At 55.2% G+C, this 123,459-nt stretch overlaps 3 protein-coding genes, 2 long non-coding RNA genes and 2 other non-coding genes across 11 annotated transcripts; 5 read left to right on the plus strand and 2 right to left on the minus strand.

Annotated features, from left to right (window-relative positions):
• Positions 1–9,227: 9,227 nt before the first annotated feature.
• On the plus strand, positions 9,228–84,128 carry BICRA (BRD4 interacting chromatin remodeling complex associated protein). 3 transcript variants are annotated; one of them, XM_048223765.2, is made up of 15 exons: positions 9,228–9,390; positions 61,553–61,653; positions 62,888–62,933; positions 63,018–63,060; positions 64,950–65,015; positions 66,839–68,800; positions 69,387–69,563; positions 77,628–78,260; positions 78,438–78,618; positions 78,919–79,028; positions 80,024–80,085; positions 81,403–81,551; positions 81,747–81,841; positions 82,074–82,176; positions 82,731–84,128. In XM_048223765.2, the coding sequence occupies exons 3-15, from the start codon at positions 62,893–62,895 to the stop codon at positions 83,816–83,818; spliced, it is 4,710 nt and encodes a 1,569-aa protein (XP_048079722.1). In that variant the 5' UTR covers positions 9,228–9,390; positions 61,553–61,653; positions 62,888–62,892; the 3' UTR covers positions 83,819–84,128. The 3 variants fall into 3 exon arrangements, with proteins under 3 accessions (XP_048079722.1, XP_044234174.2, XP_057170509.1); XM_044378239.3 differs by lacking the exon at positions 9,228–9,390 and adding an exon at positions 29,074–39,464; XM_057314526.1 differs by lacking the exons at positions 9,228–9,390; positions 61,553–61,653; positions 62,888–62,933 and having other exon boundaries at positions 63,049–63,060; positions 64,950–68,800.
• On the minus strand, positions 50,181–57,263 carry LOC123000225 (uncharacterized). 2 transcript variants are annotated; one of them, XR_006408079.3, is made up of 3 exons: positions 56,814–57,244; positions 54,495–55,896; positions 50,181–53,643 (listed from the first exon to the last, which is right to left on the minus strand). It is a non-coding gene; the product is annotated as an uncharacterized LOC123000225 (long non-coding RNA). The 2 variants fall into 2 exon arrangements; XR_008960165.1 differs by having other exon boundaries at positions 50,181–55,896; positions 56,814–57,263.
• A 1,179-nt stretch (positions 84,129–85,307) lies between the features above and the next one.
• LOC125283279 (uncharacterized) lies at positions 85,308–95,888 on the minus strand. Its single transcript, XR_008960166.1, has 3 exons — positions 95,668–95,888; positions 87,947–88,228; positions 85,308–86,129 (listed from the first exon to the last, which is right to left on the minus strand). It is a non-coding gene; the product is annotated as an uncharacterized LOC125283279 (long non-coding RNA).
• Positions 92,014–109,416, plus strand: EHD2 (EH domain containing 2). Its single transcript, XM_026481949.4, has 6 exons — positions 92,014–92,140; positions 94,156–94,619; positions 95,311–95,408; positions 99,423–99,835; positions 105,157–105,321; positions 107,588–109,416. The coding sequence occupies exons 2-6, from the start codon at positions 94,216–94,218 to the stop codon at positions 108,137–108,139; spliced, it is 1,632 nt and encodes a 543-aa protein (XP_026337734.1). The 5' UTR covers positions 92,014–92,140; positions 94,156–94,215; the 3' UTR covers positions 108,140–109,416.
• A 1,727-nt stretch (positions 109,417–111,143) lies between these two features.
• Positions 111,144–119,762, plus strand: NOP53 (NOP53 ribosome biogenesis factor). Of its 2 annotated transcripts, XM_026481947.4 has the most exons (13): positions 111,145–111,393; positions 111,845–111,909; positions 113,614–113,722; positions 114,405–114,604; positions 114,986–115,056; positions 116,166–116,261; positions 117,465–117,569; positions 117,650–117,853; positions 118,133–118,308; positions 118,486–118,552; positions 119,173–119,249; positions 119,354–119,410; positions 119,703–119,762. In XM_026481947.4, the coding sequence occupies exons 1-13, from the start codon at positions 111,170–111,172 to the stop codon at positions 119,707–119,709; spliced, it is 1,458 nt and encodes a 485-aa protein (XP_026337732.1). In that variant the 5' UTR covers positions 111,145–111,169; the 3' UTR covers positions 119,710–119,762. The 2 variants fall into 2 exon arrangements, with proteins under 2 accessions (XP_026337733.1, XP_026337732.1); XM_026481948.4 differs by lacking the exon at positions 119,703–119,762 and having other exon boundaries at positions 111,144–111,393; positions 119,354–119,414.
• On the plus strand, positions 112,830–112,952 carry LOC113243654 (small nucleolar RNA SNORA54). Its single transcript, XR_003312192.1, has one exon. It is a non-coding gene; the product is annotated as a small nucleolar RNA SNORA54 (small nucleolar RNA).
• Positions 118,595–118,704, plus strand: LOC113243655 (small nucleolar RNA SNORD23). The gene has a single exon (XR_003312193.1). It is a non-coding gene; the product is annotated as a small nucleolar RNA SNORD23 (small nucleolar RNA).
• Positions 119,763–123,459: the final 3,697 nt, after the last annotated feature.

Below are 123,459 nucleotides of genomic sequence, written 5' to 3' on the forward strand. Positions count from 1 at the left end.
CCCCGGGGACTGGGTTAACTCTGCTTGACCTCCCACAGCAGTTGCCAGGCTAATAGCTATCACTTGGGGAACGGCTTGCTTTATGTCCGTCTCCCCTTGCCGGGGTGACGCAGGGCTGGGCCTGTCCCTATCACCAGTGTCCCCAGCATCGCCTGCACGGGGTGGGGCACAGAGCAGGTGCTCAGGGAAATGTGTGTTGAAAGAACAGATGCCAAGCTGCCAGAGGGCGTGTGGCCTTTCCACCAAGAGCACTAAGGAGCCCTAGCATGGTTTCTTTTTTTTTTTTTAAGATTTATTTTATTTTATTTATTCATTCGACAGAGATAGAGACAGCCAGCGAGAGAGGGAACACAAGCAGGGGGAGTGGGAGAGGAAGAAGCAGGCTCCCAGCGGAAGAGCCTGATGTGGGGCTCGATCCCAGAACGCCGGGATCATGCCCTGAGCCGAAGGCAGACGCTTAACCGCTGTGCCACCCAGGCGCCCCCCTAGCATGGTTTCAATCAGGAATGTCAAGGTTCATCTGTGCTTTCGCTACTCTGGCCCCAGAAAACCAACACTCTTCCCCGCACTACCGTTTCCTATCGAACTCCTCTTTATCAATTCTCCTCTGCCAGGAAGACTTTCTGAACCCCAGGCTGGGGCAGGCAGCTGCTCCGGGCTCCCATAGCCCCCTGCGTCTCCCATCCCAGCCCGGACGACCCTGGGGATGGGTCTGTATCCTCCATAGACCTGGGAGAGCTTCACAAGGCTGTGATCCCTCCAGAGCAGGTGCACTGACTGGATCTCACCCCACTACCACCTCCCCCGATCTTTCCCTCCACCTGGCCCCTCTCCGGCTATTTCTGGCTCCTCTCCTTGTATACACTGCCACGTGTCTTACTTTTAAAGTCGTCTGTGCTCCACACCACTGCTTTCCTTCTTACCTGAATTTTACAATTTTTAACCTTTTAATTTTTAAAACAATTTCCATCCTGAAATTTACCATTTTAACCATTTGAAAGTGTGCAGGGCTGTACAATGATGTACGTTCACAATTTTGTACAGCCTTCACCACTAATTCCAGAACATTTTCATCACCCAAAGAGGAAACTCCATACCCACTTAGCAGTCACTCTCCCTTCCTCCCTCCCAACACCCGCCCCCCGACATACACCCCCCGGGGGCCCCTGGAAACCACTGATCTATCTTCTGTTTCTATGGATTTGACTATTCTGAACATTTCACACAAATGGAATCCTAATTCGTGGCCTTCCGTGTCTGGCTTCTTACACTCAGTATGATGTCTTCTTTGTTGTCGTTTTTTAAGATTTTATGTATTTATTTGAGAGCGAGAGAGAGTGAGTGAGCGAGAGAGTAGGAGGTGGGGAGGTGGAGAGAGTAGGAGGTGGGGAGGTGGGGAGGCAGAGGAAGAGGGAGAAGCAGACTCCCTGCTGAGCAGGGAGCCCCGACTCGGGGCTCAATCCCGCGGGGCTCAATCCCGAGACCCCAGGATCATGCACTGAGCTGAAGGCAGACGCTTAACCGACTGAGCCACCCAGGCGCCCAGCATGATATTTTCAACATTCATCCACGTTGCAGCGCGAGTCAGTACTTGGTTCGTTTTTGGGGCTGAATACTCCTCCGTTGTATGGATACACCACATTTTGCTTATTCATTTAGGAGTTGATGGAACTATGGGTGGTTTTCACCTTTTGGCTATTATGAATCGTGCTCCTATGAACATGCTTGTACAAGTTATTGTGTGAACACCTGTTTTCAATTATCTGGAGGTGTATACCCGGAAGCGGGTCTATAGTGATTCTGTGTGCAAATTACGGAGGAAACACCAAACTGGTTTCCGTGTTGGCTACACCATCTTACCGAGCAGCAGTGCATGACAATTCGGATTTCACCACATCCTTGCCAACGCGGTTCTTGTCCCCTTTTGTTCACTATGACCGTTCTAGTGAGCGTGAATAGTGTCTCACTGTGGTTTTGATTTGCATCGCTCCGATGACTGCGGACTTTGAGCACCTTTTGCAAACTATCTTCAGGCCCCCTGCCCCACCCCCTAAAAGCCTTTTTCTCCATGTCTCCAATCCAAAGGTTTATCTCAGCTCCCATTCTTTTTTTTCTTTTTTAAGATTTATGTATTGCTTTGAGACGGGGTGGAGGGGCAGAAGGAGAGATCTCCAAGCAGACTCCCTGCTGAGCATGGAGCCCAACATTGGGCTGAATCCCAGGACCCGTGAGATCACAACCTGTCAGCTCCCATTCTTTGCTCTCTCCTAGCAAATGTGGACACCTTTCTCTCTGCAGCCACGTCCTGCCTGTTCGTCTCGCTCTTCCTTTCTTTTTTCTGGAGGGAGAAGTGGGACTGTGGGCCAGTTTATTTAACTTCTCTGTACTTCAATTTCTTCATCTGTGAAATGAGAGTGATAACGGTTTTGACTTCTGGCTTGTTTCATTGATTCAGTGAGCTGATGTCTATGAAAGGCTTGGAAGTGTGCTTGGCACACAGTAAGCATTAGATAAATGTTTAATGGAGAGAGGGGTAAAAGGGCCAAGGGCAAAATGTTTCCTCTGTGAACAGTACTTAAAAACATTTTAAAGTTTGCCCTGTGTAGAATTTTAGAAAAAACCACCTGCAAGCCTTTTATTAAAAACAAGACAGGGGTGACTGGTTGGCTCAGTCGGTTAAGCATCTGACTCTTGATTTCAGCTCAGGTCATGATGTCATGGTCATGGGATTGGGCCCCAGCGATGATGGGCTCAGCACTCAGGAGGAGTCTGCTTGAGATTCTCTCTCCCTCTCCCTCTGCCCCTCCCCTCACTCTCTCTCTAAAATAAATAAATAAATCTTTAAAAACAAAACCCCAAAAAACTCTCAACTGCAGAAGGCAGGTACAAAATAGTTCACCTCCATGAGGACAGAACAGTTTTTAGGGGCAAGTGTAATAAAGCAGTTAAAAGTATGACCTTTGGAGCAGGGCTGCCTGGGTCCAAGCCCCCCTGCAGCCTGATCTTGGCAATTCTGTAACCTCTCTGTGACTCAGTTTCCACATCTGTAAACCAGGGATGTGATAGTAGAACCTCCGATGTGCTAGTTGATCAGGCATTCGTTGACTTTATCGATATACCGCGGCTGGCGGTGATGCTCAAACATAACTTAGAACTAATTCTGGGAGATGGGCAAATTTTCGCTCTAGGCTTGGGTGACTTTCATGGCAAACTAAACAATGTTTCACAAACCCCGATCCAATTTATACAGAGGAAGTCTTTGCAAGTAAGAACCCCAACAGTCCCAAACTCATTAGCTGCAGTAAGTTTTTCTCATCCTCTTCTCTAGATCTCCCAAAACACATGAGTTTTAATTCAAGTCAAAACCAGGGACAACTCTCCCCTCTGCCCATGCACTCCGTGGACCTCACAACCTTACACGGTTTATCGATGAAGCCTTTCTTAAAGGGGATTCTCCTAGATTTGTCTTATGCTTCTTTCTGAAAAGGGCTTGGTTAGGCTCGTTTCTCCTCATCCTCCCCCAAGCATGGCTAAGGCAGCCCCTTAGGATGTTAAATCCCCAGGTGATTACTAAATCATTTAAAGCAACAAAGCCACTCTCTTCCCTGGGTCCCGCTATCTGGTGGTACAGGAATCGTTGAAGACACTCATTCTGAGGGAGACCCTCCCCAACCCCCAAGGCCATTGTTGGGGTACAGGGGGCGCAGGTTGGGGACCCATGGCCTCTGTAGCCAGGTCAAGAGTTTTCCTAGGGGGGTGCCTGGGTGGCGCAGTCATTAAGCGTCTGCCTTCAGCTCAGGGCGTGAGCCCAGTGTTCTGGGATCGAGCCCCACATCAGGCTTCTCCACTAGGAGCCTGCCTCTTCCTCTCCCACTCCCCCTGCTTGTGTTCCCTCTCTCGCTGGCTGTCTGTCTCTGTCAAATAAATAAATAAAATCTTTAAAAAAAATAAAAGAGTTTTCCTAGGGGCAGTAAGGGCAAGGTGGGAGGGTGCAAAGGGAGAGTTCTCAGAATTCAGTATTTTTGTTGATGTATTTCTTTGGGTGATCAAGGTTCGAACTTCCCAGAAGTACAGAAAGATCTACCCTCCACCCACCCTGTCTTCCTCTCCACGGACAACTGCTGTTACCAGTTTGTTTCTGCTTTCGAAGATATTCTGTGCATTTAACAAGCAAAAGCTTGTATTTTTTTCACCCACGCCCCCACTTTTAAATCATTATACACTCTGCTCCCCTCTTTGCCTTTTTTTTCTTGACTGGATACATAGCTTGTTCTGTGTTGGTTCGGGTATTACTTCCTCATTTTACGGTTACTTCGTGTCCCATTATAGGTCAGGCCACAATTCATTTAATGAGTCCCCCATTCATGGACAGCTAGGTTGTTTCCAGTTGGGTTTTTTTTTTTTCTTTTTCTTTCAGGCGTTTTTATAAAAACAAAAACAATGCTCTCCAACCCGACCCTTGATTAGCATTTGTCGAGAAACGAGCGGAAGTCCCAACCTGCGCACCCCCGCAGCCCGCATCCAACGAGGGTACTCCCAACCGCCTGGATCCCACCGCTCCGGCTGCGCGTCCTGCGCCGGGCCCTACCTCCCGAAGCTGTCAGGCGCGGGCCCGGGCCCTCCGAAGCCCCGCCCCGCGGTCGGCCCGCAGTCGGGCCGATTCAAATCCAGCCAATGGCAGCGTGTAAACAAACCCAGGCCCCACCCTCCGATGAATAATTCCCTGAGCCGGCGCGAGGCCCAATTAACCCGGCAGGGGTTGGGGCGGGACAGAGCGGCGGCCCCGCCCCCCGGAGTGGGCCAATGGGCTGTCAGACCCCGCCCCCCGCACTTGCCGCGCTGAGGACCCGAGGCCGGGCTGGGCTCGCAGCTGCCTGATTTCATTGCCGCTCTCGGCGTCTGCCTTCCGCGCCGGCCAGTAGGGCCTGGAGCTGGGGTAGTGCACGCCCGCTGTACGAGCCATATTTAAAGGGCGCGGTCAGAGGGCAGAGGTGGGACCGGAGTCAGCGCTCTCTGATTCCCCTTTCTTTCCTCGCGTGGTGGCTAAAACCCGGGTCCTTGGAGAGGTCTTTGATGGAAACTTTCTCTCCTCAAACCCCATTGAACGAAACCTGAACGGACCGCAGGGCGTTTTAGGATTGAGCAAGGCTGCTTCTTGTTTTGTTCCCTCTTATTACTGAAGTGTTCCATATATACAGAAAAGTGCGTGAATCTTTGCAGCTGCCAGTGCGAGGGAAGGGTCTCGACGGGCCGCGACGGGCATGATTTTGACTTTCAGAGGGGCAAACCACTTATTAAAAAAAAAAAAAAAGAAAACCCAGCCCGTCTCTTTAGGGAGATGGCAATCAGGCCAAACGTTGGTGAGGGTCCTGCAAGGTAGGAGATGGACTGCAGGCCGGAGAGGAGGTGCAGGCCTCAGTTAGAGGCAAAGGGGATGAGAATCTGGTTGGCGGGGCTGAGGGTGGGGCGGGGAAGGATTAGCATGGGACCGAAAGGGGCAGAAAATGCGAGGGTGGGGGCGGGGCGGCGGCGGAGAGCTCTCCTAGCTGGAGGCTTGGGAGCGCAAAGGGGACTTGCAGCCAGTGGGCTTAAAGTGGAGAAAAGCATCAGCGCCCTGGGACAGGGCAGCTTAGTCCTCCAATGTGCTGGACCCTTCCACAGCCAATAGTGGGTTTCCTGCTGTTCCTTTTCAGCTGCTCGGTTATAATGAAAACAGTCCCATTAAGCGTTGAGAGGAAGGGCAGAAATCCAAGTTTCTGTTGGGGCTGTGGAGTTTTAATAACCCCAAGTCCAATGTCTAGGGCTTTGCTTGCTGTTGAGAGGGCCACAAGGGCCTGCAGAAGCCATTTTCCTTACAGCAAACTTTTCTGGACCCCCTTATTCATTCAGCAAGCATTTATGAGGTGTCTGTCACCTGCCCAGGCTTATGTTAGGAAAGAGGAGATACTGTGACCTATATGGGACTCAGTCCCAACTTGGCAGGCTAGGAGCCCAGCAGAAACACAGAGACGCAGCCTGTTTGCTGGTTGAGGATATGTTGGTGCATATTGTCTGGTCCTAATTGTTCACATCTGTACACTACTTGTCGCTACTCCCCAAGACCTCCTGGATTCTTGTCTCGTTTCATCCTCTCCACGATCCTCATATAAAAGTTTGGACCCAGGGGACATGGAGCCGCTTTTGAATCCCAGGCTGTGTGACCTTGATCTGGTTTCTTACCCTCTCTGAATCTGTTTCTCCTTCACACACAAAAAAAGAGGATAGAATTGAGGTTTAAAAGAGAGTCAGCACCTGGCCCAGAGGGTTATTACTCTCATCAGAGCACTGATCAGAGTGGGGAGTTAGCATTACCTGGGTAACGAAGGCAAGGGGGAGGTCTGTAACACATCAAAAATGAGACGGATTTGATCGATGGGTACATGCACCGATGTGTGATAAGGCCAGTAGAGTAACATGCTGACGGTCCAATCTAAGTGGCAAGTAATTAGGTGTTCACTCTGTTTCTACCACTTTGCCACGTTTGAACATTTTTGTAATAAAATGTCGGGGTAGGGAGAGATCTTGGTGTCTATTGAACACTCCCATTGGACTGATGAGAAAGTGGAGGAACAGGAAGAGAAGTGACTCACCCCAAGTTCATGTGATGACTCAGAGCCAGTTGGTGATGGAACGAACACCTGGGTGTACTGGGTTGGCCCCCAGCCTGGCTCAGTAGCCCTGGGACGAGGAGCTGAACCTACCAGGGTCTCACCGCCAACTGAATGCTTAACCTAGAACTCATGACTTGCGTGGTATTCTCAAAGGGAAGAAGGGTGCCATCCCCAAGACAGCAGGTCACTTTTCCTTTGGGCCCATGATGATCCCTCCACTGGCCTTGGACATTTGATCGCCCAGGGCTTGGCCAGCCATGGCTAGGTTTGGGGTTGACTTTTTATTGGCTTCCTTCACACCAGGCCAGGCCCATTCCAAGTTGCATGGCCTCAAGACCATTCTTCCTAAGAGGTCAGGTGTGTCTGTGGGAGGGTGGGTATTCTCTCTTTGTTCCAAAGACCTTTCTTGAGCACGAAGTACCAGGCAGTGTTCTTGGGGTGGGGGATACCAGGGCACCCCTCCTATGGAATGCAGCGGGGAAGCTGAAGCTAGGTCTTTTTTGCTTACTTGCACATTGTCTGTGTTCCCTAATACACTGTGAGTTGTGTGTGCGGGTGAGGTGGGGGTGTGAGCGAGCGTGCTCTTGGTGGCTACTATAACCCTGGTACACACTAGATACTCAGTACTTCCCGCAGGAATGAATCAATGTGGACAGTCACCCCTCCTAAGGCCTCAAATCTATTAACTTTTAACCAGTCTTCACGTGCTGAGCACCCCCAGGGCTGGCAGCTTTGACAGATCCAAGTGCCACCCGGGTCAAATCAGGTCCTACTTCCTGGTTGAGTGACTTTGGGCAAAAATACTTCCCCTCTCAAAGCCAGTTTACTTCTCTACGCTGTAAAATGGGACTCAAGGTTTCTAGATGGGGGTTGCTAGAGGTCTCTTCCTGGTGGGTGGTACTGAGGTCTCAAAACATTGTGCTTGTCGCTAGTTAGTGAATACACAGGGAGTAACTCACTCAGCTGCGTTGATAGCAAACAGAACAGCAAGCTACATAAAAAGAAAGTCTAAGTGTGTATACTGCCGTTCTCGGAAGGGTTCCATACCTCCAGGAGCTGTGGATAACCACTACCTAAGTTATGGATTCACCACTGTCTTATGTTTGGGGCAACCCATGTGTTCACTTCTGCAGTTGATCAAGTTTACTTTTTATATAATCATCAATAACGGTCAGCACTTATCTGGCACTTCCTGTCGGGTGCAGATCTCCTAATGACCTTGTGAAGTGAGGCCTATGATTGAAAAGAGGAAATGGAGGCACAGAGAGGTGAAGTGATTTGCCCAAGGTCACACAGCAAGGACGCGGCAAAAGCAAGGATGTGAATCAGGGGCTCACCGGTTTGAGTCAGGGCCCTTAACCTCTGTGATGTTTAAAAAATATGAAGAGTACCACCAAGATACTAGGATAAAAAAGCTTAAAACACAGGTCTCCATCACTAATTCATTCAACACACATTTATTAAGCGGCTTCTGTAAAAAGCAGAGCTTTTTAGCGCACTGGGGAGACAGAAGGTAATAAAAGACCCGAATAGAGATCTCCCCGGCCTGCGAACCCCTTAAGGGCAGGCCGGTCCGGGCCATCTGGGTCCCCGCTGGGCCCCCAGCACCGCACAGGACACGCTGTAGGCGCCCACCAAGCCTTCCCTTAATGAACGCGGGAATCTAAGCGTCCCGCCCGCAAGGCGTTCACGGGCTGGTGGGGCGGAAACGGACCCAACACCGCCGAGACGTCCTGGGGCTTCTGGGAATCCCATCAGCGCGGGCCGAGAGGCCTCGAGGAGGCTCTGAGGTTGGATCCCGCGTTCCTGACGCCCTCCCCCCCAGCCGTTGCAGGTCGGCAAAGACCGACTGAGGTGAGTGATTAAGCCATGCCCGGGGTCCCGGCCGGTAGCCCCCAACCCCCCGGCGCCTTCCACCCTTTTCGCTCCCACTCCCAGCTCCTTCGCGGTTCCACCAGCGAGGCGCCCCCTCTTTATCCTCTACTCCCGCTACCTTTTCGAACCTTCGGCACCCGCCCTGGGCGCGTCCTCCCGCCCGGCGACTGTCCCCCGCGTCGGGCGCGCGCCCAGAGGGCACAGCGCCCCTTCCCCAGCGGGCAGGGCGCCCGGGGTCTGGGAGCGCGAATCCCTTTAGCCTCTCCCCCCCAACCCGGAGCACCGTGCGAGGCAGTCGGCCGACTCCACCAGAGCCTGGGAAGGCGCGACCCCAAACCCCCGAGTCTAGGGCTGGGGAGGGGGCGGTGCTGGCGCGGAAGGCACCCTCCCGGGGCGTCCTCGGCCTCCCATTCGCTCGCGGGCCCGCCGCTCGGCGTCCGGAGCCGGGGCTGGTGTGCGGAGCGCGGGGCGGGGCCTCCCCCAAGCCCGTCCCCCGGCGAGGGCGGAGGGAGGAGGAGGAGGAGGAGGAGGAGGAGGAAGGGGGGGCGGACACAAAACCTGCAAGGGTTTTTTTTTTTTTTTTTTTTTGCATTTAATTAAAATTTTTTTTCTTTTTTTTCTTTTTTTCTTTTTTTTTTTTTTTTTGCAAACCCGAGGGGTCCTCCCCGGAGCGCGCGCGGGGCCGGGGCGCCCGGGCCGCGGCGCGGGGCGGCGGCAGGGCCCTGGCGGAGGCTGCCGGGCGGCCGCCATGCGATCAGGCAGTGCGCTGACCGGCCCGGCCGGTCGGCCCCTTCTGGGTCCTCCCTTTGCAGCCCGTGCGGGGCCGTCTCGGAGACCCCGCGCCGACGGCTGCTCAAACATCAGGGTGAGTTTCTCACAATGTAGCAATTTCTCTTTAAATCTCTTAACTCTCTCTACCTGCGAGTCGGGGCTGTGACAGGGCGCAAAAGCGAGGGGGGAGTGGGGGTTGGCGGCGAGGGTGTGTGTGGGGGGAGCCGGAGCCGGGGCCGAACCCACCCCCCCGACACTCACACACTCAGCCCCCCAACCGGGGCGCAGCGCCCGCTGCCTCTTTTTTTGCTCGGCGCCCACCACCCCCGGCAGCCCCCCCACCCCCCGCGTCTCTCCCACCATCACCGCCGCCCCGATCCTGCGGGGACCCCCCCCCGGCTCCCCTGCCCAAACCCGGCGCCCGGTGCCTCCCCTGCCCTCCCGCCGGCTGCCGGGGATACAATGGAGCGGCGGAAAAGCGAGACCTAACGTTCCACGGGGGGAGGGGCGGGGAGACCCCCTCCCCCGGCCCGGGGGCCCCCCCCTCCCCTCACCCTGCTCCCCGCCTTTCAGAGAAGAAGAGGGCAATGGGGCAGCGGTTGGTGCTCTCCCTGCCGGAGGTGGCGAGCCTTCATCTCCCCCTCTCGCCCGTCCCCTGCGCCCCCTCCCCAAATCCCTGCCGGGGGTGCCGGGGAGAAACGGGGCCTCCGGCAGGCTGGGGAGGGATGGATGCTGAAGGAGGCCATTGGGTCTCCCCCTCCCCACCGCCCCTAAACAATGAAAGGAGTTGACTTGGTCCCCCACCCCCCAGCGATGAAGGGAGTTGACCCCCTCCCCCGCTAGCTGGCTGGTCCCGGAGGGGGCCGTTACGGGGAGGGGGAGGGGAGGGAGGGGAGCCTTACCCCTGTCACCTCCCGAGATTTGGGGCGGCCCCCCATCTCCACCCCCTCGGCCTGGGAATGGGAGGCACCAGGCCCAGCCCGGGCACCGCGCTCGGGTGGTGACCTTTAGACAAAGGCAACCCTTTCCCTGGGGTGAGCCCGGACGAGCCGGGCCCGCGGCCTCCCCGGGCCCCTGCGGAGGGCGGCCAGGCCCGCGGGCACCCGGAGGGAGGGATGGAGGAGGAGGGAGGAGGGATGGAGCCATCTGGTTTTCCCATCCCTGGCTGCCCCTCGGCTGCTTCCCCGGCTCCTGTCACGGGCGGCCGCGGGGAGACAGGGGACCAGGGGCTGCCCGGGCCTTGGTCCGCGGCCAGCGGAGAACCGGGCGAGGAGCCGCGCCGGGGCTCCTGCTCGGGCTGCGGCTCCGGGCTCCGGGCTCGCGGCTCAGGGCACGGGGGCCAGCGTGATTGGAAGGTACGGTGGCTCCTTCCTCTCCGCGCCCCTTTGTTTTGCTTTGTGGTTCTGAGCAGCTGAACTTCCTGGGAGGTGGGGTCAGAGGCCGCCGTGTCAGCTCTCCCCGGGAGGCCGGGGTGACAGGTCCCAGCCCTCTGGTGTTCCCAGACTGTGGCCTGCAGTCCGTGCCCAGCCTCATGTCCGGACAATCAGCCCCTTTTGTCACACGGCCCTCCAATAGAATAATAACCGTTTGGGGATGTACCGAGTGTTTGCGTTGCCTTCACACCTCCTTTCTGCCGGCGCCTGTGGGGGGAAACAGTTCGCTCGCTCTCTCTGTGCGCTTTCACCTGGGGTGGGTGTCAGAGGCTCAGGCAGCTCTGACCTGTAGGGTGGTGGGAGAACAGGGGAGTTGGACAGTTCAGGAATCATCCCCTTCCCTCCTGCTGATGTCTGGTGGGACTTTCAGGGGCATGTTTACCTACCCCACCCTCCCCCATAGCTCCCCCACTCCTAGAAGCCGGAAATAACAGCCTCTCTCTACCCCGGGAGCATTATGGATTGGCTTCTGCTACACACTGGCCACAGCCCCAGGAGGGAATAGGGACAGTCGTTAACACCCATTTTGCCGACAGGCTAATGGAGGCTCAGAGAGGTTAAGCGACTTGCCCAGGGTCACACAGCGCCAATTTGTAACCATTTCCGGTTTCTCCAACTCGGCTCCAAACTGTGAAGTTCTCCGGGATCCTCTGGCACTTTGTCCTGTTGATTTTGGTTGACTTGTGTCTCAAATATAATAATAACCTGGAGTGGAAGGAGCTATTGTCTTGTCCCCTGTCATCTGTCGTCCCCCCCACCTCCACCCCGTGCTGGTTTTTGGGAAGGGGTAGAGACATCTGGAAGTTGGACTGAGAGCAGAATCATTTCACCCGTGGCAGGAGTAGAGCATTTGCCCCGGGAAGAGCCGAGCTTGGAAATGTGTGCGTGGGGATGGGGTGCCGCAGGCCTGGCTGGGTGCGGACTGGGGGGCACCTGGGAGCTGGCCCCACCGTCGTCCTTCTCCTCCACCCGAGCTGGGACTTGGCCCGGCTTTCTGCTACTTAGCCCCGCCAGCGGGGAAGCCGAGCTGTTGTTGGGGACCTTCGTGGTCCCTCTGCCCTGCCACCCTCCATGGCGCCCTGGCAGAGAACCTTCTTGCCCATCCTCCCTGTGGCTGGCGTCAGACCCCCTGCCCCACTCTGTAGCCTTAGGCAGGCCACTTGAGTCCCTAGTCCTCAGTTTCTTCATCTGCAGGTGACGATAATTATAGTTCCCTTAACTGACCTTGAGGTGGGTGAAAGTATTATCTAAACGTGTTATTTTTGTCATTTAGCAGACGGATATGGTGAGCTTGTGGGGGTGGGGAGGAATGTTAGGTGCTGGGCATTTAAGGACCAGTAGCAAAAGGCCTGGAGGAGGTCCCTGTGGCCGGTGGGTGAGGGCCAACGGTAAATCGGTGACATTCCCCTGCCAGCTCTCTGAACTGGGACCCTTCCCCTTCTGCACAACTGGTGCTGAGTAAACATGGCGGGGGTTGCTGAGGGAGAGGGGCTGGGGAGGGCCCAGCTCGCCCAGTGAAGAGGGTGACACGGGTAATCTCGCCATTTTACAGATGAGAAAACTGAGCCCAGGGAAAGCCCGTTCCTTGGCTGGGAGGGCACTCCAGCCCAGACTGCAGGGGGTGGGAGAGAGTGGGAGAGGGGTTCCACATTTGTCAGCGTTTTGAGAGAGCTCTTGTCCCTTATCTGCTGTCCTGTCCTTGATGTGTAAATATCTTCCTTCCTGAGATGATAGGCATAAGTCGTAATAATTCCTTTGGGGCAGGAGGAGAGGGGCTGTAGGGAACATACAGGTCCCTCAAGCCTGAGTGTTTCCTGAAAATAGGAACTGATTTTTTTTTTGAGTGGAGAAGCATGAGTAAGGCCCTAGAGGGACAGGCCTGGGCTCCACCCCCCTCCCTGCTGACTTCCTTCCCAGAGGCCTCTGGGGCCTTCCCCAGCCTTCCCTCGGGATCGTGGGGTCTTCCCCTCCCACCCCCAAGAGCTGTGGAAGGGGTCAGCGCCAAGCACTGAGGCCTGGTAGGAGGGTCCTAGGGTGGGGGTGGGGGGGTTCCCCAGGTTCCTGGGGGCTGCCTTTTAGCCCCAGGCCTAGCCACCAGTGGAGTTCCCGCCAGGACTCCCAGCTCTCCCCTGTGGCTGTCTTGACTCCTGGTCTCAAGAATGCAGAGGGCTGCTGGGGGGGGGGGGGAGTTAATTGGAAACAGGAAAACATGGCATTCCTTTCCAGCGGGCTTGGGCTTGGAAAGCAGTGAGGGGCTGCCTTTTTCCCTGTCCTGCCCGCTGGGGAGAGGGGTAGGGGGCATAGTTCTCTTGCTCTGGTCTCTTTTGGGTCTTCCCCTGCCAGGCACCCTCTCAATGGAAACAAGTTACCTGAGCTAATATTCATGACGTAAATCGCTCCCCCCCCCATCAAAATGATTTGGTCCCTACTAATCCCCTCGTCCTATCTGAGTTTTGTCCCCCCTGTTGGCACATGAAGGGGCTGCCGGAGTTGGCTCCCCAGAGTGGGATGCTTCACCCCCAGAGACACATGGGAAATGTTTGCTTGAATTGTCCCCAAGGATTCCCTCCTCGTTCCTTCTGAATCCTGCCCTGCCTGGAGTATCAGGCGTTAGAGTTCTGTCCCCATCGACTGAAGCCTTTGTGTCTCGGTGACATGCACTGATCCCCCAACGGAGAGAGTTTTCTAAGACATTTCTCGTTTGGTGACAATTAGTTTTGTGTCAGTTTGTGTATTCACGGTGGCGTGGGATCTGTTGGCAGGAGAGGCAGGAAAGAGTGCTTTTGTTCCTTTAATTGTCCCCAGTTAAGCTTCCTGAGGGCCTACTGGGTGCCAGGGACCCAGTCCAGGAGGAGGCTGGAGGCAAGTATTGTCTCCAGGGCTGGGTTCGCTGCTGTGGGATTTGAGCAATTCTGTCTGGGTGGTCTGGGAAGGCTCCAAGGAGGAAGCCACTTCTTTCTGTCTTTTTTCCCCCCCTCTAAGTGGTACATGCATATGAGACAATTTCAAAATACCAAACATAGTAAGTCTTTCTCTGCTCTCTCCCCCTCCACCCTCCAGCATCCCAGCCCCTCAGCCCCCCTCCCCCGAGGCAGCTCCCCAGTCCTGTTGTTCTGTGCACACACATTTATAACCGTGTGTATATCTTTAAGAATATTCCTTCAGGACGCCTGGGTGGCTCAGTCAGTTAAACATCTGCCTTCAGCTCAGGTCATGATCCCAGGGTCGTGGCATCGAGCCCCGAGTCGGGTGGTGCTCCCTCTTGCCCCTCTCTCTGCTCATGCTCTCTCTCTCTCAAATAAATAAAATCTTTTTTTCAAAAAAGAATATTTCTTTCCCATGCTCTCCCCTTTGCCCTGCACGTTGCTTTTTTTCGCTCACAGTAGAGGGAGGAGCTCCTCCGTCTTTTTCTTGGCTGCGTGGTATTCTGTGGTGTGGGTGAATCCCCATGGACTTAACGTGGGTGCAGAAGCGTTTCCCAACGCACAGGGCTGGAAGACACACATCCCTATGTCTTACTGGGAATGGGGTATGCCTGTGGGATATTCTTCCGGAAGTGGGATCCCTGGATCAAGGGTCTGTGATTTGTCATAGCACCCGCTCTCAGAAGAAGTCATTCCTCTCCTGCTCTGGTATCTTGCCCCTTGTGACTTCCTGGCATCTTCCTTTCTGCCTGTGGCCTGCGTGGTGTGCTTGCCGCTTGGTATGGAGGTCAAGGGCACGAACTCTGGAAGCCAGCTGTCTGTGGGTTGGAATCCTGGTTCCACCTCCTGTCGGTCGGACGGCTGCAGGCAAGGAACGTGCTGGTTCTGGACCTCCGTTTTCCCCTCTGCTAAATGGGTTCATCTCAGTGCCAGCTTTTGGAAGGTCGCGAGGATTGCGTAACACTCCTAGAGCGCGTAGGTAGCCTTATCAGTCATTGGCGGTGTTAGCGCTCTTTCTTTGGCGGTTCTTTCTCCTGGGGCTGGGACCCGCCAGATTCTTGGCTGTGAACCCTAGTTGGCAGGCAGGGGAGGGAAGGCTTGCTTTCCCACTTAATTATAGTGTGACCCAGGCCAAATGATCTGTCTTCTGGATCTCAGTTTCCTTATCTGTAAAGCGGGCTCCCGATGGCTCCCTTGTAGCGTCTGCTGTGAGGGCTGAATGGGGCGGTGCTCTCCCGAGCTGGGCATGCCTAGGCTTTTGAAACTGGCGACCGATGTTGCCCTTATAGCCACTGTGATGACTGCTCTGCTGTGGGACCCATGCTGACTTCTGCACTCTGAAAGGTCTTCCTTGTCTTCCCCAAAGGCACATGGAGAACAATGTTGGCATAGTAAGCCGTGTGGCCGCAAAGGGCACATAGCAGGCTGCTCTGGCATGAGGCGTGGTGGCGTGACCTTGGGAACAGGCAGGGCTTCCCCGCTTCGTGCCTCAGTTTCCCCAACCGAAAGAACGCGGATGACAGGAGACCCGCCTCCGGCATCTCACGGACGTTCAGTGCCGAACACTGTGCTCCTGGTTCATGGCAGGTGCTCAAAAAATGTTAGTGCTGGGGCGCCTGGCTGGCTCAGCTGGTACAACATGTGACTCGATCTCTGGGTCGCGAGTTCAAGTCCCACATGGGCATGGAGCCTGCTTTAAAAAAATGTGATGATGATGATGGTAGTGATTAAAAGAAGTAGTAAAGTCTCCCGTGGGATCCGATACCCAAGTCCGTGCTGCCTTCCCCCTAAACCGTAGGCAATCAATATTGGCATTTTAAAGATTTATTTATTTGAGAGAGACAGAGCGAGGCGGGGGAAGGGGGCAGAGGGAGAGAGAATCTCAAGTAGATTCCCCACTGAGCACCCCCCCCCCCCACTCCCTGATGCAGGCCTCGATCCCATGACCCTGAGATCATGACCTGAACCGAAATCAAGAGTCAGCTGCCCAACCAACTGAGCCAGCCAGGCGCCCCTATCATGGAGATTTTGAGAGAATGGCGTAATCAACCCCGCTGTGCCCATCACCAGCTTCAGGAGATTTCTGCTGCTCTTTCTTTTGTCTGTTTCCCCACCCCCTACTCTGCACTTTTTTTGGGGGTTCTCTTCTGCTAGAAACTTTTAAGCAAATTCCAGACCTTGTATCATCTCAATTATATTACTAATCGTATTGCTATTTCTGGGGTCCAGAATCCGTTTGGCCACCTCTAGGATCTGTCCTTTTCTGTGAGGGAGGAGACATGAAGCCCATTTCCCAGGTTGGGGAAACTGAGGTGGCGGGGAGTGGGCTTCGGCCCGGTTGTCTTTTCTCTGCGTTCCCTTCTTTGGGACCTTGCTGAGGTCCCTGTCTTGGGCACCCCGGGCCTCGGACCCTGGGGGCTGTTTCCAGTGACACAGGTTTGCAGTTTACCCCTGGATATGTACAGTGTGGGCCTCGGTTCTGCTGTTCTGTGCAGCAGTTGTCCCCGTAACGGGCGAGTCGGAGAAGTTGGGCCAGTGGCAGGGTGATGGACAAGATGACCCCGGAGGCGAGGGTAACTGGGTCGGCTGCCCCGATTTGTGTGCTCTTGCTGCCCCTTCTAACCTTGTGACTTGGGGCAAGTTGCTTCCCTTCCGTAAACCCAGGCTGGAGAACCAGGAGCACAGGAATAATAAGAGACTCTTCTTCTGAGAGCCTTGACATCTGCTTTGTGAGTCGCGCATGGAAAGGCGTTTTACAAGTGCCTGGCTCAGAGGAAGCGCTCAGCAGCCAGTGGGGGTCATTGTCATTGTCGCTGTCGTTAGTTATTTGGTGTGCACTTGGACTGTGTGTAACCAGATGCTCTTTCTAGGGTTCAGGGGGTCAGAGGAAGGGTCCCTGGAGCCCTGGCCATGCTCAGCCGCCTCTGTACCCTCCTCTTGACCACTCCATCCCTCTGTATTTCCCCCTTTGAAGTGCTTATAGTTGGAGGGGCTGGAGGGGGCTGCTGACTTCTAGGTGACCCCCCACCTTCCCACCCTGGGTCCCCAAGGCCCCATCCTGGCAGCCTTGGAAGCAGAGAGAGAGGAGAATGTCTGCGTCTGCCGGGTCCTCATTCATGACCCCTGGGGTCCTGAGAGGGGGGAGCTTCTAGTGCTTTGCAACCTGGAGGCAAAGGGTGGTCCATCCCCCCAGGACACCTGCAGGCTGTAGCTCCCAGGAGCCCCCTTTCCAGACGATGGGTGCTGCCTCCTGTCCCCTGTGTGGTGCTGGGAGGGCAGATGCCCACAGCTCCTGTTTCACAAAGCGGTTGCGACATTTTGCTGCCCTGGACCCATCTTCGAACACTGAGTGCCCCCCCTCCAGGCTGGGTAAGGGGGGTTCTTAGCTCTTTACCCTCTCCTGCCAAGCTCTTGCCACACTGGCTTGCCTTCTCCCCAGAATGTGCCCAGCGACCTCCCTCCTGTGTTCCCGGGAAGATCGTCCATGTGTATGCATGACTTCCCCCCGTCCTGTCATTGAAAGATAATTTACATGCGCTCAAACACGGAGTCGAAGTGTGTGTCTTGATGAGTCCTGGCAAACGTGGCCACCTGTGTCACCCACACCGCCATCAAGATCCAGAACATTCCCGTCATGGCCAAGAAGTCCCCTTGTTGGCCTTTCCTGCCAACAGCTGCTCGGGGCACTAGTCCTCCTTGTCAGTCGAGGTGGATGCACGTGGCCTCTTCTCGAATTTTACAGCCTGTGCTGTGTGGTCCTTTGAGTTGAGTGTCTCTGGCTCAGCGGCATCATTTTAAGATTTAGCCATGTTGTGGGTATCTGGAAGGGCTTCCTTTTTCTCATGGAGCACGAGTCCATGGGAAGGTTTTTACCTCCTTTCGCTCAGGAGAGAGAGACCCCCTTCCCCAGGAAGTCTCAGCCTCCGAACACCCCTCCCTTGGCTACCCTGTGCAGGCCCCCAGCACCCTGGTCTGGGGACACCCTCCCAGTTCACTGAGTAACCCCCCATAGCCCCCTTGGAATGTGGTAGGTCTCCTGTGAGCTCTTCTTCAGGCCTGGATTTTTCACTAGACTCTAAACTGCAGTAGGAGAGAAACAGTGGGCTCCGTGTTCTCAGCTCCTGGCATGCAGTTGAGCCCCGATGTTTGTTGACTGACTGAATGAATGGTGGGCATATCACAGGGGTAGAGACAGGGAAGTACAGAGCTCGTGTTTGGAATCCCTATGCTGTTTCTCAAACAGTGACCCACCTGCTTCCAAATCACCAGAGGTTTTTGTCAAAAATGCCCGGCGGAGGGCCCCAGCCCTGAGCACTTTGTTTGCTCAGGAAGCCCACCTCTCAGAGTCGCAGGGCTCAGCCTGCAGGCCCCTCTCCCAAGACAGGGAGCCATGGATCTTCCAGCCACAGCGGACCCTCATTCCATTGACATTGTCTATCCTGTCCTCGCTGCCTCCCCAGTGCCTAGTCTGTGGGAATCAGAGCCTGTGGGGCACATCAGGACTGGGGCCAGCCCTTTGCCGTTTCCCGAGCACGTCCCCCTTCCACAGTCCTGTTGTTTCATTTAGACCTTTCGGAAGCAGGGGGGGCATTATCTCCATTTGTCAACGGGGCACACTGAGCCAACTTCTGAGCTTGCTCTTCAGTGGCCCCCCATGTTGCTACTTGCCCATCAGCTCTGTTCCTTGTCCTGCTACGGTTTGCTTAAAATTCTCCCTGGGGCTAGACCCCCGGCTTGCCACTACCTCCCTGTCACATAGGCAGCAAGAAGCGAAGTGACTTGTCCAAGGTCTGACTCCAAGTACATGCCATCAGTTAATTCAGACCCATACAGTGGGCCTCCTGTGTGCCTGGCCTCAGAGCTCTGCCCTCAGGGACAGGGGAGGGAGGGAAGCCAGAAACACTCCTACCCTCCCTGCAAGGTGAGATCCCTATCTCAAGGATGCCTGCTGAGCTGGGGGGAGGTCAGAAGAAGGCATCAGGCCAGGCTTCCTGGAGGAGGGGGCTTCTGGGGGTAGGCTTTGGGCTCAAGGCCATTCCCAGTGGATGCTGGGATACTTTGCACAAAGGTCATTGGCCTGAGCAACTGGATAGATGCAGGTGTCCCCTGTTGAGATGGGTAGAGGCATCTATAGTTTGGGGAGCACGAACCCCAGGGAGTACAGCCCTAACACCCTCGTGGATGATGGAGGGACGCAGAGGGGAGAGAGGTACAGAATGGATGAGCTCTCGGGGTCACAAGTGAGAGACGGCGACACTGAGTGATTGGTCCCAGGGATGGGGACAGGAGAGAGTGGAGAATGGGCTTGACCACGTAGTGGAGGAACTTCTGTGGCCAAAACAGAGGAAGAGAGGAGGAGGGTCTGGATCGGGCGTCTCAGGAGCAAAGGGAGAGAGCTTCCAGGAAGGTCTTAGCTTAAATGGACTTGAGGGGGGCTTCCTGGGTCTGAGAAGTAGGTAGGGACAGGAGCCAGACTGGAATGTGAGGAGCCACAGGAAGGGGAAGGATGGCGTCATGGATGGATGGACAGAAGGGAGGGAGGAAGGAAGGAAGACAGAAAGACAAGAGCTTTTGGCAGCCAGATCTTTAACAAAAATAAAATCTTACTACCTCTTTGGCTCCCTAGTGCCCTCAGGTAAGTCTGCCCCTCCCCGCTTCTGACAAAACCCTAGTCTGGTGGCCTGAAATTCCCTGACCTTTCACTTTGCCTTCTCGGCACCCCAAGCTTGTTCCTGCCTCCCCACCTTTGCCCTTGCTGTGCCCTCTACCTGCAGTGATCTTCCCCAACTCCTTCCTGTCTCCAGCAGGCCTCTTACATACCCCCTCCTCCAGGAATTCTTCCTTGACAACTCTGTCCCACTTCCTTCACTTGACTGAGCTTGTTTCCGTGTTAGGATTCATCCCCAGGACCTGACTCAGAATAAGCCTGTAATCAGGGTTTTTTGAACCAGTGAGGTCCAGGTGACCTTTCCGTGGATCATGAGACGAGCACGTTGGATCGGGTTTTTTTAGGTGCTGAGCGGGCTTAGAGCGTCAGGAGAGAAAAGGAAAGGAGCAAAGGAAGATTCTAGAAGAGCAGGAGGGGGTGGTACTGGGTGGGGCTCAGGAGTGAGGTTTTCTCGAAGGTCAGGAGGTGAGGAGCTGAGTGTGAAGGCAGAAGAAAGATGTGGTGCAGTTGGGAAGGAGTTCGAGGGGCCAGCGTGGGGCTGCTTGGGAACAGGAGCCGAGGTGGGGTGCGGGGTGGCCCGCGATATTGCCATCTGGTGGCTGGGGGTGGGCCTTCCTGCTTGGGAGAGTCACCTTTTATTTCTTTGGAGCCGAGGTCTTAGGCATGTGCTTGTTCTCAGTTTGGGAGAAGGAGGTTTAGGTCCTTTTGAGAACCTGCTCGGAGGCCACAGGCCTTTCCCCAGAGAACCACACTCTTGTCTCCATATCCCCGCATTTGGCCAAGGATGTCAGGGGGTTGGGGCTCTAGTTAGGAGCTTTACACAGGTTGTCCCTATAGCAACAATAGTGACCCCCAGCACTGTCCCAGGCAGCCGTCTAGGCCCTTTACAAGTACGGACTCATTGCACAGAAGGACCCCAGGAGGTGGGTGAGTGAGCAACCCCATTTTACAGATGAGAAAGCTGAGGCCCCGAGCGGTTAAGTGACTTGCCCCATCACACAGCTGCTAACCGGCATTGTGGGGATTCCCCGGGGTGGCCTGGCCCCCGCAGCCCAGGTCCTTAGCCGTGAACCTCACTGCTTCCTGGTTACAGCCCCCCCCCCCCCCCCCCCCCCCCGCAATGAGCAAGCCCACAATCCCGGAAGCTGCCCTTCCCCCCCCTTCCCCACTGCCCTCGACATTACCCTGCTTTGCCCTGGGATCCAGCTTGGGCCTCAGCTGAGCCATTGGAGGCCCAGGCTCAGCGGGGCACCGTCCCTCCCTCCTCTTTCCCTTTTTACCCTCTGTTGTGTCTTCATTAACATAAGCGAGGAGGCCGCCCAGCTTCCTCCAGACGGCGGATGTGTGTGTGAGCTTGCTTGTGAGCCCATGTGAGTCAGCCAGACCTGCCAGGGGCGGAGGGGCGGGACTCCAGGCAGCGCTGGCCCGGAGCCCTCCGTGGGATGGGGAGCCAGGGCCCCCCAGCTCTCTGAGCCTCAGTTTCCCCATCAGTCCGCGCCAGGGGCCTGACGCCTTTACCGTGGAGGCTCCGGGACATCACCCGTCAACAGAAGCGCCCCATTTATGGCCATCCCCGGTAGGCTTCGTAGGTGTTCGGAAGTGCAGACCATTTCAGACGGGAGCCCGCACCCGGCTAACGTGAAACGCCCCCAGCCAGGCGGCCGTGCCCCCGAGTGAGTCAGGAAGAAAGAAAAAGGACGGTCGTCAGAGACCTTTGGAGGTTGGAATCGTGGACACGGGGCCGGAGATCTAAAATACCAGCTGGTTAGGACCCTCCGTGGAGTCTCATTGAGCTCACGTGTGGTCAGGTGTCGGTGTCTCGTAAGCGCGTTGCAAGTGCCCCTGGCTATGACGGTGTCTGCCCTGGGCTTGTTACTGTCCCCAGGCAGCCTTTAGGCTGGACCGACTGCTGCAGTGAGCTTGGGCTGTGCCGGAGATTGACCGTTTCTCCCACCCGAATTGCTTGCTGACAAGCCCCCGGGTGAGATCACTGCTCCCCGCCTCCCCCCCCCCCCCCCCGAGGGAGAGGGGAAGCACACACTTGAGTGGCGCTGTGTCCAGTGGCTATCAGACCGTGTCGCAAATGCGATGGACACGTGGGGGCCGCAAGGCTAAAATAGGATTCCTGAACTCTTAGCTTTCGGGGTTCGTGCATTTGAGGGCGGGTGTGTATGAATTATTATACAAGGAAGAAAGGCGTGCAAGTGAGAACACTGTGATCGTCTTTTCACTGCCCCCCACTTTCCTTCCCGCTCCACAAGAGACTCTGCAAGGAATTTGGGGTTCCTTCGAGGAATTTGGGGTTTCTTCAGCTGCTTTTTTCCACGTATACATTTTTTTCTCTTTGATCACATGTACTATGTGGATTCTTCCACACATTTATTGATCTAAATCTTTTTTTCCAATTGAAGTATGGTTGGCGTACGATAGCCTAGGAGTTTTCACATATATTAGGACACCGTAGTGATTCGACAATTCTGTGGGTTACGGAATGCTATCACAGTAAGTGTAGTTACCACACAGGGTTATTATGGTATCATTCACTATATTCCCTATGCTGTACTGATCGTCCCCGTGACCTGTTTCGTCTGCCCCCTACTCCTCTATGTCTTACTTTTCTTTTTAAGATTTTATTTATTTATTTGACAGAGACAGCCAGCGAGAGAGGGAACACAAGCAGGGGGAGTGGGAGAGGAAGAAGCAGGCTCCCGGCAGAGGAGCCTGATGTGGGGCTCGATCCCAGGACCCTGGGATCACGCCCTGAGCAGAAGGCAGACGCTTAACAACTGAGCCACCCAGGCGCCCCCGTCTTACTTTTTAAATTGAACAAATGTCTTAGAGTTGGTTCCCTGTCTGCAGTCTAGAACCCCATTCTTTTAGCAGCTGAGGAGTCTTCCCCAGATTATTTAACCTCCACTCTGTGGATGCCCTTCATAGTTCAGTTCCAGTTTTTGCTGTAAGCCTATCTATATGTGTCTCTACATTTAAAGTGTGTCTCTTGCAGATAGCGTATGGTTTGACCGTTCATCGGATTAGAATATTGAGACCAACACTGTCCAGTAGAAAGAAAATGCTAGCCACTTACACGTTATTTTATTGTATTTTAATTACTTAATTATTTACTTAGAGAGAGGGCTTGGGGGCGGGGGCAGAGAGAGAGAAAATCCTAAGCAGGCTCCAAGCCCAGAGCAGAGTCTGATGCAGGGCTCGAGCTCATGACCCTGAGATCATGACCTGAGCCAAAATCAAGAGTCAGAGGCTTAACCCACAGAGCCACCCACGTGCCCTTTACATGTTATCTTAAATTTTCTAGTAGGCACAGTAAAAAGAAACAGGGAAAACTGAAGGGAGTGTGTTTTATTTTATATAACTTAATATGTCCCAAATATTATTATACCGACATGTGAACAATGTAGACATCACTGAGCTATTTATAGTCTTTTTATTGCGGTAAAATATATGGAACATACAATTTACCATTTTAAGCATATTTTTTAAAGATTTTATTTATTTGTGAGAGAGAGAGAACGCGCGCGAGTGAGCATGTGCGCAGGAGTGGGAGGAGGGGCAGAGGCAGAGGGAGAAGCAGGCTCCGCGCTGAGCAGGGAGCCGGATGGGGGCTCGGTCCCAGAACCCTGGAATCATGACCCGAGCCGAAGGCAGATGCTTAACCAACCCAGCCACCCAGGCGCCCTCCCATCTTAACTATTTTTAAGGGCACAATTAAGCGGCAAGTCTGTTTGCAGGTTGTATAACCATCACCACTATCCATTCCAGAACTTGTTCTCCGTTCCGAACAGAAACCCTCTACCCTCAACATGCCCTCTCCCCCCACCTGCTCGGAGCCTCTGGTCTCCTTCCTGTCCCCATGAATTTGCCTTCCCTCGGCGCCTCACAGAAGTGTGATCATTCGGTATTCATCCTTCTGCGTCTGGCTTCTTTCACTCAACGTCATGTCCTCAAGGCTCAAACGTGCTACAGCCTGGATTGGCGTTTATTTCCTTTATAAGGCTGAATAATAGTCCCTTGTCTGTATACACCCCATTTTGTTCATCCATTCATGCTTCGATGGCCATTTGGGTTGTGTCCACCTGTTGGCTACTGTGAATACTGCTGCTGTGAACGTTGGTGTACGTCTGAGTCCTGCTTTCTGTTCCTTTGGACATATACCTGCGCGTGGGACGGCTGCAGCCTGTGGGAGTTCTGTGTTAACTTGGAAGAACTGCTGATTTTCCCAGCGGCCGCACCATTTCTTGTTCCCACCAGCAATGCTCGAGCGTTCCAATTTCTTTCTTTCTTTCTTTCTTTCTTTCTTTCTTTCTTTCTTTCTTTCTTTCTTTCTTTCTTTCTTCTTTCTTCCTTTCTTTCTCTTTCTTTTCCCTTTCCCTTTCTTTTTCCTTTTCTTTTCTTTTCTTTTCTAAGTAGACTCCATGCCCAATGTGGGTCTTGAACTCATGACCCTGCGGTCAAGAGTCACATACTCTGGGGGCGCCTGGGTGGCACAGCGGTTAAGTGCCTGTCTTCGGCTCAGGGCGTGATCCTGGCGTTCTGGGATTGAGCCCCACATCAGGCTCCTCCGCTAGGAGCCTGCTTCTTCCTCTCCCACTCCCCCTGCTTGTGTTCCCTCTCTCCCTGGCTGTCTCTCTCTCTGTCGAATAAATAAATAAAATCTTTTAAAAAAAAAAAAAAAAGAGTCACATACTCTGGGGTGTCTGGGTGACGCCGTCGCTAAGCGGCTGCCTTCGGCTCAGGTCATGATCCCAGGCCCCATGTCGGGTTCCCTGCTCAGTGGAGAAGCCTGCTTCTCCCTCTCCAGCTCCCCACTGCTTGTGTTCCCTCTCTCGCTGTCTCTCTCTCTCAAATAAATAAAAAAATCTTAAAAAAAAAAGAGTCACATACTTTACAGACTGAGCCAGCCAGGCGCCCCAAGGGGTCCAATTTCTTCACATCTTCGCCAGCACCTGTTATACCATCCCCCCCCCCATTTTTGAAATCCAGTGTGTATTTTACACATAGCACATCTCTGTTTGCACTAGCTGCGTGTCAAGTGCTCGGCAGTCATGTGAGGCTGCTTAGTATGATCAGCCCCCTTTAGACTATTTACATTCATTGTCTTTATTGATGCGGCTGGATTTAAATCTTCCGTCTTGCCATTTGTTTTCTGTTTATCGCCTATGTTTTTTTGTGCCTTTCCTTCTCATCCCCTGCCGCCTTTAGATCAAATGAGTGCTTTAGTATCCCATCTTCTCTCCATTAGTAGCTGATTCACTCTACCTCTTTGTTGCTCTGGAGTTTTCATTCTGTGCCTTCGACTACCTTGTGGGCTTCGATTCTTAGTAAGGTGGGAGCCATGGGAGGCTTTTGAGCTGGGGAGTGACCTGACCTAACGGTTTTGTATCCAGACCTTCAGTCACTTGTGCTAGAGTGTTTCTACCGGCCAGATTCCTGGAAGAGAAATTGCTAAGGCAGAGGGAAGCGTGCATTTGGACTGGGGTGAGCCCTGCCAAATTGCATTCCAGAAAGGCTTTACCATTCTCACCCCTGGCAAACAGCAGCCAGGATTTATTGAGTGGCTGCTTGGTGCCAGGCCCATACCGGGCCCCAGGGACACTGGTGAGAAACAGCCCAGGTCCTGCTGCTTACATGATTCTCAGTCCTCGAGTCTCAGGCCAGCTTCTGGAGCTGCCTCTGAGCTCAAAGGAAGGAGAAGCTTTCCCAGGAACCAAAAAAGGAGAGGAGAGGCCAGAGGATATTCTAGGTGGTGGAGGAGGTCTGGCACGTCCCAGGTGGCCTTAGAGCCAGCTGGATCAGGAGACGTACTGTATCAGTCTAGGGACCCCGTGTGTGGGCTCCCCATCGGTGTGGGGTACATTGGGGTGCTGTTGAGGAGTAAAATAATAGTACCTCCCTTGCGCGGCTTTATTTGGGAGGATTTCACGGGAAGGCAGAGAGCACACAGGTTGGTGTTTGACCAGCTTATTACCACAGCGAGGGGGGATAAGCCTCAGAACGGGTGGACCCGACGGGCTTGACCCAAGTTTTGGACAATGTTTAAGGCCTGTGTCCGATAATCTTGGGCCTGGGGTCCCAGCTTGCTCCTTCCTCGGGCAGGTTACTCCACATCTCTGTTAAAAGAGGATAAAAGTAGGGGTGCCTGGGTGCCTCAGTCGGTTGAGCGTCCCACTCTTGACTTTGGCTTAGGTCGTGATCTCAGGGTTGTGAGATCGAGGCCCACGTCAGGCTCCACGTTGGGCGTAGAGTCTGCTTGGGATTCTCTCTCTCCCTCTGCCCCGCCCCACTCGCTCACTCTCTCTCTCAAAAAAAAAAAAAAAAAAAAAAGGATAGAAGCGGAAGCCGCTGCCAGGACCACAGTAAGGCTTGGTAAAGTTTAGCTGCTTTTACTGTTGCCTAGTCGCCAGCATTCATTCAAGGTCGGTAGGGCGACAGCCAGATCCTTCCTTGTCCCCCAGGACTGAGCCCCCCGAGAACTGAAGCCAGTTGCCCAGGGTCAGAGCATTGCAGAGTGGGGATTTGAAGCCAGGTTTGTCGGACCCAGAGCGCATGGGCTGCCTCCTTCTGGGTCTTCGGGGAGCCTCCCAGGTTAGCACACGAAGATTCTTCCCCTCTTAGGACAGCCAGTGAGCCAGGCGCGCCGTCCAAACGCCACCACCAACCTCAGCGATGCTGAGAGTGGCTCAGCCCCGGGGGCGCGGGGGGCAGCAAAACCTGACCCGAACTCAGGCTGTTGGTTGTCTATCTCTGTCGTGCTGCGTGCAACTCTTCATACGTTTGGCGGCAGAAATGTTAGTATGTGATGACAGGGTGCCACCTCGAAGCTGGGGGGGCTCGAGGAGAGATGGGTGCATGCTCTTCCCAGGTGCAGAGCCTGCAGAAAAGCTGCATTTTGGAACACATCTCACCTCAAGGGTTTTGAAGGAAGGATCGGGACCCACACAATTGCGTGTAAGGGTTGCACGGTGCGCGCACCGCTCGGCGTCTTCCAGCACCCTGCTGGATTGTATTTACTACTTGCGTTCCCCGCGCGTTGCTAGACGATTTAATGAGCAGTGTGTCAAGCCTTGACGGGGTCTGCAGGCGAGGAAGCAGGGTGGGCGGCACGAGGGGGCGGTGAGGCTTCTGGAAGCCCGTTCTCCGAAAGCCGCCAAGCCTGGAGTGTGTGTTGGGCTGTGGCTGGTGACAAAGGAGGAAGGGGGGATGGAGTGATGGGCCAGAGGGGGGCCTGCCCTTGGTGCAGGTGCTTCTTGTGGGGTCAGATCTGTGGGAACTGGGAGAGAGAGGCCAAGTCCCATAAATGTCAGCGGGATTAAGGGTGGGGATCAGTCCCTTTCCCCCTTGGTTTCTGGCACTTTGTGTCCAGCCTGTACCCCTCTGCTGAACTCCCCACTGGCTTGTCTGCTAGGCACCCCAGATTTAACGTGTCCAATATCAAGCTCCCCACCTCTCGCCCACCTCAAAACCAAAGCCCAAACCAAACCTGCTCCCTCCGGGCTGTCACCATCTCTTGATGGCAGTGCCATCCTCCCAGTGGCCCGGGCATCATCTTTGACAACTCTTTCCCTCTCTTTCTCTTTTAAATTTAAATTTAATTTTTTTTAAAGATTTTATTTATTTATTAACAGAGAGAGAGACAGCCAGCGAGAGAGGGAACACAGGCAGGGGGAGTGGGAGAGGAAGAAGCAGGCTCCCAGCGGAGGAGCCTGATGTGGGGCTTGATCCCAGGATGTGGGGATCACGCCGTGAGCCGAAGGCAGACGCTTAACAACTGAGCCACCTAGGCACCCCTAAATTTAATTTTTAAAAAAGATTTTATTTACTTGAGAGAAAGAGGAGAGAGCACAAGCAGGGGGAGCAGCAGAGGGAGAGGGAGAAGCAGGCTCCCCACTGAGCAAAGAGCCTGATGTGGGACTTGATCCCACATCCAGTGCAGTAGCCCCTGGCCACGTGTGGCCCTTAAATACTGGCTGAGCCAAGTGTGAAATAGACCCTAGATTTCAGAGTCTTAGAATGAAGTGTGTCGGAGGGGGGATAAATGATCTTGTTAGTATTTTTATATTGATTACACATGGAAATGATCATGTTTGCAAAATCACGTTACATAAAATATACTATTAAAATTAACATATTTAGGGGTGTCTGGGTGGTTCACTCGGTTGATTATCCAGCTCATGATTTCGGCTCAGGTCATGATCTCAGGGTCGTGAGATCGAGCCCCATGTCAGGCTCCGTGCTGGGCAGCGTGGAGCCTGCTTAAGATTCTCTCTCTCGCTCTGCCCCTCCCCACCAAAATAAAAATCAAATTAAATTAATGCATTTAAACTCACCTGCTTTTTTGGCTAGAAAAAAAAATTTTAAGATTTTACTTATTTATTTATTTGACAGAGAGAGAGAGCACAAGCAGGGGGAGTGGCAGGCAGAGGGAGAGGGAGAAGCAGGCTCCTCGCTGAGCAAGGAGCCCAATACGGGGCTCGATCCCAGGACCCCGAGATCATGACCTGAGCTGAAGGCAGCCACTTAACCGACGGAGCCACCCAGGTGCCCCTCGCTAGAAAATGTTTAATGACATATGTGACTTGCATCCTATTTCTCTTGGGCAGCCCTTGTTTTGAGGGTGCCTCTCTAAAGAGTCCTTGGAGGAGCAAATGACTAAACATACACACGGTTTTTAGAACAGTGCCCGATATAGCCAACACAACGCGGGTACAGCGTTAGCTGCTTTGTCATTATAGTAAGGTACGTGCAACATAAAATTTACCATTTTCACCTTTTTTAAGTGTACAATTCAGCGGCACTAAGTACCTTCCCAGTGTTGTGCAATTATCACCCCTGTCCATTCCCAGAATATTCTCATCGTTCCAAAGAGAAACTCTGTACCCATTACTCAGTGACTCCCCACTCCCCCTCCCACCAGCTCCTGGTAACCCTCCAATCTACTTTCTGTCTCTGTGACTTTGTCTGCTGTAAGCACCTCATTTAAGCGGAATCCTACACTATTTGTCCTTTTGTGTCTGGGTTATTTCCCTTAGCCTACCGTTTTCAAGGTTCGTCAGTATCGCAGCACGGATCAGAATTTCATTCTTTTGGGGCGCCTGGGTAGCGCAGTTGTTAAGTGTCTGCCTTCGGCTCAGGGCGTGATCCCGGCGTTCCGGGATCGAGTCCCACATTGGGCTCCTCCGCTGGGAGCCTGCTTCTTCCTCTCCCACTCCCCCTGCTTGTGTTCCCTCTCTCGCTGGCTGTCTCTCTGTCAAATAAATAAATAAATAAATAAATAAATAAATAAAATCTTTAAAAAAAAAAAGAATTTCATTCTTTTTTAAGTCGGGGTAGTACTCAACCACACGGCATGTTTTGTTCATTCTTCCGTTGATGGGCACTGGGGTTGTTTCTGCCTTTTGGCTGTTATTACACACAATCTGGTCCCTGACTCACGATCTAACCTCATCTCTCACTAACTCCTCCCCTCACTCACTCTGCTTCAGCCACACTGGCCTCCTTCCTCAAGTCAGGAATTGGGTCCTGACTTGCCCACCTCAGGGCCTTTGCACTTGCTTGCCCCCCTGCCCTATGGTTCCCCCCTCCTCACCCACGCCTGCCTTTATCACCTTATTTAAAATTGTACAAACCCCTTGTCCTGTCTCTTTGCTTTTCCTCCACAGCACTTAGCAACTTCTGGCATACCATCTATTTTACATTGTACTGACTTTTTATATATCAGTATTTTATAATACCTGTAAATGGTTTTATTTTTTTATTTTTATTTTTTTAATTTTTTTTAAGATTTTATTTATTTATTTGACAGAGATAGAGACAGCCAGCGAGAGAGGGAACACAAGCAGGGGGAGTGGGAGAGGAAGAAGCAGGCTCCTAGCGGAAGAGCCTGATGTGGGGCTCGATCCCAGAATGCTGGGATCACGCCCTGAGCCGAAGGCAGACGCTTAACCGCTGTGCCACCCAGGCGCCCCTGTAAATGGTTTTAATATAAATAATTCTACACATAACATGGCATTTCTATTTTTACATTTATAAATTTAATTTATAACGTGTGTTACATTTTTATTTAATAGAAATTCAATACATGGAAGTTAAACATTTGCAAATATGTAAATATGTAGCATCATACGTTGTATTATCCTTCTTTTCTGTCTCCATCCTTACCGTGGTCAAAAGTGTAAGCTTTGGGTGAACAGGGATCTTTGTTTTGTTCATGGCCGTCCTCCCTGCCCGCCCCCGCCCCCGCAGTTTCTAGAACAGAGCCTGGCACGCATGCGTCTTAGTCCTTAATTGCTGAATGGGTGACTACTTAGTGAGCAAGGAACTTGGGAGGATGTGAATGAGCTGAAGGAAAGTGTACTAGGGATGGGGGTGGGGGGGAGTTGAGAACAGTTGAGAAGAGGCCCTGAGGCTTTTAGCTGGTAGGGGTCCGGCTCTGGGTCCAGGGTGAGGGGCATTGGGAACAGCCTGGCAGAGTAGGCAGGGCGAGTGCTTGGGGGTTGGATCTTGACCCACAGCCTGGTCCCCTCACCCATTTGCTGGGTGACCTCAAGTCAGCGACATGCCCTCTCTGAGCCTCGTTGCCTCATCTGGAAAAAGGGAAAATAGGAACTGTCTGTCTGTTGATTTATTCAACAGGTATTCCCTAGATACCTCCTGTGTGCCCTTGGCCTCACTGAGCTTCTGTTCTAGACTCCCACCTCCGGGGGCCCGTATATAAATTGAGTATTTAAAGGCCTGCCTGGCTGTGGTAACCCACAGTTCCTGATGTTGGGTTAGTTGCTGTGGGTGTCAGCTTTCCTCATCTGGGGGATAAAGGGACTACTGTGCGGGGTCGTCGGGGTAGCCCAGTGCCTCGGGAATGTTACTGGTGGTTTATAAAGTGGGGCTCTTATCCTTGGGTGGTATCGGGCTGGGGATGTAAGCTGAGCCTCGATCATGGAGCTGGTGTTTCTTTTCAAAATACGAACTTGACGTGGCTGAGAGCATTTTGGGGCCACTAACTCTCAGGCCCCGGATGCGGGCCCCGAAGCTTCGCTGTAGGCTCTTCTGAGTTGGGCACACCCCTTATGCCCTGAGGCATGCAGAGACTCAGTTTCCCCCCTCCTCTCTTCCCTTTCCGGAACTTTGGCAAGACGTTCCCCATTCGAGCAGGCCTATTGCCCAGCCTTTGTTTGTGGGCGTGCGAGTTAGTGGGGGTCCTTAGCTAGCTGGTGTGACAAACAGCCCTTTATTCGCAGTGGCTCAAGACGATAAAAGTTTTCTTCTTGCGCATTTATAGACCAGCGAAGGGGTTTCTAGTCGGGCAGCCTCATGTGAGGAACTGAGGAACCAGATTCCTTCCCTCTTGTGGCTCTGCCCTCCCCTAAGTTTGTGGGGCCCTCCGGGGATGAGGAAGGATGGAGGAGTATGTCACGTGCCAGGCCTGGAAAGCGCCCTTGTTGCTTCCACCTGCTTCCAGGTGGCCGCAGTGCAGTCACGTGACCACACCCAACTACAAGGGATGCTGGGAAATGTAGTCGCACAGCATGCACGCCTAAGAGGAAAGCGTGGTTTCGGGGTAACACGCACCAGCCTTCACCACAGTGGGTGTGTTTTCATTGATGCTAGCATAGCCAGTGGACTGAATGAGAAGGACTCAGTACCGGGGGGGGGGGGGGGCATCTGCATTAGCTGTTTGACTTGAACTGTACCAGCAACTTCTGGGCTCCTGAGAGGACCACCTTAATGCCCCACGGGTCCCAACCCCAGTTGGAGAGCACTTAGAACAAAATCCACAGGCCTCCCATGCCTCTTCCCCGTCCCCGCTCCCTCTCTCACATCGTTACTAATGCCCCGTACCCACCACACACACAGTGATCTAGTCGTTCTTGGAGCCAAATGGGCACTTTGCTGCCTCAGGGCCTTTGCACTCTCTGTTCCGTCAGCCTGGGGTGCTTTCCCCCACGTATTTACGTGGCTCTCTCCTTACTTCATTCCCCTCTCTGCTTCAGTGTCCCCTCTGTCCAGGACCCTATTTTAAAATCAAACCTCCCCTTCCCCGTCATTCCCTCATCCTCTGTTATGATCTCCTCCTAGGCATTTACCACGAGCTGAGATTACATTACAGATCAATTTGTTTCGGGAGGTATGGTGTGCTCCTTACTGGAGGGTCTCCCAGGGCACTGGAGGTGCTCACTTAAGTGTATGTGTTGTTGAGCGAATGAGTCAAAGGTGTTTGGTTGTGTTTTTCTCCCGACCCAGTGAGAAAGCGTGGGGGGTTGCACTGGAAGGACAAGGTGGGGGGGCCCTTGGGAGGGAGAGAAAGCGGAGCCAGGGAAACCCTTCCCAGGAGCTCTGTGGAAAAAAAGAATTGCTTACAAGCAGTGTGGTCATTCTCCCTCCCTTCTTAATACCAGACCTAAATCTTACCTCTTATCAACTTAACCTCCTGAGGCCCCACAAAGAGCAGGTGGTGGCAGATGGGGGAGGGGGAAGCCATGGGGTGGGGGGGTCCCCCGGTCCTGTCCCTCGAGACTGGTTTCGTGTGTGTGTATGTGTGTGTGTGCATGTGTGTGTACTTTTTAGCGAAGTATTAAAGTGTCTGGGCTTTGTTTTTTTGCAGTATAAAGGTATTTATGCTTCTGAAATCAGCATCCTGCACTTAGGAAATTCTACAAACCCTGCACATTTCACATTCCTTTGTGGTTCCTATGTCTTCTTGCCCATTTTCGGCTCACGTTGGGAGGGGAGGAGAATATGAGGCTGAAACTTGGTGCCCACCCTCGTGGCGCCTCGGTCCAGCTGTGGGTACGGAAGGAAAGCAACCCCGGATGGCTCGGGGGGGGGGGGCGGGGGGGGACCCCTGCATCACATAAGGGGGTTCCAGTTCTGCCATCCTTGACCGGACCATATGTTTGGGGGGCTGGGGGCCGCGCTGACCGGAGATGCCCCTGAGTGAGTGTACAGGCTGGGATGAAAAGTCAGGTTGGGGTGGTGGGGTGGGTCACGTGACCAGTCTCTTTTTCTCCCCCGCCCCTGCTTAAAATTTGAGACAGCTTTATCGAGACATAATTCACATACCATAAAACTCATCCACTCAAAGTTGTGCAATCCAGTGGTTTTTAGGATATTTGCCACTCTCCAGTTCCAGAACGTTTTCATCACCCCAAAAGGAAACCCCACACTCAGGAAGCAGTGACTCCCTGTTCCCCCCACTCCAGCCCCTGGCACCCACTCATCTGCTTTCTGTCTCTATGGCTTTGTCCCTTCTGGAGGTTTCACAGAAGTCCTACATTTTGTGGAAGGCCACGCTACGTGGCCTTCTGCACCTGGCTTCTTTCACTCACCGGAACGTTCTTAAGGTCTGTCCGTTTGGTCACCTCTCATCACTAGTTCATTCCTGTTGTTGTTTTTCTCTTCTCATTTTCTTTTTCAAATGCGAGCCGTCTGCATGCCATAAACATCTCCTTTTTTTTTTAAGTGTACAATTCCGTGGTTTTTAGTATACTCACAGAGTTGTGCAACTGTGACCACAATTTGGTTCTAGAACATTTTCATCACCCAGAAGGAAACTCTGTACCTAATTTCTCCCCCAGCCCCCGGCAGCCACTAATCTACTTTCCATCTCTGCAGATCTGCTTGCTCTGGACATTTCCTATACGCGGGATCCTACAGTGTGTGGCCTTTTGTGTCTGGCTGCTTTCCCTCGGCGTGGCATTCCCAGGTTCACGCACAGCGCGTGTCAGGGCCTCTCTCCTTTTTATGGCCGAATAACATTCCATTGTATGGATCTACCACATTTCGTCTCTCCATTCACCAGTTGATGGACATTTGGGTTGTTTTCCAGTTTGTTGTTGCTTATGAATAAAGCGTCTTGGTGGCCGTTTCTTCTCCCAAGGTGGGGGCTGGCCTTTCCAGCGGCTTCCTGCCCGGGCCTGTCCTTGCTTTGTTCTCGCAGGCACTCAGGCCTCCTCCTCCCCCTCCTCCCTCGTCCTCCTCCCCCTTCTTCTCCTTTCTCTTCCTCCAGTTCTTTCTGTATTGTATCTCCCTCTCCCCAGCCTCAGCCAAGAGAGTATGAGTCTGGAAATCGTTCCTGGGGAGCCCTGGGCGGGCCCTTGGGTCGTTTCTGCTCTCCCTGGAGGGAGGTCTCAGCCCAGCCTGGTGCTGGCTGCCCACCCCAGGGGAGGGAGCAGAAGGGACAACCTGATCCTTCTAATCCCGCCCCAGGGGAAGTCTGTGAGGACACAGCCATGCTTAGGAAACAGCTTTTCTTGGGGGCTTTTATTTATTTTTTTAAAGATTTTATTTATTTATTTGAGAGAGAGAGAGACAGCCAGCGAGAGAGGGAACACAAGCAGGGGGAGTGGGAGAGGGAGAAGCAGGCTCCCAGCAGAGGAGCCTGATGTGGGGCTCGATCCCAGAACACCAGGATCACTCCCTGAGCCGAAGGCAGATGCTTAACGACTGAGCCACCCAGGCGCCCCTCTTGGGGGCTTTTAAAAATGTATGTGTTTATTAATATATTTTTGAGAGCAGCGGGAACATAGGCCCAAGTACAGAACTCAAACGGCATCAGAGATTTCTAGTGAAAGGTCTCCCTCTCTCACCCCGACTCCCAGCTGTCCTTTTCCTGGAGGTAAAATGGTTATAGTTTTGAGGCTTCTTTCCCAAGATGTGTTCCGTGCATGTGTAAGCATCTCACACCGGCGTGTGTATGCGTGCACGTGCACGCACGTTTTTTTAAGGCACTAATAATAGGGTATTCTAACGCTGTTCTGCCCTTTGCCTTTTTTTTTTTTAAAGATTTTATTTATTTATTCGACAGAGATAGAGAAAGCCAGCGAGAGAGGGAACACAAGCAGGGGGAGTGGGAGAGGAAGAAGCAGGCTCATAGCGGAAGAGCCTGATGTGGGGCTCGATCCCATAATGCCGGGATCACGCCCTGAGCCGAAGGCAGACGCCTAACCGCTATGCCACCCAGGCGCCCTGCCCTTTGCCTTTTAATAATATATCCCGAAGGTTCTAACTTATCAACTTCAGGGCCTGGCACAGCTGCATAATATCCCATCGGAGGGCCCTAACTTATCGAACCAGTGCCCTCTTGCTGGATACTTAGGTTAGCTCCAGTCTCTTACAAACAAGGCAACAATGAGTAACTGTACAGTGTTGATTTGCATGAATGCGAGTAGACTTGTAAGTTAAAATCCCAGAGTTGGAATTGCTGGGGGCAAATTAAAAAAAAAATTGTGAAAATTTCCTAATGTACATGAAAGTGGCGACAGCAGCGTAATGCACTCCCGTTACTTGTATCCCCGAGTTCCTTGGACATCCAGATTTGGCCACGCTGGCTTTATTGATCTCTGTTTTGTTGTTGTTGAAGGATTTTAAGGCAAATCCCAGATCTCCTGTCATTTTAATGGTACCTACTTAAGTATGTATTTAAAGAATAAAAATAAGTATTTTCTTACATGATCACCACGGCATTATCAAACGTAAGAAGATTTAAAGTGGTTTGGTATCATCAAGGGATGTGCTTTTTTTTTTTTTAATTTTTGTAAATGGAGGTGTAATTCACATGCCATAAAATTCACCCTTTTGAGGTGCACAATTCATTGGGGTTTTTTTAGTGTAGTCACAGGGTTGTGCAACCATCGCCACATCAGATTCTAGAACGTTCCATCACCCCAGAAAGAAACCCACACTCATTGATCATGCCCTCATTTCCGCAAGTCCTGCCCTTTCCCCTGGGACCTCCCGGCAGCCACGCATCTGCTTTCTGTTTCTGTAGCTTTGCCTCTGTTCTGGAGATTTCATATAAATGGATTCCTGCAGCACGTGGTCTTTTTAATCCGGCCTCCTTGGCTCGGCGCAGTGTTTCTGAGGCTCATCCACGCGGTAGCGGTGGATCAGAACTGCCTGCCTTTTTCTGGCTGAATAATATTCCACCGTGTGGATTTGCCGCCTTTCACTTCCCCTCCCATCGGTCGAGGAGCGTGTGTGTCGTTCCTGCTTGCTGGCTGTCGCAAGTCGTGCCGCTGTGAATATCCCCGCATGAGCGCGTGTGTGCACCTGCGTTTTCGTTTCTTGCGTGGATATGTGCTCCTACAAGTGGGATTGCTGGGTCATACGCTAACTCTCTGTTGACTCCCTGAGCAACCGCCTACCCGCCAGATGTTTTCTCCAGTGGCTGCTCCGTCTTACATTTCCATCAACAAGTCACGAGGACTCTAATTTTTCCATCTTTTTTATTATAATCATCCTAGTGGGTGTGAAGTGGTGTCTCATTATGGTTTTGATTTGCGTGGCCTGACGGGTGATGATACCGAACGTCTTTTAGTGGGGGGCCTGTGTGTGTTGTGAATTCTGATCAGTTTCCGATCTGGCCCTGGTCCCTCAGCCTCATGGTGCCTGGTCTTGACTGAGTAGTCTTCTTATACAGAAACCCCCAATCCCTCTTGCCCCGGATGAAATCTGAGTCTCTCGGAGGTCATCCATCACGCCCTTCCCTGGGGCAGAGCGTAGGGTCCCGTGAAGGCAGTTGATGGTGTCAGACTGCCCCAGGGCAGAGGGGAGAACAGGACCCCAGCTCCACGTCTTACCCGCTGAGTGACCTGGAGTCAGTGTCTTCAACTCTCTGATCGTCGGTTCCTGGACAGGGTGATCATGAAGTGCACTTTTTTCCTTTATCGGTGTTTACAACTCACAACCCCAGTAATATGTATCCCTTTGTTTACTTTAGCAGTTTTTTACGGAGTGCCTGTAATGTGCCAGGCAGTGTTCTAGGAGGGGGCTATGCCACAAATTAGACAAAACTCCCTGTCTTTGGGGAGCTGTCCTGCTGGTTTGGGGGACCCATGGTAGGACCCCTCAGAAGGTGCTGGGTGCTGTGGAAAAAAACGAAATTGGAAAAATAGGAGGAGAGGGCTGGTGGTGTGAATGGTTATTTTAACTAGCCCTCCCTGAAAAGCTCTCATTGGAGCAAAGACCTGAAGGTGAGGGGCCAGCCCTGCTGCTGTCTGCAGGAAGGGCGTTCCCGGCAACAAGATATAGCAAGTGCAAAGGCCCTGAGACAGAGACGTGAAGACACCTGCCCAAGTCACAGCCAGTAAGCCACGGAGCCAGGATTGGAACCAGACAGACCAATCCGAGAGTCTGTTTTTTTTTTTTAATGAGCTTTATTGAGATATAACTTATGTACAACATGATACATGCATTTTAAGAGCACTATCGGCTGCATTTTGACAAATAGTACTGTCCCGTAAACTGCCATTACAGTCAGGCCACAACATTCGCCTTCCCCAGCAGTCCCTCCTGCCTTCTTGCAATCAATGCTCCCCACCTCCTGGGCTCCCGCGGTGAAATCCGCTTTCTGTAACAATAGATATGATTTGCCTTTCCTTAGATTCACACAGCATGTACTCTTTTTACTTCGGCCACTCAGTGGAGTGACTTGGAGATTCATGCGTGATGGATTTGTCAGTTTGCTTCCTTCTGTTGCTGAGAGCAGGATCCCATTGTGTGGGCAAATCTGGATTTGTTTATCCGTTCACCTGTTGGTGGACCTTTGGGTTGTTTCCAGTGTTTGGCCCTGACCAGTGAGGCTGCCGTGAACTTTCATGTAGTAATCTTTGTGTGGACACATGCTATCGTTTCTCTTGGGTAAATACCTCGGCGTAGAATGACTAAGGCAGATAAGGATGTGTTTGACTGGGGTTGAAACTGCCCCCGCTGTTACTCAACGAGGCTGTAATGGTTTGCATCACCCGCTGCAAGGCTGAAGAGTTCCAGTGGCTCCAAATCGTTAACCACCGCATGCTAGCGTCTGTCCATTTCATTTTAGACCTTCTGTTGGGTACCTAGTGGTATCTCATTATGGTCTCAATTTAAATCTCCCTGTTGACTACAGAGGTCGGACCTCCGTTGGCTTCTGTGCTCCTTGTCGATCTTATTTTGTTTTGAAATCGGCTTGTTTGTCGTCCTCTTTATCACGTGGTCGGTTTCTTCGTGTATGCTGCGTCCGTGTCCTTTGTCTAAAGGGGTCAGGCGCCACTCGCTTCTCGTTCCTGCGTCGATATTCCAGTTTTTCAAGAAGAGCTGGAAACCTGGGAGTCTTTCACAGAACGTCTCTGGCTTTCTAAAATTTGGCCCACGGCAGGAACTCTGTGTAAACCAGATCTGTATCTGGGGCTTCTCGTTTGCTGGCTGTCAGAGTGACACATTTGCACGGGGCTCAGTCCAGGCCCTGCAGGGGCACCCACTTCCTAGGACAGAGGGCCCTGTCTGAGTGTCCCTGGGGCCCCGTGCAGTGCCGTCGCCGCGCTCCCCAGCACCAGACAGGGACCGGCCCCCCGGTAGGTGTCCGTGGACAGAGAGACAAGGGAGGAGCCGTGTTCTTTTGCTTTGTGCAGCCTCTACGTCGGGAGAACGAGGCATCTATTTTCACGGCCTTGGTTCACTCACGGTGGTAACAGTTAACGTTGAGCGTTTGATGTCTTTTGTGTGTGGACTCATTAAATCCTGAAACAGCCCCGTAAGCAGGGGTGATGGTGAGAATATTTAAGCCCCATTGGAACGCACATTGGCAGTAAAACACCCCCATGCATGTTCGAGCAGAACACCGCTGGCCTGTGAGGTGGTTATGCTTACTCCGAGGTCTGTTTGATGGATGTAGAAACCAAGGCACAGAGAGGGGGAGTCACTGACTCCAGGTTGCACAGTTGAGAGGGACAGAGCAAGGGGCAGATCCAGGCAGCATGGCCCCAGAGCCAGCCGGACTTTCTATTTTGAAGAAAACTTCAAATCTCTAGACAAGTGGCAAAAATAACAAATACAGAGAAATTTTTCTCAAGATTGCCAGCTTTTCGCATCTTACCGCGTTTCCTTCTTCACCCTCCTGGACTCTTGCATGGGCCAGCGGCACAAAAGGTGTTCTGCCCATTAGTCTCAGTGCTCCCATCTGGAAAATGGGCCAGTCTGACCTGAACTCTGCACACACACACACACACACACACACACACACACACTCTTTCTCTCTCTCTCTCTCTCTCTCTTCTTTCTTTCTCATAAGCTGTTGGAGATTAGGAACAGTACCATGTGCTTCTTTGGCCCTTGACACTTTGATGTGTGTTTCCGAAGAACGAGGATATTCTCTGACGTCAGCCCAGGATAGTGATCAGACGCTCCGTGTTGAACAGTGACCCAGCACTCTTACCTGCTCTACTATTCTTTGTATTTTGGTTTTCTCAGTTGTCCTAGTAACGCTCCGAAGAGCTGGAGCCCCTCTCCCCCCGCCAGCCCCCCCCCCCCCGCCCCCAGAAGATCCTGTCTGAGATCCCGCGTTGCATTTGAGCTGTCTTGTCTCTTTCCCTTCCTTCAGTTGGGAGGCTTTTCTCAGCTTTTCTTTGTGTTCCGTGACATTGCCTTTTGGAAGGGTCCAGAACAGTTACCTTCTAGAAGGTGCCTCGGTTGGGGGAGGTTGACTTCTGGTTCCTCCCCATGAGATTCAGGTATTCAGGTTATGTATCCCTGCTTGGAATTTTCGGGACCTGCTCTCTTGACCACCCTGAGGCTCTTCCTTTCAGAGGGACACTTTGCCGGCCTGAGCTCATCTTGTTCCCATCTGGGCGGCTGGTGCATTCAGTTGGGGACGATCTATTGCACCTACAATGTGTGTGTTTGGGGAGCGTGCAGTTTCGATAAAAAGTGAAAGCAAAACACAGTTTCTCAACAGAAAAAAAAAAAGCAGTACAAGATCATTAGAAGGAACAAAAGAGGAGGGGGGGCGACATTGGAATATACAAAGTTCTAGAAATGCTGAGAACACAAAAGTGACTCGTAATTCTGTTACCCGGGGTAGCGCAGCCTCATTAGTGTTTTGGCAGATTTCCTCCCAATCGATCTGCTTTTCCCCCTTGCCCTCGGGGCACTCATTCTTGCACAGTTGAGTAGAGTGACGTATGTTGAGAGCAGCTAAAGACGGGAGGAAAATTCGGGAGGCCCAGCTCAGTCCAGGGGCGTTTTGGGAACCGGCCCGGCAGGCGCATCACGGGTCAGAGATGCCCGCTGAGAGCTTGTGCCCCCGGAACTGGGGTATCTGCCCCACTCTGTGGACACCAGCGTCCCCCACTGTCCCTGGGAGGAGATCAGAACCTCGGTGAGTAGGGCTAGGTCCCCGCTGGAACGCTCCCTACATCTCCGGAGCCCCTTGAGGTGGCTCTGACCCCAAAGCCCACAGGGCGGCTCAGCCCAGCACAAACCAGGCTGAAGCAGACTGTGCCCAAGATCGGTTTTTCCCCCAAGTTGTATTTTTCGAAGCTTGAGCCTGGGGATTTGGGAACAATAGCTGCTATGATAATGGTGAACGCTTTTCCAGCACGTCCCCTGAGCCGCAGGTCGTGTACTTTGTACATATTGATTCGTTTAAGCCTCAAGCCCGTATCGTGGGGGTGTTACGGTTCCTGTAGACCCGAGGTAAAACAGAGGTGCAGAGAGAAGTAACTTGCCCAGGGTCAGACAGGTGCTTAAATAGCAGAGTGGGATCTGAACCCACGCAGTCTGGGTGTGTGTGGTGCTTTCCGGCTGCATCTGAAGCAGCAGTTTGCCTATTTATTTAACTCAGGCCTCCACGAGCCCATGTGGTGCTTTTGTGGAACTAAAAACAGATGCCCCTTTCTCATGACCCTTTTCTGCCATCTGCCAGAAAATTGTGGTCCTATGTATACACAAATCTACAGTGTCCTAAGATGGGACTGCTTCCCGGGGCGGGGGGGCGGGGGAAGGGTTGGGGGATTGTGCGGTGTACAACCTGCACAACTGTACGCAGTTACCCAATATTTAGCAAATATTTCTCAAGTGTCTACTTCAGAGACCGACAATAAACAAGATAAGCCAGTAAAATATTTACTATGTCAGATGTCAGTAAGTGTTCCTAACAAAGATAAAGCAGGAGAAGAGGGATCAGGGTGCAGGGGGTTGGGCTGCACTTTTAAATAGAGTGGTCAGGGAAGGTGAGGTCACTGGGGTTGACATTTGTGTAGAGACCTGAGGGAGGTTGGGGGATAGGCCATGTGGGATTTTGGGGAAGAGCAGTCCAGGCAGAGGGAAGAGCCAGTGCAAAGGCCCTGAGACAGGTCGGTGCCTGGTGTGTTTGAAGAACAGTGAGGAGGCCCATGTGGCTGGAGCTGAGCAAGCCAAGGGGAGAGAGAGCAGGATATGAGGGCAGAGGGTACTGTGGCAAATCTCGTGGGGCCTTGTGGGCCACAGTGAGGACTTTACTTTTACTCTGAGCGAGACAGGAACCTGAGGGTTCTCAGCAGACGAGGGCTGTGAGTTGATTCGAGCTGACTCGAGTTGACTCAATGCTGGTGGGGTGGGGGCAGAGAGACCAGTGGGGAGATCGCTGAAGAAATTCAGGTATAACGTGGCTCTGGGAAATATTTCTTAATTTTGAGTGAATGAACAGATACTTGCAGCGAAGTGGAGGGAGGCCTTTGGCATTTGCCGTAGCAGAGGCACGAAGGAGAGGGTCACACAGTCCGTCACAGGCACCCCCCTCCATGCTCGTTCCTCCTCCTTCCCTCTGGGAGCAGAGCAGGTGCTTGGGAACAAGCAGCCACGAGAGAGCTGGGAGCCCAGCTTCCAGGCTGACCTGTTCTGTGACCAGGGCCGTGCACAATTTTCACCATGTAAAATGGGATAAACCGGTGCCTTGAAGTGGTCAGCGTGTATTTGCTCTTTTTCCTTTTTTGAATCGTGAAATAAAGCGTCCACTAATACTATCATACGTAGTTTCTTTCCTTTTTTTTTTTTTTTTTTTTAGAGAAAGACCTGCACTTGTGGGGGGGGGCGGAGCTGAGGGAGAGGGAGAGCAAATCTTAAGCAGGCTCCATGCCCAGCGTGGAGCCTGACGTGGGGGTGGATCCCACAACGCCAAGATCATGACCTGAGCCAAAATCAAGAATCAGTCTCTTAGCCGACTGAGCCACCCAGGTGCCCCTGTTTTTTCTTTTTTTATATTGAGGTGTATTTGACACCTGTTTGTTTCAGGTGTGCAATGTAATGATTTGATATTTCCACGTACTGAGAAATGATCACCTCTGTATGTCTCGTGTACATTCGTCACCATACAGAATTTTTTTCTTGTGATGAGAACTTTTAAGATTTACTGTCTTAGCAATTTGCAAATATGCAGCGTGGTATTATTAACTGTAGTCACCGTGCTGTGCGTTCTATCCCTGTGAATTAATTTATTTGAGAACTGGAAATTTGTACCTCTTGACCCCCTTCACCCATTTTGCCCACCTCTACCCCCTAGATATTTTAAAAAAAATTTTTTTAAAGATTTTATTTATTTGAGAGAGCGAGCACACGCAAGCAAGAGAGCACAAGGGGGAGGGGCAGAGGGAGAAGCAGACTCCCTGCTGAGCAGGGAGCCTGACGGGACTCGATCCCAGGACCCTGCGATCAGGACCTGAGCCGAAGGCAGATGCTTAACCAGCCGAGCCACCAGGCCCCCCCATAGGTACTTTTAAAAAAGCCCAACGGATTTATGGAGATAAAATTCACATGCCATACAACTCAGCCATGTAAAGCGTACAATCCTGTGGTTTATAATACATTTGCAGGGTTGTGTAACCGTCACTAGCATCAATTTTAGAACATTTTCCTCTCTTGAAAAAGAAGCCCTGAGCCCCTTAGCTGTCCTCCCATTCCTCCCATCTGCCCGGCACCTGGCAACCACCGATCGACTTTCTGTCTCCGTGAATGTGTCTGTTCAGGACGTGGTCTATAAGTGGAGAGTCATAAAACAGGTGGTCTTCCGTGTCCGGCTTCTTTTCACGTCGCACGATGTTTTCTTCATTCCTCCGTGTTGTAGCGTGAGTCAGGACATCATTCCTGTTTCCTTGCTAACTAATATTCCGCTGTGCGTTTATACCATGGTTTGTGTCTCCGTTCACCCGGTGATGAGTACTTGGCTGTTACAAAGAATTCTGCTCCGAACGCCCGCATACTGGTTTTTCCACGGACATGAGTTCTCATTTCTCCTGGGCATCTACTGGGAGTGAGATCACTGGGTCACAGGGTAGCTCTATGTGTAACGTTTTGACGGACAGACGATATCACACACAGTTGCACCATTCTCATCCTCTCGGGAGTAGACGAGGGTATCAGGGTGTTTTCTTCCCTTCCAGGGAATCTTTTTGTTGGATTGTACGGAGAAGTGCGCACACCCTAAGCGTGCAGCTGGCTGAATTTTCACAGGTTGGACACACTCATGGAACCAGCTGCCAGATGAGAAACAGAGCATGACTTACCTCCCTTCCCGAGCTCTGCATCCCCCAGCCCCACCAGGAGTTTCTGTCCCCGTTACAACTCCGTAGGTTCGTGTTGCCTGGGTTTGTATCTGACGCATGAAATCCTACGACGACGTTTTCTTTCACTCTGCGTCGTGTTTTTAGAATCTTCCCTGTGAGTGGATTAGTAGTGTGTTTACCCCTTTTCTCTGCTGCGTAGTATTCCAGCATGTGACTGTACCACCAAGCATTCATACGCTTTCCTGTTAATGGGGCATCTGCGTTGTGTCCGGTTCATGGGTGCCGTGAACATTCTAGAATGTGCCCTCTGGTCCATATCTGCCCATTATTTGTGAGGGCAGAATTACACAGAGAGTAGCCCCAGGCTCCGTATGATGCCAGATGGAAGTTATCTGTGGGCTCCCCTCCCTTCTCGACGCACACGTGTCCCATGTCACGTGTTCTAGAATCCTTCCTGGGTGAGGACTGAAAGCCTCGATGGCGGTCCTTGCTGCTAGTTTGAGCTCTTTCACGCTTGCTCTATAGACTTGACAAATATTCTCTTTCATGGTGCCCGTGCACTGGACACCCATGTGGTCAGTGTAGATGGGGAGGCACTGCCTGGGGGTCCTGATGGGCTTGACACAGTTCACAGTGGGTGCTGTCGCCCCCTAGGGGGCATTCTGCACATTTGCCCAGAGTTCTGGTCGCCCTCCGTATTGTGGTGGTTCCTGGCAGGAATCATGGGTGTAGACTGTGACTGGATTTATCTGTCTCCTGGGTTGGTGTGCAGGGTGGAGTGTCCTGCACTGACCTGTGGAGATGTGCCCACCGTCTCTCCGTGTCTCTTCCTCTCGCTCGCCCTCTGACTCTCCAGAGTGCCCTTCCCTCCCGTGCCTCTGCCCCAGCTCACTTCTGCCCACTCCCCTCCTCTGAGCAGCTCTCTGCGCTGAAGCCCAGGTTCACCACCTTCCCCCACAGATTGGGCTCATCGGAGCCCATGACGTCCCCCCCATGACCTCTTGCATCCTCTCCAGCTCACGCTGACAGGTTTCTTCTGGGGCCTTCGGGCCTCGCTCCCATTCTAGTGGCCAGTCCCCCATTCTCAGCCCGGCCCCGTGGGTCTCTGGCCAGCCGAGGCATGGGGCCCCTCGTTCCCTCCCCCAGCCCCGGCCAGTCGTGAGTCAGGCGCCTACACTCTTTAGTATCTGCTGTGGCCGCTGAGAATGGTCCCCCTCAGTCATTCCGTCAGAGTTTACACAAAGTGAACAAAACAGACCCCATGCTCACCCTGGCTCTCCTGGTGGAGACAGGCGGCAGATAAGATAAATCACATTTACAGCATGTCAGATCGTAATCGGCGCGCTGTGAAGGAAAGCAAAGCAAGGAGGTGGAAGTGCCGAGGGGGAGGGTAGGGATTGCAGCTGTAGACGGAATCGGGTTGAGTCTCACTGACCTGGTAACAATAGAGAAAAGGAGGCGAGGGCAAATGCCTACCAGACAGGAAGCAGCACATGCAAAGGTCCTGTGGGAGGCATGTGCCTGGTGTGGCAGAGCAGTATCGAGGAGGCTGATGTGGCTAGAGGGGCGTGGATGAGGGGCAGAGGGTGGGAGACTGCGACAGGAAGTGGGGGCTATGGTGAGGACTTGGGCTTTTACTGAGGGAGGCAGGAGCCCCGGGAGGGCTCAGAGCAGAGGAGGGGGCGCGGGCTGACTGGGGTTCTAACACGAGCCCTTTAGCTGCCATGTGGGGATGAGCTTGTGGGAGAACAAGGGCAGGGTCGGGGACAGAGGGGACAAAAGCTGGTAAGGCCACACAGGAAGGCCAGGGGCTGCCCGGCCTTGCTCTGAAGCTATTCACGCAGATTCCCGCGTGTCTGAGCCTTCCTTACAGCGGACCCTCAGGGGCGCAGCTCAGGCCTCTCGGGCAGTCGGCCGGAGCTGAACCCCCACTTTTAGGTTCATTGAAGACTGTTGAGGTTTTTTGTTTCTATAATAAACTCTTTCTTTTCAAATAATTTGAGGTCTGCAGCTAAGTTGTGAAAGCAGTACAGAGTTTTCGTATAGCCCGCACCTGGTTTTCCTAATGTTCACATCTTACGATGTCTCCGTGAAACCACCGTCCATTGCCATCAGCCGACTGGAGAATGTATCCCGATCTCCCTAGTTTTCCCCTAATGCTCCTGTTCCAGGACCCCACCCAGGAAACCACACTGCATTTAATCATGTCTCCCGAGGCTCCTGTTTCTCAGACTTCCCTTACTCTTGATGACCTTGTTGGTTTTGAGGAGTACTGGTCGAGCGTTTTGGAGAACGTGCCTCGCTTGGGGGTTGTCTGATGTTTTTCTCGTGATTAGACTGGCAGTTAGGGTTTGGGGAAGGAAGACTACAGCAGTAAAGTACCCTTCTCCACATGTCATGTTAAAGGTGCTGCACGCTGTCAGCTTGACTAACTACCGGCGATACTTACCTTGATCGCGGGGCTGAACGCATAGTACTTTTGATTCTATGCTTCCGGCTGTGAAAAGGATAAGCGTGTGACTAAGTGTAGATATATTTGCACGTATCAACTCATTTCCATACTCACAACTCTGTGGGGTGGACACAGCTCGTAACCTGATTTTACAGAGAAGGAAACTGAGGCACGAGGAGGTTGTAGTGGGTCATCCAAGGGTCATCCAGTTGAGTGGCAGAGGGGGGATCTGAACCCAGGAGGTCTGGTTGCAAATCAGAGTCAGGGCTCTTCACTGTCATCTGTTTATTATAAAGTACATGGGTACACATTACGCAACCTCCATCTAATTTCATGTAAATGAAATCGTACAATATGTGAGCTTTTGTGTCTGTACTTTATTTTTAATCTTTGGTCTCTTTCTGAGCTCCTTTTTCATGCCCTCTGTCTCTATTATGAGGATTAGTTAAAAGTCAGTAGTATGATATATATAAGTCAGCTTTACTCTGGGATGTATTGTCAGGCTAAGGGACATCACGCTGTCTGCTTTGGGGATCCTGTGCCCTTCCCTGAGACACCTCACTCCCCTGACCGCCTGTCACCTTCGCCCAGCATCAGTCCATATATTGATTACCTGTCCAGCTGAATCTGTTTTATCTCTGAGGTTAGGGAATAAATAGAAATTGACATTCTACCAACGGATCAGAACAGAGAGCCAGGACGAGAGGCAGGCACGTATGGACATGTCACGAGGCTGCAGTGGCCCCTGGTCAGATTGGTGGGGACGGGGGAGACTCTTAGTAAATGGAGCTGGTGCCAAAAAAATAGTCATCCATATGGGAAGAGATGAAATTGGATCCCTACCTCACATCATATACCCCAACATAGTTTACGGATTCAGAGTCACATATAAACTTAGAAACTGTTTAGGTTTTGGGGTGAGAACAGATCCTGAAACAAGATATAAAAGGCATTTCTGTGAGAGGAAGGCTTGGGGGCCTGCACATCTCTGGCCTGCGTGCTCCCCTGCAGCCCTTTCTTTCTCTGAGGCTCCGAGCACGCACACACGCGGGCGCGCACACACACACACACACACATACACACACACACACACCTCTTGCCCTTGGTAGGGTGCATTAAGCCGGGTAATTAGTAGCTTTGGGACCATCAGAATTCCTTAGATAGAAATGTCTTCACTGAAGAAGGTGCTAGATCAAACAACGGAGCTTGTCTAAGGCTGTGTTTGCACATCCTGCCTGGCTGCCCTCAATTATCCACTCTGCCGTCTGATCCCTCTCAAATTCTGGAGGGCCCTTGATTCTGCTCCTCCCCTAGGCAGTCAGTCTGCTGCTCTGCCATCATAAACAGAATGCGGCCATTTTTCATTTCTTCCCCTGCCACCAGCATCTCCCCCCTGGCCTGCCTGCCCCTGTCCTCGCCTCCTGTGATCCGTTTTCCACTCAGCAACCAGAGGGATCCTGTGAAAACCTGAGTCAGATCATGGCCCACTCTGATGAGAGCCCTCCCATCTCCTGGGCTCCTTCAGAGTAAAAGCCCAGGACCTGACCTTGACCCATTGGGCCCTCCATCACCTGGCCTTTGACCTTGCCTCTTCAACCCCTTTTCACCTCCTTGCTGTTGCCCGAGCACCCCCAGCACATTCCCACCTCAGGGCCTTTGCATCTGCTGTACCTTCGGCTTCAGATGCCTTTCCCCGTGTGTCCATGTCGCTTCTGTTCTTCTCCCCACGTCTGCTCAGACACCTCTTATCTATGAAGCTGTCCTGACCACTTCAACTAAAAATGCGTCAACTAGAAATGCATCCCCCTCCTTCTCTACCCCCTTCCCCCGCCACCTTTCTCCTCCATCCTTGCCATTGTCCACTCTGCCGTATGTCATATGTCTCTGTGGTCTGACTCCTGCAGCAGAACGTTACCTCCGGGAGAGCAGGGATGTCTGCTCTCTTCGTTGCTACCTCCCCAGCGCTGCTGGGAACGACACAACCTTAAATAAAATGGAATCGTTTTTTTGGCCACTGAGTGGGGAGCCGAGTTTAGAAGGAGCCGGAGAGGAAGCAGGAAGGCAGTGAGCGACTCCCCCGCAGCGCTCCAGGCAGTGCTCATGGGCATCTATACACGGACAGTGCTGGTTGCAAAACCCAGGGAAGGATGGGGGATTTATTAAGAAACAGGAGGAAGCGTGGTATCTTGGAGCCATCAGGGTTAGCTAGTTCCTGAAGACAGCTCCGCTCTGATGAGAAATTAGAAAGCTGTGCTTGAGTCCAGGAAGAAAAGCGTCTCGCTGCGGGAGGGTGGAGGGAAGGGTGGTCGCTTGCTGCCGGCAGATGCTCAGGCGTCCAGGGTTTTCACGGACATTGGAAAGCCGTCTAGGCTTTGGTGTCCATGAAATCTGGGTGCAATCCCAGTGCTTCCTTTTACCACGGAGTAGCTTTTGGTCTGTGCACATTTGGCTGCAAGTAACAGTTAACCTGACCAGGGATGGCTTAAATAATATTCCTGTTTTTTTCAACAACAAAAAAAAATTTTTAACAAATATTCTTCCCCCGTTTAGATGGACCATAGTTTTTGTTCAACCAGTTTTCTACTGATGCCCAGTGGATTGTTTCCAGTATCTCACTGTTACAAACAACAGCCGCCTACGTGTGTAATTTTGCAAGGGTCGGGTTGTACCTACAGGATACATGAGTGAAATTGATACGTAAGTGGAGTTGCTGAGTACGGGATACATGCATCAGAATCTGGAGAGCCTCATTATTTACAGATGCCATATTCGTGAATTCACCTGCTTGCTCCGTGTTCATCCTCGTAACCCAGCCATCAGTCCTCCCGGTGCTGTCTCGGTCGTCTGCAGACATGCGCAGAGCAGGGGCAAAAATGTGAGTCTAGGTGCCCGTTCCTGGTGGAGCTCGAAAAAGCAAACACTCTGCCTTCTAGTTTCAGCTCCCATACTACAAGCAAGTGCCCTTTTCGTGATCTAACCTTTAGTGCCTGTTTTTCACATCGGTGCGCGTGGTGGTGATTTCACCGTTTAAAAATGCCCCCAAGCCTAATGCCGAGGCGCTGCCCAGCGCTCCCAAGTGCGAGAAGGTTGGAAAGTGCCTCACGTAGAAAACACATATGCTAGGCGAGCTTCGTTCAGATGTGAGTTATAGTGCTGTGCGCCGTGAGTTCATTGCGAACGAATCAGCAATATATATTAAATAAGGTGTATTTTAACGGAAACACACATAAAACAAGGTTACGTATTGATCGCCTGATGAAAATGTGACCAGAGGCTCGCAGGGACCTAACCCTCGATTTCCCCCAGGAGCGATAGTTCAGGATTCCCTAATTCAGTGATCGTGGTAACTTCTAGAACATAACTACCGTGAATAACAAGAATCGATTGCACGGGCTTTTTTTCCCCTCCTTTACACGCTAGCTGTGCTTTACTGGGATACAATTTACGTGCAACAAAATGCACATATCTTAAGTGTGCAGCATGATGAATTTTGACAAATATTACCCATGTAACTATTACGCAGTCCCAGATCCAGAACATTTCCACCATCGGGGAAGATCCCCCTCCCTCTGTCCCTCCACCTGCCCCCTCAGGGCCACCATACCTCTGATTTCTTCCCACCGGTGTCACTTGCTCAGAATTTACGTGGAGGGATCGCACTGGGGGTAGTCTGTGTCTGGCTTCCTCTGCTCACCACGATGCATTTAAGATTCATCCGTGTTGTTGCACGGTAACAGTAGTGCATTCCCTTTTATTGTCCACTGTGTGGCTGTTACACTGTTTGTTTTTTCATTTACATCTGTGTATACAGGCAGTGTACGTCTGTGCTGTTTCCGGGCTTTTGTGAAGAAGGCTGCTGTGAAAATTTTTGCGAAAATGTTTTTGTATACATTCTTTTTGCTATGGTCATAGAGTAGGTGTATGTTTAACTTAACCCAGGTTTTTCATTCCCTCTCTTCTGGAATAAGATGTCTAACAGGTCATTCCAGGGATTTGGTGCAACTCAGGATTGCCAGGCTGCTGGGTTCTGATTCTTCTGACCTTCCCCCTCTGGAGCACAAAGTAGCTGCTGCAGCACCAGCCATCGTCATCATGTTTCACATCAGTTTTTCAACCAGGAAAGAGAAGCAGGGGCAAATAATCTTCCCAATAAAGGGCTCTCTTTGCCCAAATGTAAAAATCTTTTCCATGTCCACAATTTAACTGCAAAGGAGGCTGAGGAAGGAAGTTCCTGACCAAGGGGCAAAGGCCTACGCTTGTAGTGACTCATCCTCGTGAGTGGGTACATTGCTGAATGAAACCAAATGCAAGTTCTGTTGACCAGGAAGTCAGGCTGGGAGTGGCTTTGGATAATGGGCGACCTCTTTAGGCCCGTTGACCCGTGAGGCCGCCTTGTCACTGGCTAGGAACCGGTGGCTTGTGTTCAGTATGAGAGCAAGAGCCCTGGGAGGAAAACAAAGAGATGGAAGCTCCTAGAGCAGCGGTTGTCCCGACTGTGGTCCCTGGGCCAGCAGCAGCATCCGCATCACCTGGGAACTTGTTTGAAATGCACATTCCCAGGCCCTACCCCCAACCTTCTGACTGGGAAACCCAATCCTTACTTTCAAAGCCCTTCAGGTGATGCCGGTGCAGGTTCAAGCTTAGGACCCGGTGGTCTAAAGCATGCACAGTGTTGTTGGAGCTCTTTGTTTCCCCTCTGCTCCGCCGAGCTCCACTTGGTCCCAACCTCAAAGCCTTCCCTGTTGCCCAGTGCCACGGGAAGCCCTGTGTCCAGTCAAAGTAATTATTCCTTCTGTTCCCTTCCCCCACCCCATTGCCTGTTTCACTCCTTGGCGTTTCCTCTGTTTTATATAAACTAGCATTCAAGGAGAATGTAAAACCTTTTGAGATACCTGATTTTCTTGGCAAGCCTGCAGCTTTTTAGCTGCATTTAGGATGGTAGCAAGTGGGGGGGAAAGGCACAAAACATTCTAGTGTGTGACTACCTGTACAAACTAGGCTTTTAGGAACTAGACACCAGTCGCTTTATGAGCAATCCAAGTTTTATAGGGCACGCTTTTATGTTGTTAAACTAATTCAATGATTTCAGAACTCTAAAGGTCACTGAAAATAAAGATGGTGTAGATTTTAATTGCTCTTCAAATTGCTTTTTCTCTCTCTTCCCCAAAGGGGTGGGAGTGGGCGAGGAATCAACATTTTTTCCCTGTCTTCCTTTTTTGGCTTTGAAATAGACACAGCATGCCAGTGGCTACATATCCAGGGCCGAGCTAGCTCTTATTGGGCTTTCCAATGGAATTGAAAGAGGTTTCTCCTCTGGGAGGGCACAGTCCCCTAGTCTCCTTTGTGTGAATTAGAAAGAGTCCTTTCTGCAGGTGGATGTTGCCCCTCTCTGAGTCTCCCTGGCGTGAGCAGAGCCTCGGCTGCATTTGAGGCCCCACTTGTGCCCACGACTTAATTCCTTTGTGTAGTGAACAACCTGTGCAACTGTGCTTGGTGGTCTGTGTCTATATATTGTATACCCAGGATGGATCGCATGCATCTGTCTTATAGATTTACGTGCTATACTGGTTTCCTGTGGCTGTGCTAACAAACACCACAATCACGGTGGCTCACAGTTCTGGAGGCCGCAAGGCCAAAATCAAGGTGTTGGCAGGGCCACCCGGGCATTCAAAGTTGTGCCTTCTGAAGGCTCTAGGGAAGAGTCCTTCTTTTGCACTTCCAGCTTCCGTGTCTTCTCTTGTGTCGGTGAGAAGGTCACGGGTCACTGGATTTACAGCTCACCCAGACAATTTCGGAGGATCTCATCTCGAGATCCTTAATTACCTCTGCAAGGACCCTTTTTTCCAAAAAGGGAAGACCGCATTCACAGGTGCGGGGTCATAGACGTATCATTTTGGGGAACTACTCTTCAACGCGCTACAGATGCCTTGCGAAAAATCTGAAGAGAGCAGCCTCTGGGCATCGCGGTTGGTCAGGCCCACGGAGGGAATTCATCACTCAGTGTTGGACCCAAGTGTGTGGGAAATGAACTGAGTTTTCCACGGCGCTTCAGGACAGTGTAAGGGGAAGAGGGCGTAAGAGGTGGGGGCGCTGTAAGGTCATTGCAGGAAGCGTACCCCTGGGGTTCGGGATGGGGGGCAGCTAGGCAGCCCAGCACCATCATGTAGTTCCCCCGAGCTCGGGAGCCTGTTGGCCTGGGTTCACATCCCAGCTCTGCTGTTCTGCTAACTGAGTGACCTTGGGCAAGTCACCTGACCCCTTGGTCTGCCTTGGTTTTGTCAGCTGTGAAATGGGTATGAAGATCATGGCACCTGCTCCAAGGGATTGCCGTAAGAATGAGATGTAGGCAGAGGGAGCACTTCGAATAGCACGGGGCACTCCGTAAGTGCTCTGCAAACCTTGGCTTTGGTGATGAAGAGGTTGATAAAGCAGGAAGTCGTGGCAGTCAGGGGCAGGGGGCAGACCTGGAGCTCCTCTGATGCCTGGACTGCAAACACCGGGCAGCCGTGTGAGGAAGGCTCCTGAGCAGGGGTGAGCCTGGCGGTTGGGCAGGTCAGCCTGGTGGCCGGTGAGGAGGGGAGCCCAGGAGGAGGCAGGCTTTATGTCGTCGGTGGTGTGTGGCTTGATCGATGTTTTTACTGGTGGACTTGAGCTGTCATTGCCCCCTCCTGTCCGTCAGCGCCCAGCAGCCATGCAGGATGTGCTGAGTGACACTTATGAATGAATGAATGAATGAATGAATGAATGAATGAATGCAGTAACACTGAAAATTCATAACAAGCAGGGCGCCTGGGTGGCTCAGTTGGTTGAGTGTCCAACCCTTGATTTTGGCTCAGGTTATGATCTCAGCGTCATGGGATTGAGCCCCGCATCGGGCTGTGTCCTGAATGCGGAGCCTGCTTGAGATTCTCTCTCTCTCTTCCTCTGCCCCTACCCCCCACTCACTCTCTCCCTCAAAATAAATAAAAATAAAATAAATTTAAAATTTGTACCAAGCAGTAGATAATGTTAGCACAGATTAGGTGGTGCCTGGCATGGTGTGGAAGGGTGGTCCTGCAGGCTCCCCGCTGGGCCAGGTGTCACCCTGCTGGGTCGTGGGGGTGTTTCAGGACGTCCCAAGAGGCCAGGTGGAGTGCTGGGGGCTCAAGCAGCGTTTATGTGCCAATCAGGATGGAAACGTTTGAGTATTTTAACAATAGGTGCAGTTGGTTATGAACAAGAGACATGTTAACACAGGCCGGGGGGATGGTTAGATGAAAAATGATGGGGTCTTGATGGGAGTGGGGACAGTGGCCGTGGAGAGGAGGAGAGGGTGTGGGGAGGTTTGGGAGGTAGGATGAGTGGATAAAACGCGGATGTAGTCAGAGGTGTGAGGTCAAGGTTGGTCCTTCGTCTCTGGAGAGGGCTGTATCAGTTAGCTCCTGCTACATAACAAACAGCCCCCAAACTATTGCTGTTTAACAAATTATCCACAGGGCACCTGCATGGCCCAGTCAGTTAAGCATCTGCGTTCAGCTCAGGTCATGATCCCAGGGTCCTGGGATTGAGGCCCGCGTCCAGCTTCCTGCTCAGTGGGGCATCTGCTTGTCTCACTGTGCCCCCCCCTTGTATGCTCTTTCTCTCAAATAAATAAATAAAATCTTTAAAAGCAAACAAACAAATTATCCACAAATGTAGCAGCTTAAAGGAACAATTGTAGTATGCCCACGGGTTTTACGGGGCAAGAATTTGACTTGGAATTTGACACTGGGTCTCTCTCCACGATGTCTGAGGTCTTGGCTGGGAAGACCAAAAGCCTAGGGGCTGAAGGCCTGTTCACATACGTGCTTGGCACCTGGGATAACTTGATGATAGGACTTTCTTTTTTTTAAGATTTTATTTATTTATTTGAGAGAGAGAGTGAGCAAGAGAGAGAGAGAGGGAGCAGGGGCAGAGGGGCAGAGGGAAAGGGAGAAGCAGACTCCCCACTGAGCACAGAGCCCAACCTGGGGCTCGATCCCAGGACCCTGAGATCACGACCTGAGCTAAAGGCAGACGCTTAACCGTGTGAGCCACCCAGGCGCCCCGGAAGCAGAGCCCCTGCTCTTGGTCTTTCCGGAGGCTAGATTAGGCTTCCCCATAGCATGGCGGCCTCAGAGTGGTCAGACTTCTATTTAAGGTGGTGACAAGGCAGACACCAAATTCCCTTCCATGACCTAGCCCGCGAAGTCACGCAGTGACACTTCTGTTGCACTGTCCTGGTTAAAGTAATCACAAACTCTCTTCGATTCAAGGGGAGTAGCAGCAGAGTCGTGCTGTGCGGGTCAGGCGGGATCAGCGACATCGTTGCCGCCGTCTTTGGAGAACACGAGATGCCACGGTGGCTTAAATCAAAGCCACGCTCCCAGTGGTCAGAATTTGGACTGGGCGCAGCTGGGGTCTTCAGGTCTTGCCTCAGTGTCTATGGCCAGCTGAAGGTCAGCGAGGTGGCTCTGCATCTAGGACCGGATGTGAACCGTGATGATGGAGGTGACAGGCACGTGACTCTTGTCACCCAGTGGGCTAGCCCGGGCGTCTCCACACGGCACCTGGGCAGAGAACAGAAATATGCCGAGTCTTTTGAGGTGTAGGCTCAGACAGACACACCATCACTTCTGCCACATTCTGTTGGCCAAAGTGAGTCAGAAGGGCCGCCCAAGGTCTAGGTGTGGGGTGACAGACCCCATCTCTTGGTAGGAGCTGCAGAGAGTATGGGACCAGGGAGAAGAGTTTCTGGCCACTCTTGCAATCGACCACAGTGATCGTTTTCTCAGATTCCCTTTCCACCCGCCCTGTTCCATTTTGCTGAGCCCTCTCAGTCAGTGACACAGAAGCCGGAGAGAGTCCTTGCGATGGGTTGCAGAGATATCTAGAAATGTAAGCTAAGTGGTCAGATTGTGTCTGGCTGCAAATAATGGGAAACTTAGTAGTGGTTTGAGCTGTAAGGGTTAAGAAGTCTGGAGGCAGGCAGTGCAGGAGGAGTAGTAAAGAACCCAGTCTTTGTCCTCCCAACAGCAATCCTCTGCAGGTAGCCTTATCTGCCTTAGATTTATTGCCTCATGGTTGCAAAATGGCTGCCACCACTCCAGTCATCTCAACTCGACTTGAAGCTGGAAGTGGGGAGCAAAAGATTTTCTCCCTAGAGGAGCTCCGTCTTTATATTCTGGAAGAAAAACTCTCCCCGGGTCTGTGCCCTTTGGCTCTTCTTGTTTGCAGAACCGTGGCTACCCTAGCTAAGAGGAAGCCTAGGAAAGTGGACGTTTGATACAGGGGCAGGAGTGCCACTGGTGGAGTCTAATTATTTTCAAGCTATTTCGACCACAGCCCACAGTAGGAAATATGTACACATACGGACACACATAATTGAAACCAATCTCACAAACTGATACTTAACGCTTACCACGGATGAGGCCTTTTAATATTTTCTATCCCGTTCCATTCCATTTCACTCTATACTATTTAATTAAAAGAAAAAAAATTCCTGGTCACAACCTGCTCATTTGATTTCACAACCCTCCAAGGCGTGACCCATCGTTTGAAAAAGACTGACTCAGAACAGGCTTTGTTTACATCTTGGAGTTGGCAAGTGTTACCCTGAACGGCTTCAGGCTTCTGTGAGTAAGGCGAGGGGAGGGCTGGGGAAGTGGTGTTTGGAAAACAACAGTTAGGCTTTGCCACATCGGCCTCTCTTCCTATCCCTTCCCATCGGCAAAGGATACGGTTCTGTAGACTCGCATGTTGGTTGCCTGTCAATCCCCCAGCAGTTGCTAAAAACTCTCGCTGGGAAATTAGAATGAGCCTGTCTCTGGAGCCGAGTGGAGACTTTGAATCCCGCGTCCTGCTAGGCGATCTGGCTGGTGCATGGCTCCTGATGACAATGCAGAACTCCGCTCGCCTTTCCAGTGCAGGAGGCATTCACGCGATCTTCTGGAAGGACACTTTGTCATTGTTGCGTCAGGGCTGTTCTCTCGAGCTGCTTGTGGTTTTCGGTCCCGGCTTCTCCTGCTTTTTATAGCGCGGTGGTGAAGAATGAGGGCTCCAGAATCACAGGGTCTGAGTTCGAATTTTGCACACGTGCACACACACACACACACCCCCACCGGTGTGGTTGTGTGGTTTGGGGCACGTGTCCTGACCCCTCTGAGGCCCGGCATCCTGAGCTGTGACGCTCAAAGCAGCGTCCCTCCTGCCTCACTGGTGACCAGGAGGGGTCAGTGGCTATGACGTTAGCGCGAGGCCTGATACCAGGGAAGCACTGGGACAGTGGGGGCTCTTCGGGGTGCATCGGGTGGCTCTGGCTGAGTTTGTGCAGTAACAAGCGAGCCCCACTTCTCTGGGGCTTTCCATGGGAAAGGCTCATTTCACGCCCATGTGTGTGTGTGTGTGTGTGTGTGCGCGCGGGCGTGCGTGCCTTTCGTGGATCGGCTGTGACTCTGTCCATGTGTCCCCTTTGTTCTGGGAGTCGGGCAGAAGCTCGGGCTGGCAACTTTGCACTCTAATTGTGGCCCCCAACCACTTTTTTTTTTTTTTAAAGCTTTTGGGTATGCATGTGTTGAGGAGAGGGGCGTTCAGTGTCACCCCTGGTAATGAGAAGCACGGGTCGTGCCCCCCAGAGCCACGGATTGGGTGTGCTTTTGCTCCTTAGGGTGTCCGAGGCTGGACATGCAGTGAGCACTTCCTAAATGCCCTTTCTCCCAGGCTGCTCGGAACAAATGAACGGATTTTGTCTCATGGCCTCTGTATGTTCGTTTCTTCATTCCCCGAATATTTATGGAGTTCCTCTGGTGTGGGCACGGGCGTCCCTCAGGGAACAAAACAGACAATAAACAATCAAACAGACATACGATACTTGGTATTTAAAAGTCTGTCTTTTTTTTTTTTTAAGATTTTATTTATTTGACAGAGAGACAGCCAGCGAGAGAGGGAACACAAGCAGGGAAGTGGGAGAGGAAGAAGCAGGCTCATAGCAGAGGAGCCCAATGTGGGACTCGATCCCAGAACGCCGGGATCACGCCCTGAGCCGAAGGCAGACGCTTAACGACTGTGCCACCCAGGCGCCCCTGTCTTTTTTTTTTTTAAGCAAGCATTTTTCGTGATGGAAAATTTCAAATGTGCACCAAGTAGAAAAACCAAACGTGGACCCCCCCCCCCCTCCCTGGTCACCAACCACCTTGGTCCCTTTTCAGTCGCTCCCGCACTCACAGACCAGCTCTGTCCAGTGAGAGAGCTTGCTGCTCTTACGTGAATTAAAAAAAAAAAAAAAACTTTGATACTCCTCATTGTCCTTTTTTAAAATTTTCGTATTTTTTTAATCGTGGTAAAATACACATAACGTGGGGAGCCTGGGAGGTTCAGTTGGTTAAGCAACTGCCTTCGGCTCAGGTCATGATCCCAGAGTCCCAGGATCGAGTCCTGCATTGGGCTCCCTGCTCAGGGGGAGTCTGCGTCTCCCTCTGACCCTCTCCTTGCTCTTGCTCTCTCTCAAATAAATAAATAAAATCTTTAAAAAAAAATACACATAACGTAAAATTTACCACCTTAGCCATTTTTTTTTTTTTTTTTTTTTTAGATTTCTCTTAAGTCCTCTCTCCCCCCATCATGGGGCTCGAACTCGCGACGCCGCGATCAGGAGTTGCATGCTGCACTGGCTAAGCCAGCCAGGCGCCCCCGGCCTTAGAGCCATTTTGAGCATGCAGTTCCGTGGCGTTGGAACACTCACCCTGTTGTGCAACCACGGCCCCCGTCCATCTCCAGAACGCTTCATCTTGCAGAACTGAAAGTCCGCACCCACTAAACAGTAACTCCCCATTCCCCCTTCTCCCCAGCCCCTGGCGGCCACCATTCCGCTTTCTGCCTCTGTGCACGTTACAGATCGGATCACGTAGCGTGGGTCTCTTTGTAAGTGGCTTGTTTCACGTAGTGCGATGTCCTCCCAGGTCGTGCGTGTCGTAGCCTGTGTCCGAACGTCCTTCCTGAGTAATATTCCATTGCCAGTCGACACCACGTCTCGCTTCTCCATTCATCCATCAGCGGACGCGTGGGCTGTGGGCACCTTTTGGCGATCGTGGGTAACGTTGCTGTGACTATCAGTGCACCTGGTATCTGTTCGAGACCCTCCTTTTTCAGTTCTGGGGCGGGGGGGATATACCCCGAAGCGGATTTTGCTGGATCATATGGCAGTGCTATTTTTACTGTTTTGAGGAACTGCCAGACTTTTCCACGGCAGCTGCCCCATTTTGCATTCCCACCAGCAGTGCACGAGGGCTCCGATTTCTCCACATCCTCAACAGTACTTGTTTTCTGGGTTTTTTTGGTTTTGTCGTGTGTCTGACAGTAGCCGTCCTGATGTCTGCCGTCTCGACACCATTGCCCTAATGGTGAGCGACGTGGAGCATCTTTTCATGAGCTTGTGGCCGTCGGTGTATCTTCTTTGGAGAAATGTCTTATTCAAGTCCTCTGTCCTAATTTCATTGAATTAACCTGCATTTGGTCAGCGCGGGTCTGTATGCCCCCCAGGTGCCCCCAACTGGGTTCTTTTGCGGGAAATCACAGACATTTTACCATTTCACTCCTGAGTATTTCAGGGTATGTGTTTAAAGGGTAAGGACTCTGAAGAAAACAACAACGTGATGCCATTATTACACTTCGAGCTTTTTTTTTTTTTCTAAGTAGGCTCCGCGCTCAGCGTGGAGCTCAGCGTGGAACCCAGTGCAGGGCTCGAACTCACGGCCCTGAGATCAAGACCTGAGCTGAGATCGAGAGTCGGACGCTTCACCGACTGAGCCACCCAGGCGCCCCTCCACTTTGAATCTTTTTTTTTTTTTTTTTTTTAAGATTTTAGTTATTTATTTGAGAGAGAGAGACAGAGATAGAGACAGAGGGCAAGAGCGAGGAGGAGAGGGAGAAGCAGACTCCCTGCTGAGCAGGGAGCCCGACACAGGGGCTCGATCCCAGGACCCTGGGATCATGACCTGAGCTGAAGGCAGACGTTTAACGACTGAGCCACCCAGGCGCCCCCACTCTCCGCTTTGAATCTTAATCACAATTTCTTAATATTTTCAAATATCCGGGCAGTGTTCAAATTCTCTCTTTCAACAGCTGGTGGGTTCATTTGTGCCCTTCGGGTCTCCCTGTGCCTGCCGGGTTGAGGGCTGCAGCGTAGCTGGCTAGCCCCACGCAGGCACATTTCCTCGGCTGTCTTTAGCCTGTGGCTTTTCCGTAACCATTCCGTTCAGCCTCATTTATCTCATCTGAGAAATGGGGGTAAGAACGGCCCTGGAAGGATTCGAGGCATCATGGCGCCTGGCGGTTTGAGTAAGACCGTGTGCATGACCCATGGCCGAAGCAGGCGGTATATAAAGCCTTCCAGAAGGTGCTCAAGGGTGACACGGGGCAACCGGCAGCAGGTGGCAAAGCTGGAGCATGGGGACTTTTTTCCAGCCTGGCTGGGCCGGGGCCAGAAAGCTTTGACGGTTGCCATGTGAGATCCTATTCACAATGACAGTTGCAGTTTTGACAGCGGTATGTGTCACTCACGAGATACTTTGCCATGTGCAAGGGTTAAAAGTGTTCCGGGGGGGGGGGGGACATACCGTTATCTGCATTTTCCAGATGGGGAAACTGAGGCACGGGGGTGGTTAAGTAACTCATCATAGGACACGCAGCTAGCAAGTGGCAGTGCCGGGGTGCACACTGGGGTGGCTCACTGCAGAGCGTACTCCCCCCCCCCCCCACCATCCCACAAGGGACCTTTAGCAGTCTAGGCACACCCGATCCCCACCGCTGGCGTCCGGAGGCTTCGGACCCTGTGGCTGTCCCGGAATCTGAGGCATTTATCCCAAATGTAGCAACTCTGGCCCCTCTCCCAGTTTCCGACCTTCTAGATCCAGGGTAGGTCCTGGGAATCAGTGTGAAGACGGCGGGGGAGATGACGAGACAGGGTCAGGGAGGCAGAGGGTGGACGCTGGAGGCCTCTGCGCCCCGACCTTTCCTCGTTAGCCAGCCGTGTTTAGAGTACCCACAAAACAGCAGGATCGAGGCCAATACGGATGCCAGGACCTGTTCTTAGTGAATCTCCACCGTTGTATGAGACATGCGGACTGTGAGTCCACCCATTTGACCAGTGAACGCATGGAGGCCCAGAGAGGTGAAGTCACTTGCCCAGAGTCACCCAGCCCACGCACGGTGGAGCAGGGTCTAAACCCCTGACTCCAGCCCCTGGCGTTTCATGCTGGACCTCTTGGCATCAACCCGATGGGGAGACCCGGGAGGCCCAGGTACCAGACCTGCTGATCGTTGACATACTGTTTTCTTTTTATTATGAAAACTTTCCCGAATGTGCAGAGTGACCAGAACGGTACCCGGAAGCTCCCAGGTACCCCTCACCCAGGCTTAACAGTTACCAACATCCTGGCACACCCTGCCCCCCGCTCCCCTGCCCCACTACAACTTGATGGTGACGATTTGGGTTTTTTTAGAGTTTTTTAAGGTAAAACTTACATGTTTTGAACTTATGTGCACAAATCTGACTGTGACGTTTTAAACGCTCACGGAACGGGCACTCCATCGCAAGGCAGAGCATTTCCCTCTCAATACCCTCCCTTCATTTCTTTGCTGGTACCGGGGGAATGAAAATGCATGACTGGGGTCACCTGGGTGGCTCAGTCGGTTGAGCGTCCGACTCTTGGTTTCGGCTCAGGTCATGATCTCATAGGTTGTGAGATCGAGCCCCACGTCGGGCTCCACGCTCAGCGTGGAGTCTGCTTGAGGATTCGCTCCCTCTGCCCCTCCCCCGCTCAAATAAATAAATCTTTAAAAAAAACACACACAGGAATAAAAAAAATTCTCAAGAGCCTCCCACTGGACATTCAGCCGTGGGCGCCGTTTGGAGAGTCCTGGTCAGGAAGCACCCACTCCTGGCTCTAATTCTGCTAGCCTGAGGTTTGCAGAGCTTGGGCCACACCTGAAACTCAGCACGGGGGGCGGGGCGGAAGACCCCACGCAAAGCAGGCCCCTCTGGCAAAGCCACCTCGCATGCTTGTGGACACCCCCAGGCCATGGTAGTGCACCTGGAATCTCGCTGGGACAGGATCCCGTGTTCCTGAGTTGTGTGACAGATGCTTTCTAGATCTTTCCGGGGCCTGAGCCTGCTGAGCAAGAGGGGAAGCCACTGGGTGCTCCCATTCCTCTGGCTCTTTCGAATCTGAACTATTCCAAGCATTCTTAAAATGATAACAAAGGCTGCCACCCAGCTTCATCTTATCTTGACATTTTTGCCATATTTGCTTCAGATTTTAGAAGAGAAACAGCATGACGAGAGGAACAAGAGGAACGTGCGCGGGATAGCAGTTAAGGGCGGGGACTCTGAGTGAGCCTGCCTTGGCCCAAACCCCAGCCTGGCCCCTTTACCAGTTGAGGGCTCTTGGGCGTATTGAGCACTGTTCTGAGCCTCCGTTTCCCCGTCTACAGAACAGGGCTAATCAAAGTGCCTGCCTCGCAGGGATCTAGGGAAGGTGAACCGGGTTCATACACGTAGAGCACTTAAAACCAGTGGCGGGCAGGCACTACCATTGTGGTCATTACAGCCGATTCCATCTTTGCGAAGCTGCCTCCTTGCGAGCACCTATAACCCATAGATCAATACCGACGTGCTTCCCTGGTCACCGGGGGACATGTGAAAAATTCAAGCGGTCCCAAATGCACGTGCCCGCCTTGGTTGAACAAGGTCACGCTTTGCCTTCTTGGTTCAGCTCCCATATTGTTGAGTGCCATGGTTTTTGCATCTTTGTCCTCTTTGTGAGTGGTTTCGCTGTTAAAAACGGCCCCCGGTGTAGGGCTGAAGTGCTACCTCGTGTCCCCAAGTGCAGGAAGGCCAGGATGTGCCCTCCGGAGACAGTACGTGTGTTCGATGCGTGTCCCTTAAGCACGAGTCACAGAGCTGTTGGCCGAGGGTTCAGTGTTAACGAATCAACAGTTTGTATTACATGAGGCATCTCTAAACAGAAACACCAGTAGACTAAGGCTGTGTATCCATGGGTTGATGAGAATGTGAGCCGAGGCTCACAGGAGGCCACGCTGTGTCCCCCTCCCGGGAGCGGTGGCCCGGAATTCACAACCGCGTGCTCTCGGCAGCTGTGCAGAACGCAAGTGCCTCAGATAACGAGAATCGACTGTGTTTTATGAGGTCCAAGCGTCAGTAAATTCTCTCAGATGCTGTTGTACGGTGCTGTAGCGTGCATTGTTCTGTAGCGCCCTGCCCTGCGCTCTGGGTGTGCGTGTCGCCTATGGGATCACGTGTAGTGTTGTCTCACCTGCTCTCAACTTGTGTTTAACCCCGTCTTTTCTTACCTCTTCACACGTGGCCTGGTGAACCCCTCTCCTGGGCTCCCCACTCCCTCTCTCCCCCCCGTCTTTCTCCTTGTCACGGACTTTTTACAGCCTCTCTTATTCTCTCCACAGCTGGCCCCCGAAAGGACACTCCCCAAGTCCCCAGCCGGGGGCCCCGCGTAGACCTGGAGTGGACACCCCCTCCTTCCCTTCATGATTCGTTTGTAGCGCAGGTAACCAGCCAGGGGTCCCAGTTCATGCCCGGAGGGGCGCTTGTCCCTCATTCCACCTCCCTGGGCCCACCCTGACCCCCAGGGAGGAAGGAACACTCCTTCTTGGCAGAGCCTGGCTTGGCCACACCCTTCCACCCCTCCCCCTCCGGCCTTGGGCCCCCTGGGTCATCTGTACCATCCCCCTGCCTCCATGCCAACTGCAGGTGGGATCTTCTCCCCATTATTCCCTTTTCTCCAGATTCTTTGCAGGTCTTGCCTTTCTGTCCTCTAGCTGGGCCTTTCCCTCCCACCCCACCCCACCCCACCCCTGCCCTGGGCTGGGCGGGAAGGGCAGGGCTGTAGGCCGCAGACCTGGTGGTGACACGGGAAGAAGGAAGCATAGGTGGGGCTGGGATATGGAGCCGGAGAGAGCCTATTGTCGCCACTGCCAAGTGCAACCAGAGCCTGAGAAAGACCTCCGGGAACAGTCCCCATGGCCAACTCTAGAAGGGAAAGTCCTTGGAGTGTGTGTAGGGGGGTGTTCCCGCCAGTTTCGCATGGCATGTTCTAGGCTGGGCTTGTTGACCCAAGGCCCGTGAAGTGTGCACATGTGTGTCCCACAGCCCCTGGGAAAGCATGTGTCACAGTTTGGGCCCACTTGCATGTTTTTGGCAGAATGGTCTTTTGCCTTCTCAGATTCTCCAAGGCACTCTTCAGAGAAGACCTGAATAGTTTAGGACTGTTCATACGCAGAGCAGACCCTTGTCACACCCCACTCTGAGCCAGACCCTGGCCCAGGGAGGCAGGGCAGCCCAGGCTCTGGGCCAGACTCTGGGTTCAAGGCCTGGCTCTGCCCCCTGCTGGCTGGGAGATGAATGACGGTCTCTGGGCCCCCATTTACTCCTCTGCAACAAGGGGGTGGCAGGACCCACCTTGTGGGGTACCGTGAGGATTAAAAGAGTTACAGGTGTGTGAAGCACTCAGCACCGGCCTGCACGTGATCAGGGCTCACTCAGTCTTGGTGGATGTCCTCATTGTGGGCATCAGATGCTGGGGAAGAGGTCGGGGGAGGAGGAAAAAGCAGCCATCTCTGGCTGCTCACCACCCTCACCCACACCCATAGACTCAAGGGAACAGAAACTCTGACCTTCCAGAGACTGTGGTCCCAGGGAGTGGTCCTGGAAGGGAGGGTCCTGGCACACTGCCTACGTCTAACCTTGTCTCCCTTGCTCCCTCCCTGCCCCACGCGATTCAGTGGCGATGGATGATGAGGATGGGAGATGCTTACTAGACGTGATTTGGTGAGTAACGGACTCCCTCAGCCCTCCCTGTCCCCCCTCCCCCGCCCCTCATCTCCTCAGTGTCTCTCCCCTTCTGTCTTTCAGTGACCCTCAGGCCCTCAATGACTTCCTACATGGATCCGAGAAGGTGAGTGCTGGGGCAGGCAGGGGCCTTTCCGGGGTAGAGGGCTGTGGAATTGGGGGGCTGAGAGACCTGTGTCCCTGATTCAGTAGACATCTGCCTCATGCCTTCTGGGAGCTGGGCCTCGGGGTTATGGCAAGAGCAGAAGAGAAGACAAATCCCTGTCCTCACGCCGTACACATTTCCTTGGTAAACAAAGCAGTAACTGCTAAAGGTGATCGCGGACAGAGCCCTGCAGCATAGGATAAGGAATAAGAATGTCACCGGCACAACAAAAATGGTTTAAAGCAAAATGAATGGGGGGCAGGGGCCGTGGCTTCTTTAGCTAGTGTAGGCGAGAGGTGACCTTGAAGGCGACCGTGAAGGATGAGAGGGAGGCACCCATGGTGCTCTGGGCAGGGGAAGGACAGGTAGAAATGCAGGAAAATTTGCCATGTTCGAGGAACAGAAAGAAGGCTGGTGGGGCCGGACAGAAGGGGAAACTAGTAGTGGTAAGACTGGAGTGGACAAGAGTCACCCTTCATGCAGGGCCTCGAACAAAGCGGGGGAGAGTGGAAGTACTGAGCCACAAGGAGTTGTATCAGTTATCTAGGGCTACATAACAAATATCCCAGCACTTAGTGACTTAAAACAATTTGTTAGTGCTCTCACAGTTTCTGAGGGCTGGGACTTGGGGGAGCAGCTTAGCTAGGTGCTTCTGGCTCGGGTTCTCTCCTGAGGTTGCCGTCAGGATGTTGGCTGGGGCTGCTCTCATCCGAAGGCTCGTCTGCAGCCGGAGGACATGCTTCCCTGATGGTCTATTTCCCTGGGCTATTGGCTGGAGGCCTCAGGGCCTCATCACATTGGCCTCTCCCTAGCATCCTTGAACGTCCTCACCACATGGCAGTCAGCTTCCCCCAGAGTGAGTGACCCAAGGGAGAGAGCCAGGAGGAAGCTCAGTGCCTCTTATGATCTCGTCTCTGAAGTCACACACCATCACTTTTGTCACCATGTATTCATTGGAAGCAGGTCACCAAGCCAGCCCACACTCCCAGGGAGGGGAACAGAGTGCCACTTCTTGGAAGGAGAAGCCGCAGATGATCTGTGGAGTGGGGGCGAGTGCAGCGGGATGAGGGTGGCCGCGGGCGTGGGGCGGGCAGTGGAGGGGTACCAGGTGCTGGCTTTGGGCCCTGTCTGGGGGGGCAGAGTCAACTAGACCTGCAGGTGGAGTAGACGTCGAGGAGGAGAGTATCCGGGGTTGTGTCTCCGGTGGTGGGAGTTTGGGGCGGACTCCACACAGGAAGCTGTTGGCCGTGCCAGGCTGGCGTTCTGGAGAGACGTCCAGGTAGAGAGAAACCGGGGAGGCTGCACTATGGACAGACATTCAGCGGGCACTTGTGTGGATGCCGGGCCCTGTTCTAGGCGCGAGAGAGGCCCCTGGGAGTCGGCCAGGTCCCTGCCGTCCTAGAGATGGGCTCAGCATGGTGCGCTGGGTGCCCGGACAGCGGGGCATGCCGGGTACTTGGGCCGCGTAGAGAAAGGAGTGACTTAGTGAGGCAGGACGGGCGGCTGTTGGGAGGGGGCAGTGACTGTGACGGGTCCTGGGGGACGTGCTGCCAGACGGGTGAAGGGGGAAGGCACGGAGGCAGGATTCTAGGGTTCCAGACAGGCGTGTAGGGAGAGCCTCAGACCCCGTGCCGGGGACACCTTGGGTTTTGAACATGCTGCCAGGCCCCTTTCTTTGGGGCCTCCTTTCTGGAGGGGGAATTTCCCTGTACTTCTTGCGCCCACCCCCCACCCCCACCCCATCTTTGTCCTTTGGTCTGGTGTAACTTTAAATGGTTTTTGTTCTGGAGCAGGGCCTGCCCGCTGCCTGGCTGACCTTTGACCTTGGGTGGGGGCGGGTCTTGTTGCAGCTCGATGGCGATGACCTCCTGGATAACCCCGGGGAGGCCCAAAGTGCCTTCTATGAAGGTCCTGGGGTAAGTGGCCCAGGGGTTCTGGGAGGGGCCCAGGCTCTCAGTCATGGCTCATGTTGCCCTTGGTGGCGGCCAGCAGGAGGGAGGCCCTAACAGCAAGAGGGAGGGGGTCATGATCGTCCCTCTGGGGCACTTGCTGGAGGGGGGAGAGCGGTCACAGACAGCTGTGTGGGGCGGAGGTGGGACCACGGTGGGATGGCCTGGCTCTGCCCACCAGCTCCTCAGGAAGAGGTGAGGGTCCTGGGTCCCGGGCCTTGGGGGTCTGTTGGTACAGAGTGGTCCTGGCAAGCTGAGGCAGATGCCAGCTCTGAGGTTCGCTGAGGGACACTCTTCTCGGGAGCAGAGAGTGTGGGAGTCTGGGGGCCTGTCCCCTCTTAGCTATGGCGGGGTGTGACCTGGGGGAGGGGGATTGACTGACGCAGACCTCTGTCTCCATCTGGAAAAAGAGGGCAGGGGTGATGAGCCAAGCCCAGAGTGCAGAACGCAGTGGACATTAATTGAGCACCTATGGATGCCTGACTGTGCCAGTTGTCCTTACCTCTTCTTCCTCCCCTTCCCATCCCTCCCGCCTCCTCTTTCTCCCTTCCCCCCTCCTCCTCCTATCTCCTCTCCCCCCTCCCACCCGGTCATCATAACTGTGATTCACTGAACACTCACTATATGCCGCCAAGCCCCTTCCGGTCACTTTTATTTAATGTCCACGACAACTATAATAATATATTCTGGATAATTCCATCTTTCATAGTACAAATACTTACGAAGTCCCTGGTCAGGTTCTAAGCCTCCCATATGTGAGGTCAGCGAACGTCACGACCGTCCTAGGAAGCAGGTTTGGTTGTGGCCATTTAGTGGTTAAGAGCTCAGAACCACCTGGTTCTGGGTTGGGGCCGAGTAGGGGCCCCCTCTCTCCGTCTGGGAAAAGAGGATGGGGGGCGGTGCCCGCCTCACTGAGCTTGTTACCGACAACACCACCACGGATGGCATAATAATAATGTTAAGCGATGCTTCTCGCACACTTGCTAAGGTGCCAGGTGCCGCCGTGAGCCCTCCGTGTGGTTGAACTCCGGATCTTTCGAACTCCCAAGTTTTGACCTGTTATCTGGTCAAATACCAGTGGGGATTCCGTGCTCTAAGCGTCATTAGCGCTTGTGCGATATTTGCTCAAATCGTCACACGTCTCTCGATTGTGCTCATCCTGGATCGCGATCCGGGACAGCGCGGGAGGCACTGAAGACATGTCAGACTCGGCGCCACGCGTGCAAAATCGGGTTCACAGCCGTAGCTGCTGCTGCCCTTAACACAGCCGTGGTCTCTTATCCGACACCTCTGGGGCCAGGCGCGTTTCAGAATTCAGAATTTTTCAGATGCTGGGAAGGTGATGCAGAATGTCACGTAGCACGCTCGCTCACCTTTCCGTGGTCAGGAAGACTCCCGTTACGTGGACAATTCGTGGTCCTGCCCAAGAACGCCGTGTCACTTTTGGTCAGGTTTTGCTACCGAAAGAGTTAGGAAGACATTTGCCATTTTCAGAGCCCTTTCGAGCTTTGGAATCGCAGATAAGTATTACGGGCCTTTACGGCTCCTTAAAGGATAGGCTTTATTCCTTTCTACTGCTGTGGACAGACAGGGAAATAGGCCAGACTGAGCCAGCCCCAGGTTGTACAGCCAAGCGGAGCTGGGATTTGAACCTAGGTCCAGCCACGCGCAGATGGAATATTCTCTCTGCCCATACTGCTCTGGCACAGGGGTCCTTTTGCTTCAGCCGAGCCCTGAGCCAGCCCCTTGCTAACCTCCGCTCTTCCCTTCCCACCTTACCCGGCCTCCAGCTCCATGTGCAAGAAGCTTCTGGCAACCACTTGAGCCCAGAGCCCACGCAGCCGGCCCCCAGCGTGGACCTAGACTTCCTAGAGGATGCAATCCTGGGCTCGCCGGCCGCTGGGGGCGGCGGCGGGGGCGGCGGGGGCGCCGACCAGCCCTGCGACATCCTGCAGCAGAGCCTCCAAGAGGCCAATATCACTGAGCAGACACTCGAGGCCGAGGCCGAGCTGGACCTGGGCCCCTTCCAGCTGCCCACCCTCCAGCCCGCAGATGGCGGAGCAGGCCCGGCAGGTGCCGGAGGGGCTGCCGCCGTGGCCGCTGGGCCCCAGGCCCTGTTCCCCGGCGGCACCGACCTGCTGGGGCTGCAGGCCCCGCCCACCGTGCTGACCCACCAGGCCCTGGTGCCACCCCAGGACGTGGTCAACAAAGCCCTGAGCGTCCAACCCTTCCTGCAGCCCGTGGGCCTGGGCAATGTGACCCTGCAGCCCATCCCAGGCCTCCAGGGCCTGCCCAACGGCAGCCCTGGGGGCGCCACGGCGGCCACACTCGGCCTGGCACCCATCCAGGTGGTGGGCCAGCCCGTCATGGCACTCAACCCGCCCACCTCCCAGCTCCTTGCCAAGCAGGTGCCCGTCAGCGGCTATCTGGCCTCGGCGGCTGGCCCCTCAGAGCCAGTGACCTTGGCGTCGGCCGGCGTCTCGCCCCAGGGGGCCGGCCTGGTCATTCAGAAGAACCTCCCCACCGCCGTGGCCACCACGCTCAACGGGAACTCAGTGTTTGGAGGGGCGGGAGCGGCCACGGCAGCGGCCAGCGGGGCGCCCTCGGGGCAACCGCTGGCGGTGGCCCCCGGCCTCGGCACGTCGCCGCTGGTCCCGGCGCCCAACGTGATCCTGCATCGCACGCCCACGCCCATCCAGCCCAAGCCTGCCGGCGTGCTGCCCCCCAAGCTCTACCAGCTGACACCCAAGCCATTCGCCCCGGCGGGCACCACGCTCACCATCCAGGGCGAGGCGGGGGGCCTCCCACAGCAGCCCAAGGCCCCCCAGAACCTGACTTTCATGGCAGCAGGCAAGGCCGGCCAGAACGTGGTGCTGTCGGGCTTCCCCGCACCTGCCCTGCAGGCGAATGTCTTTAAGCAGCCTCCTGCCACCACGACCGGGGCCGCCCCGCCACAGCCCCCCGGGGCCCTGAGCAAGCCCATGAGCGTCCACCTCTTGAATCAAGGCAGCAGCATCGTCATCCCCGCCCAGCACATGCTGCCGGGCCAGAACCAGTTCCTGCTGCCCGGCGCGCCCGCCGTCCAGCTCCCCCAGACGCTCTCGGCCCTGCCCACCAACGTCAGCGGGCAGATCCTGGCAGCCGCGGCGCCTCACGCAGGCGGACAGCTCATCGCAAACCCCATCCTCACCAACCAGAACCTGGCGGGGCCGCTGAGCCTGGGCCCCGTGCTGGCCCCCCACTCCGGGGCCCACAGCGCGGCCCACATCCTCTCGGCCGCCCCCATCCAGGTGGGCCAGCCTGCGCTCTTCCAGATGCCTGTGTCGCTGGCCGCGGGCAGCCTGCCCACGCAGAGCCAGCCGGCACCCACCGGCCCCGCTGCCACGACCGTCCTCCAGGGGGTCACTCTGCCCCCCAGCGCCGTGGCCATGCTCAACACCCCCGACGGGCTGGTGCAGCCAGCCACCCCTGCCGCCACGGGGGAGGCCGCGCCTGTCCTCACGGTGCAGACAGCCCCCCAGGCGCCACCGGCGGTCAGCACCCCGCTGCCTTTGGGCCTCCAGCAGCCACCGGCGCAGCAGCAGCCCCTGCAGGCCCCGACCCCTCAGGCCGCCGCCCCGCCTCAGGCCACCACCCCCCAGCCCAGCCCAGGCCTGGCGTCTAGCCCAGAGAAGATCGTCCTGGGACAGCCGCCCTCTGCCGCCACCACGGCCATCCTCACTCAGGACTCCCTGCAGATGTTCCTGCCCCAGGTAACTGGGGCTGGGCTGGCAGGGATGGGGGGGTGAGGGAGGCGGGAGGGGGTGTGCTGCAGAGAGGGGCCAGGAGCTGGTGCGGAAACTGTGTGGTGGAGGCAGCGACCGGGGAGGGTCTGGTGGGCTAAGGAGAGCATCTCAGAGGTGGCAGCCCTGCTCCCGGTCCGTGCGTTCCCTCGGGGGAAGCCGCAGGGTGACAGGGACTGACAGACAGACAAGGAGGGGGCCTGACTGGCCGACAGACTGACCGTCCATCCTCCTGCTGGAGGGTGCGAGAATCACGGGGAGAGTGGTCAAGACGTGGACAGACAGACAGACAGACGGGGCAGGAGGCTGCGGGCGAGGCGGAGCTGGAAGATTGGCAGGGCCTGAGAGGACCGAGCTGGGGTTGCGGCCTCCCTGGTACCTGGACCCCGGGGCTCCCGGCCGCCCTGGCCTCTGCACCCAGCCTCTCAGTGCCCGTCTGCCTGGTTCCCGCCCCCCCCCCCCATGCCCGGAGCCTCGGGGAGGCTGGGGTCTCGGGGTGGGGAGGCTGTGGGTCCGTGGGGCGGCCTTCTGACCCTGTGCGGGCTGCCCGTTTTAGGAGAGGAGCCAGCAGCCCCTCTCCGCAGACGGCCCCCACCTCTCCGTGCCCGCCTCGGTCATAGTCAGCGCCCCGCCTCCCGCCCAAGACCCAGCCCCGAGCACCCCCATCGCCAAAGGAGCTGGCCTCGGCCCTCAGGCCCCCGACAGCCAGGCTTCCCCAGCGCCGGCCCCCCAGGTAGATGAACCCCAGCAGCCTCTGTCCCAGCTCAGACCGAGCCTTGCCCCTGCGACCCCTCCTCCCGCTCCCTCCTCCCCGCTCTGGCTGCCCTGCCTGCCTCTCTGTCTTGCTGGCTTGGGAAGGGTGCTCCTTCGCTCCCCAGATATTTCCCGAGGGTCTTCTGACAGTCATGGACTCCTGCGACCCGGGCCAGACCTGGGGGAGCCCCCACTCTAGGCAGAGGGGCACACAGCAGGCAGGACTTCCCTAGAATTCTCATGTTCACATCTGGGTAGGCAGCACACTCAGGGGGTTCACATCTCTAAAGCTACTAAAGGTCTCGCGGAAAAGCCCCTTCTCCTGAACCACAGCCCCCTGCTTTCCCGAGGGCGGTTTCTTGCAGCGCTTTCCATGCTCGGATAAGGAGAGTGGCACCTGGAGTCTTTCTCTCCCATTGTTACAAACACGGTAGCATGCTCGGCAGTCTTGCTCATTTAAAGATTCGGCTTGGAGATGGTGCTTCCTTCTTCCGCAGGACCACACGGCGCTCCCGCTGTGTGCGCGCGCTTTCTTTCTCTCCCCGGTCCTTTTCGGGCAGTTAGGTCACTTCCGCTCTTTCGCTGTGATGAGCGAAGCCGCAAAGGATGACCGTACATGTCTCACTATGTAGGGTAAGTTCTCAAGGAGGGAAGTGCTGGGTCCGTCAGAGGCCATTTGTGTTTTCTCTGGAGTTGTCAGCGCGTAAGCCTTGCCAAATTTAAAATTTGGGTTATTGGTCCTTGTTGATTCGTAGAAACTCTTTACATATTAGGAAGATTAGCCTTTGTCTCATGTGAGTCATAAGCACCTAAGTTTAGAGAGGGCTCCCTTTTATTCTGGAGGGGGGGATGTTATACTCATTCAGATGAGATAGAAGAGGAGGGAATGACATCAGCAAGGTCAGGGTGACAGAAAGCAGTGGGGGCTTTGGCCTTAAACAGTTATGATTTCACTCTCCAGTTCTGCTACTTGCCACATGGCCTTAAGCAACCAGTTTCTTCTTTCCTTAAACAGATTATTTGGGGAAGGAGAGCACTTAGTATGTGCCTGGCCTTGTGCTGACCCTGTGCGTTTCCCCGTAACTGCTGAACCTTGATTTCTTCATCTGGAAAATGGGAATCATAGTTTCTTAGAGACCTCTTAGGAGTAAATGAGTTAACATATGCTTTAGCACAGAGTAAGCCCTCGAGAAATATTTGCTATTTTCGTTATTATTGCTGTGGGATGGAGCAGGATCTGGTCCAGAATCACTGTCAAGAGGGACACGGGGTCAGGATGCCTCAGGCCATCTCTCCCCCAGAAGGAGAAAGAAGCAGAAGTGGGGGAGGGACAAGAGGCCAGGAGCCACCTGTCCCTTGAGCGACTCCAGTTGGAAGCAGCGACTCTAGAGTGGGTCAGATACAGGCCTAGGTCCCTCCAGCAAGCGGCTTCCCCTCCCTGAGCCTCCCACGGTCAGCTGTACCAGGGGTTTTGTAGAATTGGGTAAATCAGTGGAGGAAATCATTCACCGATAAAATCAAGCTCACACACGGGAGCCCGCCCTGTGCTGGCTCTGTGCTGGGTAGCCCCAGTGCAATCAAAGGGAGAGAATGTTCTCGAACAAGATGTGGGTCAGCTGCAGGGAAACAGCCCGAGAGATGAAAGCATTGAAGGGAGCAGGGTCCCCAAGAGGAGACAGGAGGAACCCACTCGAGGGAGAGAGAGCAGGAACGCCTCAGGAAGGGGAAGTATTTAAGCCGAGGCCTGAAGAAAGAGAAGTTGTGGGGGGCAACAGCATGTGCAAAGGCCCTGAGGCAAGGACAAGCTTGGGATGTCAAGAGATGGAAAGTAGGCCAGAGGGGAGTGGAGGGAGGTCGGGTCAGAGAGGTTGGCAGTGCCTCGTGGGCCAGAGTTTGGACCTGGCCAAACCACTTGAGAGCTTTCAGCTGGGCCCTGGCATGGCCGTGGCATGGCCTTTCCGTGATCCCTCTGGCTTCCAGTGGAAAATGGTTTGGTGGGCAACAAGAATGAAGCCCAGAGATCCTCATGGGACAAGATGACAGGGCTTCAAAGACCAGGGCGGTCACAGCGATGACAGAAGGAAGTGGAAGGATTCAGGGTCTAGTTTGGAGTTTGCTTCAGGGGTTAGAGGCATGCGGAGGAGAGCATTACGTAATGGCATGGTAGCATTTCTGTTGTTTCTAAGTGCTGTTCAGAACCCTTTCCAAGCGTCCTCTCATTTCATCCTCCTGTCAGGTAGGTGGTAGACATTCTCCCCATTTTACAGAGGAGGAAACAGAGGCACAGAGATTAAGTAGCTTGCCCAAGGTTCCTTAGCTGGTAGGGCCTGGATTCGAACCCGAATGGTTAGTGGCCAGACCTTTCTTGGGAAAGCCAGACCTGAGCGTGAGTCCCAGCTCTGCTTAGCATCAAAGGCTTTGAGACGTGGTTTACCTGTCTGCCAAATGGGACAAAGCCGCCGACCTCCCGCTGGCTCTGCACAGAGCGGGCGTTTCCGCGAGCAGATACGGGGCATGCGCAGTAAGGGTAGCAACGAAGCCGTGCGTGACCTTTGAGAAGACATGTCAGCTGCTTCAGCCCACATTCCCCACGCACCTGCTTCGTGCCCAGCCCTTTGCAGGGAGGTACAGGCGAGGCAGCCCCAGCCCTGCCCTCTTGGGGCTCACAGTCCAGGGATGGATTTTGTCATCACTATCCCAGCTCTTGAAACTGTCCCTTGATGGGGCCCCTGACCGTCTTTCCAGGGAGGGAGCACTGACCGTCCTGCTTAGAAAGCTCAAGGCCTGCTGTGTCTTCTCTACAGTCCGCTTACAAACACACACACACAAGCTTTGTCATTGTGACGCAAAGAGCGTTACCCAGCCGTGGTTTGAAAAATTTGGTTTAAAAAGGAAAAAGGGGGGGCGCCTGGGTGGCACAGCGGTTAAAGCGTCTGCCTTCGGCTCAGGGCGTGATCCCGGCGTTACGGGATCGAGCCCCACATCAGGCTCCTCCACTATGAGCCTGCTTCTTCCTCTCCCACTCCCCCTGCTTGTGTTCCCTCTCTCGCTGGCTGTCTCTATCTCTGTCAAATAAATAAATAAAATCTTTAAAAAAATAAAAATAAAAAGGAAAAAGGGCATACGGTTAAAGTGAGTCTTCCCTTTCGGGGCATTTCTGGCCCTTTCCCCATAAATGCCCACCCCCGCGGATTTCTCTGTGGAGCCCCACCATGTCCTTACAGCACACGCACTAGCGACACTGGGGGCCGGGTCATTCTCCATTGGGGGGGGCCGTCCCGAGCTCGGTAGCCCGCTGAGCAGCATCCCTAACCTCCAGCCATCTGTTGCCAGCAACAGCCCTTCTCCAGGTGGGACAGTCTTGGCGATCGTCGGATATTGCCAGGTGTCGCCTGGGGAACGGAATCACCTGGAGTGGGAACTCCCTAGTTGTCTAAGCTCGGAGCCCGGTAGACGTGACAGCGTGCGTGTGCACACGTGGGCACACACGCTCCCTTCTTACACACAGAACCGTACCGCGCCTTTCTTCTGTACCTTGCTTTGTTCGTTCAGCCAGATCTCTTGGACCGCTGACTTGCAGGCTGGGACGTGTGTGTGTGTGTGTGTGCTTTCACAGAATGATTCCCACCCATTTAAAACATTTTTAATTTTAATTTTAATTTTTTATTTTTTTAAAGATTTTATTTATTTATTCGACAGAGATAGAGACAGCCAGCGAGAGAGGGAACACAAGCAGGGGGAGTGGGAGAGGAAGAAGCAGGCTCCTAGCGGAGGAGCCTGATGTGGGGCTCGATCCCGGAACGCCGGGATCACGCCCTGAGCCAAAGGCAGACGCTTAACCGCTGTGCCACCCAGGCGCCCCACATTTTTAATTTTTAGAATTAGGGATTATGTTCACATCGTCATCATGCAATCAACATCAATCATCAAAAAGCATTTTTTTTTTTTTGAGAGAGAGAGAGACGGGGCAGGGAGGGACAGAGGGGGAGAGAGAGAGAGATAATCTTAAGCAGGCTCTATGCTCAGCATGGAGCCCAACATGGGACTTGATCTCACGACCCTAAAATCATGACCTGAGTCAAAATCAAGAGTTGGACACTTCATGGACCAGCCACCCAGACACTCCCAAAAGCATTTTTTTAAAGTAAGGGGATTGGTTAAGCATCTGCCTTCGGCTCAGGTCATGATCTCAGGGGTCTGGGATCGAGCCCCACATCGGGCTCCCTGCTCAGCGGGGAATCTGCTTCTCCCTCTCCCTCTGCTGCTCCCCCTTCTTGTGCTCTCTGACTCTCTCTAGCTCTCTGTCAAAGAAATAAATGAAATCTTAAAAATAAAAAATAAAAAATAAATAAAGGGGAAAGTGTCCCAAACCCATGCCTGCATTCCCGGCCCACCTGCCCCTCCAGAAAACCACAAGTACTTAGCTGTCGTATATGCTTCCGGTTGTTTGCGCACGAGCAGCCTAGCGTAAATGTGGATTTACGTTTCTCTCCGCCCGGAAGGTAGCACATGAAATGCTTGCTTTGGCAGCGTGCGGAGAGTTTCCTTGATCCCTTGCTAGAGTTGTGAAGTATTCCTCCGTAGGGACGGACTGTCATTCATTTCCCCTGTAAACGCTCTGTAGATGCACGCTCGCCAAGTCCGGGCTTTGTCTCTCCCCACACAGCTGTAGTAAACAACTTGTCGACCCGTCAGTTCCCACAAGTGCACCTGCGTCTGCCAGGTCATTTCCCGGAAGCCTGTTTGCTGGATCAAAGCAAATGTGTACTTAGAATTTGCACAGCTGCTGCTGAATTGCATTGCCCTGGAGTCGTAGCACGTTGTGCCAGTGACCCTCAAAGGCGATAGAAGAGACTGTCTTTATGAGACGTGGCTCGTTCCTAATGCGATGAGTGGAAAAGGTTGCATAGGGTGCTTTCAATGGGCATTACTCTTAGTACAAATGAGGTGGACCCTCTCTCAAACTATGTAAGCCTTCTATGTTTCCTTCTCTGTGCACTGTCTGATCACATCCTCGGCCCCTTTTTCTCATCGGTTCTTGTTCTTAGTGATTTCTGGAGGCTCTTTATATATGATGGAAATGAGCTTTGTCTGTGCAACGAATTGCAGCTGTTTCCCCAGCTGTATCATTTGGTTTTTTGACATGGTTGGGGAAGGGGGGGTGCGTGTTTGTATTTTTAATGAGTACGAGATAAACTTTTTCAGTTTTTATTTATTTTTTATTTATCTATTTATTTTATTTTTTAATTTTTTAAAAGATTTTATTTATTTATTTGACAGAGACAGCCAGCGAGAGAGGGAACACAAGCAGGGGGAGTGGGAGAGGAAGAAGCAGGCTCATAGCAGAGGAGCCTGACGTGGGGCTCGATCCCATAATGCCGGGATCACGCCCTGAGCCGAAGGCAGACGCTTAACGACTACACCACCCAGGCGCCCCTCAGTTTTTATTTTTAAACGCTTACAAAGAATTTCAAACAGATAGCAACGTTGTACGAATAGTACAGGGAGCTCATGGGAGTTCTTTACTCTTTACCCGCATGTATTAGTTATCTGTTGCCGTGTAACAAATGACCCCCGAACTTAGCAGCTTTAAACAACAAGCATTAACTTCTCTCACGTAGCTTGTAAGGATCAAGAGTCCGGAAGCAGCTTAGCTGGCAGGTGCTGCCTCGTAATGTCTCATGAGGTTAGAGTCAACCAGGGCTGCGGTCATCGGAAGGCTCGACTGGGCTGGGGAATATGGCTCAGCTCCTCCCTACAAGGGCTTCTCCAAAGGGCAGTTTATATCATGCTCTGCAGTTGGCTTCCCCCAAAGGAAATGATCCAGAAAGGGGAGTCCCGGGATGGAAGGCGCAGCCTTTTCTGTAACTGAATCTTGGAAGTTGCGTCAGATCACTTCTGCCGCATCTGTTGGTCCCAGAGACCAAGCCTGGGGACCGTCTGGGAGGAGACCGAATAATAACAAGGTGGGGATCGCTGGGGGGGGGTGGGGGGGGCACCTCGGAAGCTGGCTGCCACCCAGATTTTTCCACCCTTAGTGTCTTGCTACATTCGCTTTACCCTCCGCTCTCTTGATACGTATACATTTTTATTCAGAATCATTGGAGAGTAAATTGCAGACGTTCTGCTCCTTTACTCCTTAATGTCTCAGCCTTTGAGAACAAGAACCTTCTCCTACTTGACCACGGCAGGGTTATCAAATTCAGATTTAGCGCTGAGATGATACCATTATCCACTGTGCGTAATCTAGTGTCCCTGGTCGTCCTGCCGTCATGTCACGCGTTCTCTCCTGATTACACTTAGCTTTCGGGCACGTTTCTTTCTCCACACCAGCCCCGATCACACGCTTCCCAGGGCTTCTTGTGAGGTGGCCAGCTGTTCTTCCTTACCCTTACCAAAGCCTGTTGTTTTCCTCTGTTCTCTGTTGTCAGTGCTCCCCCAATGGGGGAGCCCTGTGATGCTTCTTATCAGTGATTCCTCGAGGGCGGATTACCAGGTCAGAGGGCACGACCCTTTCAAAGTATGCAGACCGGAGGGCTGTTTAGGTGACAGCCTCAGCAGCCCCTTCTGAGAGCCAAGGGCCTCTCCGATCTCTTCTCAGAGGTGGCAGGCCTTTGGGGATGTGTGCAGACGGATTGGTTTGGGGGCTTTTGTTTTGAATTGCCTGAAGTTATTCGGGGCCAGCCTCGGATGGGGTGTTGGAAGGGTCCAGGGCGTTGGAGGCTTCAAGCAAGTCATAACCTTGAAATCATGAGTCGGCCCACTTTGGGGGCTCAAAGCAAAGAGCCCCGGCTTTGGAGCGTGGCAGCTTTGGTGGCCTTGGGCCAGCGCCCTGAACCCGCTGAGCCTGAGTCGTCCTCGGACAACTTGGAGGTCACTGGGCGGAGGGGAGGCAGGGAGACTCAGGACCAGCCATTTTGGCTCCCAGGCCTTGGTTTCTCATCTGCGAAACAGTTCCAGCATTTTCGCTGCTTTCAGGGCCACAGAGCGACCAGACAAGGGGGTGCCCGTGCCACATCGGTGTGGGCTGTCACCGGGGTGTGGCTTCGGTGCCAGCCCAGGGCCGGGGACTCAGCTGGCACCCGCTGGGGAAGCAGTGGCTGCTGAGGTTAGGACTCTGGGGGAGGACCGTGCGGAGGTGCTGTGTCCCAGGTGTGTTTTCGGCAAGGTCCTGGTGTCCGTATCAGAGACTAGCGCCTGGCTGTCATGTGCGAGTCTGATACACACAGACATACGTGCCTATACCTGCACGCTCACGTGGGACCCAGGGAGTCCTGCAGTCGCGGCCACACAGGCACACGGAGGCAGAGGTCACGGACATTTAGAGGAACCCGCCCCGCCCCTCAGTTGTCATCCTTAGCCCCGGCTTTCTGGGCCCCCCCGGCACCCCCTCCCTCCCGCCCCGCGCCTTCCACAGCCGGCAGCCCCGTGCTCTGCAGCCACTCCATCTGTGCTGGGTTCCGTCTCCCGGGGGGTGGGCTGGACAGTCAGGCCCCGCAGGGCTGGCAGCTGGGATGCTGCCCCCATCCAGCCGCCTCCTTCCCCTCTGCTGCTGTGCTCGCGCTCCCTGGCCCCCTGCCTCCCCGCTGGGCAGCTGGTGTGGTGCCCCCTGCCGCCGCCACTGCTTCCTCTGCTGCTGCCCCCGAACCCTGCAGAGCTCACCTTCGTCTGGGGGGTGGGGGGGTAGATGGGGAGGGGGGTGAGAGCAGAGGGAAAGGTCTGGAGATGAGGCGGGGGCAGGCGGAGGGGTGAGGTGGGGACAGGTGCAGGGGCGAGGCAGAGGACAAGTAGATGGAGGGATGAGGAGGGGAGAGGTGCAAGGGGGTGGGGTTGGGGGCAGAGGTAGACAGGTGAAGTGGGGAGTTCAGAAATGAGAGGTGGGAAGGAGAGCCATGGTGGAGTCCTTTCTGTCAAGACAGGGGTGGGTGGCTAAGAAGGAGGGTTTCTGGTGGGCGTTGCTGGGGTCCCCAGTGTCTTGGGGCAATGGGAGCCAAGGTTGGTTCTGACCCCTGCCCCCTCCCCTCTACCTCCCTCCCCTGCCCAGATCCCGGCAGCGGCTCCACTGAAGGGCCCAGGCCCCTCCTCGTCCCCGTCACTACCTCACCAGGCCCCTCTGGGAGACAGCCCCCACCTGCCCTCCCCACATCCCGCCAGGCCTCCCTCCCGCCCGCCCTCCCGCCCCCACTCCCGCCCTCCCTCCCAGCCCCAGAGCTTGTCCCGCCCACCCTCAGAGCCCACCCTGCACCCTTGCCCCCCACCCCAGGCACCCCCCACTCTGCCTGGCATCTTTGTCATCCAGAACCAGCTCGGAGTCCCCCCACCTGCCAGCACACCGGCCCCTGCTGCCCCAGGCCCCCCTCAGCCCCCCCTGCGCCCGCCTTCCCAACCCCCAGAGGGGCCGCTGCCCCCAGCCCCCCACCTCCCTCCCGCCTCCACGTCCTCTGTCGTGGCCTCCACGGATACAGCTACCAGGCTGCCAGCCCCTACGCCACCTGACTTCCAGCTCCAGTTCCCACCTGGCCAGGGGCCCCACAAGTCCCCCACACCCCCTCCGACCCTCCACCTGGTCCCTGAGCCCGCAGCGCCCCCCCCACCGCCTCCTCGGACCTTCCAGATGGTGACCACCCCCTTCCCGGCGCTGCCCCAGCCGAAGGCTCTTCTCGAGAGATTTCACCAGGTAATCGGAGGCAGGGACCAGCCCCGCCGCCCACACCGCAAGCCCTGCCCTCCCCGTACAGTCCGATGGGGAGTCCCGCCTACGCTCCAGCTTTCTCTTGTCCCCAGCCCTGGTGCCCGGCCACCACCACTCCTAGTGTGTGCCCCCTACCCCTCAACCACCTGTCCCCCTCCTCAGGTGCCGTCCGGAATCATTCTCCAGAACAAGGCCGGGGGGGCCCCTGCCGCCCCGCAGACCTCCGCCAGCCTGGGGCCCCTCGCCAGCCCCACTGCCTCTGTGCTGGTCAGCGGGCAGGCCCCATCCGGGACCCCCACCGCCCCCAGCCATCCCCCTGCCCCGGCACCCATGGCCACCGCAGGTAGGGGAGAGGTAGCCCACGAGGAGAGGTGGGGGGCCTGAAGGTGGGCGGGCAGGGGGGAGGGGGACGGGCTGGGCAGAGCTGTGGGTGCGTGAGCCCAAGGGGTCACCCAGACCTCATGGGACAGGGAAGGTGGAGGAGGAAGGACTGTCTTCCCAGATTGGAGGAGACACAGGGCTAGTGGGGCTGCCGAGGCTAAAGGACCGGAGGAGAGCGGGGTGCAGTCTTGGGGGTCACATTGCGGTGGGGCCTTTGTGCCAGTGACCCCTGAGCCCTGTCTGCCCCCACCCCCACCCTCAGGCCTCCCTCCTCTGCTTCCTGCCGAGAGCAAAGCTTTCGCCAGCAGCCTCCCGACCCTGAGTGTGGCCAAGGCCACTGCGGCTGGGCCGGGGAAGTCCTCCGGGCTGCAGGTAAGAGGCCACGGGGGGGGGGGGGTTGGGGGGGGTGGCTAGGGCCAGAGCGATGTCACCAGGGAGCCGGGAAAGAGTCCGCTGGGCGGAGGAGGCCAACTGACAGGCCATCAGAGACCAGTCTGGGCAGTGGGTCAAACACCAGGACAGCCCAGGTGGGTGCATGCCAGAGAATGAGACAGATGGCGACCCACGGACACCAAGGCATAGGGTGATGATAGGAGAGGTGGCTCAAGTGGGTCCCTGAGGCCATCACTGGGGGTGGGACCAGGGAGAGCTCGAGGCTGGAGGAGGAGGGATGCGGGGAGACCATTGGGTGAGGGAGGCAAGAGAAAGGAGGTGGTGAGACCCTAGACAGAGCAGGGGATGGGAGGGCCGGGGGGTTACGCGATGGGGGGGCCCAGAATGGGGGGGACAGGGCAGTGTGGGGAAGACTGAGGCAGAGGCCATCTGCGGGGATATGGAGGGGAGGCAGGAAGACAAGACCACAGCAGGTGGAGGGACCAGGATGCCGACCTCGGCCTCCGAGGGGACATCACCGCTAGTGGCCTAGAGGGAAGCGAGGGTGGAGAGGTTTGAGGCAAAGTGGGCGGAGTCAGGGGCAGGAAGAGAGAACCGTGGCAGCCAGGTGGGCCAGACTCAGGACCATCGAGACCATCAGCAGAAGCCAAGGCCATTTGATGAACAGGGAGGGAGCCTGCAGAAGCCGGCCTGGTGTCCAGACCGAGTCAGGTGGAGGCCAATACCCACACCTCCGGAGAAGGGGCTGGCAGGGAGCTAGGCAAGGCCTGGCCCAGGTCTTCCCGGAGGCAGGTTCATGTGCTGGGTGGCACATCCCAGCAGCTGGGGCCAGGACCCCACCTCGGGGGGAGGGGGGCCGGTGGGGAGACGTGGGCCAGCTCTCCTCTTTGTCACAGGCAGGGTCCCAAGGGGGTCAGGGTGCAAGGGGAGGCCCCTCGGCAGCGCTGTCTCTCACTCAGCTCTCTGCCCCGCAGTATGAGAGCAAGATGGGCAGTCTGAAGAAACCCCCCACGCTGCAGCCCAGCAAAGAAGCCTGGTGAGTCGCAGCACTGCGCACCGCCCCCCCACCATGCCTTCCCGGAGGCTCAGGAGCAGGGTGTGGGGACCACCCCTCACAAGTCCGGTCGTGCAGGCCCCGCCCCTTGTTAGCTGTGTGGTTTGGGGCAATATAATTTTCCTCAAAGACCCTCAGTTTCCCTTCTAGAGAGAGAGTCGGGTGGTAATAGTAGTGATGAGGGGGTGACAGGTGAGGATTCCTCGCGACTGTGGTAAGATGGGTGGGTGTTGGGGTGAATGGATGCATGGGTGTCCCGGTAGGTGCATGGACGAGTGTGGGTCTGCGTGGGCATTTGGGTGGCTGGATGGGTGTTGGGTGGATAAACGGGTATTTGGGTAGATGGATTGATGGGTGTTTGGCTAAATGGATGGATGGAGGGATCTGGGGTGGGCGCATGGCTGGCTGGTTGGAAGGAAAGGGTCTGGGGTGGGCGGATAAATGGATATTTGGGTGGGTGAATCGGTATTTGGCTAGATGGATGGATGGATGGATGGATGGATGGACGGACGGAAGGACGGGGTCTGGGGTGGGCGCATGGCTGGATGGATGGGTGTTTGGGTGGATAGACGAATATTTGGGTGGATGGGGTCTGGGTGGGCGATGGGTAAGTTCCAGGTTGCCTGCATTCTCTCTCTCCTGCTCTCGTTCTACTGCAAGCGTTTATCAGATACTCACTCAGTGCCCAGTCCTGTGCTGGATTCTGAAAACAAGCCAGGGTTCCGGCCCCCGTGGTGTGGTGGGGGTGCTGGTCTGCAGCTCAGGGTAGAGACGAGCATGTCTGGGGAGAGACAGTCACGCAATACAGAGACATAACTCACTGCTGCGGGATGTGGTAGAAAACAGCCCGGGAGAGAACTGGATTTTACCACGCGGACCAGCCAGCCACCCTCCCTCCCCACCTTCCCGAGGTAGCTGTTGGGCCTGAGGCAGAGTAAGGACGTGCTGACCCCACGTGGCGGGAGGGGGTATAGCAGGAGGAGGATGAGTTTGAAGCCCCGGCTCTGCGGGTTCTCCAAGTGTACGCGCTTTGCGTGGAGGAACGTCACTCCGCCGGGGCTCAGTTCCCCCATCTGTAGAGTGGGGATAATGACAGCACCCGGTCCCCTGGCTGGTCGCCAGCGTCCGTGAGACAGAACGAGCGCGTCCGGCCCACGTTAGTGCATTTCCCTGCTGTCTGTGTTGGGGCCTGGGGGTTCAGGGTCGGGGTCTGGTTTCTCCCAGCCTCACCACCAGCTCTGTGTGTGTGTGTGTCTGTGTGTGTCTGTGTGGTCGGTCTCTCCCCACCCCACCCCCCAGTTTCCTGGAACATTTGCACAAACATCAGGGCTCCGTCCTGCACCCTGACTACAAGACAGCCTTCCCCTCCTTCGAGGACGCCCTGCACCGCCTCCTACCCTACCACGTCTACCAGGGTGCCCTCCCCTCCCCCAATGACTACCACAAAGGTAAGCCGCCCCCTCCCCGCCCCCCCCCACACCGGGACTCTCCCTCCCTGGTCCCTAGCCTGGGAGGGGGGCGGGAGGGAGCAGGTGCAGGCACCCCTCTGCAAGTGCTTGACTGAGGCTCAGGGCAAGCCACACGCCCCAGCGTCTGTGCCTCTGGACTTTTCTCTCCCCCCCCCCCCCCCCCCCCCCCCACAGTGGATGAGGAGTTTGAGACGGTCTCCACGCAGCTGCTGAAACGCACGCAGGCCATGCTCAATAAATACCGCCTCCTGCTCCTGGAGGAGTCCCGGGTAGGGTGCTGGCACCTTTCTCCCTGGGGGACCCCGCCCTTTCCCTTGCCCTCTCTGGGCCCGCTGCGGGGCTTGGGGGCCTGCTCCTTGAAGCCTCTGGAGGGAGGACGGGAGGCTGGTAGTCAGAGCCCAAGAGGGCCAGTTTGGAACCCGTTCCCGTCCTTCCGGGTGGCCCCCATGCCCTCCCCCGCCTGGCTCCTTCCCCGGCGCATCCTCTCGTCTCCCCCCTCAGAGGGTGAGCCCCTCGGCGGAGATGGTGATGATCGACCGCATGTTCATTCAGGAGGAGAAGACCACCCTTGCCTTGGACAAACAGTTGGCCAAGGAGAAGCCCGGTGAGAGGGGACGGGAGGGAGAGGGCTCCCCAGTTCCTGCCCCTGCAATGGAATTTGACCTGGGGGCAGGAAGCGGGGTGCACGGCCTGACCTTTCCCCACCACTGGGGTACACCAGCGCCCCACCTTCCTGCCGTGGTGGGGTCTACCCTGACCTCCGGGCTCTGGGGCTGGAGAGAACTGAGTTCGTTCTCCTCCATCCCTGTGTCCGTGCGGCTCCATCCTGGCTGGAGGGCACATTCCACCACCCCCAGGGGGACGGAGAAGCGGGGGAGAAGAGCAGGACTGGGGTGAAGCCAGCAAAGTGATTGCAAAATTTAAGGGCCGTTCTCAGGCCTCAGCTCCTGCTTGCACGTTAGGGGGTTTGGGAATGGCTGAGAAGAGTGGTACCTGGCGCTGCGTCCTGAGGGTCTGATGAGGCAAGGGCTCGGCCCCCGGCCCGGCAGATGGTCCATGCCCATCACACGCGGACTCCTCTTAGCTGTGCTCTGCGCGGGCATCTCGTGCTTTCCCTCATGCCCCCCCGTGGCTTTTCTCGGCCCCCTGGTTTTGCAGACGAGTATGTGTCTTCCTCGCGCTCTCTTGGCCTCCCCGTCGCTGCCTCTTCCGAGGGACACCGGCTCCCTGGCCACGGCCCAGCACCATCCTCCGTGTCTGGGGCCCCTGCCCAGCCCCCTCTGCACCTGCCAACCAAGCTGGTGATTCGGCACGGTGGGGCGGGTGGCTCCCCTTCGGTGACCTGGGCCCGGGCGTCCTCCTCCCTGTCCTCTTCCTCCTCCTCCTCGGCCACCTCGCCCTTGGACGCCGATGAGGACGGCCCCATGCCGTCCCGCAACCGCCCTCCCATCAAGACCTACGAGGCTCGGAGCCGCATCGGCCTCAAGCTCAAGATCAAGCAGGAGGCTGGGCTCAGCAAGGTTGTCCACAACACCGCCTTGGACCCTGTGCACCAGCCCCCGCCCCCTGCCGCCCTCAAGGCCGCCGAGCCCCCGCCCCGGCCCCCTCCGCCACCCCCTGCCACGGGCCAGATGAACGGCACAGTGGACCACCCGCCGCCGGCCGCCCCCGACCGCAAGCCCGCGGCGCTGGCCCCTCACTGCCCCCGGCTGCCCCTTCGGAAGACGTACCGCGAGAACGTGGAGGCCCTGGGCGGCGCGGCCGGGGAGGGGGCCGGGACCGGCAGAGCCCGGGGCAGCAGTCCGGCGCCGCTGCCCACCAAAGTGGACGAGGCCACCAGCGGGCTCATCCGCGAGCTGGCCGCGGTGGAGGACGAGCTGTACCAGCGCATGCTGAAGGGGGCGCCCCCGGAGCCCACGGCCAGCGCAGGGCAGGGCAGCGGCAGCAGGGATCCCGGCTGGGAGGCGCCCCCCGCCAAGCGGCGCAAGTCCGAGTCGCCCGACGTGGACCAGGCCAGCTTCTCCAGCGACAGTCCGCAGGACGACACGCTCACGGAACACCTGCAGAGCGCTATCGACAGCATCCTGAACCTCCAGCAGGCCCCGGGTCGGACACCTGCACCCCCGTACCCCCACGCCGCCCCGACGGCTGTCACGCCTGCCTCCCCGTCGCCCCTGCACAGGCCAGAGGCCTACCCGCCCTCCAGTCACAACGGTGGCCTCGGCGCCAGGACGTTGAACAGATAACACCGGGCCGGTCTTCGCTTCCCTGTCCCCCGTGCTGCCCGCGGACGCCGGGGGCAGCTGGGCGTTGAACCTCAGCCTCCTGGGGGACACGAGCCGGGGATCCCCTGACAGTTTTTCTTGCCTAAGTTATTTGAGTCACAAAGGCCTCCTCCCCCACTTCCTGCTTCAGCCGGGTTGTTGGGTGGGGGTTGTGGATTTAGGGGAGGGGGCTGTAATGTAAAATGTCCCCCTGCCAAAGGTGGGGGTAATCCCGGTGTGTCATTTCCTATTTCTTCCCGCTTCCTGCCACACTCCGCCCCTCCGTGGGGGGGGGGGGGGGGGACACGCGTGTGTTTGCCAGGCATGGAGGTACCCTGGTCGTTCCCACTGCTCTCGTGTGTCCCGGTACCGGGTTTGTCCGTGTGGCCGCACAGATCCACGCGTCGAGGGCGCTCGAAGCCGGGAGGGTCCTTGGCGAGCCTCGCTCAGCCTCTCCCTACCGCCCCCCACAGGCTGTAAAAGGAAACGCAGGGAGGGGCGGGCGTCAGCCAGCGCCCCGGACCCCCACCTCGGAGGGCTGTGCCCGTGGGCACCTGTGTCCCATCCATGTGTCTGTGTCCAGCTCCGCGTCCTGTGTCCCTGTGTGTGTGCTCGAGTGAGCAAGAGAGAGAGCGAAAGAGATTTTGAACCCTCCCGTCCCTCGACTGAAATCCGAACACCTCCAAAACAGGAAACCGGGGTCTTCCTCCCACCCCTCCATCCCTCCCCAGCCAGTCTTCCCTCTGTTCTTCCTGCCGCCAGCCACCCGCGCCAGATTTTGAAATCTCGGAGACAAAACTAGTACTGTAAGATAAATTTTTTTGTACTGTATTTATTGTGTATAACGATTTTTTTAAAGGAGAATTCTGTACATTTAGAACTCTTGTAAATTAAAAACTGATCCTTTTTTTAAAACTGTATCGACTCCGTCTCGGCCCATTGCTTTTGGGTCTTTGCGGGGGGGGGGGGGGGGGGGGAGGGGGGATGGTGAAGTCTGGGGATTGGGGCCAGACCGGGGTAGGGAGGGGATTGTGAGGGTTCGTTGCACATAGTATTTTTTGAACACCGATTAGGGGTGCCAGGCCCTGTTCTGGGCATAGGGGTGCAGCTGAACAAGGCAGATAGAAGTCCCCACCCCGGGGGGAGGGGGGAGCTGACTTGTTAGTGGAAAAGCCAGATGGAAAACAGCTAAACCAAACAGGGGATTCTTATCATTCCTCCATAAGGTTCTGTGGTCTCCGCGAACACGGGATTCGTGAATACTGAACTACCCGTCCTGGACGAAATACAGGGTTAGCTTCCTACAAACCTCCCATCACAACATTTTTGTAAGTTGTTTCATACATAACCTTGTGTTGCATATATTTCCATAAAGACACCTTATTCGTAGATATTCCTGATTCGTGCACATTGGGCTCATGGCCAACGCCACTAAAACGCACGTCTGAACAAAGCTCGTCTAACACGTATGTTTTGGGTTTTTTTTGAAGATTTTATTTATTTGTCAGAGAGTGCGCACAAGCAGGGGGAGCGGCAGGCAGAGCAGTCAGAGAAGCAGACTTCCCCGCTGAGCAGGGAGCCCGATGGGGGCTCAATCAGGACCCTGGGATCATGACCTGAGCTGAGAGCAGACGCTTAACCGACTGAGCCCCCCAGGCGCCCCTAACACATATGTTCTATATGAGGCACACCCCAGCCTTCTTCCCCTTTGGCACACCGGACCGCATTTCAGCACTAGGGCATTTAAAACAGTGACGTCACCAGCAAAATCACAAAAATGCGAAACCATGGCGGGAAACAGACCTTGAAAAGGACGCTTGTCGGGTGTGAGCGCTGAAACTGTCGGGGCAGAGAATTGCTTTCCTCAACTTCAGTTGGAAACATGCACGTTGGATGACCCAGATTTTTTTCCCGCTCTGCGCATGTCTGTGAAGGTGCTTCGAGTTTGGGGGGTTACAAATAAATTTAAACAAGCAGAGGAATTCACAGATAAGGGCATCCACGAAGAATGAGGATCTCCTGGGGATGTGAACAGCATTAGATGGAGAGGAAGAGCAGTCAAGCAGGCTGTGGAAACGGGTGGCTTCAAAGAACAGATTTGGGGCGCCTGGCTGCCTCAGTCGGTTAAGCCGCCGACTCTTGGTTTCAGCTTGGGTCGTGATCTCGTGGCCGTGAGATCAGGCACCACATTGGGCTCCATGCTCAGCGGGGAGTCTTCCTGAGATTCTCTCTCTCTCTCTGCCCCTCCTGCTTGTGCACCTGGCTCTCTCACTCTCTCTGAAGGAAATAAATCCTAAAAAAAAGAGAACAGAGATTTATTCTTTCCCGTTCTGGAGGCTGGACAGCCCACATCAAGCCACCAGCAGCGCCATGCTTCCCCTAGAAACTCTGCAGGGGGATCCTTCCTTGACTTTCCACTTTCTGGGTCCTTTTTTGGCGTTGGTGTCTCCTCTTAAAAGGAGACCCTATTGGATAATAGCCCACCCTACCCAGTATGATCTCATCTTCGCTTGCTTACATCTGCCAAGATCCCATTTCCAAATACGATCACATTCACAGGTGCTGGGGTTTAGGACATTAGCATATCTCTTGGTGGGGGCACAATTCATAACACGGGGTAGAGGAATGGACAAGGCTAGTCCCAAACTAGGACGCCTTTGTGTAAACTAGAAAGCAGCGCCCCTTTCTTCTGGGCACTGAGTTTTGAAGGGCAGAGTGTGAGCTGTAGTCCAGCCGCCTCTCACCCTTTCAGTGAGTGCTTTGTGCAGTGAACAACCTGGGCAACTGCACGTTAAGGCCCCTGGGATCAGGTGGGGAGGGAAGACTTCTTTGAGGAGGTGACATTTGAGCAGAGACGTACATGAAATGAGGGAGGGAGACCTTGGGGGAAAATCCCCTGACGCAGGAGCATGTCTGGAGTGTTGAGGGACAGCAGGGAGGCCCGTGTGGCTGGAAGCTGGCGGGTGGCAGGGGAAGGGAGGGAACAAGAAGTGAAGTCAGAGGGGACAAAGCGGACCTGTGGTGTAGAACCCTGTGCTTCATGGTGATGATTTTGCTGAGCGATGGGGGAACCCGGGCGAAGGTTCTAAGCAGAGGGCTGAGCCAACTTGGGTTTCCTGAGCGCCCTCTGGCGGCCGCATGGGAGAAAGGAGGGAGCGAGTACAGAACCGGAGCTCAGCCAAGAGGTCACTGCTAAGGTCCAGGCGCCTGGTGACACGGCTGGACCAGGGTGATGTTCCCAGTTTCTCTGCAGGCACTTGGAGTGGGGGGTTGTGGCGGGGAAGCTGATATGTGGGGTCTCGGGGAGAGAGACGATCCCCCTTCCTAGCCTGTATGTACTTCCCCACGTGCGAAACAAAGCCCTGAAGAACACAGTTCTTAACAGCCTTGGATTCCCACGCGCTCCGGGGAGACCCCACGTGGCTGCACAAAAAAGTTTGTAGATGATTCCTGTGGGCTTGGGGACTCGGTTCTGGAAGGGTGGCTGCATGCAGCCCCAGGAGAGGGTCAGCGATGACTAACTATGGAACACTTACCGTGGGCTCGGTTTCAAACCCTTCGCCCGGGATGTTTTATTTGGTCCTCACAGAAGCCCCGGTATGGGGATTGATCGCCCCATCTTGCAGATGAAGAAACTGAGGCCCCGCGGCAGCCAGTGGCAAGCTGGGCTGCACCCCAGGCGGTCTGGCTGCAAGCCCACGACCTTGGCCTCTGCACACCCAGCTTCCAGGGAGGTGGGGGGCGGGGCAGGCAACAGCAAGGCCTTTCCAAGAGAGCAGTGCAGGAGCCAGAGGGGCCCCCCCCTCCAGGGGAGGAGACCAAAACTGGGACCAAGCTTCCTAGACCCTTGCTCCCAGATCCCAGAAGCAGCTCGGTGGGGGCGTGCGGCGTCCCCGTTTCCACAGCGGAGGCATCTGGGAAAATAGAGTCACATAGGTGCAGGGCAGGATTGGAACCCTAGACTGACAGCAGCCAAAGTTCATCACGAACTTCCGGCTGGCCGCCTGCCCCATCTGGTTTTTTTTTCCCTTCAACTGTGGTGAAATATACATAACATAAAATTCACCATTTTAACCATTTCTAAGTATACTGCTCAGTGGCGTGAAGTACCTTCCTGCACGTTGTGCAAACACCACCAGCTCTCCTCCGAACTTGAAGCTCTAAACGCTTACACACTGACGCCCGCTCCGCTCCTCCAGCCCTGCCCGCCAGCGTTCTGCTTTCCGTCTGGATGGACCCGACTGCTCTCAGCACCTCCGCAGTGGGGTCGTACAGTATCTGTTCTCTTGTGACTGGCTTATTCCACTTGGCATGATGTCTCCGAGGCTCATTCATGTTGTAGAATGTGCCAGAATTTCTTCACCCGGTTTTGACTGCTGGGGAGGGAGAGAGCTACGGGGGGGGGGGGGAATGTGAGCTTGTGCCTTGGGGAGAGGGCTGTAAGGACACAGGGAGACTTGTCACACGGAGACTCCCTGATTCAGAGATCGGCAACACAGCAAGACAAAACAGTAGCCCCAGTAACTGGGAGCTCAAAGGATGTTTAAAGAGGCAGGTTGTCCAGGGCGCCTGGGGGCTCAGTCGGTGAAGCATCTGCCTTCCACTCAGGTCACGATCTCAGGGTCCTGGGATCCAGCCCCGCATTGGGATCCCTACTCAATGGGGAGCCTGCTTCTCCCTCTCCCTCTGCCCCTCCCCCTGCTCAATCGCTCTCTCCCTGTCTCTCTCTCTCAAATAAATAAAATCTTAATAAGACTAAAATAAAAATAAAATGAGGCTTTTTCACTCCATCGACCCCTTCCTAGAATCATGCCTTTAAATGCACACAGTAAAACCCACAAGATGACAAGGGGGCCAATTATCCTGAAATCCAGCTATCAGTGTATTTAAAGCCGCCCCTCCCCTCCACGAATCTGTGACACGGTAATAAGGGCTCTTGTATCAAGACACTAATTAGAAAGAGCTGGGGGTGGGTCTAATCAGTGGTGAGTAAACAATCCCTGGAAATCTCCAAAACAGCTACGATGAGGTGAAAACAGCCACGGTCCCCTCTGTGACAGTGACTCAGGTCCCGCTGTTGTCATTTCGTGCTTTGTTACATTCACGGTTGACAGAAACCGTGAAATCTCAGCGAAAGATCCAGATGTCATGTTTCCCTCCATGTCCAAGTTCCCGGATCCTTCCGAATCTCATCTGAGCACACAGCGGGCTGAGAAGCCCTGGGGTCGCCCCCGAGGGGAAGGGAGATGGCCCGTGTCAAGGTTTTGGAAGAGGACCCGTCTCCTAGCTGTAATAACGGAGTCGTCGCTAAGCCCCAGGCCTGTTATTAAATATATATATAATGTACATACCGTTATGCGTTATGTGATCATGTATTTTAATGATACATTATAATTATGTATAAAATGTACTATATTCATGCACCTCTTTATGGAATACAGTCGACCCTTGAAGAACAAGGGGGTGAGGGGTGCCGACGCCCACACAGTCCAAAATCCACGTATAACTTTTGACTCCCCCAAAATTTACCTAATAGCTTACTGTGAACCAGAAGCCTTACCGGCAACATAAATAGTCAATTAACATATATTTTGTATGTTCTATGTATTCTTACAATAAAGTAGTCACAGAAAAAAATGTTAAGAAAATCTTAAGAGGGGCTTCTGGCTGACTTAGTCAGTAGAGCCCACGACTCTTGATCTCGGGGTCGTGAGCTCGAGCCCCATATGGGCTGGAGAGATTACTTATAAATAAATAAATAAATAAATAAATAAATAAATAAATAAAACTTTTTTAAAAAAAAGTTGCAGTCCTTCAATTGCTAGCCAGTCAAATCCTTTGTTAGTTAGGGTCCTGCTAGCAGTTCTAATAAATACTCAAAATATATAATACTCAGGCCTAATAAAAGCTTATTTCTAAAAAAAAAAATCATAAGAAAAAATACATTTACAATAGCGTACTGTATTTCTCTAACACAATCCACTTCTACGTGGACCCATGAACCCGTATTGTTCAAGAGTCAACTGTATCTGTCTGTCTATCGATCGATCTATTTGGCTTTATTGAGATATTTCAGAAGCCATACCATTCACCCATTTAATGTGTACAATTCAATCATTTTAGTATATTTGCAGGGATGTGCAAACATCCCTGCAAATATATAAAATAAACCAATCAATCTTTTTTTTTTTAAGGTTTTATTTATCTGACAGAGAGAGAGCACAAGCAGGGGGAGGGGCAGAAGGAGAGGGAGAAGCAGACTCCCCACCGGGTAAGGACCCCCTACACAGGGCTCGATTCCAGGACCCGGGGATCATGACCTGAGCCGAAGGCAGAGGCTTAACTGACTGAGCCACCCAGACGCCCTCCCATTATGTACATTATTGTTTTCAACCAATTAAATATTTAACTGAGTGCCTGCTGGGTACTGGGCCCTGTTCTAGGCACTGGGGTGACAACAGTAAACAAAACAGACCCAAGATCAAGCCCCTGCCCTCAAGGAGTTGACATTCCTGCAGGGAGAGATTAAAAATAAGTCACATTGAAAAGAAATACATGAAAATAAAATCGCAAAAAAGAAGAAAAAATAAGGAACATCTCTATTCTGGCTGCTGGTGTTAACTGCTAGGAAGGAAAAGAAGTAGGAACCGGGGTGGTGAGGGGTTGGGGGAGGGTCAGGGTAGGACGTACAGAGGCGGCACCATCTGAACAAAGACCCAAAGGAAGCGGTCCTGTGTAGCAAGACAGATGGGGAAACTGAGGCTCAGAGAGGCAAAATCGCTTCCCTGAGGTTCTCTCACAAGCGAGTAGCCGGGCTGGGATTTGACTCGAGGCTTTGTATGCTCTGACTCCCATCTGAGAGAAAAAACCCAGCTCCAGACCTGGATTATAAGACCCGAGGTTTGGGGTACCTGGGTGGCTCAGTCATTAAGCATCTGCCTTCGGCTCAGGTCATGATCCCAGGGTGCTGGGATCGAGCCCCACATGGGGCTCCCTGCTCAGCGGGGAGCCTGCTTCTCCTTCTCCCACTCCCCCTGCTGGTGTTCCCTCTCTCGCTGTGTCTCTCTCTCTGTCCAACAAATAAATAAAATCTTAAAAAAAAAAAGAGAGACCCGAGGTTTTTTAAGCACCTGCTAGGGGGCCAGGTGCAGTGCTAAGCCCTTGAACAACGCCTCTGTGTTCTTTGATTGCACTTCTCTGGGACTCATTTATCTCATCTGTGAAATGGGGATAAGGATACCCACTTCTCAGGGACATTCTGAGAACCCAACGAGCGAATGCTCTTAGCTAATGAGCTAAGGGCTTAGAGCAGTGCCTGCACAGAGGAGGGGCTCAGTAATCGTGAAAGATTAACTCAACAAATATGTACTGAGTCCTTTTGCAGTGGCTGGCACGGTGCTAGCCTGGGGACATGGCAGGAAACCACCCAGTTGGAAATCCCTGTCCGCAGAGGGCTTGTGTTCTTGCTAGGGACTTAAGCAGAGAAATGTCGAATATTCAGAAGTGTGGAGGAAAATAAAGCAGTGATAATGGATAGATGGTGGGGGCTGCCTTAAATAGGGAGATCAGGGAGGGCTTCTCTGAGGAGGTGACATTTGAGCAGACACGAATGAGGGGAGGGAGGGAGTTGTTGGGATCCCGGGGAGAAGAGCGGTTTAGGTGGACCGAACAGCAAGTGCAAAGGCCCTGAGGTTGGAGGGCTGTTGGTGTGCTTGAGGAGCAGCAAAGAAGCCCTGCAGGGTGGCTGGAGCAGAGTGGGGGGGGGAGGGCAGAGGGAACCGGCAGATCCGGGTAGGGCATTACAGGCCCCCCCTGGGGGCTTTGGCTTTTATTCTGAGTTCTCAAGAGAGGAGCCAGGATGGGTGGTGGGAAGAGGAATTTCATGACCTCAGGTAAGTTTTTAAAATATTATTATTGCTGCTGCTGTTGCTGTTGTTGTAAATAATAGTATTAATATTAGCATTCCCATGTTAAGAGGAGAGACAGAGATTGGGAAGTGAGTGGCCCTGTGTCCCAGGTGGAAGGGATTCTGAAGCCGGTATTGGAAGCCTCGCTCTCACCCGTCTCGAAAAGCCGCCCTGCCACTCCCCACCAGGGGGCGCCAGAGGCCGGGCTCCCGCTTTGGGGAGGGGGGGCGCCTGGTCCCGCCCCCCCGCCCCTCCCTTCCCTCCTCCCCGCTCCGGGCCCCACCCGACTCAGACGGCTCCGGACGGGACCTCGAGCACAGGCCGCTCCGCGGGCGCCTCGGATCCCCGCGGGACCCCCGTCCAGCCTGCCCGGTGCAGCCGCCTGCGCGCCCCATCGGTGAGTGGTCCCAGACCGCAGCTGTCGCCTCCGCCCGGCCCGTGGAGCCTAGGAGCCTGATTATTCCCCTGCCGCCCCAAGATCCTCAGTCCCCACCCCCCGCAATGTTTAGCGGTGACCCCGGTGTCCCCAGCACCCCGCTCCGGGAAACCTCCTTGTCTCCCGCACTCCCTCCAGCTCCTTCCAGTCTGTAACAGTGCCCCCTGCCCTCCTCGTTCCTTCTGGTCGTGCTCAGTTTCCCCCACTCCCAAATGGTCTCCCCATCCTCTCAGCCAGAAGAGATCCCCTCCTTGAAGTCTCCCTCTGCTGCCCTCACCTACCTCTGTTCTATTTGGTCCCTCTTCCCACTCAAGAGCTCCTCTCCTACTTCGCCAACCCCACGGCCTGTCCAGCTACCCCAAAATGTCCCTCAGACCCCTCCCTGCCTGGGACACCACCCAGGGCCCCCTCCCTCTGCCAACATCCCAGTTCCCAGCTCCTGCCTCTCCTTTATCTCTCTGACACTCTTTCCCCTCTATTCCTTTTCCTTTTTATTTATTCGTTTTCCTTTAAGTAGCATTGTGATTTTATGGATTTTAACATTTTGATTTGCAGTTAATTTTGATGCTCAAATCGTCCCATCTTTGGCCAGTAGGAGCTCCTTCAGGCTGGTCCCTGTGTTCCTGTGGCATGCCTCTCCCATCTTTGAGCGCCTTCCCACTACCTGATCAGGCTCGTTTGTGCTTCACCTGCCCCAGCCCTGGAATCAGCCATTTCTCCAAGAATTCCTATTTTTTTGTTTTTTGATGGAAAATCGTATTTGGAGACTCCAATCTGAGCAAAACCTGGTTCCGTGAAAAGATCAGTAAAATTATAAGCTTCTACTTAGACTGATCGAGGAAAAAAAAGAAAAAGAAAGACACAAATGACTGATATCAGGAATGGAGGGGACATCACTACAGATCCTACAGAGAATGAAAAGATAGTAAGGGACTATAAAGAACACAGTCTGGGTGCTAGGGGTGCTTGTTGCTGCTGGGTTGGTAATTCTCTCTTCCTAACTCAGATAAGAGCACAGGTTCCAAGGTCAGGTGGCCTGGTGTCCCAGACTGAGCACTTTCTAACCAAGTGATCTTGGGCAAGTTATTGCTATCTTCGTGAGCCCCTTTGTGAGTCAGAAACGTGGGGACAATAATAACCCTGCCTTACCACGTTGTTAGGAAGATTAAATGAGTTAGAGCAGTGTCTGGCATGTAGTGATCATAAATGTTATTATTCGTGTGATCACCGGAGGCCCCTCATGACCTGGGTGCACCCAGGCGCTCCTCAGCCTTCTTTCTCACCCCTCCTGTGTCAAGCAACCCCCTCCACACACTTCACAGCTCGGGGCCTTGACACCCACCATCCTCTCTGCCTGTCTTGCACGGTACCCCTGTTGTGCATGGAAGGGAGCAGTTCAAAAGTCGGCTCAGCCAGAGTTTGCTGATCCCGTGGTCAGTTCGCCATGTCCCCATCTGGTGCCCACAGGTCCACTGCCTGGCATTTCCCAGGCATCACTGGCTGCTTGGTGCCAGGTCCTCTCCTCCATGCGGGCTTTGAGTGGAAAGGGGCCAGTCTCAGGCCTGTTTTTGGATCCATAGCTCCTGACCCATGGGGTGATTTCAGTGAAAATGTGTGAAAAGATGGCCGAGGGGAGGGAGGGAGGAGGAAGAATGGAAAGAATGAACGGATGAAGGGATACATTTCTTCCAGGCAGCTTCCGCATCCTTCCCTTTGGCCGTCATCCCTTGGTCTCCCACCATCAGCCCTGCTTCTTCAATCATCCCACCTTTAATCTCTTTCTCTTCCTCCAGCTGGAATAATCACCTTCTTCCTCCAGGAACCCGTCACCTCCTGCCCTCCAGTGCCCCCTGATGCTCCCCCTCTCCCCATTCGCCCCTCCTCCTCCACCCATTCCGCCTTCCGGCTCCCTTGCTTCTCCTCCTTCTCCTCCGCCAGGCAGGCCCCCATCGACACCCTGTCCCCCTCTCCTGCAGGCAGCTCTCCCCTGCACATCTCCCTCCTTCGGCGAGCCCAGTGCGCAGCGCGCAGCCACCATGTTCAGCTGGCTGAAGCGAGGCGGGGCGCGGGGCCAGCAGCCCGAGGCCATCCGCACGGTGACCTCGTCCCTCAAGGAGCTGTACCGCACCAAGCTGCTGCCCCTCGAGGAGCACTACCGGTTTGGCGCCTTCCACTCACCGGCCCTGGAGGATGCCGACTTCGACGGCAAGCCCATGGTGCTGGTGGCCGGCCAGTACAGCACGGGCAAGACGAGCTTCATCCAGTACCTGTTGGAGCAGGAGGTGCCGGGCTCCCGCGTGGGGCCCGAGCCCACCACCGACTGCTTCGTGGCCGTCATGCATGGGGACACCGAGGGCACTGTGCCGGGCAACGCCCTTGTGGTTGACCCAGACAAGCCCTTCCGCAAACTCAACCCTTTCGGGAACACTTTCCTCAACAGGTACGCGGCTCGGTCGAGAGCCAGGGTGCATCTCCCCGGCCCCCATCCCTGCCTGTGTTGCTTTCTTTTGCGCTCCAATTCCCTCCTCTCTTCCCGCTCCTCCCCCTTCCTGCCTCCTCGAGGGGCGCAGGGAAGCCAGTGGAGCCAGCCTGCCTGGGTCCACCTCCTCTCTACCTGGGCGGCCTTGGCCAAGTGACCTAACCTCTCTGTGCCTCTCTTATCCGTATCTGGAAAATGGGGATGACCCTAGTCCCCACTCCCGTATAAAGTGCTCAGCACAGCACGTAGCACAGAGTAAGTGCTCAGCAAACGTCAGCTCTGGGTTTTTGTTTTTTTTTTAAGATTTTATTTATTTATTTGACAGAGAGAGAGACAGCCAGCGAGAGAGGGAACAGGCAGGGGGAATGGGAGAGGGAGAAGCAGGCTCCCAGCAGAGGAGCCTGATGTGGGGCTCGATCCCAGAACGCGGGGATCATGCCCTGAGCCGAAGGCAGATGCTTAACTGCTGTGCCACCCAGGCGCCCCTGGATTTTTTTTTTTTTTTAATGGTTCTTATTGTCTGTCCTGATCTTTCGGGATTCTTCCCTTCTCTGTACCTGATTCACCGTCTGTGCGGTCCTGGTTTCCCTTCTTATGGGTCCTCTCCTCCTGCCTCTCCCTGTGTTGACCCCTGATTTTCCCTCTGCCTCAGGTTCATGTGTGCCCAGCTCCCCAATCAGGTCCTGGAGAGCATCAGTATCATCGACACCCCGGGCATCCTGTCAGGCGCCAAACAGAGAGTGAGCCGGGGTGAGTGGGGCCAGGCTGCTTGGTCTGAGGGAGGAGGCGGCTGGGCCTCTGCTGGGACTCGGGCCTGTGACAGCTGGCCCTGAGCTGGCCGGGCAGCAGAAGGGAGCCGGTGGAAGGCTGTGATGCCCCGTGTCTGTGCACGTAGAGGGCCCGGGGAGGCGTGTGCATGAGCACGTGAGAGCAGGCCGCCGCAGCTCTGTGTCTGGGCTGGTCTAGAGGGTGCGGAGGGAGAGATCAAGAGAGACAGAGGGAGACTCACGAAGTTAGAGACAAGATTCCGAGCGCGGGCAGCCTTACGGAGACACAGGAGACCCAGAGAGGAAGCAAAGGCCAAGCAGGGAGGCCTGGGCCCTGGGCATTCTCCTGGCTCCACCTCTGGACCGTAGATGGGGCTGAGCAGGGGTTGGGAGGGGGAATCTGGGCGTGGGCCAAGGCTGGGCCTGGAATTTATAAACAGCTGTGCAGGGGGAGCGGCGGGGGGTGAATTCCAGCAGGGCCTCCGGGGGAGCCGGCCCCCACCCCTGCCCAGCCCGCTCAGCATCTGCGCCACCGCCCCCCCCCCCCAGCCACCCTGCAGTTTCTGTCCCACGCTGGCTCCGCGTCGAGGCCCGGGACTGGGGCAAAGGAGGCTGCGTTGTGGGGCAGAGGGGACGGGAGGCTGGGCCGCTGGGCAGGGCGGGAGCGTGGAGGGTGACGGTGTCCCTGGCCACTGCCCAGCGGGCGCGTGTCCCCCTGGGAGACAGGCAGGGGGCAGCTGCAAAAGCGATCGGAGGGCGAGTTGCCAGCCCGAGGGGGGAGGCAGGAGCGTGGGCTGAGAGCTCCGGGGGCGCCATGGGGGGCTGGGCCTGGGAGAGCCGGAGGGGAGAGCAAGAGGGGTGCCCGGTGGGGGCCCAAGGTTGTGGGGAGGAAGAGAGAGTAGAGAAAGGGGTCTCCTTCCCTGGCAGATTGAGTAGAGGAAGAGAAGAGTCTGTCTGTCTGGGTGGATATATGTGTGTGTGTGTGTGTGTGTGTGTGTGTGTGTGTGTGTGTGCGCGCGCGCGCGCACACGTGTGTCTGGGAGCCAGTGCCTCTAATTGTAGCTGGATGTTGCTTTGTGTGGCTCCGAAGGGCTCTGGGGACCGTGGGGGACTTTGTGAGATTGTGCATGACTGCGTCTCTGCGCAATTGTGCTGTGAAATGCGCCCGAACGTGTGTGTGGAACTGTGGATGACTTGGTGTGTGTCTGGGAGACCGAGTCATGTTGGTATGACTCTGAGGTTGTGTGTCTGTGTGTCAGGGCGGGGTGCCTGTGGTTTCCCTGTGTGTGACCTGTGTGGCTGTGTAGGACTGCATAGGACTAAGGGAATTTTGTTGGATTGTGTGTGGCTGTGTCTGAGTATATCTCTGCATATGATGTTGTGTGTTTGTGTGTGTGCGCGCACGAGAGAGATAGAGAGAGAGAGTCTGGGAGTCTGCATCTTGGAGCCTGCGGCTAGGCTTGTGTCTGGATGTGGTTGCACACATGCGTGCCCTGGAGGGGCGCGTGGCTGGCTCCGGGTTTCAAACCTGCATCCACACTTGTGTGTGACGGTAGCCTGGTGGCGCCTCGGGTGCGTCCCGCTCCAGGCTCTGCTGTGGTTAAGCCGCGGGTTTGGGCGAGCGCTGCGCTGTCCCTGTCTCAGTCTCCTCATCTGCCAAGGGAGAATCATGATAGCGGCAGCCCCGTGTGTTGCACGGAGGGCTCACATTAAATATCCAAGCCGAGGAGTACTTTGGGTGACACACAGTAGGCGCCGTGGATGTGCGGACAGCTGTGTTCCTGGCGAGTGTCGTAGCTATGTGCCCCGGGGACGCTGCCACGTCTCTCGTTCCCACGCTGACTCAACCTCCCTCCCTTCCTCCCGCCCCGCATGAGACACACTTTCCAAATCCTGGCCTCTGTGTGTGTGTGTGTGTGTGTGTGTGTGTGTGTGTGTGTGTAGTCGTTGGGGAGGGAAGTGTGTCCCCCTCCCGCACCCCATCCAGTCCCCAGGGGCCACGAGGAGCCTGCTCCCTCCTTGGCAAGTTGTGCCCAGCCCCCGCTCTTCAGTGGGGCATAGAGACCCATGCGGGCTCCTACCCGTGCGTCTTGAGTCAATCCCTCAAACTGTCCGTGCCTCAGTTTCCTCATCTGGAAAATGGGGATCATAAAAAAACTTGAGGATTCGACTAGATGATTCAGGGAGAGCAAACAGTGATGGCAGGTGAGTCAGCGGTGGCTCCCTGTTCTGCCAGGTAACTCCTTGTCCCCCAGGTCCCCACCGTGTCCCCCGTTCTGAGAAGCCCTCCCTGACCCCTCCCAGGCTGGGTCAGGTGCCCCCGCTGGGCTCCTAAAGCTCTCTGGGCTCCCCCACCCCGGCCTGGCCACTGAGGGGGATGGGTCTGTGTCCTCAGTGGACTTGTGGACTGTAAGCCGGATGAGAACAGGACAGGGACTGCTCTGGGGACAGTTCCCGAAGGAGCCCCCGCTGCGTCCCACGTGTGTCACAAGGAATACTTGTGGAGCACTTGCTGTGGTCCCAGATTGTGTTTTCTTGTTTTAACTGTTTATTTTTTTTAAGATTTGATTTGTTTTTGGAGAGAGAGAGCAGGGGGAGGGGCAGACAGTCGGGGAAGGGATGAGAATCCCAAGCAGACTCCACACTGACCTCAGAGCCTGATGCGGGGCTCGATCCCACGACCCTGAGATCAAGGCCCGAGAAACCAAGTGTCGGGCGCTTAACCGACTGCACCACCCAAGCCGCCCCTGTTTTAACAGTACAGTTTACATGCCTTAAGCTCACCCATTTTATTTTATTTTTTTTTAAGATTTTCTTTATTTATTTGACAGAGAGAGAGACAGCCAGCAAGAGAGGGAACACAAGCAGGGGGAGTGGGAGAGGAAGAAGCAGGCTACCAGCCAAGGAGCCTGATGCGGGGCTCGAACCCAGAACGCTGGGATCACACCCTGAGCCGAAGGCAGGCGCTTAACCGCTGTGCCACCCAAGCACCCCAAGCTCACCCATTTTAAACAGGCAGTGTTTTAGGCTCTTTATAGATAGGCTCTTATTGTATATCATGTATTAGCTTATTTATATTCTTTTACTCTCCACAACAGCCCTCCAGGTCCCATTCCGTTATGACCTCCGTTTTACAGAAAAGGAAACAAGTTCAGAGAGGTTTCCTACTTGCTTAAGGTCACATAGCTAAGGGGGGGTAGAGGCGGGATTCAAACCCGGGACTTCCCGACCACCGAGCCAGGGCGTGCCCCCTCCCGCAGCTCTCTCTGCTCTCCTAAGCATCGCTTGCTGAATGCATGAGTGAACAGCAAAAGCGAAGGGTGTGAACGAATGAGTGAACGAGGAAGGAATGAATGAATGAAGCCAGTTGTTGAGAAAGGTGTTCCATGAAAGGCAAGACTTGTCTCTGAGTTCTCTGCAGTATTTCTGGGTGCCCAGGATAGGGCCTGGCACACAGAAGACGCTCTGTAAATATTGTTAAATAAACTCAAAATATTTACCATCTGCTTTGGCAAGAGGAAAGCCAGAGCCAGCGTGAACTCTTTAGTTGCCGGATTGTGGGGCGATCCTCAAGTCCTAGGGAGGGGCTGGGGTGATGGAGGCACTTGGCAGATCCAGGGGTGGAGGGGTTCATAGATGCTTAGAGACTCTGCTAAGAAGCACTTCAGTATTTTAACAACCTGTACATCCGGACTCGTGTACGCCACTAATATCTGCCTAAGGAATGAATGAGAAGGGGGCGGGTGATGGGCCTCTGTAGCCAGATGGCCTGAGGGCCGGGGGCCAGAGTGATGGGGTAATTCTGGGGCCTGGGGGAGCCAGAGCCATGGGATACTCTTGGGGCCTTGGCTGTTTCGCACAGAGAAGGGTTTCGAAAGTCAACAACCTGAACGTCTGTACAGTCCTCTCTCCATCCAAAGGAATGGATGCTTGCGAAAGGCTGGAGGGTGGGGGGCTGACCTCTGCCCTTCGTGGGGCTTCCACTGCGTACCCCCAGGCTACGACTTCCCGGCGGTGCTGCGCTGGTTCGCGGAGCGCGTGGACCTCATCATCCTGCTGTTCGACGCGCACAAGCTGGAGATCTCCGACGAGTTCTCCGAGGCCATCGGCGCCCTCCGCGGCCACGAGGACAAGATCCGCGTGGTGCTCAACAAGGCGGACATGGTGGAGACCCAGCAGCTGATGCGCGTCTACGGGGCGCTCATGTGGGCGCTGGGCAAGGTGGTGGGCACCCCCGAGGTGCTGCGTGTCTACATCGGCTCCTTCTGGTCCCAGCCCCTCCTGGTGCCTGACAACCGGCGCCTCTTCGAGCTGGAGGAGCAGGACCTCTTCCGCGACATCCAGGGCCTGCCGCGCCACGCCGCGCTTCGCAAGCTCAATGACCTGGTCAAGAGGGCCCGGCTGGTGCGGGTGAGCAGCGTGCGGGGCGGGGGGGGGGGGGGTTAGGCGGCAGGGCCGGAGCGTGGAGGTGAGGGGAGCGGGTGTTGCCCTTGCCCTGCCTCCCATCCTCTCTCCTTGGCTGGGAGTCACTGGCTTATGGGCTCTCTGATGAGTTAGCTCTCTAGTCCGGGAGAGTCCTCCAGGCTGGGTCATTCTGGCGCAAGGGGGAGTGGGGTAGGCCGGATGGCAAGGAGAGTCATTCCCCTGCGGCCATGCATCTATTATTCTATTTCCCCATCTCCCTGTCTCCTGTGTCCTGTCATCCCTTCATCCACGTCCCAGCACCCATCACATCGTATCATGGCCCACTGGTGCGCACAAGCCAGCCGGGACTCCACTGAGGTCCACAGCCATCCCATCCACACTGCTTTTCCTCTCTGGCCTCCTCTTCCACTCCCTTCCCATCATCCATTGCACTTCACGGTGGCCTCCTCGCTCCTACCTCAGGGCCTTTGCACGTACTGTTCCGGCTTCGTGGAAACCCCTCCTTCCTCGCCCCCCTCCCACTTGGCTCGCTCCCCACCTCCTTCAAGACTTTGCTCAACATGCTTGGGAAGGCTTCCCCGTCTGCCCTCCCTTCTTATGACTGTAACTCCCTCCCCGCTCCCGTCATGTGAGTCTTGCTCTATCCTTGTAGTTTCCTTCATAGCATTCACTGCTGCCTGGCCGGACATTGTCCATTCATTGGGTTTCTGGGTTTACTGCCTGATTCCACTCGCACGTAAGGTCCACAGAATCAGAGACCTCTGAATTTGTTCGCTGCTGTATCCCCAGCACCTGGAACAGAGTTGGCGCTCAGTGAATATTTATCGAACAAATGGCGTTGAACAAACAGTCTCATTCGACAAAATCTCCCCCGTGCCCAGCCCTGTGTTGGGTGGTACTGAGGACACAGCAGTGACCAAGGCAGTTCAGGGGAGGAGACAGACCCATCCCCAGACAGTGATGACCTGACACGGTCAGGGCTGGTACTGGGGAGCCCAGGGGGGATTGGGGTAGGGGACTTCAGGGAGGACAGGGCATCTGAGCTGCAAACTAGAGGATAAGGAGGATGAGGAGGGGAAGGAATTCTAGACTGTGCGACCAGCAAGCCCATGGACCAGAGATGAGAACGTGGCCGGTTCAAGGAAGAGGGAAAATGTCAGTGTTGAACTCCGTGTAGACAGTGCAAGTAACTGAAATTTGAGGCTGGTGAGGTGGGAGTCAGACCATCCAGGGCTGTAGCCTGGAACCTGAGCTTTGTGCTGACGGTACTGGGGAGCCATGGAAGGGTTCAGAGCAGAAGAGGGACGGGGTCCTACTCAGACTGCCTTCTGATGGGTGGATTCAAGGGCGGTTAGACTGGGGCCAGAGACCAGGGAGGAGGCTGGGGACTGAGCAACAAGGAGGAGCCTGGATCCGAGCAGGGCCTTGGGGAGGGGGAGGAGAGCACTGGTTTGAGAGCGATTTTGGAGGCCAAATGGAACATTCATAGGGGAGGCTGCCAGGGTGGAGGTGGGGCAGGAAGCTGGGCAGGCGGGGAGGCCTAGAAGGTTATGGGGGGTGGAGGAGCCTGAGGTGTTGGTTTAAGGAGCAGCAGAGAGGGGGTGAGTCAGGGCCCCCACCCCCACCCCAGGAATCCTCCCTGGGAGGGAGCGGCCCAGCAGGGAGCCTCTGAGCCTCGGAATCCACCTTTCCCTCCTCCCCCACCCAGGCTCTGGACTGTCTCTGTGTCTCTGTCTCACTGTCTGGTTTTTCCTCATTTCTGCCTCTTTCCCAGCGGCCGTCTCTCTCTCTCTTATTCCTTCTCTCTTTCGGGCTCTTCCTCTCCCCATCCCTCATTCTCTGTCCCTCCTCTCTTTCTTTCTCCTTCTACCTCTCCCCCCTCTCTATCTCTCCCCCTCTGTCGTCCTCCGTGTCTCTCTCAGCGCCCCCTCCGGTTCGCCCTTGTCCCCCACGGACCCCCGGCCCCTCGGGGACGCAGACAGCGGCGGGAGCTGGGGCCCGGGGCCGTGGGACAAAGGGGCGGGGTCGGGCCGGACACCTGGTGCCCCCGCCGGGCAGGAGGCGGCTCCGGAAACCCGGACAAACCCCGGAGTCCGGGACCCGCGCCCCGGCCCAGCCCGCCCTCCCACCTTATCTCTTCCTGGCACCTTCCCCCGCTTCCTCTCTGGAAAAGCCATCAGCGCCCTCCCGCCTTCCCTCTTCTGGGTCCCCGAGGCCCCGCCCCTCGTCGCCATTGGCCCGCGCTCGAGGCCCCGCCCACCAGCCCGACCACGCCCCTGCCCATTGGCCCCTCACACCTATCCACCGTTCCTTCCCCTCCCTCCCTCGGATCCATCTGTGGCTCCCCAGTGCCCCTCACACAGGGTCCAACTGTGACCGAGCCTCGCTGCCCCTCCCCTGCTCGTGTCACCCACTCATTCCCCACGTGTGATTCCGCCACACTTGGTCTGGCCATCAAACAGTCCACACCACCTATCTCCCCATATGCTCTCCCCCAAAGTACAGGGCTTTTCTGGACTCTGCATAACTACCCCTCGGTGCCTCGGTTTCCCTGTCTGGACGATATAGGCTGTGGATGTCACCCGGCTCCGCCCTTTGGTTGAAGTGATAGCTATGAAAAGGGGCGATTTCACTGTGTTGCGGTACTTGAGGCCAAGTACTTGGGAGGGTCTGATACTAAAAGGCCAGGATGCCCTGAACCATCCTACCGCGCTTCTCTGAGGCGGCTCAGTGACATTCACTCAACAAACAGTCACTGAGCATCTACGACGTGCTTCCCCACTGTTCCGGGCCTTGGAGATACAGCAGGGAACAAAGGAATGAATGTTGTTTTTCTCTTGTAGAATTACTTTTTACTGGGGAAGTGGATATTAAACAAATGAATCTGTAATATCATACCGTACTGTATGTGATAAGATTCAGGAAGGAAAATGAAGCAGAGGAAAGGAGATTGGCCAGGGACTGTTTTAAGGAGGTCAGGGAGGTTCTCCCAGCAGAGACCTGGAGGAGGGAGAGTGGAGGTCTGGGCGAGGCCCTGCCAGGCTGAGGGAACGGTAAGTGCAAACGCCCTGAGGCAGGAACGGGCTCGGACAAGGAGCGCAGGGTGGCTGGAGGAGACAGAGTGGTGGAGGTGGGAGGACATGAGGATTCAGAACCAGCCAGGGACCGCCAACATTTTTAGCATTCTAAACCTATGATTCATTGAGAGAACTTTCAAACGAGTGTTTTCCACCGAACCTTTAAGACCATCTCATGGTAAAGCATTTAAGCTCAGTTAAACATGCTCCCTCCCAGTCCTGATCCCCCCCACCAGCTCGCAGGGTCTCTTCCCTGGAGGCAGCCCCCGTGAAGAGTTTCTTGTGTCTTTTTCCAGATATATGCTATTTTTATTTAAGCATATGTGGTTAATTACTGAGCTTCCTGTTCAAAAAGGCGAATGTTCATGATTCTGCCCTCCTTGTTTGTTTTTTGATAACTTAGGAGATCGGGGCTCAAAAGTTCCCAAGTTCATTGCTTCCCTCCACAAGTATTTCTTGAGTGCTTTCTGTGCACACTGTGCCGGTGCTGGAGACGGAGGGAACAGATAAGGTTCCAGCCCTCCTGGAGCTCACATTCCGATGGAAGGAGACAGAATAAGTAAACTACCAGATAAACAAAATAAGAATGGGTTGAAATAAACGTTGTGAGGAGTAGGGAAGTGACGGTGGAAAATAATTGGATGGTGGTGGTTGGGGCACCTGCTTCTAATAGGAAAGCCTCAGTGAGGAGGTGACATCAAAAGGAAGCTGAGGGAGCCAGCTTGGGGAGATCAGGGCTGAGTTGCAGGCAGAGAGTAGCATGTGCAAAGGCCCTGTGGTAAGAAAAAGATTAGCATGCTGGTACAAGAATGGCAGATGAGGAAGCTGGCACTGGGGGGGGGGGGCGCAGATGGGGGACGGATTTGGGATGAAACACCAGGAGCCAACTCCTGGAGAGCCGTGGCCCTCAAAACTTTCAGTCGCAGGAGCTCATGACACTCTTGAAAATGATTGAGCGCCCCAAAGAGTTTGTAGGTACATGGGTTGAATCTGTCTACATTGGCCATACCAGAAGTGAAACCCGAGAAAATGTCTAATATTTACCTTGTAATATTGCTTAGCCAACAACAGTCATATAATTATTAATAAGTAGCAATTTAGTGATTATAAATGTTATTGATGAGTTATGCTAGTTCAATATATATTAATTAATATGGATAGTAAATATTATAAGATCAGTTTTTAAATAACCGTAAGCCCAGGACACAGTAACCTAAGTCCCACATGTTTTATGAAAATTATTTCCAAACCAAAAAAAAAAAAAAAAAAAAAATTACTGAGGACGGTGGCCCGGTTTTACACTTTGCAAATCTCTTTAATGTCTGGCTTCAGAGGAGACCTCTGGATTTTGCACATCTGTTCCTGCGCTCAGCCAGTGTCCTGTTGCCTTTGAAAACTCCACTGTCCCCCGGGGGGGCGGGGGATGAGAGCACAAAAGACAAATAGCACCTTAGTATTGTTATTAAAATAGTTTTAACTATGTGAACCCCTGAATGAGGCTGGCTGGGGGGGGGTGCAGAATCCCTGGGGTTCCCCGGGCCACACTTTGAGAATTGCTGCTGTAAGGACTTGTCAGTTGAAATTTTGTACTTCGATAAGAAGCAAATCGAAACTTTGGAGCAGTGTCTCATGGTCCTGAAGATCATGGAGAAGACATCGTAGGGGCAAGAGAAGCCAGAAGACCAGTGGGGTGCCTGCTGTGGCCCCCCGGGCAGGCAATGCTGCTGGCGGCCATGGGGGTGGTGGCCCCCGAGGCAGAGAGCAGTGAAAACAGAGGGGAGAGACGCAGGAAGCAAAAGGCAAAGGGCTCGCTGGTGGCTGGATGTGGCTGGTGAGGGGTCAGAATCATCAAATCAGGAAAGGCTTCTGGAAGTCTGGCCTCAACTGGGAAGGGAGCGGTGGGGGTGCCATGGGTATCCGCCGTGGGCACAGCTGAGGGTGACACAGCTCTGGGGGCCGGGCCCAGATTCCACTGGGCGTCAAAAGACGGAGCTGTCCAGGAATGTGGACGAGGCAATCCAGGGGGAGGCTCCGGGCTGCTATGTAGATTGGGGGTGGATTGCCTGGGAGAGGAGGGGCCCTTCTGCCCAGGCCAAAGCAGCAGCTCACCTGTAAGGGTCAGAATGCACATTCTCAGGCCCCCCCTCCAGGCCACGCGAAACCGAAGCTCTGGCTGTGGGGCCCCGGGCGACGGTGCTGCAGGCTCAGGCGAGCGCTCTCCTCCCACAGGTCCACGCGTACATCATCAGCTACCTGAAGAAGGAGATGCCCTCCGTGTTCGGGAAGGAGAACAAGAAGAAGCAGCTGATCCTCAAGTTGCCCGTCATCTTCGCCAAGATCCAGCTGGAACATCACATATCCCCCGGTGACTTTCCGGACTGCCAGAAGATGCAGGTGGGAGGTCGCCCCAGGGCGGGGGGTGGGGGAGGAGGAAGGGGTCAGCTTCTATCGGCTTCGGGGTGGGGTCTCGAAAACGGGAGAGGTGGAGGGGAGTTCTGGAAAGCCCCTCCTGCAAATGGTTCCCTAAGGGCGTGGCTTTATGCGTTAGGACGAGGGAATGAAGAGAAAACCCCAAGGAACTGTGGCTTCATTAGGATGGACGTTTGTTTCTCTCCATATAGTCCTAGAAGGTGGTCCAGGGCTGGTTTGGTGCTTTACAGAGCCAGGGACAAAGTCCGCCTCTGTCTCAGTTCTCCTCCATGCCTGGCTTCCAGTTCCAAAATCCCCACATGGTACAGAATGGCTGCCAAAACGCCAGCCATTTTGTCTGCCATCCAGCCAGCAAGAAGGGATGAGGGAGAAGGGACGGAAAGCTACCAGTACAGTCTCTCTCTTTAAGGACACTTTCTAGAACAGTGCTGTCCAATAGTACTTTCTACTGTGATGGAAATATTCTGTGCTCTTTAAATAGCTAATTTAAATTTAAATAACCCCGTGTAGCTCTTGTGTTGGAAAGGACAATTCTAGAGTTGTGTATGGAACGTATGCTGACATCCAGTTGGCCAGAAGGTGGCCTCCCCTGTAGGTGGCCAGGTGCCAGGTAATGTTCAGGGATTCCAGTGCTGAGGACGAAGGGACAGATCGGTATTGGGGGTCCCCTTGCATGTCCAGGTCTAGGATTAACCAGTGTTGGGGAGAGCACCAGGTCTGGGGGTCGTGTGGGGGATGCATGAAGAGCTACTGGAGGGGGGGCGGGGCAGGAGTGACGAAATAAACATGGGGACGGAAGTCCAGGCTCAGGCGTGGAGGCAGGGACTAGCCCCCCAGCCCAGGCTGAGCCTCGATTTTGAGACTGCATTAGGCTGATACTCCAAGCCTGTGACCTTTGGGTCTGAGATGGTTTCTAACCCAAGACTCTGAGGAATTCGGGTGGAGTGAATGTCGCTTCCGCCCCTTACTAGCTCTGTGAGTCTGGACAAGTCACCTTGCCTGAGCCTCAGTTTCTTCAACTGGGAAATGGGCAGTGGGATCATACTTACCTATTGCAGTGGCTGCCGAATCAGCCAGTGCTTGCAGCCCCCTAAGAACAGCATGTGGCGCAGAGCTGGGGCTACGTCAAGGTTCTCAACCTCAGCGCTACTGACACTTGGGGTCAGAGTGTTCGTGGTCAGGGCTGTCCTGTGCATTGCGGGATGTTTATATCCTCCCAGCGTCTGGGTGCCAGTAGCACCCCCGGCTGTGACAATCAGAAATGTCTCTAGATCTTGCCAAGTGTCTACTGGGGAAGGGCACCATAACATCTCCCCTGGTGGAGAACCACTGGGCTAGATAAACAGCTGCTGGTAAGATCACGTGGACGATTCTGGAACACTTTTTCCAGATGCATTCAATTAGCCTTTCCCACCCCGCAAGGGAGGGGAGCGCTAATGTTATTTGATCTATTTTACATGTGTGGAAACTGAGGCCCAGAGAGGTGAAGTCACTTGCCTGAGGACACACAGCTCCCAGGTGGCAGAACTGGGTTGGGACCTGGGCAGGCTGGCCCTGGAGTGCAGACACACACCCCCTTATATGTCCAGATCAGCAGGCCTCTCCGCCTTGGCTCTGGTGCCATGAAACGGATCGGGCTTGGCTGTGACTCTCCGGGTGCGGGCGATGCAGAGCGGCCACGGGAGAGAAGCAGCGTGACCACCAATCCAGCCCCACAGCTGCTCTAGCCCGAGATGACTTCTGGGAGGCGGGAGGGCTGTCCCAGGAGCTCCTAATCATCCGGCCATCCCAAACCTAACCTCCAATCTTGGCAGCAAGCCACTCACCCGGTTCTGTGAAGTGGGTGACAGAGCTAACAGAGCAGGAGGAATGGAATTTTCTCGATTTGCACAATGGCGGGGCTGCCGGGCAGCTGCAGCTGGGGCGCCACAGAGGCCGGGCAGACCCGGGGCTGTGCTCGCTAAAGCTGGGGCCGATGTCAACATATTGAAAGCCTTCTCTACCAGCTGGTAAACGGCTGCTACTCTAAGTCCTCAGAGGGCAGCTCACGTCCCTACTGTCCAGTGATTCTGGGGGTACGCCTGGCACAGGGGGAGGGCCCCCGGGATCCCTCTGTCCAAGTCTCTTCTGAGTGGTGTGGTGGGTGCCCGAGTCAGTCAAGCCCCCCATGGGGCTGGGGGGGCCTTGAGGACGGTGCCCCCTGACTTCGCAGTGCCCCCCCCCCCAACAGGAGCTGCTGATGGCTCACGACTTCACCAAATTCCACTCGCTGAAGCCGAAGCTGCTGGAGGCTCTGGACGAGATGCTGACGCACGACATTGCCAAGCTTATGCCCCTGCTGCGGCAGGAGGAGCTGGAGAGCACCGAGGTGGGCGTACAGGGCGGCGCTTTCGAGGGCACCCACATGGGCCCGTTCGTGGAGCGGGGGCCCGATGAGGCCCTGGAGGACGGCGAGGAGGGCTCCGACGACGAGGCCGAGTGGGTGGTGACCAAGGACAAGTCCAAGTACGACGAGATCTTCTACAACCTGGCGCCGGCCGACGGCAAGCTGAGCGGCACCAAGGCCAAGACCTGGATGGTGGGCACGAAGCTCCCCAATTCGGTGCTGGGGCGCATCTGGAAGCTGAGTGACGTCGACCGGGACGGCATGCTGGATGACGAGGAGTTCGCCCTGGCCAGCCACCTCATCGAGGCCAAGCTCGAGGGCCACGGGCTGCCCGCCAACCTGCCCCGCCGCCTGGTGCCGCCCTCCAAGCGGCGCCACAAGGGCTCTGCGGAGTGAGCCAGCCACGGCCCGCCGGCCCTCCCTCCCTCTTGCCTTGCTGTGGCTCCCCAGCTCCAGCTGGCTGCACGCACACCCCCGCCCCAGCCTGCACGCACGCTGCCTGCCCACCTTCTCGGCTGTCAGATGGGGGCTCTCCGCTCCCCTCCGCCAGACAGTGGGGACCAGGGGAGGGGCGAGGCTTCTCTGCCTGGCCTTTGCACCTCTCCCCTCACGTGCCCTTAAGCACATCACGTTGACATTAACACACACACATAGAGGCATAGATTCAATCATCGTTCATTCAAGTATTTATTGAGCACATACTATGTTTCGATGCGCAGGGCTTGTTCCGGGCACTGGGGATCACAGCAGAGAGCAAAATAGACACGTAGACCTGCCCTCAGGGGCTGACATTCTCAGGAGAGAGCACCCACACCGTCACACAGATACAGACACACACCCGGCCCTAACCAGACTGATCCCCAATTCTGGGCAGGACCCCTCGCGTCTCCCCATAGTTCAGTGGCCATTCGGTTAAAATAAGGAACACAAAGGCCCCCTCCCCCACTTCTTGCCCATCCAGGCAGGGACCACCCCTCCCCCCCCCACTCCATCCTGCTCTCAGGCCTTGGGACCACTGGGGGCTCGGAGGGGAGACACAACCTCCTACTTCCTCAGATGGACCCCTCTTCAGCCCCTCCACCCACTTCTGATCACGACCCTTTCTTTCTTAAGGATTCTTAGAGACAGAAAAAGCCCCATCGATCCTTGCTTTGCCCAGATTGTGCCCACTTGGAAGTATTTTTGTCCTCGGCCCACGGACCCCGGTTTGAAAACCCAGCCTGCCCGCCCCCTCCCCCGGGCTCCCCACAGCTGGTGGCCTGAATTTTAGACTGACGGGGCACAGCCTTTCTGCCATCAGCCCATATTTAAGTAGAGCCCCTACCAGATATAAAGGCGCCAGGGCTTGATTTTAGTCCCCTTTTCAGGGATGCGTAGGGGGGAGGGGCTCTTGGTGCTACAGCTCTCCCTTCTTGTCCCTGAAGGGACCCCTCACGGCCCGCCCTCCACCCCTCCATGCCTTCACCACATACCAGTGCTTGACCCTGGTGGGGGACCCCATGGAAAAGATGGGGAAGGGTGACATAGGTGGGGACGATGTCCCCCCCGCCCCGATGCTCGCGGGGATTTCCACACCCACCATCACCCCCTCACACCCCATGCCTAGGAGGGGCCTGTGAACCGAACAGCGACCAGCGTTCCCACAGAGCAAATAAAGCCAAGGCTTCTATCCACGTGGAAGTCAGGCTGTCTTGGGATGGGTTGGGGGGGCGGGGATCGCTCTCCCCCGACTCCCGGGGAAGGAGAGCCCTGGGCAGGGCTTGAAGTTGCGGGGGGGGGGGGTCCCCTCCAAGGTCCCAGGGGCAGGGGGTGGAGGCCATGACTCAATGCAGCAGAGCCTGATGACTCAGGCCTGGGCTGGGGGCCAGACCGACATATTTTCCGAAGAAAAGTTACTCTGGGGCCCTCCCTCCGGGACATCCCTCCCCCCCACCTCCCGCCGCGGGGGCCTGGGAACCAAGCCCCGGGGCGTGGGGCTGTGCGCGCGCGAGCTCGGGCACATCGTGCCTCCGCCCCCCGCCCTGCCCGCCTGCGGGCACCACCTGGGACGCCACCCCTGACACGTAACACCAGGGACAAACGGGCTTCTGGAGGAGAGGTGACGCTGCCCACAAGGACCACCCTGTGTGCGCACGCGCGCGCGCTCACTCCCAGGGGGCCTCAGCCTGCGGAACCCGCGGGCTGAGCCCCCGACACACGCCCAGACCACACCCACCGCGGCCGGGACACGCTGACCGCGCGCTCTTGCCGCCCACGCGCACTCTCCCGCTTTCGAGGCTCCCAGCGCCCCCTGGCGGGCACTCGGGACCTGCGCGGGCTGCGCTCCGAAATCCCGGAGCGAGGCGGTCCGCGCTCAGGGCTCCAGGGCGGGTCGCGAGGATCCCGCTGGGTTCCACTGTGCGGCCACCTGCCTGGCGCCCTCCGTTTCTGTGCCTTCTTCGCTTTCGAGTCCAGAACGGACTGTAGGAAGCCCTGGATCCCTATGAATGGTTGCCAGCGCCCAAGGGCCTCCGAGCTTCCTTCCTTATTTGTAAACAGCAAAGATTAGTTGATTCTAAGATGAAACCTCAGGGGGTGAGCCAGTAACAATAGCTAAGGTTTAGATACTAGGCACAATCTTTTTTTTTTTTTTTTTAAGATTTTATTTGAGAGAGAAAAAAAGCACTTAGGGAGAGAAGCAGACTCCCGGTTGAGCAGAGCGCCCAATGTGGGGCTTGATCCCAGGACCCCCAGATCACGGCTCCAGCCTAAGATGCTTAACGGACTAAGCCACTCAGGCGCCTCCCAGGCACAATCTTTAACTTGGTGCGTTTATTGTCTCGATTCGTCTCCTGCATAATTTATAAGGCTGATGTACTATTATCGTCCCTATTTCACAGATGAGGAAAGTGAGGCACAGCTAAGCAGCTTGCCCAGGATTAATGATTCCGAGCCTGCATTGCCAACACTGTTTCTAACACTCCTCGCATACAAGGTGCTGTGCTCCCAGCTCGACGTTCGGAAAGCTCTTGGATTTCCAAGATTCTAGGATCGGAACACTGAGAAGCCAAACGTTCTGAGACTAGAGCGTGTCTTCTGCCGAATCTGCCACCGACGGTTCTGATTTTCTTTTTTGAGACAACTGGATTAAAAATAATAATCAGTAAGTTAAAGATTAAAAATACACGCCGTTTTAAAAAATATTCCTGGGCCGCCGGAAAGGTGTCTACCTAGGGCAAGAGCCGCGAACCGAAGACCTGAGGCCGACGGAAATTTGCATAAGAGGGAGGAGATATTTACCCTTTATCCCCGCCCCTTGGAGGCTCCAGCCACTTTACCAAGATGGCGGTAAGCGGAAGTATGTCACGGGAGGGGGCGGGAGATCTGCGCGCGCAGGCCACAAACGGGATTTCGGGGTGCCCGTGGCCGAACACTTCCTCTGCCAAGATGGCGCCGGGAGGCAGTGGCGGGGGCAGCACGCGCTGCTCGAAAAGCGAGGCCGATTCCGGCTTCCTGGGGCTGCGGCCCACTTCGGTGGACCCGGCGCTGAGGCGGCGGCGGCGAGGCCCAAGAAATAAGAAACGAGGCTGGCGGCGGCTCGCTCAGGAGCCGCTGGGGCTGGAAGTTGATCAGTTCCTAGAGGACGTGCGGTTGCAGGAGCGCACAAGCGGGTGCGTGGGGCGGGACTTCCGGGCCGGCCACGTTAGGAGTGGCGGGGTGCGAGACCGAGCGTGCTTGGGGGGACTTCCGGGGGGCTGTGCGAGTCTGTTTCGGGCACCGCTGGACTCTGGGGTGAGGTTGGGCGACTTGGGTTACCAGATACAGGTCCCCCAGTGTCAAATTAGAATTTAGGTAAATAGTAATTGTAGCGCAAGTATGTGCCGTGCATCCATTTTTGCGTAGTGCTGAGCGATAATTATTACGGTATTTTATGCATTATGATTTGTTAAGTACTAAGTTCTGTGATTTAAAGGGAGAGGCTTTAGCTTGGTGGGATCCCATGGCGGGAAGAAGGCGGTTGAATGAGCATAGTATTAGAGCCCTGAGAGGTAAGCCTCCCTCCCCAGCAGCTTGCACCCTTCCCAACATCTCTGGCTGACATTCTGCTTTCGTCTCTCCTAGTGGCTTGGTGTCAGAGGCCCCGGATGAGAAACTCTTCTTCGTGGATACCGGCTCCAAGAAAAAAGGTGCGAAAGAGCTTTCGGTGTCCCTGTTAGCTCCTTCTCTAGGCTGGCTCAGCCTCCGAAAGAGTCTTTGTTGATGGCATGGAGTGGATGGCAGGCATCGGCTAGGAAGGGTCTTTGCTATAAACAGGAGGGCCTGGAGATGAAAGACTAACAAGTCAGATTTTTTTTTTTGAGGTATCCGAGCTTTCAGTCTTCAATCTGGCAATTTCCAAGTCTCCATCTGGCACAGAGAAGCCTGCAGGGGTCTGCCTGTGAGTAGATTAAACGTAAACTGGGAGGCCTCATTAACTTGCAGAAAAGTTGTAAGGGATGAGACCTGTTTTAGTAAGACGTGCTTGGATAAGAATGAGAGGATCTGTTTTAATGAGTAGGTAAGAAGCTCGTCTTAATCTGCTCGCTTTTATTTGCCAAAAGGCAGGGTTGCGGGGGGGTAGCTGCTGAAACACAGTGCAGGAGAGGTGAGTTAGAGGTGGCTTGAGCAAATAATACACTTTTCATCGGTAGGTAGAAAAACAGACCGAGAATAGACGATCGCTTAAACGAGGGGATAGAAGACAAGCTAAGGGTCTGCTTTAATGAGCAAATGGCAAGCTGTTTTAGCAGCAGGATGCCCTTAGGGAGCACGTGTGGGTTCAGTCCAGGGGTCCGTTCCAAGGAACTGAGACGGCCTGTTTCAGTGAGCAGAAAAAGAGGGAAAGGGACCTGCTTTGAGGTGCAGGAAACTTTGAGCAAGCAAGCAAGAGATGATTATTAAAGAGGTCACCTTTCACGGGAGCGAGCGTGTGAACAGCGAGGGGAAGGCAGGACCTGCCCTAGTGAACAGGGTAGTCACGAAGGCGTGCTGTGGCCAGTATGAAGTCTCTGGGAACAGAGGAGAGGCAGTTTATAGTTTCTGCTTTAGGCTTAAAAAGGAAAGACAGAGGCACTGTTCGTGGCCTGTTAGTCTGGCTGTGGCTTACGGGCTCCATTCCGGTGCTACAGCAGCTCCAGTGGCATGTGACTGACCGACTCGTGGCTCTCAGTTTCAGGCCGTGGGGACACAGGGAAGAAAAAAAAGAAACAAAAAAACAAAGATAATACTGACCGTGGGCTTTCCCAGGTGATCACGGTGCCTTATGCTGTTGTAGTAATTACCTTTCCAGACAACCCCGTGAGGTAGGCATTAAGGTTCTCATTTTGGAAGGCCCGGAGAAATGAGGTCTTCTATGATGTAGCCTGGGAAACGGAAGGACGTGGGTTCTGTCCTAGCGTGTGTGGTCCTGGAGTTTGCTTTTCACTATCGGGTGAAAGAAGGTGGAAAACCGTTGTGCTGAGAATCAGACATTTTGGGTCCCGAGTCCAGCTCCCTGGGCCTCAGTGTCACTTGGTCGACTTCTTTCTCGTTAGCATTCCTGGTTTCCCTGCCTTGTCCAGAAGCCCCTAGTGGGCAGGGCTGTGGGTCTAACGCTCTCTCTGTTCCCAGCACAAGGCTGCCTCCAGGTGGCCCCGGAAATGGGTGTGGGGGGGGGAGGCTTGGCAGAGCTTGGACACCTTGGTCATCTCTTTCCCCAGGTGGAAGCCGGGGGCCAGCCCGAGGCTCCACGTCTGCACCGGGATGCGGGTCTGATGGCTGCCGGGGAGCTGAAACGCAAGGGGTGGGGAGTTGGTCTTGGGAAACGAGAGGAGGCCAGAGCCCTTGATTGCTCTCCTTTCTCCCAACCCCAGAGCTGAACAAGAAGAGGACCAAAAGCCAGAAAAGGTCACTTCTTCTCAAGAAACCCCTCCGTGTTGACCTCGTCCTAGAGAACACATCCAAAGTCCCTGCCCCCAAAGAGTGAGTGCCCCCCACCCCCAGACCCGTCTTTCCTGCTGGGCTCTGGCATCATGCCCTCCTCTGCCGCAGCTGCCACTCACTTCCGGCCCTAAGGGAGTTCCTGGGGAGGGATGGGGTCAGGTGAGCGGCACTTGGAGGGGAGGGATGGGGTCAGATTGGGGCTTTGGGAGGGTGGATCGGAGGAAATGAGGTGGGGCCTGGGTGTTGTGGCTGAGGCAGGCAGCTGGGGGGCCTCGGCCCAGCCAGGAGCTCTGGGGATGGAGAGGAGGGATGACGAGTGGTAGCCATCAGGAGGCCCGGCAGGCTGGCTTAGTGACAGCTCTGAAGGAGGGGAGGTTGGATGGTGATGGGGCGGACAGAGGGCAGCTCCTGAGATGGGGATGTGGGAGGAACGGCTGTGGGGGCGAACCTGAGGTCAGTTTTGAACTGATGTATTTTAGGTTCCTGGGAGATCCGAAGGGCTAGGGCTGCAGAGGCCGCCATATTGTTGGCTCTCGGGTCAGGGGTTGGGCTCTGAAGCTGGGTAGGAGACGCAGGAGGAGCCCAGAGGAGGTTCACCTTGTAGAGGGTGCTCAGGAGAGGGGCTGCTGAGTAGTGGGGGGTGCAGAGCCCAACTGGGAGGAGGCGGGCCCTTTCTCAGGCCTCTGCTTCACTCCACCTGTGCTGCTTCTCCTCCACCCAGCGTGCTCGCCCACCAGATCCCCAACGCCAAGAAGCTCAAACGGAAGGAGCAGCTATGGGAGAAACTGGCCAAGCAAGGCGAGCTGCCCCGGGAGGTGCGCAGGGCACAGGCCCGGCTCCTCAGCCCTCCCGCGACCAAAGCCAAGCCCGGGCCCCAAGACACCATCGAGCGGCCTTTTTATGATCTCTGGGCCAAAGACAGTGAGTGCCCCTGCTGTTATTTGTGGGTGGGGATAAGGCTGCCCTGCACAGTTGTGCAGGTTGTGCACTGCACAAGAGCGCAGCGTCTAAGGGAGAGGGGCTCTGTGGGTGTTAACTCGATGATTCTTCGCCAAGTTCAGGGTCTTGAAGGGGCTCCTTTTTCCCGAGGGCCGCCCCCTGCCCCTTAGCCTTGGCTCCCTTCTGCTTTCTGGACCTGTCCATATGCTCTTTTGGCTGGCATTCAAAACCCGTCAAGGTCTGAGAGTCAGTCCTTCCCTTGTCCATGCTTCGGTGATGTCTTTAAGAGGGGGGAGGGATGGGAGGGAGCCCTTCAGGCCACACCTGCAAGCTCTCAACAGCCACCCCCCACTGCCTCCACAGACCCTCTGGAGCGGCCCCTGGCTGGCCAGGACACCTTTTTTCTGGAGCAGACCAAGAAGAAAGGGGTGAAGGTGAGACCATGGCAGCAGGGCGTCCTTGGCAGCCAGTCGGAGGAGGGCTGTGGTGGTGGGAGCTGCACTGGGGGCCTCGAGCCTTGGTCTCAGCCTGTGGCCAAGACCACACGTGCAGGAGCCAGGCCTTGAGCTGGTACCTCCGGAGGAGAGAGCCGGGTGGTGGCGGTCAGCGGGAGGTGCTTCAGGGGGGTAAGTAAAGCTTCCCTGAGAAGAGGCCTGTACCGATCTGTCCACTGGGGGCGGCTGCTGTGCCTGGACAGGAGGGCAGGGCTGAGTAGCAGGTCTGGAGGAGGCTGGCCTGGTGGGGGGGAGCACAACTCAGATTTTGGAGTTTTCCTGAGTGGTCTTACGGAAGAGAGTGATGGGGTCCAGGTAGCAGCTCTGAGGAGACAGGATCGGGGTGGGGGGTTGCTGAAGGGGTGACCCAGGACGGCACCCTTGGGCAGAAGCACTGAGACTGGTGGGCAGTCGGGGGTGGGGGCAGGGTGCTTGCAGGGTTACCCCCAGGCTTCTCCTGGGGACTGAGGGCCTTTGCTGGAGGCACATGGGCAGCCACCGCCCCCAGCCTCCGCCGGGGTCTTACTGAGGTGCAGGTCCCATCTGCATTCAGATTCGGGCCAGGTGGACCTGGGTTTCTGCATTTGTCACAGGCTCCCGGCAGGGTCCAGGGCCACACTAGGAGCCTTTGTCAGCCCTCTGCCCACTGTTCCCTGCTCTGAATGACAGAGATTGCCTCACACGCTCTGCCGGTCCTGCTGCAGGTGTCAGAGTGACAGATTGGGGACTAAAATAAGGTGCCCTGTACCCCGTGTTTTCGCCAATGTTGCACACCAGGGGGGTCACGGGCATGTTTCTCAGGAAAGGCAGGCAGGGCCCCTCCCTGCAGGGAGCTTGCTCGCCCTGGGGATGTGGCTCCCGTGGGTAGCACAGCAGCCGGGTAGCAGGTGTCCATTGTTGTAGACGCCGGACCACAGGCACCTGCCAGTTGAAGGCCGTGGGCCCTGCCAAGGCCACTGCCGTCTGCCGAGCCTGGAGTCTCGCACCGGAGCTTGTGAGGTCTCGAGTCGTGGGGCTGCCAGGCTTCATGCTGCCTTGTCCTCCTCCAGCGGCCGCCACATCTGCACAATAAGCCCTCCCAGGTTCCTGCCGTGGAGGTGACACCGGCTGGAGCCTCCTACAACCCGTCCTTTGAGGACCACCAGGTACGCGGCCTCTCAGTTGTGACCTGGATGCTTGGTTGGCTTGCCTTCACCGGGCCCCTCCTCTGTGTCCGCCCGCTGCTGGGGAGTCAGCAGTGACTGGGGCAGCCCCCTGGCCTGCCCTTCTGCGGCTCATGGTCCAGTGGGGGAGACAGACCCATTCCCAGACAGCGATGACCCAGAGGGCTGGGAGGAGGGAACCCTGAGGAGCCTTGGGGGTCAGGGAGGGCTTCCTGGAGGAAGGGGATATCAGAGTTTAGACCAGAGGTCTGAGGAGGAGTTTGCTGTGGGAGGAGGGGAATGGGTGTTTCGGGCGTGTTCAAAAAGCAGCTTGTGCAAAGGCCCGGGGGTGTATGAGACCGCGCCGCCTTTCCAGGGAGTCCACGGGACTTAGATGCAAAAGGCCTCAAAGAAATGTTCGCAGTCTGAGCAGGTGAGATTTATCTGAGGCCTAGGCTACGTCAGCAGTGGGACACCCGGCGGTGAGAGTCACCGTGTGTTTTGGTGACCTCTGTTGAACACGGATGTCGTGAACAGAGGGGACAGACCTTTTGCCCTCGGGAGCACAGGTTCCCAGAGACAGGTTGAGATCCTTGAGGAGACACAGGACACTCACGCGAGTGCCGTTCAGCCTCGTTCACGGTAAGAGGGCCTCTCAGCCGACCGGGAGCAGAGCGAGCGGCCTTCTGCTCCTGAGGAACGGCGTCCACGGAAACGAACCCCGTGACGCCGAACAGGAGCAGGAGGAGGCTGGTCACAAGCAGAGGCGGCCACAGGCCACGGTCCGTTCCCCCGGGGACCGATGCGGGTGCTGGGGGAGAACGTGGAAAGGTCGGTCCGTGTTATGTTGTTCACAGAACCGTAGTAGAGCTAGGATGCCCGCGCCTGAGGATTCGCCGCCTGACTGCTCACGGTTTAATGGTTGTTAGTGTGTCTGCAGAGTTGTGTGGCCCTCACCAGTGTGTTAGACTGTTTTCATCACCCCAGAGAGAGACTTGGCGCCATCGGCCGTCACCCTGCATGCCGCATCTTCCCTGTGTGGCTGCCGCTGTTGGTCCTGTCTTTAGGGATTTGCCTCTGCTGGGTCTCACGTGAGACCGCACCGTGTGCAGAGATCAGGGACTGGCAGAGTAGGCAGGAGGCTCGGGAGTAGACAGCGCCCCCTGTCTGTACCTGGGTCCTCACCCCGACCCCTTCCCCTCCCAGACCCTGCTGCTGGCGGCCCACGAGGTCGAGCTGCAGCGGCAGAAGGATGCGGAGAAGCTGGAGCGGCGGCTGGCCCTGCCCGCCTCGGAGAAGCCTGCCACCCAGGTGAGCCCACATCCCCCCGCCCCTCCCACTCGGCCTCCCCCGGCCTCGCCCGGCCCCTGACCCACTGCCTCCCACCCCAGGAGTCTGCGTTCCAGGAGATGTGCCAGGGGCTGCTGGAGGAGTCGGACGGGGAGGGGGAGCCGGGCGAGGGCCAGGACAAGGGGCCCGACGCTGGAGGCGAGCAGGCCGAAGGAGCGGAGGCTTCACCTACGCCCGTGCGCCTGGCCGCCGTGGAGAAGAAAACAGAGCAGCAGAGGCGGCGGGAGAAGACCGCCCGGAAGATGGTGAGCACAGCGGGCTCCAGCCTGCTTCTGCTTGTCTAGCAGCCCTTGGGCTCAGGATGCGGCAGGGAATGTTCCAGATCGAGTCTCGATGCCTTGGTGTTCTGTTTCAGGGTGGGGGGGGGGGATTTATGGACCACCAGTGGGTAAGGAAGGTGGTTTCAGGAGATAACTGCTGTGAAGAAGTGGAGGAAGGTGGCGTTGGAGGGGCCCCCGTGGAGGGGCGGTCCCCCGGGGGACGGCGCTCCCCCCGGCCCCTGACTCCGACCATCCTTGCTGCAGCGGGTACAGCAGGCCGAGGTGCGGGCCGCCCGGCTCCGGCACCAGGAGCTCTTCAGGCTGCGCGGGATCAAGGCCCAGGTGGCGCGGCGGCTGGCGGAGCTGGCCCGGCGGCGGGAGCAGCGGCGGATGCGGCGGCTGGCCGAGGCGGACAGGCCCCGCAGGCTGGGGCGGCTCAAGTGAGGCCCGGCGGGGGAGGGGGGCGGGGGGTCCTGGTTCCCTGCCTGGCCGCCTTCTGGAAGGTCATCTCTTCCCCACAGAGCCCCATGTTCTGGAAGGCCCACTGCCTAGGTGGGGCCTCTGGAGTCGGCTGCGGGCAAGGCGAGCCCCTAACACCCCGCGCCCATGTTCTCTAGGTACCAGGCCCCCGACATTGACGTGCAGCTCAGCTCGGAGCTGTCTGACTCTCTCAGGACGCTAAAGGTATTTGCCCACCTGGGGTGTTGTGCTGTACGGGAGACCCCGTGCCCCGTGATGATACCCATCCTTGCTCCCCGTGCCCCCAGGGGCTGTGGGCGACATCATGGCTGCCCCCAGGTTGAGCCAGTTGGGCTGATGCCTGGGGGCTGAGGGCATGGGGTCCTCTGGGCTGAGGGGCCCGCTGGTATGGTGATTGGAGCCTGTGACCTGCGGAAGGCCTTTCCTCCCAGGCTGGTCCCAGAGCAGCCGCTGGTGTCCCGGCCCCACCTTTCCTTCTTCGGTGCCAGAGAGGTCTCCCTAAAGCTCAAAATGGGCCTTGGCCCTCCTCCGCTCAGAACCTGCCATAGCTCCCAGTGGCCCGGGCTCCTCGTTGCAGCCCTGGGCCCTGTGGGTTGGCCTGCCTTGGGGCTCCAACCAAGTCTACTTCATTCGTGGGCCAGCCGTGCGCCCGCTGCTGCCCCCTGCCCGGTGTGCTCCACTCCTTCAACGGCCTCCATCCCGTTGATTCTGCAAACCTAGCCCAGGGGTCCATGCGCATCACCCCACCTGCTCAGGGCCAGGCTGAGGCCCGTGGAGAGGTCAGAGGCCCCCCACGCTGAGGCCTCCCTCTCTGTGTCCCGCAGCCCGAAGGCAACATTCTCCGCGACCGTTTCAAGAGCTTCCAGAAGAGAAACATGATCGAGCCTCGGGAGAGAGCCAAGTGAGGGTCCCCGGGGCTGCCGTGGGGAGTGAGGGCTTCGGGAAACTTCCGCGCCTGTGCTTGGTGGGCTTGCTGGCCACTGACCGCTCCCTCCCCTCCTGCAGGTTCAAGCGGAAGTACAAAGTGAAGCTTGTGGAGAAGCGCGCGTTCCGCGAGATCCAGTGAGCGGCGCTCCCCTTCCCTGCCAGGCCCACTGGGCTCCCGGCTGTGACAGAAACCCCTCTAAGCTACTTGAGAAGGAGTCCTTGTCCTTCCCTCCTTCCCGGTGGGATCTTTTGGCCAGACCCGGGAGAGGGGCAGCCCACTAGATGCCCTTGAACCCAGAGTCAGGGCAGGGGAGGGTCCCCAAAGGGAAGTGGAAGGGCCCGAACCAGAGTTGGGGGGTGTCCAGTGGGTGAGGCTGTGGGGCCCTTCCTCCCTTCATGCCCTCAGTGCCCTCTCCTCTGTCCCCAGGTTATAGCTGCCGCGGGTTGCCGGAGCCCCCACCCTACAATAAAACACCGCTGACCGACACCTCGGGCTCATGTGTGACTTGTCTCCCTCCTGGGGGCAGCTTCTCTGTGTGTCCTTCTGTAGCACGTGGAGGTGCAGGTGCGAGAACGTTCATCTCCACTGAAGCCTAGTGTGGCCAGATCTTAGGGGGAGAAGGCAGAGGAGACGGGGCTTGCAGGCTGGCAGGCGCCGGGGGGCAGTGGAGACCGCAGCTGGGTGTCTGACGGGACACAGCCCACGTCCTTCTGCCCAGGGGACTGAGAGCAGGTCTGGGTACAGCCCTGTCATGTGGGTGGTGCTGACTTTTGCCGAGCACCTACAGTGCTCGTAAGCAGACAGATTCCCTCCCAACAACCCAGTTGAGGGGGGCCAGTCCTCTCTGTTCTGAAGGTGAGGGACCGGAAGCACATCCGAAGGGACTAATCCCTCCTCCCCATACCGGTTTCAAAAGGGATTTTTTAAAACCTTCCTTTTACAAGTAATAAAGGACCATATTCTCAGTGTGAATCACTGATCCCAAAGCACCGTGATTATTGCCCTGAACCTTTGTTTTCCAGTCAAGCCCGTTCCCTTCTCTGCAAAAGTAACTCTCACTGTGGTTCAGCGTGAATGATTCCAGCACGTTCCGTATGTGATTCTGTTAAATTATATACATGCACGTGCAAAAATAGAATTGTTTTCATTTTTCTATGTCTCGGATACAGTCATACTATACATAGTTCTGTAGAACTTTCTCCATCTGTACAGGGTGCTTCTTTCTCTTATCTTTTTTACAGCTGCTCAGAATTTCAGTGTGTGGGCGTGCCATAACGTCACCCCGGCTCCCACTGGTCCATCTAACGACCCTGGAAGGAGTATCGTCCATGGGCCATTTCACATGTGCCTGTAGGACAAGCCCCTGGAAGGGAAAATATATGTAAAGGGTTTGATAGGTTCGGTCACATCCTCGTCCACGTTGGGATGTGCTGGTTTTTCCCCTGCAGTGCGGTTTGCTCCGAGCTTTCCTTTTTTTTTTTTTTTTAAGATTTTATTTATTTATTCGACAGACAGCCAGCGAGAGAGGGAACACAAGCAGGGGGAGTGGGAGAGGAAGGAGCAGGCTCCCAGCGGAGGAGCCTGATGTGGGGCTCGATCCCAGAACGCCGGGATCACGCCCTGAGCTGAAGGCAGACGCTTAACCGCTGTGCCACGCAGGCGCCCCTGCTCGTAGCTTTCTCGCTGTGTGATCTCCCAGTCTTCAGTTCACTGTGGTTATCAGTGAGGTTGATACACGTTTGCAGGTCCTCACCGGCACTTTGCTCTGTGCTGGTTAAACCGGACCGTTTTCCTCCTAGACGGCATTTTCTTGTTTACTTGGCGTAGCTGTTGGTTACGGCTCCTGAAGTCTGTCCTGCACGTTCCAGGTCCGAACATTTCTCCCAGGCTGTTGCCTTTTTGCTTTGTATCCGGTATCTGTCAGAAGACTGTTTGTCACGTTCTGTTAGCCTTTCCCTTTTTTATTGTGGCCTTTGGAAAGGTTCCTCTGGGACGTGATGTTTATAAAAATAGAGCCAGCGGTTTATAAAAGAAGTGGATGAAGAGGAGACTAATGCCAGCCCCCCCCCCCTTCCTCCCACATCCTGTAAAACATCAGGGCTTTAAGGAACTGTCCCTGCTGTCGCTCCCCCTCTCCCCTCATAAAAGTAAAAAGGAATGTTGTGCAGACAGGAGAATGTGCGGATGGGGAGGAGGGGGCAGGGCATGGTCAGCTGAGGTGAGAATCCGAGCCACTCTGTGCAGAAGGAGCCTTAAGCCTCAGCCTCTGACCCCAAAATCCCAGAAACCCATTCTGGGGAGGAAACTGGATGCCCAGAGCCAGCCACAGCGCATGCGTCAAATACGAGGGTGCGGGGGGCTGGGCTGGTCAGCGCTATTCCGGGGCACGTCCCGCAGCCTGGAGAGCCCTCCGGAAGCTCACGCCGTTTAATCGCCTGGGGAAATGCGTCTGTTCCCCTGCGTGCAGAACACGGGCCTGTGGCAAAGGCACGATCTGGGGTTTTCTGCACGTAAGTTACAATTCACATCTGAATTTTACATCCAAAGAGAAAAAAACTGCTGAACTCGAGCTCCCAAAGATTTGCAAGCTGAGCGCTGCGCTGAGGGCTGCAACTTCCTTTCAAACGCATAGAACAATAGGGTGTTAAGCGGACAGAGGCCCAGATGCCTCGTAAAATAAATACGGTGACACGTGAATGGTAGAATCTAGGTTGGGGGGCACACGGAAAACTCTCAACTTCACTGTTTGAAAACGCATAGTTTTTTGGCGGGGGAGGGGGGGGCACAGCGTGATGCCGCTGGAGCTCAAGTGTGGCCATTGATTCGCACGGGTTGATTCCTTCCACCGCCAGGCACCACCTCAGCCTGCAGCATTCTTTTCCCTGAAGCAGGTGCCCCAAATGGTAAAAGCTCCAGGCACCTCAAAATCAGGACCTGTCTCTGGCACCAAAAAATGGAAGAACCCTCAAGAGCTTGGATGTGGGAGCCGGCATCCTGGCTTCAAAGCGGGCGCTGTGACATCCTAGCTGTGTGACCTCGTGAAGGTTACTCAACCTCTCTGTGCCTCAAAGTCCCCATCTGCAAAATGGACACAATGATACCTCATTGTGCTTTACGACAAGGATTGAGTGAGTCTGCCCGGGAAAGGTCTTAGCGCAGAGTAAGCGCTCTGTGAGTGTTTGCTCGTCTAACAATGTTAGGAAAAAAACAAAAAAAAAAAAAATTTTTTTTTTTAAAGTGGAAACTTGCAGTCTGTGCCAAGGACTCCTCACAAATGCTCTTACCTTTTGACCGACTAATTGCACTCCTGGGAACGTGCCCTGAGGAAAGGGCCGGAAGTTTGGGGAGCGGCATCATGCAGAGGCGGGTGGGCCGGGGCGCCGTGCAGAATGGAAGGAAGCCGGTCATGGCCCCGGGCAGGCCCGGCCACAAACCGAGAGGACAGACGCGCGCGTAATAACCGGGCCGTGTTTATGTGCAGTTGCTTTGTGGAAAGAAGCAAACAGGATCCGCCGCCGTCCCCGCGGAGCTCATCAAACACCCCGGTGCCCAGAGTCTCGGGTGCGGGGAATTCCGGGGGATTCTTTCCCCTTCTTACCATTTCCAGCTTCTGCGAAAACCTTTCTAAAAACGGGAATTCACAAGCGGACAGAGAGCCCTCGATGCATACAAAGGTGTCCGCTGTTGTGCTATTTGGAAAACTAAAAACAGACGCAGTAGCAGTCCAAAGACGCAACAGCAGGACACGGGTATTTGCAAGCGGGATGTCTACACTCGAGCCTTTTCACCGCCACTTGTAAAGAGTCCGCTTTCGGCGGGACGTGTAAGGAGCTGGGGAAACACTTAGGGTCTGTCTCCGAGAACTGCTAAACGGGTCCAGGGCACCACAGGACCTCGACCAGTTTGCACATGTCTGGAAACGCATGCGCAGAGAAAGGCGCTGGAGGCTGTCCCCGGAAGTGGATCGCGGTGGATACTTCGTCCATTCACCGCGTTTCAGCACGTTCTCGTTTTCCTCCCTTGTTGCTCAGGGCGGGGACGCCGGGTGGGCCCGGCGGACCCCGGCGGACCCCATCCGCTCTGGCGGCAGAAGCTGGAGGCGGCGCCCCCCCCCCCCCCACCTCCCGCAGCCGGACTCTGGCCACCGAGCAGGTTCCAGCAGGTGGACCCCCTCCAGACACAG

The sequence above is a fragment of the Ursus arctos genome, unplaced genomic scaffold (genome assembly GCF_023065955.2).
Source record: "Ursus arctos isolate Adak ecotype North America unplaced genomic scaffold, UrsArc2.0 scaffold_19, whole genome shotgun sequence".
Classification (NCBI taxonomy): Eukaryota; Metazoa; Chordata; class Mammalia; order Carnivora; family Ursidae; genus Ursus; species Ursus arctos.

Excerpts from the sequence above, each read along its gene's own strand:
- BICRA (XM_057314526.1), top strand. The coding sequence starts at position 66,398 with ATGTCACGTAGCACGCTCGCTCACCTTTCCGTGGTCAGGAAGACTCCC. Across the intron at positions 81,552-81,746 it reads CCCCAATGACTACCACAAAG|TGGATGAGGAGTTTGAGACG; the intron begins GTAAGCCGCCCC and ends CCCCCCCCACAG. Across the intron at positions 81,842-82,073 it reads TGCTCCTGGAGGAGTCCCGG|AGGGTGAGCCCCTCGGCGGA; the intron begins GTAGGGTGCTGG and ends CTCCCCCCTCAG.
- EHD2 (XM_026481949.4), top strand. The coding sequence starts at position 94,216 with ATGTTCAGCTGGCTGAAGCGAGGCGGGGCGCGGGGCCAGCAGCCCGAG. Across the intron at positions 94,620-95,310 it reads GGGAACACTTTCCTCAACAG|GTTCATGTGTGCCCAGCTCC; the intron begins GTACGCGGCTCG and ends CCTCTGCCTCAG. Across the intron at positions 105,322-107,587 it reads CGGACTGCCAGAAGATGCAG|GAGCTGCTGATGGCTCACGA; the intron begins GTGGGAGGTCGC and ends CCCCCCCAACAG.
- NOP53 (XM_026481947.4), top strand. The coding sequence starts at position 111,170 with ATGGCGCCGGGAGGCAGTGGCGGGGGCAGCACGCGCTGCTCGAAAAGC. Across the intron at positions 115,057-116,165 it reads CCAAGAAGAAAGGGGTGAAG|CGGCCGCCACATCTGCACAA; the intron begins GTGAGACCATGG and ends GTCCTCCTCCAG. Across the intron at positions 118,309-118,485 it reads CGCAGGCTGGGGCGGCTCAA|GTACCAGGCCCCCGACATTG; the intron begins GTGAGGCCCGGC and ends CATGTTCTCTAG.